Source organism: Triturus cristatus, chromosome 11 (assembly GCF_964204655.1).
Source record: "Triturus cristatus chromosome 11, aTriCri1.1, whole genome shotgun sequence".
NCBI classification, from domain to species: Eukaryota; Metazoa; Chordata; class Amphibia; order Caudata; family Salamandridae; genus Triturus; species Triturus cristatus.
In genome coordinates, this window is record NC_140594.1 from 762979979 (window position 1) to 763124157 (window position 144179).

At 47.2% G+C, this 144179-nt stretch overlaps 1 protein-coding gene across 2 annotated transcripts; it reads left to right on the forward strand.

The window, feature by feature from the left end:
- The first annotated feature begins 16272 nt into the window (after positions 1 to 16272).
- On the forward strand, positions 16273 to 91293 carry LOC146785418 (uncharacterized). 2 transcript variants are annotated; one of them, XR_014970396.1, is made up of 4 exons: positions 16273 to 16588; positions 17435 to 17662; positions 88412 to 88685; positions 90019 to 91293. XR_014970396.1 is itself a non-coding variant. In XM_085633221.1 (3 exons), exons 1-3 carry the CDS (start codon positions 16544 to 16546, stop codon positions 90858 to 90860), a joined length of 1161 nt encoding a protein of 386 aa, XP_085489347.1. In that variant the 5' UTR covers positions 16273 to 16543; the 3' UTR covers positions 90861 to 91293. The 2 variants fall into 2 exon arrangements, 1 of the variants encoding a protein (XP_085489347.1); XM_085633221.1 differs by lacking the exon at positions 17435 to 17662.
- The last annotated feature ends 52886 nt before the right edge of the window (positions 91294 to 144179 follow it).

Sequence of the window (144179 nt, forward strand, 5' to 3'; positions counted from 1 at the left end):
TAGTCCGGCCCCTAGAATCCGAATAAAGGTAGGAGCTGTGTCCTAAGACTTTAGACATCCTGGAATCAACTTAACTACAAGAAGAAGACGGGAACTTCGACGCTCTGCTGCACAGAGGACTGAAGCCAATCTCCCCTGTGGTCAGGGAGTGACCACCTTGCTAACACAAGCACAATCCAGCGAATCAACGTCTGCTTTGCCGCCGCCTCCCGCCGGAGCCCGAGCCCAGAGACTGACAAGACCTGGACATCCAGACATCTCACCGCCCGATCCACAGTCCCTGAAAAAGAGAGACCCGTGGAGGCACCGAGACACGTGGAGCCAGCCATCTTGAAAAGACTATGACAAGCTGCAAGCGCAACAACCGATGCTCCCTCCAAGTTGTGCTTTGGGATCTGAGAAGCCCAACACCCGAGCAGCGTCTGCACCAAAGGTGAGCCCTCCAGCATCTCCACGATCTGCGTGGGGCCCCTCTGCATTTTGCCACTCGACGCGCCTAACCGGTTGCTGGCCTGCTGGCTAGTGGCCATCTTGGCGACGAACTTCAAGAAATACACCGCTGGTCTGGTTGGTTGCTCCAGACTGGCCCTTGATCCCCTCCAAAGGAGCAATCCCTCTGACCTTGCTGGTCAGAACCATCAGCTTATTTCGTTTTCCACAACAATTGCTTTTGCCAAGGCTTGTTTGTTTCGATCAAGTCGGATGGAGCAGGGGCATGCACAAAGACATCGGAGGGCAGGGGGAAGGAGAATAAGGGCAGCAAGCTAAGCACAGAGGCTAAGCAGGAGGTCAATGATGGGGCATAGAATTGGGCAATGGAGGGCAGGAGGAGTGGACTGGTACATCATGCTAAATGGAGGGCAGTGGCAGCACATCAGACCATGCATGGCAGGAGGGAGGAGGCAGCAAGCTAACTGTTCACAGAAGGCGGGTATTAAGAACTTTATTGTTTTTAAAATGTGTGTCTGTGCGAACTACTTAGAATATGAACAAGTATGCAGCATAATATCACTTTTATTCAGGAAGAAGAGGACGTTTGTGACTGTCACTCCGGACTCACTTGGCAGAAACACCCCCTGACCCTTGACCCCCATCGCAAAATGTAATGCCCGTGAAAAGGGTAGGTGAACGCATTGTTATATAGAATATAGTCCTGAGAGCACAATTGAAAATGAAAACTAGATATAGTGTATGGTATAAACTATGCACCAAAAATTGTGATATAAGGTGAACCGGGGCGTGAAATATAAAATGCAATACATCGTGCACAATGACAGATTCATTAGAGAGCGCGAGATAGCACAGGCACTAGCGTGTGCTATGCGATATGCACCTTGGAGTGTAATATGCACAGGGCAGTGTTGTGTAACCTAACTAGTCTCTAAAGTTGTAATATAAAATATGTGCTGGGGAGTGTAACGTTGCATATGCACTGTGACAAAGATATGGATCCCTGATTGTAATATGTATGGAATAGCGCTGTGCGTTATAACATAGGCATCGAGGAAGGCACGTTAAATGGGGCAATATAACCTGTGCGAAGGCAAGTGTGGCATGACATATTCACGGGGTGGTGTTACAGTGCACATGGGCTGGAGAGTGTCATAGCGGTGACTCTCAAGTGAGGTTCATCTCCTTTCCAGAGAGTAAAATAAAAAGTATTACACATCTGGTGGTGGATGTGTGTTTTATTAACCGTGAGGGGGGTTTCTTGCATAGGTTTGGTCACATTTTTGTCGAATCCCCTTTGAATGGCTTGGTGTGCATGTGTATTAAATGTGCCCATCAATAGCTACCCATGTTTGTATAAATAAACGGCAAGGGTGTCTATTTGGACAGTACCCACCGGCGGGGGTGCCGGGATTAGGCACGGTAGGGCGTCAGACACGTCAGAGCTTCACTAGCGGTGTAAATACATTCCACGTGGATTCATTGCATGCATAGTCACCTTTTAATAAATATAACACAAATCGTCATGGTGATAGGTATGTACGGTTTGTCCAGCATGTCCTAGGTGTTTCTATAAATATATATATAAAAAATAATAATAATAAAAAACAAAGGCCGGCCCCGGGGGGTGGGGTCCCCGGGGCCATAAGTGGCCTGAGGAGGGGGGCAACGCAGCCCCCTCCTAAACAATTAAAAAAAGAAAAAGGCCATGCCCCAGGGGTAGGGTTCCCCGGGGCCGATTAAGGCCTCGGGTGGGGGGCCACGCGGCCCCCTTCCAAATTTGTTTTTTTCTAAAAAACAAATTAGGGGGCAGACCCTGGGGGATGGGGTCCCCAGGGCCAATAAATTAGAAAAAGAAGGGGGGCACACAGCACCACTTCTTAAAAAAAAAATAATAATAAAAGAGCGGCATCGCGCCAGAGGCCACGCCCCCTCCTTGCAGCACTCTGCAAACATGCCCCCTGGTGAGTTGTAAGTTGGGGAATTAATTCCCCTTCAATACTGAGGGTCCCTGAGGGCCATCTAGCCCAACAGGTATCTCCAGTATGCGCCAGGGAGCTGCATTGCAGACAGGTGTTCTGAGGCCACGCCCCTTTTTACACCTCTCTGCAATGCAGCTCTCTGGCGCTTACTGGACGTACCTAGTGGGCTATTTTGCCCCTAGGGACCCTCAGGTTTCAAGGGGACTTAATCTCCCAACTTAAAACGGCCACAGGGCGTGTTTACACAGTGGGGAAGGGAGGGGACGGGGCCTGAGGTGACGTGTGCAAACACGCCCTGTGGCGCATTTTAAGTTGGGGAAATAATTCCCTTTCAATCCTGAGGGACCCTGGGGGCCAAATAGCCCACCAGAGGCTTCTAGTAAGCGCTACTGTGCTGCGTTGCAGAGAGATGGTGCAGGCCATGCCCCTTTTTACACCTCTCTGCAATGGCGCTTACTGGACATACCTAGGGGGCTATTTTGCCCCTAGGGACCCTCAGGATTCAAGGGGACTTAATCTCCCAACTTAAAACGGCCCCAGAGTGTGTTTACACAGTGGGGAAGGGAGGGGACGGGGCCTGAGGTGACATGTCAAACACGCCCTATGGCACGTTTTAAGTTGGGGAAACAATTCCCTTCCACTCCTGAGGGCCCCGGGGGCTAACTAGCCCACCAGGTGCTTCCAGTAAGCGCCACTGCGCTGCGTTGCAGAGAGGTGGTCCAGGCAGTGCCACTTTTTACACCTCTCTGCAATGCAGCTCTGTGGTGCTTACTGGAGGTACCTAGTGGGCTTGATGGACCCTGGGACCGTCAGGATTTAAATGAACTTAATCTCCCAACTAAAAACGGCCACAGGGTGTGTTTACACAGGGGTGAAGGGAGGGGACGGGGCCTAAGGTGACGTGTGCAAAAACACCCTGTGGCGCGTTTTAACCCCTTCGCTGCCAGGCCTTTTCCCCTCCTGTGCCAAGCCTTTTTTTGGATATTTGGGGTAGTGCGTGATGAGGCCCCTGTAACTTTTTGACCACATAAGGTATCCACGCCAAATTTGCGTCCTTTTCTTCCAACATCATGGGGATTCTAAAGGTACTCAGGGTTTGTGGATTCCCCTGGAGGGGTCACAGAAATGAGCCAAAATACTGCAAAATGTTGTTTTTTTCGGAAAAATGGGGAAAACGGGCTGCAAATGAAAGCATCTGGGTTTTTCCCTGCAAATGTTATCAAAAAAGGGTTTGTGGGGTTGAAATCACCAATTTCCCAGCTTTTAGGGGATACCAGACTTTTGTCAGAAACCCAACATTTTTTACACAGTTTTTCCATTTTTCTGGGACATAGGCTATTTTTGCTATTTTTTGTGCTTTTGACCTCCTTCCAGTTAATGTTAGAAATGGGTACAAAAGCAATAATGGATCCTGGAAAGCTACACATTTTAGAGAAGTAGACAAAATTCTGAATTCAGCAAGGGGTCATTTGTGTCGATCCATCAAGGTTTCTTTATAGAAACTAACAGTTAAATATAGGATAAATTGAAAATTAGTTGAAAAAAAAACAGCATTTTGTGTCAACGTTTTCACCTGTAACTTCTTCTAATTATGACAGCTCTTTGAAAGCAATATACCGTTACATCCGCTGGACATTACTGGTTGTGGGGATATATAGGACTTGTAGGTTCACCAAGAACCCGACGAACCCAGAGCCAAAAACTGAGCAGCAACTTGCAATGGTTTTTTATTATGTACCGGGTATATAGTAATTATTCTGTAAAAATGTGTACATGGAAAAATTGGTATGAAAGACACCTATGTTTTTCTGAAATGGGAACAAAATATAGAGTTTAGAAACAGTAGATATTTGCACATTTCCGAAATTGGGAATACTCATACTAGCAGGAGAATTATCAGTCATTTTTTAGAATTACTTCTTTTTTACACAATGGCTTTCATTTGGAAGACAGAAATGCATCGAAAGTCAATAGGTAATAACAGTTCCTTTACAAAGCTGAATTACCCTAAGTCTCCCGATAAAAATGGTACCTCACTTGTGTGGGTAGGCATAGTGCCCACGACAGGAAATGGCTCAAAACCCAACGTGAACACACCACATTTTCACAATGAAAATTTACCCTTTTTTTGTGAAGTGTCTAGCTGTAGTTTTTGAACACTAGCTCTACCGGCACCTAGTGAAATGTTGCAAACCTATACATTTTTTAAAACTAGACACCCAGGGAAATCCAGTATGGGGTGACTTGACTGCCTCCCACCAGGTTCTGTTACCCAAAATCCCTTGCAAACCTAAAAAATTGTCAAAAAAACACATTTTCCCCACATTTCTGTGGTGGAAAGTTCTGGAATCTGCATGGATCTACAAATTTCCACCCACCCCGCGTTCCCCAAAGTCTTACAAGTAAAATGGTACCTCACTTGTGCGGGTCGGCCTAGTGCACGCAACAGGAAACGGCACAAAACGCAACGTGGTCACACCTCAATTTCGCAGTGAAATATGACCTTTTTTGGCAAAGTGCCTAGCTCTAGTTTTTGAACCCTAGCTCTGCGGGCACCTTTGGAAACCTAGCAATCCTATACATTTTTGAAAACTAGACACCCAGGGGAATCCAGCATGGGGTGACTTGACTGCCTCCCACCAGGGTCTGTTACCCAGAATCCCTTGCAAACCTAAAAAATTGTCAAAAAACCCATATTTTCACCACAATTCTGTGGTGGAAAGTTCCGGAATCTGCGTGGAGCCACAAATTTCCATCCACCCCGCATTCCCCGAAGTCTTACAAGAAAAATGGTACCTCACTTGTGCGGGTCAGCCTAGTGCCCGCGATAGGAAACGGCACAAAACGCAACATGGTCACACCTCAATTTCGCAGTGAAAAATGACCCTTTTTTGGCAAAGTGACTAGCTGCAGTTTGTGAACCCTAGCTATGCCGACACCTATGGAATCCTAGCAAACATATATATTTTTAAAAAGTAGACACCCAGGGGAATCCAGGATGGGGTGACTTGACTGCCTCCCTCCAGATTCTGTTACCCAGAATCCCTCACAAACCTAATACATTGTCAAAAAAAACCACATTTTCCACACATTTCTGTGGTGGAAAGTTCTGGAATCTGCGTGGATCCACAATTTTCCACCCACCCCGCTTTTCCTAAAGTCTTTCGAGAAAAATGGTACCTCACTTGTGTGGGTCGGCCTAGTGCCCGCGACAGGAAACGGTGCAAAACACAACGTGGTCACACCTCAATTTCGCAGTGAAAAATGAAACTTTTTTGGCAAAGTGCCTAGCTGTAGGTTTTGAACCCTAGCTCTGCCGACACCTAGGGAAACCTAGCAAACCTATACATTTTTGAAAACTAGACTCCCAGGGGAATCCAGGATGGGGTAACTTGATTGCCTCCCACCCGGTTCTGTTACCCAGAATCCCTTGCAAACCTAAAAAATTGGCAAAAAACCCACATTTTTCACACATTTCTGTGGTGGAAAGTTCTGGAATCTGCGTGGATCCACAATTTTCCACCCACCCCGCTTTCCCTAAAGTCTTCAGAGAAAAATAGAACCTCACTTGTGTGGGTCGGCCTAGTGCCCGCGACAGGAAACGGCGCAAAACGCAACGTGGTCACACCTGAATTTCGCAGTGAAAAATGACCCTTTTCTGGCAAAGTTCCTAGCTGTAGTTTTTTAACCCAAGCTCTGCCGGCACCTAGGGGATCCTAGCAAACCTATACATTTTTGAAAACTAGACACCCAGGGGAATCCAGGATGGGGTGACTTGACTGCCTCCCACCAGGGTCTGTTGCCCAGAATCCCTTGCAAACCAAAAAAATTGTCCAAAAAAACACATTTTCCCCACATTTCTGTGGTGGAAAGTTCCGAAATCTGCGTGGATCCACAAATTTCCACCCACCCTGCATTCCACAAAGTCTTATGAGAAAACAGGAAACGGCGCAAAACGCAATGTGGTCACACCTCAATTTCGCAGTGAAAAATTGCCCTTTTTTGGCATAGTGCCTAGCTGTAGTTTTTGAACCCTAGCTCTGCGGGCACCTTGGGAAACCTAGCAAACTTATACATTTCTGAAAACTAGACACCCGTGTGCTTCCAGGGAGGTATGGCTTGCGTGGATCCCCAAACGTTTCCTTACCCAGAATCCTCTGCAAACCTCAATTTTAGCTGAAAAAATCTAATTTTTCACACATTTTTGTGTGGGAAAGTTGTGGCATCACCAGGCTCACTCAAATTTCCCACCACCCAGCGTTCCCCCGGGTCTCCCTGTAAAAATGGTGCCTCACTTTTGTGTGAGGCCCAAGTACCCGCGACAGGCAAGGTCCCAAAACGTAGTGAGGCGACATCAAAATTGTCTAACTCAAAACCACCTGGTTTTGCAAGGGGGGTCACTTGGGTTTTTGGCCCGGTGCTCAGCGGCCATCTAGGGAAACATACCAAACCCATACATTTCTGAAAACTAGACACCGGGGGCTTCCAGGGAGGTATGGCTTGCGTGGATCCCCCAGCGTTTCCTTACCCAGAATCCCCTGCAAACCTCACTTTTAGCTGAAAAAATCACATTTTTCACACATTTTTGTGTGGGAAAGTAGTGGCATCACAGGGCTCACTCAAATTTCCCACCACCCAGCGTTCCCCCGGGTCTCCCGGGAAAAATGGTGCCTCACTTGTGTGGGAGGCCCAAGTACCCGCGACAGGCAAGGGCCCAAAACGTAGTGAGGCGACATCTAAATTGCCTATCTCAAAACCACCTGGTTTTGCAAGGGGGGTTACTTGGGTTTTTGGCCCGGTGCTCGGCGGCCATCTAGGGAAATGTTAGAAATGAGGGTCTCTGGTTGGCGCAGGTAAGTACCAGCGACAAGCAGGGACCCTGTACTTCTAGTCAGGGCGAAGGATGGCTCTTTAGAATAACCCCTGCTCACCCTCTAGGTGCGTGGCGCGAGCAGTCAAGGCTAAACTTCAGGGCGTACACAGTTAAGCACTTGCAATTATACACACAGCAAATACCTTGCATGCACCACAAACGGACACCAGGCAGGTTGTATACAAAAATAAGGCTTTTATATATTTGAAGCAGACTTAGTACAAGACCCAGTAACGGTGAAACGGTGGGGCCATGATCTCTATTATTACGGAAAGTTCTTTTATTCGGAACGTTCTTCTTATGCGGGGCAACAAGGTGAACTGTGGGTCTTAGCGCGCTTCGCGCTGAGACGGTGACCTGGGGGCACGCCTCAGACGGCAGGGAAAACAAACGTTGCGGACCCTGGATCTGATGCGAGCTCGCGGTCGAGTTCGTATGTTACAGTACCTTGTTTCTTTTAGTAAAGGCGGGTGCGGGCGTCCAGCGGCTCTTCAGAAGGGCGAGGCGGCGTCCGGGGCTCCCACGCTTTACGGGGGGATCTGGTCCTTCAGGCTCACAGGAGGAGTGGTGTGTTCAGGTTGGCAGGTCAGCAGAGCGGGGCAGCCGGGTACGTTTTACACGTCCGTGCCGTCCGAGGCTTTTGAGATGCTCACAGCGCCGATTCCGGCGGGAGGGGTGAAGGTGCGCAGCGGGCCTCCAGCGAGCGAGGTGACGGGGGCAGCCCAGCACGGCGTAGGGAGAGCGGCTTGGATCGAGCGAGGCTTTTCCCAAGGCAGGGGCGGCTAAGCAGTCCGGTCACGGCTCAAGGAGGGGCTGATGGGCATGGGAGTCACGGCTCCGGCGAGGGAAGGAACACCACAGTCCAGCGGTAGGCGAGTGAAGGTCAGGATGAGCCCAATGGTCCTGGGGCTCAGTTCAGGGGGCAAGCTCGCTTCCAGGCCCTTGGAGATCGTTTTTGAAGCAAAGTCTTAGTAAAGGGTTCCTCTTCTCTCCTTTGGCAGTAAGGTCACCACTGCAGGCCAGTCCCCCAGGATAGGGACAGTCTTCCTCCGTACAGCTTTCCTGGCGCCTCCTCCTCAGGCAGAGATTTTTCTTGGTTCAAAGCGGATCTGATTTCTTAGGAGCAGAGCTCCTTCTTTTATACACCATTTCTTTTGTTCTTCCAGGCCAGGGGGCCTGCGCCTGGTTCAGTCCGGTTTCTGAACACTTGGTTGACATGATGCAGGCTGCTTCTTTCAGGGTGCAGGGCAGAGCCATCAGATGCTCCACAGGGGGTGGAGCCAGCATTGTGGTGGCAGAGCACAGCCCTATTCAGAGTCCAGGTGTACTCCTCCCACCCATCTATCTGTCAATCTTCCTATTCACCACCAGGCTATCTAGCCCTGCCCATCTGGGTTTCCCCAGCCCTGTCACTCACACAAGCCAGATTATCGCCCACCCCTAGCTACTGATATCTCATGATCGATGGGCTGGAGAAGCTTCAGCATCTTAAGAGGATTAATAAACACTTTACAGGGCTGCATTATGGAAAAGTAGTGGTAATTATTGTATTCTAAAGTTCACTGGGTTTGGCACTTTTATCAGTACTAGATGTTATGGACAGACCATATTAATGGGCAATGGGAGTGGTAAAGTAGATGGAAAAAGGAACAGTGTTGATGGTGTTGTCCTCTACATTTTTTGGCAGTTGATTGGTAAATGGTGATTTTTAGTAAATATTTAGTCATCAATGGTACAAATCGGACTTTGTTTTGTCAATACAATTTCCTATCAGGCAGCTCTGGTCATTATGACTGTGTGGAGAAAAATAGACAGAACTATGTGCTATGATTTCACTAATATATTTCTTTTGAAAATTATTCATCTAGAAAAAATGGTTGGGTTCGTTTTACTTTTTTGTGTGATCTAATTGAGTGTTATTTAAAAAAACATAACGTGATGCCTAATTCAGGGTTGAATTAATTTGGAAAATCTTCTCCTAATTTGATAAAATGTCCTTCTACCTAGAAATAGTCTTGTCAAGGAAATTCCTTAAATCGAATGTCACCTCATCCGCAGTGTTTCAAGCAAACTCTTTCTTTGATCACCACAATTAAGAAGGATTCTAGGACCTGCAGTTCTAATTCCAAAATGTGAAGACACTCTTGCCTCTACTTCCCTCCTCTTGCACCATTTTCCAAGCCACGGATTTTGAGCTGTGAATGTCCTCTGTACAGTCATGTTCCTCTGCCCAATGTGGGTGGTTTTTGTTTTGTTCCTAACCTCACACTAATCAACTGTGTGTGTGAAGACCTAGGTCTGTTCCCTCATGAGCGTTGTCCTGGACCTCTCAACCTAGAGGAGCACACCAAACATCCTTCATTTCTTTAGCAGTGGTCTACCTTACCTGTCATGGGTTCATCATGCAGAGTAGGGATGGCAGCATACATTGGTTTGTGAATCAGCAGTTGTTATCAGACCTTTTATCTGTGTCACAGGAATAGAGGCCTCCAGGCCCACTTGCGTGAATTTCTATATATTTGTGCTATCCAATTTTCTAGCACTTACATATCAGCGCATGGTATGTGTGCATATGTGTGTAGCAGTGTGGTGCATCTATTGTGTGAAGGAGTAAACCAGATTATTAGAGGCTAGGGCTTTCAGTGTTTTCCTTGAGCCAAGAGGGCAGAGACCAAGATACTGAAGTGGGGAAAGAGGAGACAGCCCATTTTAGAAATTAGACTATGTCTTTTTGCTGAGAGTGGCTCCGATTGGTCTCCCTGAGCACTGCCATTTGGTGTATGATGGGGGTGAAGTTTGAGACTGAAGTCTCTACTATTCATACTGTGAAGGGTTCTTCAGTTGAGTACAGCAATTGCCCCCTTCCTGACCACTGTTTAGTGGGCCTATTGACAGCCAGATGCAGAAAACATGCCAGTCTTTGTCCGTCTGTTGCGGGTGCTACAAACTGGAGATGACATTGCTGTGAGGAGCATCACTCTACACAAAGGCTGCATGTAGAGAACAGTCTGGAGAGGACACACAACAGGAACAACCACCAAAGACCATTTCTAATAGTACAGCCAGAGTATCTACATACCTTGTCTGCTTTAACAGCATGAAAGTTGGAGTTGCTGACCCACTTCTTGCTCCAGTTCCAAATTCTCAGGAAGTGATACGCAGAGTTTGCTGAGAACTGCTGTGCAGCCAAAGCTGGTGCCTGCCTGACAGCCAATTCTCAAAGGTGAGCAGACATCCCCTGGAGCCTGACCTTGATGGAAGAGCTTTCTTTCTAAGTTAGGGTCATGCTGCCTGCAGAAGTGTGCCTTGAGGTGTTCCCAAGGCCACTTATTTCAGACTTTGGCGCTCAATGCAATTGAAGCCCAAAAGATGATGGTTGCCTAATGAATGGGGAAGCTTTGTGAAATTTCTTGGTGGTAAGTCCTCTTCAGTACTTGATGGCCAACTTTCTAGAGAAGTATAGACACATACATTATTGCAACTATACACCAGGGTCTTCTGGAGGGTGATAGGTTTGTCACCAATTTAGTCCTCATTGTGAGAAACACAGCCATGTCAATTTGTCTCTAAACAGGAGTTTACATTCGAATAAGGATTACGAGATGTGCTAGAACACTGCACATCTCAGCCTCTTTCCCTGAACATATGTTGCAAAGAAAGACTTGGTGAAATGTGTGCAAAGAAAACACAACAGAACGAGAGGAAAGGCATCTGGGAATCAGTATGCCAAAAGAGATCCCTACAGTTATTTCCCATTCCTTGAAAATGGTTGTAAATCCACATTTAGAATTTTCTGTACCTTCCTATATTGGTAAAGCAGGTGTTTTAATTTCTCCTTGGTTTGCCCGCACATTTCACAACAAGGGCTTTTACATCTAAAAATGCTATATTTTTTAGGTCGAGCCGAGCCAGCGTAAGAGGGCTGCACTTTGCACAAGCGCTACTGTCTACTTGTTATTTCGCGCTGTGATTTTGACAAGCGCTAATTTTTGTCCCTGTGCTAACGATCTAGAGCTGACAAATTATACAGATATCCGAGCCCACATGGGAAAGGATCTACATCCAGCAGTAAGTGTTGCAGGAACTTGAGAGATTCAAGCTGCTGGGGACATGTCCCAGGTAATGAGATGCAGAACGCGCTCTCTATGTCCCTGGTGTGTGTTTCTTATAACACATTAGGTATTTAAATAATACTTGTTTTCTTTATATTTTGACATAAGAATTAGTTAACTATATTAAAGATGTCACCACATTAAAACCACACTTTTTGTTTGTTGCCACTACTTTTAACCCCGCTGACTGAGGTTAAATGGAATGGCCCGGGAAATCCCCTTTCATAAAAGAACCTTGGCTAGAAGATTCCCTACGGGGTGCAGCTATTTTCTCTGAGCCACCTGTGTAGGAGAGTAGGATCTGCTTCACATGGGTAGCCCCACTTTTTGCTGGTGTTTCACTGTTTTTTTACCTTAGTCTGGCTGTCGCCCTGCTAATCAGGACCACAGCCTAGCTGCTTCCTTTCTAAAATGGTTTGCATGTACATCAGGTACATATCTAATTGGATTCTGGAGTGCCTTAAAAGCCCCTAGTATATGGTATACTATGTACCTAGGGCATAGGTACCTCAGAGGCCTACCAGGGGCTGAAACATTTATTATGCCACCCCTGGGAAGCACTCCAAAATGGCACCACAGGTCTGCTACTGCAGCCTGGGTAAGGGTGTGCATGCACCCCATACTGTGGCATAGGCTACCTATATCACTACCATTGCACACACATATAAAACCTATAAGTCACTCCTATGGCAGGCCTTAACAATCCTAAAGGCAGAGTGCTTGGTTTTTATGTGAGAGGGTGCCCATGCATGAGCAGAGCCCCTCTGCAGCGTTCGGAGTATCTCCTCTGATGCTGTTTGTGGTGCAGCCTGACCATATACTCTTAAGTGCATTATAACCTTGCGGTAAATGCTAACTTTGGGATGGCTGCACGGAAACATGTCTTGTTTGGTGTCAAACGCTTTGGAATACTACCCCCCCCCAGCCAGTTCTGACGGCGGGGGTAGCATTCCACCCTTCTAGAGGGAGAGACATGTTCACACTGGTCTAACCCAGTAGGACTTTCCTGAGCCCTGGCATAACAAAATGGATGCCTCTGCCACAGACACGGGTCTGGCCTCCTGCTGGTGACCGAAACTCCGGCAGGGGAGGCCTGGACAATAGGTTTCCTGTCCCAGACAGGCATATGTGTATTGGGGCTGGGCGGGAGCACTCTCTGGTGCTTTCAAGTCCTGCACTGGGGGCACACTTGGTGTCCCTGTGCATAGCCCAGTTCAAACCGGTTGCAGGGGCTACCTGCCCCTGCTCTGGTGTGAAACTGGACAAAGGAAATGGGTGTAACCACCCCTCTTTCCAAACCCTCCCATAGGTGGGTACCTGGAGTATGTCCAACCCCCAAACTTAGTATAAGTATGGGAACCCAGTCCATGCGACTTTAGATTACCCTGGACGAAACTCTGCAATATATATCCTGGACCTTCGACATTCTATCCTGACTAGAAGACTGAAGAAATCTCCCTTGGAGTCAAAGAGTGACTCCCCTGCTTGGCAGGCACCAAAGAAGCAACTGACCTGTCTGCATCGCTGAAGCTCCCACTAGAAGCCAAAGTCTTTGCATCACCAGAGGTGGATTTTCAGACTTCCTGAGGCTACCCTGAGTCCACAGCAAAGCTGAGGCCCGTGGCTTTCGTGGGTGATGTGGAACCGTGACCCCTGGACACAGTGAACTTTTGCAGCAATGCTATCTTCCTGGTCTTCCTCAAAGTTGTGCTTTGGGCTCCGAGTAGCCCCAGCCTTGAACACCTCCTGCACCAAAGATTGCTGGCCTCCACTCCATGAGTGACCCATGGGCCAGTTTCAAGTGTAACAACTTGAGGATCCTTCACGATCGCTAGCCCATTGGCTAGTACGTCCCCACGAAGGCAACTCCACTTCTACTTGGGCTTTCCTGGTTGCTCCAGACATGCTCTGACTTACTCTTGCTGGGTGAGTCCCTCAGAGCTTGCTGGTCTACATCGCAGTCCTTTCTCTGATTTCCAGTGACTTGCCGTTGCCAAGGCTTGTTGGGTCCATTCTGGTTGCCGACACCGCAGCACTCGACAGACTTTCTGGGACAGCTGGAATCCGGCTCGTGGACTTCGTTAATGCCTCCTGGACCTCATGGCTGAAGAGTCAAGACACCCATCAACTCACCTGAAGCACCCAACATCTGTGGGCATTGGACCATCCTGCCCACGGTCACTGGCTAGTGACCCAGACTCTGTCACCTCTGCTTTCAGGTTCCTTTGATCCTAGATCCAGGCTTGGACCTCTTTGGACACTTCTCCTCTTCACGGCAGCAGCAGTTCTTTGCCAGCTTCCATTGCAATCGACGACGCGACCCGACACCAAAAGACACCTATGCACCCGGCTTCCCTTGGTGAGGTAACTCGAGTACTCTGGTGCTCCCGTGGGTGCTAGCCCTAGAACTTCTTAAGTCCAAAAGGGTTTGGTCCTGACTCAATTCTAAGTGTCCCGAATCTTTAAATTTCCAAACGTGACATTGCCCATAGGAGCTAACGGGAACCCGCGGTTGTGTTTGCACACTGCATACAGTCCCCGTGGGTCCCCTGTGTCACTACCTTGGGTGGTTCCTTGGGGTCCCAGCGATTCTACAGGCTCTAGGCCTTGTGTCTATTTCAGTCGTGGTTCTTATACCACTGTTTTGGTATATGGTTTGGTACGTCCCAAGGGCCCAAACGTGTATTTGTGCTATTACTGTTGATTGCTAACTTGTAAATTAAGTACTTCGGACTCCAGTCTCATAAAGAGACTAGAGGGGTGTGTTTTAACCTAAATACATATATTTTGAATATATACCTGGTGTGGTTGTCCTTTAATTTGATCATTCAAGAGATTATAGATTGGTAAAACAAGCTGCTTTACATTCCTTCAAGACTTAGCCTGAAGGCTGCTCTCCATAGCTACCACTAGGATAGCTTTCAATATAGGTTGACTTTAACCAATTCAACATAAGGGGTTGTTTGGACTGATACAAGGTGCCCACTAGAACTAGTGGACAGCATATATCAGGCCACATTCTCACAACCTGCTGCTGAAACAAACGAGAGACTAATGCAAATCCCAGCAGACTACTAAGGGAAGACTCTCAGCTAATAAATGAGTCATTTTTGGCACCACCAGTTTCCTAGCAGCATGTCCTACATGTTCTGTTTCACAGGAACATTTTCATGCAACGTAAACATTATTGAGTATTATAACATACACATCACAGAAAAAACTAGCCCAAACGTTACCCCAGATATATACACTTAAAAAAATGTATTTAGCTCAAATTCAACACAATATTTTCTTTTATGTTAACTAAATTCATAAGTCTTAGATTACCATCTTTACTGCCTCAAACATAGTTTAATATTTTCTTTCAATAGAGAACATTTGCCATTCAAACATGACTACAGAAATATTAATTAATAGCAAGATTGACTCCGCATCACCAGACTAAAGGTGGAAGGCACGTTTTCGTAGCCTGTTTGCTGTATTTAGGGCACTGCTCGAACGGCTAGTATTAGTCACTGTCAGGCTGTCACTCCCATGGCTGCCCTTGGCTGGACTCCGGAACCCCTGCTCACGGGGCAGCAATCACTGCCCTGCTGGAAGCGGCACATCACCATGCAGCTGAATCAGAGGGACGGGGCACAGAAAGCGCGACTTGATCAAGTCCTGTGAGTCATGCATTCCTCAGATTTCGGCACTGCTCCTGCTGCACTCTGTCAAAAGTAGCCCTTGGGTTCTGTTCTCATTGTACCTGGTGCAGCACGCTAACAACATAACGCAAAACCAGTGGAAATCAAGACATTACTACTTACCACCTAGGAACCTCAAACTTCATCCTCATTAGCACCTGGAGGCCATTAATTATCTCGCTGGCCAGATGTCCACATCCAATCATTCATTCGATGCTTGCTTCTCTCATCCCGTCAACAGGACATGGACCAATTATACTCCGTCCTTGCGTGTCCCACAGTGTGATGTAGTGCACAGTATGCTCTCACTGATTTATTCACGTACCCTGGGAGGAGGACACCGCCTACTGCACCTTCGCCTTAAAGTTGCGGAACCGAAAGATATAGCACCTACAGGCCATTGCTTGCTATAAAATCCTTATCTTTCAGCATGATGATCATCTATCCAATGTTTGTCTCAGCCCCTCCAACACTTACTACACTGCAGTCGCCAGCTTGAGACAACATGGGCTGCTGTCATTAAAAAAAGCATGCTAAAGGGGGCCTAATTCGACAGGCACACCTACATTTACAGCGTCAGGCATAAGGGGGCGCTACCAGTTGCTTAAAGACGGGTCCAGAAAAGGAGGGCTTGAAATATTATGGCAGAACTTTGTGCTAGCTCACACCATTGACAAGCAAATCCCTCAGATGTCTTGCAAAATAACATGAGGTATGAGCACTTTGTTGCTTGTCACTGTTGTCTGTCGCTGGCTGCGAGCTCCTACCAGCAAGAAGAGTTATGGCCACTGGTGCCAAACCATCCGGTGCCATATTAAACTCTTGTTTCTAATGCTAGCGTCTGGCTTCTCAGGCACATTACGTTTGCCATGCCTGCTATTTAACAAGATCCCTTGCACCAGTTGCCCAACCCACGCTAATTCAGACGCTCCAAGAAAAGCCAGCACATGCAGAAAAACCCGCTTCTCCTGGAGAAGGCGAGGGACAGAATGGACCGTGCCACCATTATGGTGGTCACACTGTCCCTGGCAAGGCGTAGGGGGGGGAGGCCATGTCAGCAAATGACGCAGCGCTCCCTCCTCCTGCATTGTCCAATAGAAGAGGCTGCCTCTGTTTGACTGCGCACAGGTTGACCGGTTTGATCCGGTCGGCCTGGGGGCACCCTCCTTAAAAGGGGGCTGTGGGGAGCAGAACAGTCTCTTGTTCTTGCTCCCCACAGGAACATTCACTGGGCCGGCGGTGGGCCCGTAATCTCTTTTCTTTTGTTTTTTTAGGTTATGTGGAATAAAGCGGAGGAGGAAGGTCCGGCGTCTCTCTCGTCTTTACAGGTCCGTCGGAGGATTGGAGGAGCACAGCCGGTTCGAGTCGACAGTTTGCCAAGCCGCCACTGCCAGCGTGTTCGGCGTGCCGCAGGGTCCCAGAGGCAGCGGAGCTTCAAGAATGCTCGGGATTGCTGGCTGCCCCCCCCCCCTTTTTGGGAGTGTGGTAAGTGGTGCAGGCGGTGGGGGGAATAAAGTGTTGGCGGGCGCGGCACGGCGGATACTGCTGGTGACTCTTGGTGGGCAATGTGCTTTGTGCAGCGAGGGAGCGGTGAGTGACCCTGAGTTTTGAACGCCAAGGGATTGTAACTCGCACAAAGTGCAGGGCAGAAGCGCTTGCTTAGATATTGATTGCCGTTGTCTTTGTGATCGTTTATCGTACTGCTTTAGAACTGAAGGCAATGGTATGCTTTCATTTTAACTGAAGAGCTCCTGCAGCGAGTGAACCTTCGGGTCGTGCGCGCGCTATATAAAGCATGCATATTTTCTTGGCTCTCTGTACTTGTTACATGAGGTTTTTTGAAAAGTATTGATTGTGCATGATTAATCAGAGGCACTGTTTGTTTTAGTCACCTATCTCTCAGGCTAAAGTGGGGGCAGTGGTAACTCCTTCAGTAAGGTTGGGAAATGAGTGTGGCAGTCAGTGGCTTTAGGTTCTCACTCAGAAGTGTTCAATGCACTGTTACTCAGTGTAAAGGGTGGGCAGTTGTATTGTCTGCTGTAAAGGGGGGACTTATTTTTTTCTGTTGCCATTTGCTACCTACTGTGAAGATTAGGCAGTCAATCCTTGGTCTTTCAATATCAATGTTTGCTCAGTCTAAAGTGTAGGTCAACGGTATCTACGCCACTACGGTGGGGAGATAATTAAGAGTGCTGTGCTCATAGTGTGTGTTGCTGGGGGTCTGCAGCGCACTAAATAGGAGCGCGTTAAGTGAAGTGTGGCTAGTAGTGGTGGGGTAACAAACTGGTAGGGCTTCGCGCAGCAAAACCAACTTTATTTGTGTTTCCACAGCCCCAGCACACATTACGGGGCAGACAAGACGGTGCCAGGATCAAGGAAATCACTGGAGGTCATTGGAGAAACACGCTTGGGCGGCACCAGCTAGCCAGCATCTCATCGCTTCTGGGAGCCACAGAGGGTTTGAGCGGGCGGCTCACCTGAGCCTACTGGGTTAGCAAGTAGGTCGTGGCTCTGGTTGCGTGGGTGCAAGGGTTGGCTGGTGGCTGCTGCTTCTAAAAGGTAAGGGGTGACACAGTCAACTATCTGGGGCTACGGTTACGTGTGCAGGCAGGTCCCATATAATTTTACATCTTTTCGCCATGGCCCCTCCGGTTCGGCGGAACGAGAAGCGATCGCGCACCGACGTCTTGCTGGAGGCTTTAATGCGGCAAATCCAGGTCATGGGGAAGACCCTCAACAGGTTACAAGATAAGGTGGAGGATCCTGAGGTGCCAGAAGGGAGGGGTAGGCGGCCTATTGTCCCACCAAAAAACTACTCCCCGCCACTGCCAAAGAGGAACAGGCGCAGGCCATGTGGGGGAGGGGCAGGGGTGACAGCAAGAAGTGAGCCTGCACCCACGCCAAGCCCTCAGGGTGATGGGGGCGTGGGTGACGCAGTACCACCAGCAGACACACCGGCCCCCTCGGGCGAAGGGGGCCCAAGTGGTGCAGTGCCTGTAGGACCCATTGTTGTCCCCGCCCTCCCCCCGGGGGATGGGACTGGGGGAGCCACGCCGGCTCAGCCTGATATAGCCGCCAACCTGGCGGTAGTTCTACCTTGGCTGGAGATGGTAGGGAACTGGTCTCACGCCGCAGGGGCGACATCCGGGGGGGGATGCCATTGAAAGGGCAAAGAAATTAATGGCTGAACTAGGAAAGGGGGGGCCAAGCGAGGTGCCGGCAATACTGGCAAGGGGTGCAACACCCGTTGCCACAGCACCGGTCCCCGGTGGCGAAGGTGTCCGGGTAATAACCAGCGACGCGAAGAACACAGAAGCGGGCAAGACGGCTGCTGCTGCAGCACCAGCAGGTACGAGGGCAACACTGCCTCCACTAGGTTTGGGAGAGATGCGCTCCAGGGGGGAACAGTTGGAGCGGCATTTGTCGAAAGAGACTTAGGAAAGGATCTGGAAGGGGGAATATGTTAGCATATTTTCCCTCTTGATTGATGAGGCAGAAAGAGAAGAGGCTAAGAAGAACAAGGAATGGACACACTACAAAGAATGGTCCAACGTAGTCCTGAAATACAGAGTAGAGGAGAATTTAGCCAATTGGATACAGGGCTTCACTATATTCATGGCCGTCATGTTAGAGCGTTTCCCAGAGGTGGGATCTGAGATGGTATGTTATCAGAATAGGATCACCATCGCCCACGCTACACAGGGAGGCGATGGGTGGAAGGAATATGACAAGGAGTTTAGGAGGGCAAAAGCACAGGATCCAACTCTAAGATGGAGCCAGAAAGACATGTTTATTCATCTGAGACATTTGGTAGAGGGAGCAGCTGATAATGAGCGGGGGAAGGTAACTGACACCGTTCGGTCCCAGCCCTTTAAAACAGGCCCCACCGGTAACACGGGGGGGTCACGGGGAAGGCAAGGAACACTGGTAAAAAAGGCGTCTGCTTTGACTTTAACAAAAGAACCTGCAGTAGAGCGCCAGGCACATGTAGGTTCAAGCATTCCTGTGGTTACTGCGGGAATGCATCCCATCCCGAGTCCAGGTGTCACAAGAAGTCCAGGATCAAAGGGGGCAAGAAGCAAGGATAGCATTGTACTGCTAGGAAAGGCTAGATCCCCATTTAACGTTAGCGCTTTGATACCTTGGTTAGAGTCATACAATTGCCCCGAAACAGCCAGAACGATCAGGGAGGGGTTTGTTGAAGGTTTCAGGATACCAGCCCAGGGCTACAACGGGGTGGCGCACTGCCGGAACCAGCTGTCAGTTAGGTCCAATGTAGACATAGCAACAGCAAAAATCTTTAAGGAGGTGAGCCTGGGTAGGGTGGCGGGGCCATTTGATGACGTCCTATGAAGAATGTTGTGTGTTCCCCTCTAAGAAAGCGCCAGGCGAATTCAGACTGATACACAATCTTTCTGCACCAAGGGGCAGTTCAGTGAATGATGCCATCTTTGACACACTTTGTAGTGTGAAATATACTTCTTTTGACCAAGCGGTTGACATGCTTAGGTCACTTGGTAAGGGAGCTTTGCTGGCGAAGGCCAACATTGAGTCCGCTTTTAGACTGCTACCGGTCCACCCTGCAGATTTTCACTTACTAGGTTTCCAGTTTCAGGGGAAGTATTACGTCAACAAATGTATGCCAATGGGTTGCTCAGTGTCCTGCGCCTACTTTGAGAAGTTTAGCTCCTTTTTGGAATGGGCATTCAGGAGGGAGTCGGGACATCATTGGGTGCTACATTATCTGGATGATTTTCTTTTTCTGGGGGCGCCACAATCTGGGGAATGCAGGGCAGCATTGTCAAAGTTTTGCACCTGGATGCAGGAGTTTGGTGTGCCCCTGGCACCTGGTAAGACAGTGGGATGGATCAAGCACAGCAATTGAATTCCTGGGGATTGAATTAGATTCTGTCCAGGGGGTCTCGAGATTACCAGCGGACAAAGTCAAAGATTTCGGGGTGACATTGCAACACTGCCTCAACAAGGATAAGGTTACACTGCACCAGTTACAGCAAGTGGTAGGCCAGTTGCATTTCGCACTACGCATAATCCCAATGGCGCGCCCATTTTCCCGCACCATCGCACATGCCATGTCGGGCCTCAGGGAGAAGCATCATCACACCAGGCTGTCCGGCAAAGTAAGGCAGGACATGTTGATTTGGAAAGCATTCTTGCGTGATTTCAATGGGAGAGTGGTGTGGCCTAGCCCACCTAGGTCCAGCCAGAGCTCGCCCTGATGACTGGTGCCGCAGGTAGCGAGGGATATGGGGACATTTTGGGGTGCGAATGGGTAGCTTAGCTATGGCCAGATTGGTGGAAAACATCTGGGCTCACCACGAACATAAGCTTCGTATGGGCGGAGGAACTAAAAAACCAGTCTGTAATATTCTGGTCCGACAACATGGCAGTAGTGGAATGCATAAACAACCAAACGGCTAAATGTGGCATGATGCTGCGCTTGTTGAAGGAGACTGTGTTACAATGCATGAAATTGAATGTCCTTTTTAAAGCTAAACACGTGCCAGGTATTCTGAATCACGCGGCTGACGCATTGTCTCGTTTCAAAATGCAGGCATTCAGGTCACACGTCCCAGAGGCAGCAGTGCACCCAACACCTTTCCCAGAACAACTGTGGCAGCTTGGTGCCCCCGAGTATTGAACCTCGTTGCAGCGAGCCTAGCGCCCAGAACCAGGACTGCCTACGAAGGGGCGTTTGGGTCTTTTTGTTTGTTCTTGGGGAAACAGTGGGAGCACAAATGGCATAATCAAGAGTCAGTAGTTGAATATCTTGCCTTCATGAAGGAACAAGGGCGCATGGTATCAGGGGCTAGAAGACATATCTCAGCCATATCATTTTTTGCAAAGATGAACGGAGAGGGGGATCCCACAAGGAACTTCGTGGTACGCCAGACACTGAAAGGATGGCAACGCCTGCAGGGAGGGCAGCCGGATGTCAGGAGACCCATAGGTTTAGAAACACTAGGCAAACTAGTAGGGGCACTGCCACAGGTTTGCACTTCTCCAGGCGAAGCGGTCCTGTTGCAGGCGGCATTCTGCCTTGCATTTTACGGCGCATTTAGAGTAGGTGAGCTAGTCGCAAAGAATAAGACAGATTGGCTGGGGGGGCCTGCAAGTAGGGCACGTTAACTTAAAAAAGGATTCAGTGCTGATTTCCATCCTAAAGTCAAAAAACGATCAAGAGGGTAGGGGAGAGAGCATAGTATTACACAGAGCGGGGACATTTCATGCTACTCTGTCTACAGGCTCAAGGCCTTTATGGCCCAACGAGCACAAACCACAAGAGGGCCTCTCTTGATACATGGGGACAGGTCACCGCTTACGGTTTTCCAGTTCAGAAGAGTCATGTTTCTGGCACTGTGGTAAATAATTTAATTACCGGTACCTAATTTGATGCGGAAAATTAATAAGAACAGCTCAGTAAAATAAGAGGCAGAATCCGTGGTATTAGAGATTCGGAACGGGCTTTATTCCAATAACAATTCGAATTGTTGGCTTCATATTCCATCACCACGGAGGTTCAGGAAGTGAAGGACCCTACATTATTGACAGGTAATCATTTTTATAGAAGAGGCATTACAGTGAAACAGATGCAGGAGGCGTAACAGTTGATAACAGAGATAAAGATATACATGCGTAACTAAAATGGGTGTAACTAGGCGTAACTAAAGAACGTCATTAGGTATGATGTCACAAATGGGTGGTTCCATGAAAGAATTTCGCAATGTCAGCAAAAATACTTGGCAGAGATGCGTGTGCAGCAGCATGACGTGTGATTTGACGTGCAACTAGGGGGAGAATGGGACTTGACATTTAGCTCTACATGTGGAGACAGAAGTCTGGGGTTATGTCAACCTAATCCCAAATCATATCTAATATCCTATGTTTAAAGAACTGTGTTATCCAAAAAGAGAGGTCTCTTAGGATAGAATCTTATTCTATACTGACTATACTGACTGTTAGTGCGTGTACAAGCGTCTAAGTGTCTACACTAGATGCGAGGGGGTAGGAATATTCCATGGTAACAGGGTTTATGAATTACTTGCATGAGGGCAGCGAGGCCTGGCCCTGTGCACGGTAGCTGGAGGAATGTTTACCTAAACTACTAGACAGGAATGCATCGGATGAGGAGCGAAGGAGATAATCTCGAAGGTGAAATACAGTTTTTGGCAGGCGACGGGCTGGATCAGGCACCGTTAGCCGCGCAGGGAGTAAGACAAAGTTCATGGTCACAGATGCAGGCTCAGACTGGAGCTTTCAGAGGCAGAAGGCAGGAAAAGGCTTGGTGACAGAATCAGGGCCTACTCGCCTGGACTGTAAAATGGGATAAATGAACCATATAAAGCCGGTGGCCTTTCATACTTAGGAATAGAATATCCGGCCCATTCATGGCGGATCTGAAAGAGGACATGTTGACGGTGGACGCACATGTGTTTGCGTCTTCATAACTGGAACTGGAGGGAACATACATGTACTTGTGATTTATACATGAAACCGTTGGGGTCCAAGATAGGGGACATAACCGACCATAAAAATCCATATTTCCACATTCCCTCCTTGTCCCCTACTGGCCCTTAGGAGATATCAATCTTCATCAATCCATCGATCTGTTCATATAACATCATTTGTTCTTCTTTCTTCCGGGATCTCGAACGAAAACTTGGATGTGGGATACACGAGGTGGCACACAGACCACAAATCGCTGGCCCACATTGTAGACATAAGCAGCAACTGAATAGTATGAGAAAGCCAATACCTAGGAAGGAGAGTGTTGTACTCTCACATGAAGTAGACGCTGTTAGCCATGTAAGATCTTTTAGTACCTTTATTCCAGTTGTACAGCAAGATGGTTCACAGGTACATCAAACAGGTAGAACAGGTAACAAGATAAGGTGAGTAGGGTAGCCCAGTGGTCAGTCCTTGGTACTATGTCACAGCAAACCCCCATTGATGTATCAAACCCCCTTGGTTGTATCTAAACCCCACCAGGAGCAGCCTGCCTGCTGCTCAGCCCATCTGTAACTCATCTGTCACCCAGTCAGACTCCCAACGTTCTATGCATCACAGCATTCTCAACATTCTACTCCAAACACTCGCTGTGGCTGAACAGCAGGAGAACTGGGAAACTGCAAGATATTAAAATACTATGCAGGGCATAACATATCCCCCTTCTTTTAAAATGAAAAACAAAAGTGACATTTGTACTATGGAAATGCAACCATGCAATATGAGCAAGCCATACACAAAAGAAAATACACTAGTAATTAAATAAATACAATAGATAGAGACAATAGGTAGCAAATAGCAAAAGGGAAACAAACCCGCATAAAGCACATATTGCCAAGTCTCAAACATAGCAAAATTACCCAAGAAAAGAATGAATCAAAACCAGGGATGTGCTAATAAGAACATCACGAGAGATAATGAACCATTCAAAGTAGAGAACGGATAAAATACAACAATTGTAAAAATTGAGTACAACAACCCATCCTCTCCCAAAAACAAAATGAGAAAGTGTCATTGCGTTAGACAAAAGGTAACCACCTTTCCACTGTATACGAGTCTAACTCCCATGCATGCACATCCTGAGTAGGATTGACCTAGAAAAACATGGGACCCATCCGACACAAACCAACCCTATAATACAATCCGTAAAGAAAAGGAACAAATGAAAAGCACAGTTCCTAGCAAAAGGAAACTTACCTACGTTGTGAAGATGATTAAAACCAAACCTTCACTCCTCATGCGAGGTACAGAAACTCGGGATTATGACCCTAAAGCCCACCCTAATGTAAGGGTCCAAGACTATAACAATGAATATGGGACAATATAACTAACATATACACCCTGTGTAGGGGAACCGTACCCATAAATCTAAACCAACCCTGTGAGAGGGTACAGTGTTATGTTAACTGGTGGAAACCATGAAAACATGACCCGCGTCCGGGTTACCGTAAGAAACTAATCTGTAAACCTTGAATGGGAACAATACCCATAAACACACCTTAGTAAAAGTTGCAAAAACCATGACCATCCCTCATGTAAGGGAACTGTGAGTAGAAATCACACTCACCAACTCGCCTCAAAGGCCGCGTGTAACGCTTAATGTGTAACGAGACCACATACCCACCCCAGAGCAGGGGTTTCAATGACTATGAATGGGAATAAGACAAACCATACCCATACTCATACTGCCCACTAACAACTACTATTAGAGCATCCCTAGCATCCCTTGCGTAAGGGCACAAAACCTGTGGAACTAGAACCACTGAGGACAACACCTCAACTTTACACTCACTACTAAACCTGGCATACATGTAGCTTCAGCCCAATAACAACACTTAATGGGCACCCCTAAACTAAGGGTACTGTAACTGTGCAATGAGCGTAAACTGAACACATCCCTGAAATTAGAGATAATCCTGTGATTACCTCCCCGACATTACATGACCTCCCCATATGAAGGGAAACAAATACTGTGGAAAATCACACTCCAAAAAAACATTACATAAAATTTGCAAACACTTTAAATGCAAAACATCTTAAAACTGTATGCCACACCGGTGAGCGAAAATGCAAAACATCTTAAAACTGTATGCCACACCGGTGAGCGATCTCTCACCCGAAAACATTTACGCCATTCATGTTGTGCAGTCTCCAACTCTCCAATTAGATATGAACAGTTCCAAAGTCGTGTACCAAGAACAACCTCTGAAAATCTGACTTTCCCCAAGTTCACATGAAGCGACATCAAAACTCTGCCTCGAAATGCTTTGCAACTGAAAGGATCAGCATCAAAACTGCCACTCACCGGCGATGTATAAAATAACACCGTCTGTCCTCTGGAAACTTTATCGTAGAAACAGCGCTTGTGGAGAAAAAAAAAAACTTGGTAGGCAAAATTACGTGGTTGGCGGATATGGCACGCGCCTCCAATGGCAATTACGTGGTTGGCAAAAATAAATGTTAACCTCTCAAAATGGCAGCACGTATTTACACGCCGCGTCGAGTGGCTCACGGCACGCTCTGTGTGCCCAGCGTCTAACAACCAGCAGTATGAAGGCTTCGTTTGACGTAATAGAAGACACAAGAAGCCGCGAACGTCTTCGTGAAGGTAGGCTTTCACGCGCCAAGCCCAGCTCGTGCAAAGTTTAAATTTAAACTTAAATAGGCGGTTGAGAGTCACCGCGAGCAGGGGTCTCAAAACGGACTAAAATCAATGTAAAAAAAAAAACGAAACAAAAATATGTCTCACCTGCCATACCACGTAACTCGTAGTCGTCCCCAATTTGCAACTACACTTCACACACTTTCCTTGGTGTGAATTCTCCACGCTGAGAATGGCCCACAAAACTTCCAAATCACATCGTTGTGAGGGAAAACAGCCAATAAATGGATCAAAAACACTGCAGATCCTTTTAAAATCGACGTAAAATCATGAGGCAAAAACGTATTTTCAAAGCCTTCAAAACACCACCAGATGTCAGACTTGACATGCGCTGGATCCAAAATACACTGTAAATTGTAACTACTCCATCAAGCTCCTCCAAAGTAGCGCCAACAGCATAAATCCTCTGAATAAGGCACTAAACAGCAGTCCATGTTTGTCTTGATCTTTGCTGCGCCTAAGAACATGAAGATAAATTTTCCCAAGACTTTAACTTTCCTTTTAGGCGCAGAACTTGTGGGTGTACGCACAACCACACAGTACAGCACTCTGTTGCTTGGGCTGTCCGATGTACAGGACACTGGTGGGGTTGCGAAGAGTGCTGTGCCACTTTCTTCTGTTGCTAGTGACATCTTGAGTTACTTCTTTAGTTGCGCTGTAAGAAATTTCTTCTTCTTTCTTCTTCTTGTTACTGTACCATCTCCCAGGCAGTGAGTACGTTTCCAACTCTCGCTCGTCGCCAAAAATATGTTGTACTCTCACATGAAGTAGACGCTGTTAGCCATGTAAGATCTTTTAGTACCTTTATTCCAGTTGTACAGCAAGATGGTTCACAGGTACATCAAACAGGTAGAACAGGTAACAAGATAAGGTGAGTAGGGTAGCCCAGTGGTCAGTCCTTGGTACTATGTCACAGCAAACCCCCATTGATGTATCAAACCCCCTTGGTTGTATCTAAACCCCACCAGGAGCAGCCTGCCTGCTGCTCAGCCCATCTGTAACTCATCTGTCACCCAGTCAGACTCCCAACGTTCTATGCATCACAGCATTCTCAACATTCTACTCCAAACACTCGCTGTGGCTGAACAGCAGGAGAACTGGGAAACTGCAAGATATTAAAATACTATGCAGGGCATAACAGAGAGCATTCTCCATCCCCAGGCTGACAACACGCCCCAGAACCAACTGGACCAAGTCCAGGTGCCTGGACTCTGGTGTATCTGGCTTACAATCTTATGAAGGCGGGTTATGGCTTTATATACTGACGGTGAATTTTCTGGTATGAAAATGCAACAACTTGATCCGATGACCCTACAAGCTCCGCCCCTATCGGCCAGGATGACGTCAAGGACGAGACGATTTTGAAGCACAACAATCCGCATAGCAGACTGCTCTTCTGTTAAATTGCCTAAGGCGGAAATAGTTTCGTTTACTACTGCTTCAAGGGTTCTGGTTAATCTCCGTATCAACTTACTATTAGTGACTGTACCTATATAGGGAAAGAAACCTTTATTGAAATCTGTGTATTTTTCCCATGCTGTTTCAGTGTAATCGACGATTGGGAGATCTCTCTGCTGTCTATTGTGTACTAAATGAGTATTTCTATGATAATCAGGAGGAGCTAGGAAAACAGGTGGCAAAAGGAATCCGATGTAACAGGTACCATCCCAATCTAGAGGCAAACGTATATATGCGGTCTGGCCACATATGAAGTAGGAATGACGGGAAGCTCTAAACGTAGACTTGCCTTGATCACTGAATTCTATTACAGTGGTACATCTACTATGGCCCATATGTATGGAACCATTCTTTCTTACACACAATTCACCTTTAACTGGAAATACTGACATAGCGGGCAAAATTGGTGCAGCTTCGGATTCAACATTCAGGATCATGAGATTAAGCGTGAAATTACCTAATCCGTATACTTCATTTTCTAGATCAGTTCCTGTTCTTTTGGGAAGTCCCTCCTTGTTAGGGTAGCAAACTTTAAGCAAAACTAAGTTCAGGTTTCCCCATACCCAGTTGTCTTGATAAACTGCGGAATTCGAATCTAGGGAATTAATTAAACTAAACCATGCTCCACAGGAGCCATTGTGTGTGAACGGATATGGAAAGAGAGGCAGAATTCCCTTATAGTTCTGATAGGGAGGGAGTCGGCCACATATCCAACAATTTGTAACATTGCTAGTCTGATGGGAATGATGTAACATACTAATAAAAGTGTTATTGCGCAGCGCAAATCTATAGGACAACTCATGCGGGGGTAATTCACTAAAAGAATGTTCAGCAGTAACATTGTAAACATGTTTAGAAATAGGATAATATATGTGCAACAATATACTTGCAGCGATTATTAAAAGACATAAGAAAAACAAAATTAATAACGTAACTGTGCAATGACTACGCAGTGATTTACAGTACGCATGTTTTTTCAACTGCATCTTTCGGTTTCTTTCTCTATTCAGATCTAGGGGATACATGTCAGAGACAAATTCGACCGATTCACCTTGGAGAGGACTTAAACAATCAAATTGTCTGACTTATTAGACCGTAATTTTAGTTTGTATAGTTCCTTATCGCTTTGTTCAACCAAAGGAAGCTTTGAGTCAATCGGTGAAGACACGCGAGGTGTAACGTTTACATCAGACGGTAGTCCATGAAATTTCTTGATATGACTTGAATGTAACCATCCTTTGGGACCTTCGATCTTCACGGCTGTCCTCGTGGTGAGTAGTACAAGTTGAGGCGATTTCCACCTAGGATCCAGCTGAGTCTTCCGGTCAAAATTCCGCACTAACACCAGGTCCCCGGGAACTACGTCATGGGGTTTCACCTCGGTGTTGTCGGGAAAGGCTGCAGCTACCTGTGAACGACAAGATTGTAGTGCAGACATCAAGGAAGCCAGGTAATCTGTCAGCATATTACAGTCAACATCAGTTATTTTGCGTGGTATAGGCGTCCCCCACATATTTGGTGGTCTGCCAAAGATCACCTCATAAGGGGATAGCCCTGTTCGAGAGTGCGCTACCATTCTCATGTAAAAGAGTGCAACTGGTAAGGCTACTACCCAATCGACACCTTTCTCTCTACATATTTTGGACAATCTAATTTTCAGAGTTTGATTATGTCGTTCCACGAGACCTGCTGCCTCGGGGTGTCGGACACAGTGAAATTTCCATTGGTATCCTAATAGAAGGGAAACGTGTTTCATTAGTTCGGATGAGAACGGCTGGCCGTTATCTGAGTAGACAACACGTGGTAAACCGTACCGTGGGAAGAATTCTCGAACTAACAGTTTGGCAGTAGTCGGGGCAGTGTAATCTGAGACCGGGTATGCTTCTGTCCAACGGGAAAGAGCACAGACAACTACGAGAACATATTTGAATCCTCGACATCGTTCCATCTGGATATAATCCATCTGGAGGACTTCAAAAGGGTGATCAGGAGGCTGAAATCCACCCTGTTCCACGGGAATGCTTTTACCTGGGTTAAACTGACAACAGATCATACAGGTACGAACTTTTTGTTTAGCTGCTGCTCGTAAATGTTTGTTGAACCAAATGTGTTGAATGCTGTCTAGCATAGCTTTTTCTCCTAGGTGCGCTGGACTATGTATTGTATTAATGATAACCTGAACCATAGAGTCGGGAAGAAACCATATAGATTTTTCCTTCGTCATCCATCCTTTATTCGTTTGGATCCCTCCTAATTCAGTCCATTTCTTTATTTCATCTGGTGTAGCATGTGTCTGTATGTCAATTACGTCAAGAGCGGGATCCTTAACCGTCATGCAATGGGTTGGTGTCAGAACTATTGTCTTTGTCATGTCAGATGTGTGAGTTTGATTCTGAGCAGTCTGTTTAGCTGTTCTGTCGGCTAGGTCATTGCCTTGGGAAATGATATCAGTAACTTTCGTATGAGCTTTACATTTCATAATTGATATTGCAGTGGGTAGATGTATTGCATCTAATAAGGCATGAATGAGGGGTCCGTGCTGAATGTGGGCACCGTGAGAAGTTAAATAACCTCTCTCTCGCCACAGTATGCCGAAGTCATGGACGACTCCGAATGCATAACGTGAATCGGTGTATATGTTGACTTTCTTATTTGTGGCTTGAATACAGGCTTGTGTCAGAGCGATGAGCTCTGCTGCTTGAGCTGACAAGGTATTTATGCAATATGTTTCAATGACTTCAGTGTCTGTTGTGACTGCATACGCGGCCACTAGCTCTCCTGTACTTGTTCTCATACATGAACCATCTACATACAACGTCAGGTCTGGATCTGACAATGGGACGTCTGTCAAGTCTTGTCTGGGTTTCGTCGTGATAGTAATAACTTCAATACAATCATGTGCTAATGGGTCTGTTCCGTCTACTGGTAACAGTGTGGCAGGATTTAACGTATTACAACGTCTGATTTCTATGTGTGGCTGAAACAATGTTAATTCGTAACCGGTGAGTCTTGCTATAGTCAAGTGTTGTGTTTGCGTTCGGTTCAAGAGAACCTCTACTGCGTGTGGTACTTGTACTGTCAATGGATGTCCTAACACTATAGCATCGCTTTGTCTGATTGCTAAAGCTGTCGCTGCCACTGATTTCAGGCACGCAGGCAGAGCCTGAGCTACGGGATCTAATGTACTAGAGAAATAAGCACATGGTTTGTGTGATCCTGCTTGTTCCTGTGTGAGTACTGACAAAGCAGTACCTTCACGTTCTGTAACAAAGAGTGTAAACTGTTTACTGTAACATGGTGTTGCTAGGACAGGTGCTTGACATAAAGCTTTCTTTAGGCTTTCAAAAGCTTGTGTATGTTCCTGAGTCCAAGGGAGGACAGTCGATGTGGCCGCCTCCTGTGTTGTCAACTGAATGAGTGGTTTTGCTAGAAATGCATACTGAGGGATCCACTGCCTACAATATGAAGTGAGGCCTATAAAAGCCCGTACCTCCTTTTGTGTCTTGGGTGGTGGCATGTTAGCGATTAACTGGATGCGGTCGGATGTAAGCTGCCTTCCCTCCTTGGACAGCGAGTGCCCAAGGTAAACAACTCGCTGGACACAGAATTGCAGCTTAGAAGGGGACACCTTGTGCCCCTTTCCGGCCAAGAATTGTAAAACCGTCAGTGAGGCTTTTTCACATTCAGGTTCGCTTCTAGCGGTGATCAGCAGATCATCGACATATTGAAGCAGGGCAGTGTTGACTGGCATGTGGATACTGTCAAGTTCTCGTTTCAGTGCTTGGCTATAGATGCTGGGGCTTTCTGTAAATCCTTGAGGTGCGCGTGTGAATTTAAAGCTTCGTCCATTTAAACTAAATCCGAACAAGTATTGGCTTTCCGGATCTATTGGGACGCTGAAAAAGGCATTCTTGAGATCAATTACAGTAAAGAATGTTGCTTCGGAATCAATGGCTGTCAGTAATGAAGAAATGTCTGGAACTACGGGGTATTGTGATACAATACATTTATTTAATTCGCGCAGATCAATAACTAATCGATATACTGGCGGGGCTTTTGGATCAGTTCGTTTAAGAATCGGAATTATCGGGGAATTACATACATTGGAGTTGGTTTCCACAACCACTCCTTGGGTAATAAGCTCGTCAATGATTTGCAGTAAAGCCACTACAGCATCTGGGGGTAACTTGTATTGTCGCATTCGTGGTAGTACCACTCCTGTCTTTAGTGTGACTCGATATGGTGTAATGTTCATGCAACCAACATCTGTAGGGCCTTGTGCCCATAAATGTGTGGGTAAAGTCTGCAGTCGGTGGTCCATGTCTCGGGACACATAGTGCCCTTTGAAATCACGTAAAAACAATCTTACTCCTTCCGGAGAACAACATATTATAGCTCCTAGAGCTTTCAATGTTTTTATACCTAACAGGTTTTCTGGACATGATTTAGTAAGCAATAAATCTGTAGTTCGTGTCAAGGGACCAATCGTAAGTGGAAGAGGCTGTGATACTTCGTTGATGATAGGTTTTCCTGAAAAACCAAGGGAAATATTCTGTGAGCCTGAGAGGGGTCCCCCTGGAACTTCACTACGTTTTATGGTTGTTCGGCTTGCCCCTGTATCAAGTAAAAATTTTCTATCTTGGCCTAATAGTTCACTGTGTACATAAGGTCCTTCCTGATCTACAGGGACCTCGATAAGGGGTAAGCCAACTTCCCTCTCTAGGCTGTTTCATGAGTATCGTTGATAATCAGGATAGTCATACTGTGCGGTCTGGTACATCTGTCGTGCCGTTGTTGGTGTGGCAGCAATAGGCTGCGGTGATGGAGCTGGCATAGACTGTTGCGGAGCTGGCATGGCCTGTGCATGCTGCGGGGCTCCTTGTTGGTTCTGATCCTGTCTAAGTGGCCGTGGTCTTTCTTTTGTATTACCTATGGCGATATTATGTTTTAAAACTGGACAATCGTGTACATAATGACCTGGCTGTTTACAATAGTTGCATGTCCCTTTTACAGAACCTGCTGAAACACTGGACTGTGTCATACCCTTTTTATGACCGTCAGCTGGAACTGTCTGGGAAACTAGCATTTTCATTTTCGTGTCTTTCATGCGTCTTTGTTCATGTTCTTGTTCCTCTCTAATTCTATTGTGATGATACTGTAGCATTTGTAACATTTGTGACGGAGTGTTACCTTGCCAGGTACTCTCGAATTTCAATACTCTATTCTTAACTTGGGGCAAGGCATTTTCAACTAATTTTGTCACGAACAGATGTGGATACGATTCGCTACTTGCTTTTATTCCACTATTTATACCAAAACATTCCCAGTGGAGATACAGTTCCCCCTGTATCTCCACTTTCTGGTACTCCATGGCTCTATTAATACTTTCAGAATCTCGCCCTGACTGGACAAAGTGATATATATTTTCTAAATGTGTAGTCATTCCTGGTAGCCTCCCTAAATATATTGCAGCTCGTCGGATACGTAATGATGCCAGCAGCATTTCGTCCTCTTTGCCGGGCACAGGGTCATATCTACAATCTACTAGAAGTTCCTTAAGCATGTCGGGAGTTACTAGTTTGGGCGTACGTTGGTGGGCTAATTCTTGAAAGGATAGTTTATTTACTCTGGGTGGCGTGGAAAAAATGTTTGTTGTACCTCCTGTAGCACCGCCTGGGGTGCTGGATGTGAAAGGATTCGTTGAACGTGATATAGCAACCATAGGTGTGGGTACAGCTGTAGAAACAGATGTGCTTGCCGGAACTTGTGTCGGAGTTTGTTGTTGCGGAGGTACAGACGGAGGGTCTTGGCGTTGAACCCCCTCGGCAGGCGGTCTATGTGGTGCAGTATTAGCATACTCGGGAGCTGCGCCGTCTAAATAAGAGGAAAGGAAAACATCTTCTGCGGTTCTGGGATGCCCTTTGGGATGTGCTTTTATCGGAAACAATGGAGGTGGCAAGTCTTTTGGTATCTCCGGAGTAGCCTTAGGTAACCCTTCGGCCAGAAGAGGATACATACCATTCATAAGGGCATTTCTTTGTCTGTCTACTTGTTCTGATTTTGCTCGGGTACCTTCTTCAATTAATAGATTTTCCCGGACTTTATTTGAATTCTCCTTACTTTTCTCTTCCTGTCTGAGTGCTTTTTCTGTACGTCTATATGATTCTTTACGCCATAATTCAATGGCATCTTTCTGTGATTGTCTAGCTTTCTTTTTCCATAATTCTTCCTCTACTTTCATGATGCAATCTGCGTCCCAGGTCCCAGCTGCGGGCCACCTCTGACTTTCTGGTAATTCCTTGGTGTAGTCTACCCATAAATCAAGAAATAATATGGCGTCTAGGCCATGTTTATGATACATGAAGTACCCTGGAGTGTCCCTAGGAGGAATGGGAACAGCTTCTTCGAGTACCCCTTTTCTAGTTTTGATCTGTCCAAATTTCGAAAAGAGCGGCATATTGAGAACTGATCTGAGACCTAATTTTGAACACGTTTAATACAACAAAACACAATAATGAACAGTCATTCACACCACAATATGCTGAACGTATTTAAAACATTTAACATTTAACATTTAATGAACAACAATGATGGCCATTTAGGGAACTAGTCACTAAGCATAATACTCGGCACTAACTAGGTATTCTGAATTATATACTAGACATACTAGATATACTGCTAAACAGTACAGATACACTGCTGAAACAGTGCAGACCGGATTTGTGTACCCAAACCCGTCTTGACCGGCACAACCTATGTGCACGTCAGAACGCCTCCCCGGCAATGGTACTCACCGGGTAGCTCGGAACGGAAGGCCTCGGAACTGAACTGAACTGGACTTGGACCGGACTGGACTCGACTCGATACTTCGGAACTTCGGAACTTGGTGGGCCTCTGTATACCTCGGATCTTGCTCTCTCAGCTAGGCTCTGGTCGGGATACTTCGCACTTCTCACCGCCTCGTCTGGGTGTTGATCGCAGCCTCAGTTACCCTCGCTCGGCAGGAGGGAGATACAGGAAATCCTGTGGGTACGCGTTGTTGTCCGTCCAGCTGTGGCAGGAGACCGGGCCTGCAACGCACCTCCGGCGCGTGAGATGAGAAAGTGTCCCTATTCGGGCGCCATATATGTGGTAAATAATTTAATTACCGGTACTTAATTTGATGCGGAAAATTAATAAGAATAGCTCAGTAAAATAAGAGGCAGAATCCGTGGTATTAGAGATTCGGAACGGGCTTTATTCCAATAACAATTCGAATTGTTGGCTTCATATTCCATCACCACGGAGGTTCAGGAAGTGAAGGACCCTACATTATTGACAGGTAATCATTTTTATAGAAGAGGCATTACAGTGAAACAGATGCAGGAGGCGTAACAGTTGATAACAGAGATAAAGATATACATGCGTAACTAAAATGGGTGTAACTAGGCGTAACTAAAGAACGTCATTAGGTATGATGTCACAAATGGGTGGTTCCATGAAACAATTTCGCAATGTCAGCAAAAATACTTGGCAGAGATGCGCGTGCAGCAGCATGACGTGTGATTTGACGTGCAACTAGGGGGAGAATGGGACTTGACATTTAGCTCTACATGTGGAGACAGAAGTCTGGGGTTATGTCAACCTAATCCCAAATCATATCTAATATCCTATGTTTAAAGAACTGTGTTATCCAAAAAGAGAGGTCTCTTAGGATAGAATCTTATTCTATACTGACTATACTGACTGTTAGTGCGTGTACAAGCGTCTAAGTGTCTACACTAGATGCGAGGGGGTAGGAATATTCCATGGTAACAGGGTTTATGAATTACTTGCATGAGGGCAGCGAGGCCTGGCCCTGTGCACGGTAGCTGGAGGAATGTTTACCTAAACTACTAGACAGGAATGCATCGGATGAGGAGCGAAGGAGATAATCTCGAAGGTGAAATACAGTTTTTGGCAGGCGACGGGCTGGATCAGGCACCGTTAGCCGCGCAGGGAGTAAGACAAAGTTCATGGTCACAGATGCAGGCTCAGACTGGAGCTTTCAGAGGCAGAAGGCAGGAAAAGGCTTGGTGACAGAATCAGGGCCTACTCGCCTGGACTGTAAAATGGGATAAATGAACCATATAAAGCCGGTGGCCTTTCATACTTAGGAATAGAATATCCGGCCCATTCATGGCGGATCTGAAAGAGGACATGTTGACGGTGGACGCACATGTGTTTGCGTCTTCATAACTGGAACTGGAGGGAACATACATGTACTTGTGATTTATACATGAAACCGTTGGGGTCCAAGATAGGGGACATAACCGACCATAAAAATCCATATTTCCACAGCACTAAAGAAAGCTGGGCTAGACACTGCCAACGGGACTCATTTGTTCAGGATAGGGGCAGCCACTGAGGCAGCAGCAAGAGGGCTGGGGGACGAGCGTCTCAAAAGGATCGGTAGGTGGTCCTCTAACTGTTACAAGAGCTTGGTGAGCAGCTGCACATGCTCTAGCACGGGGTGACTGTCCATGTTAAGTGCGCAATGGGTTTGCTCCCATCTTCATGTTACTCAGTGAGAAGGGTACATGTCACTATCATTTAATACTGGTGCAGTTTGCTGTGGTATTTGTTTTCGGCATGCCAGCGTGGCAAGGCATTTACCCCGGCTCTCTAGTTTCCACGTCATTCGCAGTTTCTTCATCCTGTGACTCAGGGGGGAAGCCTGCACTCAATCACACCCACAAACCACAGGAGCTAACAGAAGAGCGTCGGGTGACGAACTTCGGGCAAGCAACAGAAATAGTGGCGCAAGTTCACTCTTTGCACCAGGAAGATCAACATGTTTGGGTGATAGGACACTCATATGATCGCCGTTTGAAGAATTTCTTTTCCGGGCCCATCAGGACTAGGGCCCATCAACTAGGGATAAGGTTATCATTTATCGGTCAGGGCGGCTTGTGCGTAGGTCAATTCAGGGAGTTGGTGAATCGAGCTTTGAAAGCAAGCACGGGGCCACTGGCAATCTGGATCCTGCACCTAGGGGGTAATGACTTGGCCAGATTAGGCAGAAGGGTACTGGTGGAAGATCTGCTCACAGGGTAGGGTGGCTAGCGAAGCAATGTCCTCACTCGATCATAGCTTGGTCACACATGATCCCCAGGTTCCAGTGGAGGGGGGGCGAGTCGGTTAGAGCATTGAACTATGCGGTAAAGCGGATCAACAACAAATTTGATAAGTTATTCAGGACCCCTAGATTAAGGTCCATTGGACACAGATACATCAAGGGGGAACAGTTTTTTCTGCAAGACGGGGTGCACCTCTCACATAAAGGGAATCAGGCTTTCATGGAGGACATCCTAGTTTGGGTGGAGAGTATGAGGTGGAGTACATGACCTTTCTAGTGAGTGAGAGGGAGACCAGGTAGTTGGGCAATTACGCTGGCCTGTGGCGGTAAGGTCATGATTGGTAAGCATAGTCTTCGGTCCTTAGCGGTCAGCACCATGTAACTCCAGGGGTAGTGACAGCTGGTAAGTAGGCTGTCGGGGTGCGGCGGCCGGGGGAGTCATCCTTCCCAGTGGGCCTGGGGCCACCCCCGCACGCGCATGCGCATCAAGGCGCCATTATGCAGATGTCTGCAGCCCCCCGTAATGGAGTTTAGGACACAGGGCATGGGGGGGCCGGGGGAAAATATCCATCCGATAAGCTGTACCCCCTGCGCATCCCTATTACAGGGGTAGATTTTGCTAGAACACTGGGACCGGTGGCGCTGCCAGTCATTGACTTTGCCGTAGGCTCTAGAAGGGACGCAGAAAGTAAATACATGCATTGATAGATTTACGGTAGGATTGTCTTATGTATTAGACTGTGTTAAGGTTAGCCATGAATATCTGTCTATCAAATGTATCTGTACTTTCTGCGTAAAGTTCTGTATATAATGTTATTGTTTGTTAATTTTAATAAATACGGTCGGGTGGGTTACACCCACCTAATCCAAAAAATGATATCTTTTTGGTGTGGTGTCCATGAGTGTTACACTGGGGGGGAGGGAGGGAGGTGCCATCCCTAAACCTCAGGGTCTGTAATTGGTGTAGGGGACATAGGTGAGTACCAGACCATATACTGTAAGGTCCGTATAACTCAGAGGCTCCCCACCTCTCCCAACCATGCTGCCACAGCAAAACGCACCTGCCACACAGCCACATCAAACCTAGTTGCTGTGTGTCCCTACAGCTGCTGGACCACATGCCTAACTGCAAATACATCTCCCTAAATAATCTTGACTTCCTTCAGAATGCCTTGCCATCCATCACAGGCAGAATGACCACTGCACTGCCACACTTGCATCTTTTACATTCCCCACAGTCCCACAGCTTTTCAAAATGCCACTTTCTTCTCCCTCACTTTCTCATCATAACCAGGTAAGAGCACTGCTAATCCCCCCTCCCTTATTCACAAATACCACTACTTTCCCAAGTGTCCACCTCACACACACACAACTTGCACCACCACTTCTCAAATCCTACCATCCAATGCCCGTATATAGTACCACATGCTTTTTTGATCTTGCTCCTTTGCCTATCGCCCCAGCGCCTAATTTGGGGAGGTAATGCACATAAGAACAGGACAGCACCAGCTGTTCTCACCCTCTTCTTGCCAACCAAAAACTGCTTCCACTATATCAACACAATTTATTTCTAGCTTTGCAGCTATTTAAAAACATCAATTTTCTGTTGAGTTGAAACTAACGGTCATATTCTTATTCTAAAGCAAATAAGTTATAAAGCCATGCCTTGTTTGTGTTTTAGAGAATGCAGCAACACATTCTCCACCTTGCCTTTCCTCTGCAATTTGCTGCAACCTCCATTTTTACATCCACTACATGTATGTGTGACCGCCCATTGCTTACCGTTTGTTGGTTTCACACATTTCCAAAACACACCACATAATTCGACATCAAACCACATAAAACAACTCAGCAACACAATTGCACAACACACCACATACAGCCAAACCACACCACAGAATTCCACAATGTGCCACAAAATTCAACAGCACACCATATATTTAAACTCCACTATCTTCACAACCATTCCATATAATTGCACTTTATAACTCACAGTCCCACTGCAAATAATTTTAATACACATAATGCCACATAATTACTATCCTCATAATTCCACTGCACAACATGTCAAATACCTCCAAAACAAAAATCCACTCCACACCACACAACCACACCACACAATCAGGGCCGGACTGGGAACCAAAACCGGCCCTGGCAAAGTGCTCGGCCGCCCCCCCCCCCCCCCGGGCTTGGGGGTGCCACCGAGCTCTCTGCCAGGGCCGGTTTTCGGACAATTTTGTTGCAGGGCTGATTTTGCAGATATGCTGCAAAAACGGCCCTGTAACAAAAACGGCCCCCAGAGCCCCAAAACCGACCTCCACCAGTGCGGCGCACCAGGGGATTGCCCAGTGCCCTCTACGGCCAGTCCGGCCCTGGACACAATTCTACAACTAACAATTCCTATCCAACCCACATAATACCACTACACACCACATATATCCACTCCATAACACATAGGTAGAAGACATTGTCATTTACAATGCCAATAGCTCTAACACAATCAAATGTGAGACCTATTGCATTTCTGATGCATTTTTTTATGTCTTCTATTCAACATAGTAGTTTGTCTGCACAGGATCTATGCTTAGAGAACTGGAGAAAATAGATAATAATACGTATTGTTTTGATTTTATGAATTAGTGTGCAACACCTTAGATTTAGAAAATGTTTGACAGTAAGTATGCACAATGCTCTTCGGCTCTAGCATTTCAGTACATTTTAGCTGATCTTGCTGAACCGGAGCCAGCGCTGTGGAGTCTAAAGGGAAGTACTTGATGCTAATGAAGGTCTGAAACGACCAGTGTAACTGCCTTGATTGTCTCCTTTTGCTGATTCTGAAATCATGTTTTAGCTGATGGGGCCTCTTGAGCCCTAACGAGGATGAAAAGGGAAAGGAAGATGTGGATTATAAGGAAGGGCGCGACAGCTCTGGCATTTAATTAGCTGTCAGTCGCAGGCACCTTTGAGAAGGTCTCGCGGAGGGAGACATCTTGGGGCGCAGTGATGGCATTTCTAAGCTGCACGTGCAAATAGGAGCTCAGAATGTCATACGACAAGAATGTTCACAGACAAGAAATTTGCTGAAATCTCAGCGTGGACTATATTACAAATTGCAGAAACAGCTCGGTGGTGCAGTCGGACTTGGGCTGCTGTGTTGCCGGTGTTGTGCAATATCTGGTATCCCCATCATATCGTATGTCCCCTGCTCTTCAGCACTTTTCGGAAACGAAACTCGGCCCCGGTAGGTTCAGACAGAAGCAGATGATCACTGCCTGCTCGGGCTGAGTTAGGGGATACACTATTCAACTGGATGCTTAACTCAGCTCTGGCGATAAATCACCTGATACTTTTGCACGAGGAGAGTCAGTCAGAAAGCGCAATAAATACAGAGAATGAATCGTAATGGAAATAGCAATTAAGTGAATAAACGTGAAAGCAAAGAAACTATTGCTGAAGCATATCGAATCATAACGAAATAAGATGAGGGGAAGAAAATAGAAACAACGGTAGGGGTTCAAATAAGTGGAAAACTAATATCAAAATGTGTGAAAGATTAAAGGGTGGAGGAAAAAAAGACAATGAAAAAGTAAAGTATTAAAATGGGGAAATAAAGTGTTTTGATTTTTATATAATGAATATGTTACAAGGTGTTAATGACAAACATATAACTTGCACAGTAAGTCAAATAACAGTGCATGTTTGGTTAGACTCATACAACATACTTGGCATTTTACCAGTCTGCCCTATATTTTTGTGTTCATGCTAATTAAACAAGCATTTGCAACGCAATCGGTCTCATACTTGTGTGAAAGTAAGAGCTATTGGCGTTGTAAATGCCAATGTTTTTTACTTATTTTTTAGGTCGAGCCTGGGCAGCGCATGCGCTACTCTGTGGCATGATGTATTGGAGTATGGAATAGAAGCCCCGCCCACTCTCCGCCCATATTTGCCATTGGCTTGTGTCATTGTCCTTCGTAAATGCTGGCTTCTGATATGTTAATAGGCTTGTTAGTCCCTCCTTAGAACTGCCTTGTCTTCATTTGTAACATCCCATGAGGACTGGCCCTTTTACTTCAGTTGTTACACGGTACGTCTTTTTTAGTCTGTAAGCACTATTTTCTTTAATGAGTTTTTCCTACTGCAGGCACAGCATGCTTTCCTGCAACATTCAGTGTACCGTGCGTGCTTTCACTTTCCGAGCAGCCCGGGATAATGGCGGCCTTTTCTTTGAATAGGTCTTGCATTTACAAGAGTTTGAGCTATTGGCATTGTGAATGACAATGCCTTTTATTTATGTGTTAATTAGCAAAACAGATAAATAAAAAGCATTGTCATTTACAAAGACAATAGCTTAAACTCTTGCAAATGCGACACCTATTGCATTGCAAATGCCTGTCATACATGGCTCCTGGTCCACACTTGTGGACACATTCTGATGTTCGTTTCGCACATTGCAGGTTTTTGTACGCAGATACTGGTGCACGCTCGAGTCTTACGCTGCACAGCACACATTCTGGGACTAGTTCCCTTACTGCCTTTGTTAGTACACGGATCATGGTGCATACTGGTGGCTCATGGCATACATTCTGGTGCTGGCTTCCAACGTGGCAGTTTTTTTATAGGAATTCTGGTTCACGCTCATGTCACTCTCTGCACAGCACACTCTAGTGCTGATTTTCCACACAGCAGGGCAGGTTTTCCTACACAAATCCTGGTGCACGCTTGTGTCGCTTGCTGCACAGCACACTCTAATGCTACTTTTCCACATGTCTGGTTTTCATGTACAGATTCTGGTGCACACTCATGTCTCACGCTGCACATTACACTCTAATGGTGGTTTTTCACAGGGGTATGTTTCATGCACTTATCCTGGTACGCGCTTGTGTCTCACATGGCACTGCACACATTTTGATGCTGGTTTTCCTAGACAGATCCTGGTGCACGCTTGTGTCTCACGCTTCACAGCACACACTAATGCTGGTTTTCCACAGGGCTGGTTTTAATGCATGGGTCTTGGTGCACGCTCGTGTCTCGAGCTGCACAGCAAACTCTACTGCTAGTTTCCCACACAGCTGGTTTTCGCGCACGGATCCTGGTGCACGCTGATGCCTCACGCTGCACAGCAAACTCTAAATGCTAGTTTCCCACACGGCTGGTTTTCCACAGGGCTGGTTTTAATGCACGGGTCCAGATGCACGCTCATGTCTCGAGCTGCACAGCAAACTCTAATGCTAGTTTCCCACACAGCTGATTTTCGCGCACGGATCCTGGTGCACGCTCATGCCTCATGCTGCACAGCAAACTCTAAATGCTAGTTTCCCACACAGCTGGTTTTCCACAGGGCTGGTTTTAATGCACGGGTCCTGGTGCACGCTCGTGTCTCACGTTGCACAGCACACACTAATGCTAGTTTTCCACAGGGCTGGTTTTAATGCACCGGTCCTGGTGAACACTCATGTCTCGCGCTGAACAGCAAACTCTAATGCTAGTTTCCCACACGGCTGGTTTTGGCACACAGATCCTGGTGCACACTCATACCTCAGGCTGCACAGCAAACTCTAAATGCTAGTTTCCCACACGGCTGGTTTTCGCGCACGGATCCTGGTGCATGCTCGTATCTCACGCGGCACAGCACACGTCAATGCTGGTTTTCCATAATGCTGTTTTCAATGCACTATAATTACTATGGGGATATCAAATATTATGGCTCATGCATTTCTGTAATATCTATTATCCCCTATGTTTCTTTCCAAAAGACTTTACAATGGGTTTCTTTAGTAGATACCAAATATAATGGCCTATATCAGCTATAATATTTGGTATCCCCTGTGTTGCTTGAGTTCAAACTCTCCAGGTTTCATTTTGGTATGTTCTTATGTTGGATGGCTGAGTACAGTATTACTCTGCCAAATAGCATCCTTCCTTTTGCTTTCCAAGCTTGTTTACTATAGGGATACCAAATATTATGCTCATGCATTGCTGTAATATCTCGTATCCCCTATGTGTCATGGGTTACCCTTTAGCCAGTGATCAGTTGAAATTGCCTTTTATTTGATAGCAGACTAAAGTATCTTTTCACATTTGGACATCATTCCACAAGATTTTGTATCCGGTACCCTTAGGGGATACCAAATATATTAGTCTATACGGCCTATAATATTTGGTACCCCCAGTGTTTCTCTGGTTAGAAGTTACCAGGATTCAATTTGACATTGCCTTATGTTGAATGGGGGAGCACAGTATTTCTATACAAAATACCACACTTCCTTTTGCTTTCCAACATTGTTTACTATAGGGACACCAAATATTATGGCTCATGCATTGCTGTAATATCATGTATCCCCCAAGTTTAGGGGATACCAAATACAAAAGCCTATATGGTCTATAATATTTGGTATCACATATGTTACTTGGGTTGGAACCTTCCAGGGTTTAATTTGCCATGGTCTTATGTTGGATGGGTGAGTGCAGTGTTTCTATGCCAAATGGCACCATTCCTTTTGCTTTCCAACATCGTTTACTATGGGGATACCAAATATTACGGCTCGCGCTTTGCTGTAATATCTTGTACACGAGTGGGTTTGTATCCCACCCTCCTCACCAAATAAATGTAGTGAGGATGTCCATGCAGGAAAGTTGTAATTAAAGATGATTTATTCAAGCAGGTAACATGTAGAGTAGTTCCAGACAACGGTAGTAAAGTTGTGAAGGAGAGCCCCACCAGGAGCAGCCTGCCTGCTGCTCAGCCCATGCTCAACTGCACTTCACCTCTCTGTGTCCCAACATCCCGAGGCAGACCAAGACTCCAACATTCTATTGAGCACAGAGCACAAGCACTGGCTGAGCAGGAGGTGTAAAAATACATTACATTAACAAATGCCGGATACTACAGATACCAAATATTGTGCCTCATGCATTGCTGTAAAATCTCGTATCCTCTACGTTTCATGGGTTACCCTTTAGCCATTGACTAGTTGAAATTGCCTTTTGTTTGATAGCAGACTACAGTATCTTTTCACATTTTGTACATCATTACACACGATTTTGCATCCGGTACTTTTAGAGGATACCAAATATAATAGCCTGTACAGGCTATAATATTTGGTATCCCCAGCGTTTCATGGGTTAGAAGTTCCCTGGGTTCAATTTGACATTGCCTTATGTTGGATGGAGGAGCACAGTATTTCTATACCAACTTGCACCCTTCCTTTTTCTTTCCAACATCATTTACTATGGGGATACCACATATTCTGGCTCACGCATTGCTGTACTATCGCGTATCCCCTATGTTTCATGGGTTACCCTTTAAGCCAGCGACCAGTTGAAATTGACTTTTATTTGAAAACAGACTACAGTATCTTTTCACATTTTGTACATCATTCCACAAGATTTTTCATCTGATACCCTTAGGGGATACAAAATATAATAGCCTACACAGCCTATAATATTTGATTATTTGGTATCCTCAATGTTGCTCGGGTTAGAAGTTACCAGGGTTCAATTTGACATCGTCTTATGTTGGATGGGGGATGGGGGAGCACAGTATTTCTATACCAAATAGCACCCTTCCTTTTGCTTTTCAACATCATTTACTATGGGGATACCAAATATTGTGCCTCATTCATTGCTGTAATAGCTCGTATCCACTGTTCCCAATAAGTCGCGTGCACATTGAAGTCACCCCTAGCACGCAGTGTGCTGTATTTAGCGTGCAAGGCCATTTTCATGTTAATTGTAGCGCACACGGATGCTGCAATTAAGATGAATACTAACTTACTGCTAACAATCAGCCCCGCAGCTATGCACCGTTATGAAAACAAAAACAGTGTCTCAAACACGACGTGTGCTTTAGCACACGCTGTTTTTGAGACTCGGCTTTTCTTTCCTTAATTGTGCACAGCTACGGGGCTGATTGTGACCCTTTGCGTTAGTATTCATGTTAATTGCAGCGTCCAAGTGCACTGCTATTAACACGAATACTAACTTAAAAGCCCACAATCAGCCCCGCAGCTGTGCACGGTTAAGAAAAGAAAAGCAGAGTTTAAAACACAGCGTGTGCTAAAGCACACGCTGTGTTTTGAGACTCCGCTTTTCTTTTCTTTAATTGTGCACAGCTGCGGGGCTGATTGTGACCCTTTGAGTTACTATTCATGTTAATTGCAGCGTCCGTGTGCGTTGCAATTAGCACGAATGCTAACTTAAAGGCCCACAATCAGCCCCGCAGCTGTTCACTGTTAAGAAGAGAAAAGCAGAGTCTCAAACATTTGAGACTCTGCTTTTCTTTTCCTAATTGTGCACAGCTGCGGGGCTGATTTTGACCCTTTAAGTTAGTATTCATGTTGTAGGAGAGTAGGGTCTGCTATCCTATGGTCACCCCAAATTTTTGCTTTTTGCTTCACTGGTTTTTGACATATTGAGGCTGTGGGCCTGCCAATCAGACCCCCCAGCCTGCTGTTCTCTCTACTAAATTAAACCTATGCACCCTAGGTGCATAACCAATTGGAAGTGGATCACCCTGTCAGCCCCTGTACCAGTGTACACTAGGTACCCAGGGCATTGGTGTACCCAAGGCCTGCCAGGGGCTGAAGCATGTATTATGCCACCCCAGGCTTGGCCTAACAATTTGACACAACTGGCTGATCACTCAGCTGGGGTAAGTTGGTGTAATCACCTCTTACTTAGGTGTAGTATACCTATACCTAACCTTAAATGGGACACCTGGTAACCTATAAGTCACTCCTATGGCAGGCCTTAACAATCCTGAAGGCAGAGTGCTTGGTTCCATGTGAGATGGTGCTCTGGCGTGAGCTGAGCCTGTCTGCAGTGGTCGGAACAACTTCCTTCTACTGTTTCCAGATATCGTCATACCATATACTCTTAAGTGCATTATGAACCTCGCGGTTAAATGCTATCTTTGGTTTGGCTTTATCAAAACATGTCGAGTAAGGTGTCATACGAATTAGAATACTAACCCCTCGCCAATTCTGGCGACGGGGTTAGCATTCCACCCTTCTAGAGGGACACGACATGTACAGTACCTGAAACCCGGGTAAACTCAGACATAGCCTCAGCTCCACAAAATGGATGCTGCCACCACAGACACAAGTCTGCCCTCCTGCTGCTGGGAGTCCTTCCAGCTTGGGAGGTGTGGACAAAGGGTTTCCTGCCAGGGGAGGTGCGTGCACCACCCCAGACAGGATTTTGTGTATTGGTCAGGTAGGGCTTGAAAGAAACCAGACATGCCTGTGGCTCACAAGGAGCCTCGGTGCATATGCCAGTTCAAACCGGTCCTGGGGCACACCAGTCCCGGGCCTGGGGCGAGCTGGACAAAGGATTGGGGGTGTAACCACCCCGCTTCCTGGTCCCACCCATAGGGAGGGACCTAGCAGGTAGTCCGGCCCCTAGAATCCGCTTAAAGGTAGGAGCTGTGTCCTAAGACTTCAGACATCCTGGAATCAACTTAACACTAAGAAGAAGACGGGAACTTCGACGCTCTGCTGCACAGAGGACTGAAGCCAATCTCCCCTGTGGTCAGGGAGTGACCACCTTGCTAACGCAAGCACCATCCAGCGAATCAACGTCTGCTTTGCCGCCACCTCCCGCCGGAGCCCGAGCCCAGAGACTGACAAGACCTGGACCTCCAGACCTCTCACCGCCCGATCCACAGTCCCTGAAAAGAGGAGACCCGTGGAGGCACCGAGACACGTGGAGCCAGCCATCTTGAAACGACCACGACAAGCTGACAAGTGCAACAACCGAGGCTCCCTCCAAGTTGTGCTTTGGGATCTGAGAAGCCCAACACCCGAGCAGCATCTGCACCAAAGGTGAGCCCTCCAGCATCTCCACGATCTGCGTGGGGCCCTTCTGCATTTTGCCACTTGACGCGCCTAACCAGTTGCTGGCCGCTGGCTAGTAGCCATCTTGGCGACGAACTTTACAAAATACACCACTGGTCTGGTTGCTCCAGACTGGCCCTTGCTCCCCTCCAAAGGAGCAGTCCTTCTGACCTTGCTGGTCAGAACCATCAGCTTATTTCATCTCCTACAACAATTGCTTTTGCCAAGGCTTGTTTGCTTCGATCAAGTCGCCGACACCGCCGACAGCGAGAGCCTGCGTGGGACAGCTCGTGACCCGACTCCTGGACGTCGTTGACCTCCAGGGACCACGTGGCCGCAGAGACAAGCTACACCTTTCTTCCTGTTTGCACCCGGCATTGCCTGGTACCCACCTGGTGCCACGCTGGTCACTGGCTAGTGACTGTGAACACTGTCCCCTCTGCTTACAGGTCTTCAACATCTCCGATCCACTCTTGGATCCACTGCATCTCTCCCGGACCGACCGCCTGCAGCATCTTTGTCTTCAGGCTCCACGGAACAGATAGAAGAAACCCGACGCACTTCGAGGCCTATGCACCCGCTTCCTGTGGGTGAGGTAAAGCTGGCACACCTGTGCCCAAGTGTAGTAATACATCTCTAGTGCCTGTGTTCCAAATCTTGAGTTCCTAGTCCATCCGGAAGATCCTCATTGCAGTAACTTTGTACTTTTTACGCACCCATTGAAACCTATGGGAGCACGCGTGTGACTATTTGCTCTGCAAACGCCACCCGTGGACCTCCTGGTCACTAACTGAAGTTAGCTCCTTGTAGGCCCAGCGATTCTAGAGGCCCTAGGCCTTTTCCCTTTTCTGTTCGTGGTACTTATACCACTATTTTAGTATATGGTTTGAGCGGCCACCAGGGCCTATCCATATAAAGTGCAACTTCTGTGTATTCTACTGTAATCTTGTTCGACGATTTGTGCTCCTGTGCTCATAAAGAGACTAGGGGTTACTTTGAGAAATAAATACATATATATTTTGAATATATATCTGTGTGGTGTCCTTTCATTGGTATAAAGGGGGGTTACATTTGGTAAAACAGCTGGCTTAACACGCTTCACGAGTTTAGCCTCAAAGACTGCTTAGCCTACGCTACCACTAGGGCAGCTAGTCCGAAAAGGTTGACTTACAACCACACCATAAGGGTTGCTTGGCATGGTACAAGGTGATCACTTTAACTAGTGAGCGTCATATACCAGGCCAACTTCTCACATTGGTGAGCAGCGGTGGGATTTGAGCTTGCTGTGTTTTACCATTGTAATCTCTTGGTTACCAATTGAAAGATCACATAGGTACCTGTAGGTACATATAAAACAAGATTAGATATACATAAGTTCTACTGAACTTAGTTGTTATAGAGCAAAGGTAGTAGCACACCCTGACTACAACTACTAGATAGGTTTAGTAGGTAAACCCAAGTGTAGGTAGATTGCAACACATCCACCCACACTTAAGAGCAATGGCCGGGGCAGAGGGGTCCACTGTACCCATCTCTGTTGAGAGTGACCCCCAGAGGGCACCATCCAGCTTTGCTACCCTTAACCAGAATGAGCTCAGGCATTTGGCAACTCTTAGAGGCCTTAAACAGCCCAAGAACCCTACCTCTGCTGAGCTCAGAGAACTCTTGCAAAATGATGAGAATCAGAGAGAACTCAGGAAAGCTTCCCAGTTAGCCCCCTTAGGGTCAGGAACAGGAGGCCCCCCTTCTGAAGATGCTACAGAGGTACCCAGTTCCAATAGCCATCCCTTAGATGAGAATCATACTACAGGGGAGGAAAGTGGTGAGGATACAGAAAGTAGTGATGATGAAGGGAGAACTAGCCCAGTGCCAAGTGTTATACTTGGCCCAGCTAAACTAAGGCTATTGGGGATTGACAGTGGGTTTACCCCATTGGATCTCCCCAGTGGACTTAACACAGGGCTTGGGAGGCAAAGGAATCGCTCAGGTGACTCCAATGCTTCCCATAGCTCTAGAGGCTCTCAAGGTCACTCCAGGAAAAGGATGACCACCCCTCAGAGGAGGGAACATGAGGCCAGAATGCAGGAAGCCCAGCTGAGGATCAGGAAGCAGGAGCTAGAGGTAGCCCTGATGGAAGAAAAGCTGAACAAGGCTAGGCAACCTAGAGAGAGTGGGTCTATACCCACTGGTGGCAGCATTGTCCCTAAGGACAAAGATAGGGTCTTTGATAATAGGAACCTGTCTAAGGTTGTGCCCCCCTACAAAAGTGGGGATGACATCCACAAATGGATAACTGCTCTTGAGAGAGCCTGCAAAGTACAGCAGGTTCCTGAAGACCAGTGGGCAGCAATCCTCTGGCTCTCCTTTGAAGGAAGAGGCAGAGACAGACTCCTCACTGTTAGAGAAGAGGATGTCAGAAATTACAGAGTCCTGAAGAGTGTTCTGGTAGATGGGTTAGGCTTAACCACTGAACAGTACAGGTTAATGTTCAGAGACACCCAAAAGACACAGACTCAGGACTGGTCTGAATATGTTGAATGTGCCACTAAGGCTTTGGAGGGTTGGTTGCTGGGAAGTAAAGTATCTGATTTTACAGGATTGTATAATTTGATGATGAGAGAACAGATTTTAAATAACTGTCAAAACCAGCAACTGCATCAACACTTGGTTGACTCTGATCTGACCTCTCCCCAAGAATTGGGAAAGAAGGCAGACAAATGGGTCAGAACCAGGGTTAAGCAAAAGAACCAGAACCAGGGCCAAGGGGGTGATCAGAAGAAAACAGACCAAAAGGGTGGAGATCAGAAATCTAAAGACCAGAAGTCTTCAACAGGGCCCCAAACTACTGCTAAGGAGGGTGGGTCCCAACAACAGTCCAAAAAGAAGAAAGAAGGTCAAAAGAAACCCTGGTGCAATCATTGCAAAAATACAACTCACTGGACTAGTGATTGCAAAAAGGGTGGAGCCCCCAACACTGTTGCCCCTAAGGCACCTGCTCCCAGTACTACTGTTAGCAGTGTTGGTCCCCAGACAAAGGGTGTAGTGGGAATCACTATGGGAACTGAAGGAGATTCTGACTTAGACAGAACCCTGACACAGGCAGTCTTGATCTGTGATGGGGACATTGATTTGTCCCTGACTGTGAGCCCCAGTAACCTGGGCAAGTACAGACAGACTCCTTTAATTAATGACAAAGTGGCTCAAGCCTACAGGGACACATGTGCCAGTGTCACTATGGTGACACCAGGCTTTGTGGACCCTGGACAGTACATACCAGGTGAGAACTACCTGGTGACCAATGCCAGCAATGCCACTACTTCACATAGTGTGGCAGTTGTTAACTTCTCATGGGGAGGGGTAACTGGCCTCAAAAGGGTTGTGGTTAGTGCAGACCTCCCAGTAGAATGTTTGTTGGGCAATGACCTAGAGAGTTCTCTATGGTCAGAAGTGGAGTACAGGACTCATGCATAGATGTTAGGTATATCATCACATGTCCTTGCTGTGACCAGGTCACAGGCCAAAAAGTGCCTCACTGAACCTCAGGTCTTGGATCCTGGAACAATGGACCAAGCACCTACCAAGAAGAAGAACAGGAGGGTCAAGGCTGTGCCTTCCCCCCTGCCTCAGAGTGATGATCAGCCTTCCCAGGAAGCTGATCTAGAGGACCCTGAAGGAACTGTCCCTGAAGAGCTTGAACCTGATCAGGTTGAGTTTCTGGGGACAGGGGGACCTTCAAGGGCTGACTTGAGGCAGGCTCAGTTATCCTGTCCCTCTCTTGAACCCCTCAGACAGCTGGCTGCTGCTGAGGCTGCTGGGAATGCTCAAGGTACCCATAAAGTGTATTGGGATGAAGGACTCCTTTATTCAGAGGCTAGAGACCCCAAGCCTGGTGCTACCAGGAGGTTGGTTATACCTCTGCAATTTAGGGGCTTCCTTCTTACCTTGGCCCATGATATTCCTCTAGCAGGACACTTAGGCCAGAACAAGACTTGGGACAGGCTTGTCCCTCACTTTCACTGGCCTCATATGAATGAAGATACAAAGGAGTTTTGTCGCTCCTGTGTGACCTGCCAAGCCAGTGGCAAATCAGGTGGCACAACAAAGGCCCCCCTAATACCACTACCTGTGGTGGGGGTCCCCTTTGAAAGAGTGGGAATAGACATAGTGGGTCCCATGGACCCTCCCACTGCATCTGGGCACAGATTTATACTGGTGGTAGTGGATCATGCCACCAGGTATCCAGAGGCAATTCCCCTTAGGACCACTACAGCTCCTGTTGTGGCCAGGGCCCTGCTGGGAGTATTCTCCCGAGTGGGGTTTCCTAAGGAGGTAGTATCTGACAGAGGTACCAACTTTATGTCAGGATACTTGACAGCTATGTGGAAGGAATGTGGTGTCAACTACAAGTTCACCACCCCTTATCACCCACAATGCAATGGGCTTGTTGAGAGATTCAACAAGACCCTAAAGGGTATGATCAAAGGATTACCTGAAAAGCTCAGGCGAAGATGGGACATCCTTCTACCCTGCCTTCTGTTTGCTTACAGAGAGGTCCCACAAAAAGGAGTTGGCTACAGCCCCTTTGAATTGTTGTTTGGGCACCCTGTGAGAGGCCCACTGTGTTTGGTGAAGGAAGGATGGGAGTTACCTCTCAAAAAGCCTAAGCTAGACATAGTGGACTATGTACTTGGTCTCCGCTCCAGGATGGCTGAGTATATGGAGAAGGCATCCAAAAACCTTGAGGCAAGCCAGGCCTTACAGAAAGCTTGGCATGACCAAAAGGCTGTCTTGGTTGAGTTTCAGCCAGGACAGAAGGTATGGGTGTTGGAGCCAGTGGCCCCAGCAGCACTCCAAGACAAATGGTCTGGACCCCATACAATCCTGGAAAAGAAGGGAGAGGTCACCTACTTGGTCGACCTAGGAACTCCCAGGAGTCCCCACAGGGTACTCCATGTTAACAGGCTTAAAGCATATGTTGACAGGGCAGACATGGGCTTGCTCATGGCTACAGATGAGGGACAGGAGGAAGAGAGTGACCCTCTCCCAGACCTGTTGTCTCAGAACCCTGAAGATGGCTCAGTTGAAGGAGTGACCCTTGGAGGCAACCTCACTGCCCATCAGCAGACTGAATGTAGACAGGTTCTACAATCATTTTCACATATGTTTTCCTTGATACCTAGTCAAACTGACTGGTGTACCCATGTGGTGGACACTGGTGACAGTCTGCCTGTAAAGAACAAGCTTTACAGACAACCTGACCACGTCAGGGACTGTATAAAGGCTGAGGTACATAAAATGCTGGAATTAGGTGTCATTGAACCCTCAGAGAGCCCCTGGGCTAGCCCAGTGGTTCTAGTCCTCAAACCTCACACCAAAGATGGCAAGAGAGAGATGAGGTTCTGTGTGGATTACAGAGGACTCAATGCTGTCACCAGGACAGATGCACACCCTATTCCAAGGGCAGATGAGCTCATAGACAAACTAGCTTCTGCAAAGTTTTTGAGCACATTTGACTTAACAGCTGGCTATTGGCAAATCAGATTAGCTGAGGAGTCTAAGGCCAAAACAGCATTCTCAACCCCAGGTGGGCACTACCAGTTTGTGGTGATGCCCTTTGGTCTGAAGAATGCACCTGCCACCTTCCAAAGGCTGGTGAACCAAGTCCTTACTGGGTTGGATGACTTTTGCGCAGCATATCTTGATGACATTGCTGTCTTTAGCTCCACCTGGGAGGATCACCTGATCCACCTGAAGAAGGCTCTTGAGGCTCTGCAAAGGGCAGGCCTCACTATCAAGGCTACTAAGTGCCAGATAGGGCAGAGTAAGGTTGTATATTTGGGCCACCTTGTAGGTGGAGGCCAAGTTCAACCACTGGAGAGTAAGATACAATCCATCAAGGACTGGTCCCCTCCAACCACCCAGACTCAAGTTCGAGCTTTCTTGGGCTTGACTGGGTACTACAGGAAGTTTGTTAAGAACTATGGGTCCATTGTGACTCCTCTTAATGATCTGACATCCAAGAAGATGCCCAAAAAGGTTCAGTGGACAGTAAGCTGTCAAAAGGCATTTGATGACCTGAAGGAGGCCATGTGCTCTGCACCTATCCTGAAAAGTCCTGACTACTCCAAAGAGTTTATTGTCCAAACAGATGCTTCTGAGTTGGGTGTGGGAGCTGTGCTGTCACAACTTAATGTAGATGGTCAAGACCAACCCATTGCTTTTATTAGCAGAAGGTTGACCCCCAGAGAGAAGAATTGGTCAGCTATTGAGAGGGAGGCCTTTGCTGTGGTGTGGGCCCTGAAGAAGCTGAGGCCATACTTGTTTGGCACTCACTTCAAGATTCAGACCGACCATAAGCCCCTCTTGTGGCTAAATCAGATGAAGGGTGAAAACCCCAAACTGCTTAGGTGGTCCATTTCCCTACAGGGGATGGACTTTACAGTGGAGCACCGGCCAGGTACTGACCATGGGCATGCAGATGGTCTCTCCAGGTACTTCCACTTAGGACATGAAGACGAGACTGGTCAAGGCTAGTTTAATGTCCCAGCGTTTGGGGGGGGGGGGTTGTGTAGGAGAGTAGGGTCTGCTATCCTATGGTCACCCCAAATTTTTGCTTTTTGCTTCACTGGTTTTTGACATATTGAGGCTGTGGGCCTGCCAATCAGACCCCCAGCCTGCTGTTCTCTCTACTAAATTAAACCTATGCACCCTAGGTGCATAACCAATTGGAATTGGATCACCCTGTGAGCCCCTGTACCCGTGTACACTAGGTACCCAGGGCATTGGTGTACCCAAGGCCTGCCAGGGGCTGAAGCATGTATTATGCCACCCCAGGCTTGGCCTAACAATTTGACACAACTGGCTGATCACTCAGCTGGGGTAAGTTGGTGTAATCACCTCTTACTTAGGTGTAGTATACCTATACCTAACCTTAAATGGGACACCTGGTAACCTATAAGTCACTCCTATGGCAGGCCTTAACAATCCTGAAGGCAGAGTGCTTGGTTCCATGTGAGATGGTGCTCTGGTGTGAGCTGAGCCTGTCTGCAGTGGTCGGAACAACTTCCTTCTACTGTTTCCAGATATCGTCATACCATATACTCTTAAGTGCATTATGAACCTCGCGGTTAAATGCTATCTTTGGTTTGGCTTTATCAAAACATGTCGAGTAAGGTGTCATACGAATGGAATACTAACTCCTCGCCAATTCTGGCGACGGGGTTAGCATTCCACCCTTCTAGAGGGTCACGACATGTACAGTACCTGAAACCCGGGTAAACTCAGACATAGCCTCAGCTCCACAAAATGGATGCTGCCACCACAGACACAAGTCTGCCCTCCTGCTGCTGGGAGTCCTTCCAGCTTGGGAGGTGTGGACAAAGGGTTTCCTGCCAGGGGAGGTGCGTGCACCACCCCAGACAGGATTTTGTGTATTGGTCAGGTAGGGCTTGAAAGAAACCAGACATGCCTGTGGCTCACAAGGAGCCTCGGTGCATATGCCAGTTCAAACCGGTCCTGGGGCACACCAGTCCCGGGCCTGGGGCGAGCTGGACAAAGGATTGGGGGTGTAACCACCCACCTTCCTGGTCCCACCCATAGGGAGGGACCTAGCAGGTAGTCCGGCCCCTAGAATCCGCTTAAAGGTAGGAGCTGTGTCCTAAGACTTCAGACATCCTGGAATCAACTTAACACTAAGAAGAAGACTGGAACTTCGACGCTCTGCTGCACAGAGGACTGAAGCCAATCTCCCCTGTGGTCAGGGAGTGACCACCTTGCTAACGCAAGCACCATCCAGCGAATCAACGTCTGCTTTGCTACCGCCTCCCGCCGGAGCCCGAGCCCAGAGACTGACAAGACCTGGACCTCCAGACCTCTCACCGCCCGATCCACAGTCCCTGAAAAGAGGAGACCCGTGGAGGCACCGAGACACGTGGAGCCAGCCATCTTGAAACGACCACGACAAGCTGACAAGTGCAACAACCGAGGCTCCCTCCAAGTTGTGCTTTGGGATCTGAGAAGCCCAACACCCGAGCAGCATCTGCACCAAAGGTGAACCCTCCAGCATCTCCACGATCTGCGTGGGGCCCTTCTGCATTTTGCCACTCGACGCGCCTAACCGGTTGCTGGCCGCTGGCTAGTAGCCATCTTGGCGACGAACTTTACGAAATACACCGCTGGTCTGGTTGCTCCAGACTGGCCCTTGCTCCCCTCCAAAGGAGCAGTCCTTCTGACCTTGCTGGTCAGAACCATCAGCTTATTTCATCTCCTACAACAATTGCTTTTGCCAAGGCTTGTTTGCTTCGATCAAGTCGCCGATACCGCCGACAGCGAGAGCCTGCGTGGGACAGCTCGTGACCCGACTCCTGGACGTCGTCGACCTCCAGGGACCACGTGGCTGCAGAGACAAGCTACACCTTTCTTCCTGTTTGCACCCGGCATTGCCTGGTACCCACCTGGTGCCACGCTGGTCACTGGCTAGTGACTGTGAACACTGTCCCCTCTGCTTACAGGTCTTCAACATCTCCGATCCACTCTTGGATCCACTGCATCTCTCCCGGACCGACCGCCTGCAGCATCTTTGTCTTTAGGCTCCACGGAACAGATAGAAGAAACCCGACGCACTTCGAGGCCTATGCACCCGCTTCCTGTGGGTGAGGTAAAGCTGGCACACCTGTGCCCAAGTGTAGTAATACATCTCTAGTGCCTGTGTTCCAAATCTTGAGTTCCTAGTCCATCCGGAAGATCCTCATTGCAGTAACTTTGTACTTTTTACGCACCCATTGAAACCTATGGGAGCACGCGTGTGACTATTTGCTCTGCACACGCCACCCGTGGACCTCCTGGTCACTAACTGAAGTTAGCTCCTTGTAGGCCCAGCGATTCTAGAGGCCCTAGGCCTTTTCCCTTTTCTGTTCGTGGTACTTATACCACTATTTTAGTATATGGTTTGAGCGGCCACCAGGGCCTATCCATATAAAGTGCAACTTCTGTGTATTCTACTGTAATCTTGTTCGACGATTTGTGCTCCTATGCTCATAAAGAGACTAGGGGTTACTTTGAGAAATAAATACATATATATTTTGAATATATATCTGTGTGGTGTCCTTTCATTGGTATAAAGGGGGGTTACATTTGGTAAAACAGCTGGCTTAACACGCTTCACGAGTTTAGCCTCAAAGACTGCTTAGCCTACGCTACCACTAGGGCAGCTAGTCCGAAAAGGTTGACTTACAACCACACCATAAGGGTTGCTTGGCATGGTACAAGGTGATCACTTTAACTAGTGAGCGTCATATACCAGGCCAACTTCTCACACATGTTAATTGCACATAGCTGCCAAGGTTTCAGATTGCTTATGTGTGACATTTTAAGTTTTTTCAGTCAACTTATGAGTGACATTCTGCGACTATTAGTGACACTTTCTTGTGAGCAAATCAAGCAATGAAGACCAGGCAAACATATAAATATCATAAATAACACCCATTTGAGCAACCAGAAACATTTTACTTATACCAGCCGGTAGAAAATTAGAAAAGATAAACTCAAAAAGTCAGTATATTCTCCCTCATTAAAACATACTACAAACGCAAGGTATAATAAAGAAAGCACTTTAAACATGCTTTAGAGCTGCACTTGATCCCTGACTGATAACGTAAAATAACGGAAACAGTTATGTAATACTGGCTTTATGTGGACATAAACAAATGTTTATAGTCGGGACTGTTTTTTAATGCCTTGTAATCCTACCTTGAATAGTCCCAGTGTGGAATCAACCGACTCCAGTCTCCCTTCGGGCGTAGAAGATAGAAAAGCACTGTACGTACAGTATTAGTGGTGATCATCAATCTGGCGCTCATGATACTTCGACTTCGGCAGCATTCGTAATCATGCCGGAATAAACTACCAAAAGGAAAGGTCTCTGTCAGTGGAATGGGGGTGGCGCCTTTTGCTTGATAACAGCAATCGGGAAGGTGCCACCCCGAAAAAATCTCGTAGTCTACTGGCGATCACTGAAGGAACAACATGCCACAAGACAGACGGGCAGCAGTGGCGGGGTCTCAGCAGTTAATTAATACAGACTTTTACATGCCGCTTCAGGTACTGAGTTAAAACACATCACAGAAGCGCATTAGAGTTAGTGGCATAGGCAAGCTGTAAGGTGCTCCTTCTTGGGAAGCCGTGGGATAAGAGATCATGATCATCAGCCCTCACATCCGGGCGCGGGCCGCCAATAAAAGCCTGCTGGACTGCTGGTAGCCCGCGGGCTGTACTTTGAGTACCACCGGTCTAGGCTTTGCTTTTTGTCAGGAAGCGCCGAGTAGCGAGTCGGGCTGCAGCTCAGAGAGCTCACACAGCTGCTAAATAACTTTAAAATGTCGGTCTAGCTGCTCACGCAAGTGACGTACAATGGCACAACTGACTACCGCATCAACAGTGACACTGTAAAGTCACAGTATGCGTTTAAACATCTCTTTTTTGATTGGTTATGTTTCATTTTTCCCTCCTAGTGGTGGTGTTGCAAGTGGAGTTCTGAATTGAATACTGCATTACACATGCGGAGAATAAAGACAACTGTCCTAGTTCTCCGACGCAGCACTCCTGTAACCAGCGGTCGTGGTCCCAACTTGCTTAATTCTACTGGCTCAGCGGCACGCCCGCAGGTGAACGACAGGCGCTAAAATACATGATAATGCATTTTAATGCGGTGATGCGGACCACCACATTAAAATGCGTTTTTCTAACGCCTGGTGCGTGGTACTTGACAGGGCTGATTGCAGCGCCCGTGTGCGCTGCAATTAACATGAATACTAACTCAAAGGCCCACTATCAGCCCCGCAGCTGTTCACTGTTAAGAAAAGAACAAACATTGGCAAAGCCAATAAGTCTCTCAATGGCTTTGCTTTAAAAAATAATTATTATTTACCGATCCGAGTTGGATTGGAAAATTAAACAATGTCTCATAAAAGCATTTTTTTAGGTGATAGTAACACAGAGGACTCACGTGGGGAGAAGCAACATGAAGGGTGCAGGTGGGGAATGAAGCATAACAGGAGTAAAGCATATTCAAACAAAAAGTGTAACATTACATTCTGATAACTATGCTCAGACATAAAATGTAAAGAAGTAAGAATGAAAGCAGGTATTGTTTACTAAACAAGAATTGTGGGAATTCACAGTCCAATTATAACAATAAGGCTACATTTACTTTGCATTAGACAGTATTTAACCCTTTCCATTCGTCGGACGATCCCCGGCCGTCCGACGTCACGGTGGGCATGTGCGTTGGTCGGCCCTCTTCCACACTCCATGTTTTCCTATATGTCACACATTTCACAAACTATCTTTGACAGGATATCCAGACTGTTGGACCCGGCCTCGTGGCGTGGCCCATCCTGACCCGTAGCGACACCATACTGACCCCTACACCCCACCCGCCCCTGATTAACACAGCCTACCCGACCCAGTCCACACCTAATCCCCCACAGAACCCGTGGCTACCCCCGTCCTTCCCTCCATCTTCCCGACACCGGGCACTCTCCCAACTCCATCGGCCTCGCGGCCTCCAGTGACCAGGCCCTGCACCCCAGATGGCCGCCCTCGACCCAAGCGCAACCCCGGCCTAGTCGCGCCATGCCGGCTGGGGGCGAGAGAGCTCCCGGTGAGCAGGAGAGGGAGGAGTAGTTTCACTCACACCTCTGGCCTCCTCTCAAGAGATGGTTTTGATCGCCCTCCGGCCACCCTGAGGCCTGGCTCCACGCCTGCTGCGTGTCTGGGATCCTTTCCGACCCCGCCTTGAAAGGATCAAAGGGCTGCGTGACAGGAACCCCCAACAAACGACCCCCAGGCGCTAAGACCCCTGCCCGTGAGGACTCCGGACATCAAAGAGGAGTCGACCTATAACAAGGGGCGCTCTGGGACGATCAGCAGTTTTGAATCCTGGAACGAAGAGAGCCCTGCTGACGTGGTCGCGGCTGAAAGAACATCCTCCCAAGGTCCGACGGAACTCTTGGAACCTCGGTGAGCCCTGCAGACAGCGTTGCGGCTCCACCTGGCAGAGATGGACTTCTGCCTAAATCATCTGAGCCCTGCTGACGCGGTCGCGGCTCCCCTCGCAACCTTGAGAACTCTGAGCCCTGCTGACCGACTCGCGGCTCCTTGAAGATTGTCAGGCCTCCAACAGCCTTACTCGAGCCCTGCAGACTTGGTCGCAACTAAAGAGCCATTCTGGTCCGGCTGGACCCCAAAGATCGTATCATATCCCCCGGCTCGAGGATTGAGAGACGTGCGCCGGATACGCACCTGCATTGACCCTGATCCTATGACTGTCCTGCTACCCCTACCCCAACCGAGACTCTGTGAGCCCTTGCTCTACTTGTACAGACGACTCTGCGGATCATAAAGGTCCTGATATTTCTAGATAAAGAATACGTGCTTCAGAATCTACGGTGTGGTTTCTCTGTGTTGCGTGGTGCTAAATCAGTGTGTACGATCCTAGATACGAGACCCAGCCCTGAGGGTTCTCCCGCCAGTGCTCGGCTACATCCCCCGGGAAAGGTGGGTCGCAGGGCGGTCAGGTACATATTCTGTCCTTCCCTGAGGCTGGGCCTTCTAACACAGACATTACTCCGTAGCTTGCACATCAAATTGTAAATATGTTATGTAATTGTGCATATATGTGATCTTCTATAGGCTCCTAACATTTCCCCACCCTATGAACAGTGCTACAGTTGAGGATCTTTAGTAAAATCGTATTACGGTACCACCATTGGAGTCCTGTGCTTTTCTGAAACCGAAGTGTACTTGCCTGTGTAACTAATTCATGTCATGGCATGTGTATCTAAATTGAAAACCTGCTTTAGGACCATTCATGTGGCGCTGCATGTGTGGATATACACTGTCTTTTCACTTTTTTAGGCAAAAGTTTGGAGTGATATTTGGCGCTGCACCCCCATACGCAGTCTGGTTCATGGCGCACATAGTCTTGGTTGCAGCGCACAGAGACTTTACACTGCCGCACACAGAGAAAAAAAATAGAGGGAACATTGCTCGTATCACCTATGTTTCATGGGTTACACTTCAGCCATTGACTAGTTGAAATTGCCTTTTGTTTGATAGCAGACTGCAGTATCTTTTCACATTTTGTACATAATTCCACACGATTTTGCATCCAGTACCTTTAGGGGATACCAAATGTAATAGCCTGTATGGCCTATTATATTTGGTATCCCCAGCGTTTCTTGGGTTAGAAGTTACCATGGTTAAATTTGACATCGCCTTATGTTGGATGGAGGAGCACAGAATTTCTACACCAAATAGCACCCTTTCTTTTACTTTCCAACATCATTTAGAATGGAGATACCAAATGTTATGGCTCACGCATTGCTGTAATATCTCGTATCCACTATGTTTCATGGGTTACCCTTTAGCCAGTGGCCAGTTGAAATTGCCATTTATTTGAAAGCAGACTACAGTATCTTTTCACATTTTGTACATCATTCCACTAGATTTTTCATCTGGTACCCTTAGGGGATACCAAATACAAAAGCCTATATGGTCTATATTATTTGGTATCACATGTGTTACTTGGGTTGGTACCTACCAGGGTTTAATTTGACATGGTCTTATGTCGGATGGGTGAGCACAGTTTTCTATGCCAAATGGCACCATTCTTTTTGCTTTCCAAAATCGTTTACTATGGGGATACCAAATATTATGCTCACGCTTTGCTGTAATATCTTGTACACGTGTGGGTTTGTATCCCACCCTCGTCGCCAAATAAATGTAGTGAGAAGGTCCACGCAGGAAAGTTGTAATTAAAGATGATTTATTCAAGCAGGTAACATGTAGAGTAGTTGCAGACAACAGGTAGTAAAGTTGTGAAGGAGAGCCCCACCAGGAGCCGCCAGCCTGCTGCTCAGCCCATGCTCAACTGTCAATTCACCTCTCTGTGTCCCAACATTCCGAGGCACATAAAGACTCCAACATTCTATTGAGCACAGAGCACACGCACTGGCTGAGCAAGAGGTGTAAAAATACATTACATTAACAAATGCAGGATACTACTGATACCAAATATTGTGCCTCATGCATTGCTGTAATATCTCGTATCCCCGATGTTTCATGGGTTACCCTTTAGCAATTGACTAGTTGAAATTGCCTTTTGTTTGATAGCAGACTACAGTATCTTTTCACATTTTGTACATCATGACAAACGATTTTGCATTCTTTACCTTTAGGGGATACCAAATATAATAGCTTGTATGGGCTGTAATATTTGGTATCCCCAGCGTTTCTTGGGTTAGAAGTTTCCAGGGTTCAATTTGACATCGCCTTATGTTGGATGGAAGAGCACAGTATTTCTTTACCAAATAGCACCCTTCCTTTTTCTTTCCAACATCATTTACTATGGGGATACCAAATATTATGGCTCACGCATTGCTGTAATATCGCGTATCCCCTATGTTTCATGGGTTAGCCTTTAAGCCAGTGACCAGTTGAAATTGACTTTTATTTAAAAGCAGACTACAGTATCTTTTCACATTTTGTACATCATTCCACAAGTTTTGCATCAGGTACCCTTAAGGTATACCAAATATAAAAGCCTACACGGCCTATAATATTTGGTTATTTGGTATCCCCAGTGTTGCTCGGGTTAGAAGTTACCAGGGTTCAATTTGACATCGTCTTATGTTGGATGGGGGAGCACAGTATTTCTATACTAAATAGCACCCTTCCTTTTGCTTTTCAAAATAATTTACTATTGAGATACCAAATATTGTGCCTCATACATTGCTGTAATATCTTGTATCCCATTTGTTGCATGGGTTACACTTCAGCCATTGACTAGTTGAAATTTCCTTTTGTTTGATAGCCGACTACAGTATCTTTTCACATTTTGTACATCATTCCACACAATTTTGCATCCTGTACCTTTAGGGAATACCAAATATAATAGCCTGTATGGCCTAAAATATTTGGTATCTCCAGCGTTTCTTGGGTTAGAAGTTACCAGGGTTCAATTTGACATCGCCTTATGTTGGATGGAGGAGCACAGTATTTCTACACCAAATAGCGCCCTTCCTTTTGCTTTCCAACATCATTTACAATGGCGACACCAAATTTTATGGCTCACACATTGATGTAATATCTCGTATTCCCTATGTTTCATTGGTTACCCTTTAGCCAGTGACCAGTTGAAATTGCCTTTTATTTGAAAGCAGACTACAGTATCTTTTCACATTTTGTACATCATTCCACAAGATTTTTTATCTGATACCCTTAGGGGATACCAAATATAACGGCCTACACGGCCTATAATATTTGGTATCCGTAGTGTTTCTTGGGTTAGAAGTTACCTTGGTTCAATTTTACATTGCCTTATGTTGGATTGGGTAGCACAGTATTTCTGTACCAAATAGCATCCTTCATTTTGCTTTTCAACATAAATTACTATGGGGATACCAAATATTGTGCCTCATGCATTGCTGTAAGATCTTGTATCCCCTATGTTTCATGGGTTACCCTTTAGCCATTGACTAGTTGAAACTGCCTTTTGTTTGATAGCAGACAACAGTATCTTTTCACACTTTGTACATCATTACACACGATTTTGCAGCCGGTAGCTTTAGGGGATACCAAATATAATAGCCTGTATGGCCTCTAAATTTGGTATCCCCAGCATTTCTAGGGTTAGAAGTTACCAGGGTTCAATTTTACATCGCCTTATGTTGGATGGAGAAGCACAGTATTTCTATACCAAATAGCACCCTTCCTTTTGCTTTCCAACATAATTTACTATGGAGATACCAAATATTATGGCTCACGCATTGCTGAAATATCTTGTATCCCCTATGTTTCATGGGCTACCCTTTAGCCAGTGACCAGTTGAAATTGCCTCTTATTTGAAAGCAGACTACAGTATCTTTTCACATTTTGTACATCATTCCACAAGTTTTTGCATCTGGTACTCTTAGGGGATACGATACATGATATTCTACACGGCATATAATATTTGGTATCCCCAGTGTTTCTCGGGTAAGAAGTTACCAGGGTTCAATTTGACATCACCTTATGTTGGATGGGGGGCACAGTATTTCTATACCAAATACCACTCTTCCTTTTGCTTTCCAACATCATTTACTATGGGGATACCAAATATTATGGCTCACGCATTGCTGTAATATCTCGTATCCACTATGTTGCATGGGTTACCCTTTTGCCCTTGACCACTTGAAATCGCCTTTTATTTGAAAGCAGACTACAGTATAATTTCACATTTTGTACATTATTCCTCAAGATTTTTCATCCGGTACCCTTAGGGGATAACAAATATAATAGCCTACACGGCCTATAATATTTGGTATCCCCAGTGTTTCTTGGGTTAGAAGTTCCCAGGATTCAATTTGACATCGCCTTATGTTGGATGGGTGAGCACTGTATTTCTATACCAAATAGCACCCTTCCTTTTGCTTTCCAACATAATTTGCTATGTTGATACCAAATATTGCATTGCTGTAATATCTTGTATCCCCAATGTTTCATTGGTTACCCTTTAGCCATTGACCAGTTGAAATTGCCTTTTATGTGATAGCAGACTACAGTATATTTTCACACTTTGTACATAATTCCACAAGATATTGTATCTGCTACCCTTAGGGAATACCAAATATAATAGCCTACACGGACTATCATATTTGGTATCCATAGTGTTTCTCTGGTTAGAAGTTACCAGCGTTCAATTTGACATCGTCTTATGTTGGATGGGGGAGCACAGTATTTCTGTACCAAATAGCACCCTTCCTTTTGCTTTCAACATCATATACTATGGGGATACCAAATATTATGGCTCACTCATTGCTGTAATAACTCGTATACCCTGTGTTTCATGGGTTACCCTTTAGCCAGTGACCAGCTGAAATTGACTTTTATTTGAAAGCAGACTGCAGTATCTTTTCACATTTTGTACACCATTCCACAAGATTTTACACCTGGTACCCTTATGGGATACCAAATATAATAGCGTACACGGCCTATAATATTTGGTATCCCCAGTGTTTCTCGGGTTAGAAGTTACCAGGGTTCAATGTGACATCGCCTTATGTTGGATGGGGGACCACAGTATTTCTGTACCAAATAGCACCCTTCCTATTGCTTTTCAACATAATTTACTATGGGGATACAAAATATTGTGCCTCATGCATTTCTGTAATATCTTGTATCCCCTATGTGTCATGGGTTACCCTTTAGCCATTGACTAGTTGAAATTGCCTTTTGTTTGATAGCAGACTACAATACCTTTTCACATTTTGTACATCATTACACACGATTTTGCATCCGGTACCCTTAGGGGATACCACATACAAAAGCCTATATGGTCTATATTATTTGGTATCACATGTGTTACTTGTGTTGGAACCTACCAGGGTTTAATTTGACATGGTCTTATGTCGGATGGGTGAGCACAGTTTTCTATGCCAAATGGCACCATTCCTTTTGCTTTCCAAAATCGTTTACTATGGGGATACCAAATATTATGACTCACGCTTTGCTGTAATATCTTGTACACGTGTGGGTTTGTATCCCACCCTCGTCGCCAAATAAATGTAGTGAGAAGGTCCACGCAGGAAAGTTGTAATTAAAGATGATTTATTCAAGCAGGTAACATGTAGAGTAGTTCCAGACAACAGGTAGTAAAGTTGTGAAGGAGAGCCCCACCAGGAGCAGCCTGCCTGCTGCTCAGCCCATGCTCAACTGTCACTTCACCTCTCTGTGTCCCAACATTCCGAGGCACATAAAGACTCCAACATTCTATTGAGCACAGAGCACACGCACTGGCTGAGCAAGAGGTGTAAAAATACATTACATTAACAAATGCAGGATACTACTGATACCAAATATTGTGCCTCATGCATTGCTGTAATATCTCGTATCCCCTATGTTTCATGAGTTACCCTTTAGCCATTGACTAGTTGAAATTGCCTTTTGTTTGATAGCAGACTACAGTATCTTTTCACATTTTGTACATCATTACAAACGATTTTGCATTCGGTACCTTTAGGGGATACCAAATATAATAGCCTGTATGGGCTGTAATATTTGGTATCCCCAGCGTTTCTTGGGTTAGAAGTTTCCAGGGTTCAATTTGACATCGCCTTATGTTGGATGGAAGAGCACAGTATTTCTTTACCAAATAGCACCCTTCCTTTTTCTTTCCAACATCATTTACTATGGGGATACCAAATATTATGGCTCACGCATTGCTGTAATATCGCGTATCCCCTATGTTTCATGGGTTACCCTTTAAGCCAGTGACCAGTTGAAATTGACTTTTATTTGAAAGCAGACTACAGTATCTTTTCACATTTTGTACATCATTCCACAAGATTTTGCATCAGGTACCCTTAGGGTATACCAAATATAAAAGCCTACACGGCCTATAATATTTGGTTATTTGGTATCCCCTGTGTTGCTCGGGTTAGAAGTTACCAGGGTTCAATTTGACATCGTCTTATGTTGGATGGGGGAGCACAGTATTTCTATACTAAATAGCACCCTTCCTTTTGCTTTTCAAAATCATTTACTATGGAGATACCAAATATTGTGCCTCATACATTGCTGTAATATCTTGTATCCCATATGTTGCATGGGTTACACTTTAGCCATTGACTAGTTGAAATTTCCTTTTGTTTGATAGCCGACTACAGTATCTTTTCACATTTTGTACATCATTCCACACGATTTTGCATCCTGTACCTTTAGGGAATACCAAATATAATCGCCTGTATGGCCTAAAATTTTTGGTATCCCCAGCGTTTCTTGGGTTAGAAGTTACCAGAGTTCAATTTGACATCGCCTTATGTTGGATGGAGGAGCACAGTATTTCTACACCAAATAGCACCCTTCCTTTTGCTTTCCAACATCATTTACAATGGCGATACCAAATTTTATGGCTCACACATTGCTGTAATATCTTGTATTCCCTATGTTTCATTGGTTACCCTTTAGCCAGTGACCAGTTGAAATTGCCTTTTATTTGAAAGCAGACTACAGTATCTTTTCACATTTTGTACATCATTCCACAAGATTTTTTATCTGAAACCCTTAGGGGACCAAATATAATGGCCTACACGGCCTATAATATTTGGTATCCGTAGTGTTTCTTGGGTTAGAAGTTACCTTGGTTCAATTTTACATTGTCTTATGTTGGATTGGGTAGCACAGTATTTCTGTACCAAATAGCATCCTTCATTTTGCTTTTCAACATAAATTACTATGGGGATACCAAATATTGTGCCTCATGCATTGCTGTAAGATCTTGTATCCCCTATGTTTCATGGGTTACCCTTTAGCCATTGACTAGTTGAAACTGCCTTTTGTTTGATATCTTTTCACATTTTGTACATCATTACACACGATTTTGCATCCGGTAGCTTTAGGGGATACCAAATATAATAGCCTGTATGGCCTATAAATTTGGTATCCCCAGCATTTCTTGGGTTAGAAGTTACCAGGGTTCAATTTGACATCACCTTATGTTGGATGGAGAAGCACAGTATTTCTATACCAAATAGCACCCTTCGTTTTGCTTTCCAACATAATTTACTATGGGGATACCAAATAATATGGCTCACGCATTGCTGAAATATTTCGTATCCCCTATGTTTCATGGGCTACCCTTTAGCCAGTGACCAGTTGAAATCGCATTTTATTTGAAAGCAGACTACAGTATAATTTCACATTTTGTACATTATTCCCCAAGATTTTTCATCCGGTACCCTTAGGGGATAACAAATATAATAGCCTACACAGCCTATAATATTTGGTATCCCCAGTGTTTCTTGGGTTAGAAGTTCCCAGGATTCAATTTGACATCGCCTTATGTTGGATGGGTGAGCACTGTATTTCTATACCAAATAGCACCCTTCCTTTTGCTTTCCAACATAATTTACTATGTTGATACCAAATATTGCATTGCTGTAATATCTTGTATCCCCTATGTTTCATTGGTTACCCTTTAGCCATTGACAAGTTGAAATTGCATTTTATGTGATAGCAGACTACAGTATATTTTCACACTTTGTACATAATTCCACAAGATATTGTATCTGCTACCCTTAGGGAATACCAAATATAATAGCCTACACGCACTATAATATTTGGTATCCATAGTGTTTCTCTGGTTAGAAGTTACCAGCGTTCTATTTGACATTGTCTTATGTTGGATGGGGGGGCACAGTATTTCTGTACCAAATAGCACCCTTCCTTTTGCTTTCAACATCATATACTTTGGGGATACCAAATATTATGGCTCACGCATTGCTGTAATAACTCGTATACCCTATGTTTCATGGGTTACCCTTTAGCCAGTGACCAGCTGAAATTGACTTTTATTTGAAAGCAGACTGCAGTATCTTTTCACATTTTGTACACCATTCCACAAGATTTTACACCTGGTACCCTTAGGGGTACCAAATATAATAGCGTACATGGCCTATAATATTTGGTATCCCCAGTGTTTCTCGGGTTAGAAGTTACCAGGGTTCAATGTGACATCGCCTTATGTTGGATGGGGGACCACAGTATTTCTGTACCAAATAGCACCCTTCCTATTGCTTTTCAACATAATTTACTATGGGGATACCAAATATTGTGCCTCATGCATTGCTGTAATATCTTGTATCCCCTATGTGTCATGGGTTACCCTTTAGCAATTGACTAGTTGAAATTGCCTTTTGTTTGATAGCAGACTACAATACCTTTCACATTTTGTACATCATTACACACGATTTTGCATCCGGTACCTTTAGGGGATACCAAATTCAACAGCCTGTATGGCCTATAATATTTAGTATCCCCAGCGTTTCTTGGGTTAGAAGTTACCAGGGTTCAATTTGACATCGCCTTATGTTGGATGGAGGAGCACAGTATTTCTACACCGAATAGCACCCTTCCTTTTGCTTTCCAATATCATTTACTAATGGGATACCAATTATTATGGCTCATGCATTGCTGGAATATCTTGTATCGGATCACTGACGAAATATCGAGAAGAAGAATATCGAATTGCCAAAATATCGAAGGAAAAATATAGAATGCCAAAATATCGAAGCCCTATCTCCAAACAGGTAAGTACAAAAATATAGAATCCTAAATATCGTTGTAAAAAATATAGTTAGTCACAATATCAATTTTTTTTAAATGTCTTAAAATTAATGTAAAATTAATGAAATAAAACATATAATTAACTGAAACATACTTAAAAATACTTAAATTACTTTAAAATTAATAAATAATTAATGGAAGTAAAAAAAAAAAATACATATATATTAATGTAATATTTATTTTAAAAATGCAATATTGTTTGCGTAGGATAGCGGGCGGGTAAAATTTACTATTACCACTCCAGTAAGTGCAATAGTAGGGAAAACGTTGGATAGCGAGAGGGTAAAAATTACTATTCCCTCTCCAGAGAGTGCAACAGTAGGGAAAGCGTTGGATAGCGGGAGGGTAAAAATTAGTATTCCCACTCCAGACAGTGTAATAATAGGGAAAGCATTGGATAGCGTAGTGGTAAAAATTAATATTAACACTCCAGAGAGTGCAACAGTAGGGAAAGCGTTGGATAGCATAGGGGTAAAATTTACTATTCCCACTCCAAAGAGTGCAACAGTAGGGAAAGCGTTGGATAGAGTAGGGCTAAAAATTACTATTCCCACTCCAGAGAGTGCAACAGTAGGGAAAGCGTTGGATAGCGGGAGGGCAAAATTTACTATTCCCACTCCAGTGAGTGCAACAGTAGGGAAAACGTCAGATGGCGTAGGGGTCAAAATTACTATTCCCACTCCAAAGAGTGCAACAGTAGGGAAAGCGTTGGATAGTGTAGAAGTAAAAATTACTATTCCCACTCCAGAGAGTGCAACAGTAAGGAAAGCGTTGGATAGCGTAGGGGTAAAAATTACTATTCCCACTCCAAAGAGTGCAACAGTAGGGAAAGTGTTGGATAGCGTAGGGGTAAAAATTACGATTCCCACTCCAGTGAGTGCAACTTTAGGGTAAGCGTTGGATAGCATAGGGGTAAAAATTACTATTCCCACTCCAGAGAGTGCAACAGTAGGGAAAGCGTTGGATAGCGGGAGGGTAAATATTACTATTCTCACTCCAAAGAGTGCAACAGTAGGGAAAGCGTTGGATAGCGTAAGGGTAAAAATTACTATTCCCAACTCAAAGACTGCAACAGTAGGGAAAGCGTTGGATAGCGTAGGGGTAAAAATTACTATTCCCACTCCAGAGAGTGCAACAGTAGAGAAAGCGTTGGATAGCGGGAGGGTAAAATGTACTATTCCCACTCCAGTGAGTGCAACTCTAGGGTAAGCGTTGGATACCATAGGGGTAAAAATTATTATTCCCACTCCAGTGAGTGCAATAGTAGGGAAAGCGTTGGATAGCGTAGGGGTAAAAATTACTATTCCCACTCCAGTGAGTGCAATTGTAGGGAAAATAATAATTTAATATTTTATTAAAAATAAATAAATTATTAATATCAAATAAAAATATTAAAATTAATTAGCAATCACACAATATTTAATAATTAATTTATTATAAATACCTATGCTTTTTTTATTAATAACCTAATAATAATTAATTAACAACCAATTAATTTTCAATACCAAAAATTAATAAATAAAATTAATACCAATTAATAATTAAGAATAAATTAATTAGCAAGATAACAAATTATTTCAATAATTAAATATTTACAATTAAATTAATCCCCACCATATTCCCCTATAAACCCACAACCCGCTACAAATAATAAATTAATACAATTAACATAATTATCAATTAAACAATTAATACTAATTAATTACCAATTAATACTAATTAATTACCAATTAATAATTAATCAACAACCAATTAATTTTCAATACCAATTAATAATTACCTAATAACAATTAAATTACTTCCCACCCTATTCCCCTATAAACCCACAACCCGCTACAGAAGTAAAATGCAAAATTAAATTAAAAATAAGTAATAATAACTAAAAATTATTATTTAATGTACTATAATTAAATTACTTCCCACCCTAATCCCCTATAAACCCACAACCCGGTACGGAATTAAATTACACAAAAATTAAATAACATACAATTCATTACTTTAAAAATATTCAAACATACATTCCAAAATTTATACATACTTTTAACACATATACTAACACTTAAAACACTATAAAAAAATGCGATATTTTTAACAACTATATTATGACTGTCGATATTACTTACTTCTATATTATTTAAATCGATATTTTATTTCTTACCTGATTTTCGATATTCTTCACCACTATATTTTGGCAATTCGATATTCTGTCCATTCTATATTAAAAACTCGATATTCTGTCCTATCGATATTTTGAATTCGATATTATGTCTGTTTACCCTTGTATACCCTGTTTCATGGGTTACCCTTTAGCCAGTGACTAGTTGAAATTGCCTTTTATTTGATAGCAGACTACAGTATCTTTTCACACTTGGACATTTGTATCTGGTACCCTTAGGGGATACCAAATATAATACACTACACAGCCTATAATATTTGGTATCCCTAGTGTTGCTCGGGTTAGAAGTTACTAGGGTTCAATTTGACAGTGGCTTATGTTGGATGGGGGAGCACAGTATTTCTATACCAAATAGCACAGTTCCTTTTGCTTTTCAACATGATTTACTATGGGGATACCAAATATTGTGTCTCGTGCATTGCTGTTATATCTCGTATCCCCTATGTTTCATGGGTTGCCCTTTAGCCAGTGACCAGTTGAAATTGCCTTTTATTTAAAAGCTGAATACAGTATCTTTTCACATTTTGTACATCATTCATAAGATTTTGCATCCGGTACCCTTAGGGGATACCAAATCTAATAGCCTATACGGCCTATAATATTTGGTATCCCCAGTATTTCTCTCATTAGAAGATACAAGGATTTATTGAGACATCACCTTATGTTGGATGGTGGAGCACAATATTTCTATACCAAATAGCACCCTTCCTTTTGCTTTCCAACATCATTTACTATGGGGATACAAAGAATTATGGCTCACGCATTGCTATAATATCTCCCTATCCCCTATGTTTCATGGGTTACCCTTTAGCCTTTGACCAGTTGAAATTGCATTTTATTTGATAGCAGACTACAGTATCTTTTCACATTTTGTACATCATTCCACAAGATGGATCCACACAGAATTCAGAAAGACAGTCACCCAAGAACTTATCACCAGCAGACTCAACTACCCCAACACACTCTACGCCAGCATTACCCAGAAACAGCTCAAGAAACTACAGAACGTTCAAAACGCCACAGCCGGACTGGTCCTCGACATCCCCCGCTGTAGCCACCTCCCGCAACACCTCTGACAACTCCACTTGCGCCAAGTCAACAAGAAAGTCACCTTCAATCTCCTCACTCATTCCTACAAAGGTCTCAATGACAAAGGACCAGCTTATCTGAACCATCACCTTGCATTCCACCTACCCGCCAGAAAAATCTGTTCAGTCTAAATCGCTCTAGCATCCGTCCGCAGGATCCACAAAACTAGAATCGGAGGAAGCTATTTCTCCTACCTCGCCGCCAAGACCTGGAATAATCTGCCCCTCTACCTCAGGCAATCTGCATCGCTGACCCAATTCAAGAAAGAACTCAAGACCTGGCTCTTCGAATGACTCTCCACCCGGAGGGACCAGCAGCCCCCCTCCAGGGCCTTGAGACCCTCAAGGATGTGTAGCCAAGGTCTAAAAGCCCCTGATTGACTTTTCAAGGGTTACCTTTTAGCTATGACCTATTCAAGTTGCCTTTTATTTAATATCAGACTAAAGTCCCTTTTCACAAATTTGATTTCATTCCAGAACCTTTCACATCCGGTTCTTATGGGGGATACCAAATATAATGACTCATGTGGGCTATAATATTTGGTGTCCCCTATGTTTCTTGGGTTAGATCTTTCCAGGATTCAATTTGAAATCACATTCTGTTGGCTGGGTGGACAAAGTATTTTCCTGCCAAACAGCATCCTTCCCTCTTTTTTCCATAATCTGTTACTGTGGGGATACCACATATTACGGCTTGTGAATTGCTGTAATATTTGCTATTCCCTACTTTTTAAGGGTTACCTATTAGCCACTGACCAACTCAAGGTGCCTTTTTGTTAATAGCAGACTAAAGCATCTTTTCACATTTCTATCGTCATTCCACAAACTTTCACATCCGGTTCTTTTTGGGGGATACCAATTATAATGCCTTAAAGGGCTAAAATATTTGGTATGTCTATGTTTCTCGGGTTAGAGCTTACTGGTATTACGTTGGGCATGGCCTTCTCTTGGCTTAGTGAACACAGTATATTCCAGTTAAATAGCATCCTTTCCCGTGTTTTCCAACATCTTTTTCTGTTTGGATACCACGTATTACCGCTCTTGCATTGTTGTAATATCTGATATCCCCTACTTTTCAAGGGTTACCTTTTAGCCACTGACCAATTAAATTTGCCATTTTATAGCAGATTACAGCCATTCTTTGCAATTTTCATTACATTCCACAAGCTTTCACATCTGGTTTCTTTGGGGATAACAAATATAATGCCTCATATGGGCTATAATATTTGGTATCACCTATGTTTCTCGTATTAGAGCTTACCAGTGTTGTGTAAGATTCGGTATCCCCACGGGTCGTATATCCCCAGGCATCAGCAGACTCTGAAGGTCTTGCCTATTGGACAGCTCAGGTGGGGCTCACAGCAGCCCTGTCCACTTCAGGAGAGGGGAGCCTCGGCTTTAGCAGGCAGAAGCAGGAGCAAACTGAGCCGAGCAGCTGCTAGGAATGCACATTTCGCTTTGATTAGGGCTTACTGGGACATTCAGAAAGGGTCTCAATAAAGAACTTTACTGTTTCATTAGTTTATTCTGACATGGTCTCTGACTATTTGACAGCCTCATGAAATTAACTAAGTGTGAAACAAAGGAGAAAAATAAAACAAGATCTCGAATTCTAAAGGAAATGAAAAGATCAGTTTTAGGCAATGGAACAAAATAAAAATGAGTTAAACAGAATTAAAAAAGGGAGATGAAGGCATTACAGTAATGGAAAAAGCAAGGAAATAATGCAAAAACTAGAAAGGGAACAAGGAATAATTTCAGGATTGAAAAAGAACGAGAGAGAATGCATGAGAGGAAAATGAGGAAAGACAATATTTTGGCTTTTTAATAATAAAACATATCCAAAGTATTAATGAGGTGGAGGTGTGGTGCAGCAGCCAGGGCTGCTGAATCCGGAGCCTGGGGCTCATGGTTCGATCCCCGGTCAGCAGCTCAGCTCAGCATTATGTGACTCTGGGCAATAGCTCACTTAATCTCCACAATTGCTCCCAGCACCTTGAGACCCTCAGGGGGGATTTGTTTGTGCTTTACAAATACCGAATTGATTGAGAGATACTACATGGGCAGAAGCAGAAAAGCCTTCCTTATTTCCTGGTGGTGATATCTCATGACACCTGTCTGACTCCCTATTCAACCTGAGGTTACAACAAATTAACAGGGACATCCGAGCCAAGGAAAAGTCTTGGCTCTTAGAGCCCCTGCACAAGCTGGACCTTGAAAATCTTTGTATTAACATTTGGAAGCTTTGACATTAATAGGTCACATGATAGCGTTTCACTGAGAAGTATTGATTAAAAGTGATAGTTTTTTAAACATGGATATAGAATCATTTCTGCTCCACCCCTACACTGGTGACATTTCCATTATTAAATCAAGAGTCCAGAGAGTTGTTATGTGAACCCTGACTGTGTCCCAAGTCATTATCAAGCAACATTACAGTCTATTAAATCAAACACAGTAGGTTTTTGTGCAGCTGGTATTCTGAAATCACGTATATGAAAGTGCTTGTGAAGTAAAATTTATGCATAATATCACAAAATTTAAGCAGGTAAGCTGTGATTTATCAAGGCTTTTTGGTTTCACTTTGTAGAAATCAGTCACTAAATGGGTATGATTTTGTCTCCTCATTATGTTAATGTTTTGTTTTAACCTCTTTGTGCATTTTTCTGCAAACTCAACCCTAAGACTTTGGAGTGCTTTATATCAGCAATATTTACATTAAACAAGGTCACACTTTTTTGTCATGGGGAGGATAAGTGATTTGCCCAGAATCAAAGAATGTTGAGCCGCCGAATGTCAGAGGAGAGCAGCAGAGCAGAGTAGAAGGGTTAAGCATTTGCTGCCTGCTGCCAGTGTTCTGGGTCACATGACTACGATTAGCTTAGCTGTTGGGCTTTGTGTATTCCTCCCAGTGAGACAAAAGGGGATTAGGTGCAGCAGCGGCTGGCATGTTCCAAGGGTGGTGGGGTGGGGTCAGAGCACATAAAAAAATAAAAAATAAAACAGACCTTTCTGACGAGCGCGACGTCCTTTTCGATCCTTCTCTCCTTAAGGAAGGCTACAGGCAGGCTCCCAACTCCCAAGCCAATCCTGGCACTGCTCTCATGCAGCATGAGAGCCGAGCTGGGATTAGTCAGAGCAACCTATATTAGCGCTCACAAGAGCACTGGAGGCCTTTGCCTTCTCTAACCCAGTTGTCTGAAGACAGCTGGGTTCGAGAGGTTTAAAATGTGCATTCCTGGCTATCCATCACAAGGTGGCTGACCAAACAGACAAGTGCATTTTAAACTGGAGAGCAAAAAGCTCCCTGCTGCCACTCAACAGCAATGGCCCCACCCCATCCTAATGCTCAGTTCAGGGTGGTGGGTTACTGAAAAATAAAATGGTAGTAAATACATTTTATTTCCATTTTATTTTTCAGCTCTGACGAGATGGCCTCTGATTAGGTGTTGGCAGGCTTGGCCAGGCTGCCAAGATGGCTGAGGGCAGAGCTGTTCCCTGCCCACCTACTGGTCAAAGGGATGCCTCCAGCACATATACTAAGGAACCTGGCACTGGCCTTTTTTCACCTCAGACTTCTTGGAGCCTTGGTAGATTAAGGGAAAAACTTTCCAGATCCAGATGTTTGAGTAGCATAGGAATTTACCCCATTTCAAAGGCTGTCACTAAGTATAAATATGTGATTAAACAAAGAGGACTAGCTTAAGTTGACCAAAGTGTTACAGTACTCAAATTAGTTCTGTCACGGGCACCTTGTTGGTGTATTCATGAAGCCCTCACCCACCAACCTAGTTGGTGGCATGCTTCATCATCGGGCCCACCCAGTGACACCTAGTATGTCCCGGGTGTGCTACGACGCCTGATTACAGCGGAGCTGGTATATTGCTGAGAGTGCAGTGAGGTTGGGTGAGTTGTGATTTAAAACGGCTTGGTGGTGGTCCCAGTACCCGAGGGTAAATTAAATTTTATTTTTTAATAACTGGGCCGTCACCAGCGGTTAAAAGTAAGGCTACAGGACGCGTGAGGGTGGCGAGTTACTGCCCCCTGCGTCCTTCAGATGGTCGACATGTTTCAGCCAGTGCCTTAGAGTGTTCTGGCTTTCCTCAGGACCGTTTTTTTAAAAAGGTGTGGTGAAATAAAACAGACTTAGTGTTGTGGTACAGACTATGTGATACACTCACTAAGGCGTTTTTCTATATGTGAGAGGGGGATTCCCTTCTCATGCATATCTGTACAAACAAACATTAAGAACAAGGACAAAACATTTACAGAGAGAGTCAGTAGTCAATTTAGACATATGGTCAACAATGCTTAGGTGGCCGGATCTATAGTGCAAGGTGAGAGGACTATAGTCGGCTGGGTGTGATGGTACTGGTGGTGCCATCAGAGTGAAAATACGTGACTAATTAGGAGCGTGGTGTGGCTAAAACACGGAAATTACACTGAAAGGAGTTGACTTAGTGTGGCAGGGCGCAAGAAAATTGTTCTTACGCTTTGGGTTATTAGCCAAGGCTTCCTGGAGGGAAGCGGTAAGGGGATGACCAGTCTTTCTGGTCAGTGCCTGCCTTGTACCTGTTGTCCTGCCGTCGTCCTCCGGTAGAATGAGCCTGTCGGCGTGTGGGCTTTTTATACTATGGTTAACAAGGTAATGATGAGCACCTGTGGGAATAGTAAGGGTGGAAAGACTACCCCTTTGTGTTGTTGCTGCTCATGCTCGTGGTTTGCACACTAGTCTCTCGTGCATGCTCAGTATATCAGCGCGGTTGCTATGTTATTGCTCATGATTTGCACACTAGTTTCTCGCACATGGGGTAGTCTTTCCACCCTTACTATTCCCACAGGTGCTCATCATTACCTTGTTAACCATAGTATAAAAAGCCCGTCGTACCCCCACTCCTGTACGTGTCGTACCCCCATGTATGTACACCCCTGTACGTTCGAGTCATACCCCCACCCCTGTACGTGTCGTACCACCGTGTATGTACACCCGTGTACGTTCGAGTCGTACCCCCACCCCTGTACGTGTCGTACCCCCGTGTATGTACACCCCTGTACGTTCGAGTCATACCCCCACCCCTGTACGTGTCGTACCCCTGTGTATGTACACCCCTGTACGTTCGAGTCGTACCCCCACCCCTGTACGTGTCGTACCCCCGTGTATGTACACCCCTGTACGTTCGAGTCGTTCCCCCACCCCTGTACGTGTCGTACCACCGTGTATGTACACCCGTGTACGTTCGAGTCGTACCCCCACCCCTGTACGTGTCGTACCCCCGTGTACCTACACCCGTGTACGTCAGAGTCGTACCCCCACCCCTGTACATGTCGTACCCCCGGGTATGTACACCCTTGTACATTCGAGTCATACCCCCACCCCTGTACGTGTTGTACCACCGTGTATGTACACCCCTGTACGTTCGAGTCGTACCCCCACCCCTGTATGTGTCGTACCACCGTGTATGTACACCCGTGTACGTTCGAGTCGTACCCCCACCCCTGTACGTGTCGTTCCCCCGTGTACCTACACCCGTGTACGTCAGAGTCGTACCCCCACCCCTGTACGTGTCGTACCCCCGTGTATGTACACCCCTGTACGTTCGAGTCCTACCCCCACCCCTGTACGTGTCGTACCACCGTGTATGTACACCCCTGTACGTTCGAGTCCTACCCCCACCCGCGTATGCATGGAGTGTACCCACACCACAACATCCTAAGGACGGAGCGCACCCCAGGCCCCAACATCACAACCGATAGTACGACTCGTACCAAGCCACACACAAGGACAGCACTGTACAACAAAAAGGCCCATGTACACACCGTATACATGCCAAAAAACGCACGTACACAACCTGGACAAACCAAAACGACACAATAATACACCATTCGAATGGCACAAAGCAACAAAACATGTCCAACAACTACCAAAACAACACATTCACTGACCTGCAATAGCCATAAACAAACAGAGGCCCAAAACACCACCACTCCTTATAACCCACCCACCCAAAGTTCAAACACAGCCACACCCACCAATGGACCAATAAAAAGGGCCCACACACACAAACCATGAGCCTTTGCAACAGACTCACTGCTGCCAGACCCCACAGACAACCTACAGCACCAAACTAGAAGCTACACCACACCTTACACTTGCACACCTTCACACAACCACCTTCTCAAACACACCCTCATCACATTCACACACACACCTGCACAACCACACCCACACACCCACAACCATCCCCACCCCCCCCACCATCCACACCCACACCCCTCATCATGCCCACTAACAAGAATCCAAAGTTCAGTAACCGAGAGTTGGAGGTCCTTGTCGATGAAATCCTCAGAGTCGAGCCACAGCTCCTTGGAACCTTGGTCAGACAGACCAGCATGTCAGAAAAAACAGCCATGTGGCAGACCATCGTCGATGCTGTGAATGCTGTTGCGTCCACCAGAAGGACCAGGCATGAATGCCAAGCCAGGTGGTACGATCTGCGGAGGAGGGTCCGAGCCAAGATGCTGGATGAACACAACCAGGCCAATGCCACTGGAGGAGGGCCGTCCCGCAGACCCGTACACTACCAGCCCTGGGAGGAGAGGGTGATGGCCATACAGCCGGTGGAGGCAGTCGAAGGATTAGGAGGACTCCGAGACCCGGGTGAGTACACAAACAACGCACCTCACATGGGGGAACGTCATCCACCCAAAATCACTAACAGGCACGCAACCACCCCAAGCTATCGCATGACTCGATGGTGTTCAACGACCTGCAGCACCTGCGTCAGGTACAACGGGGCCAACCACCACCCCCACTCCTGCCACATCCCAGGAGACACCCAGGATCCCTGCCCCACCACCACAAAGCAGCCAGGCTGGCCAGGAGGGACACGGTGTCCTCCTGATCCCTCCCTGTGGGTGGTGATGTTCTCCGCCTTCTGGCACAGGGAGGGTTGCCCATGTTGTCGGCCATCCGACGGAGTGTATCGTGAATTCCCGTGTACGCCGTCACGAGCTCAGCCTGTCCGTCCTCCATCCTCCTTTGGTGTTGCAGTAGACAGGCATGTAGCTCCGCATGTTGCTGGGCCTGCTGGGTCTTGATCCCCTCCAGGACGGACACAATCTGGGCCAGGCCCGTGGTGTCCTGCCGGTATGTGTCCAGGATGTTTCGGACATGGGAAAATACCGGGTCCCCAGCCAACTGGTCAGGCTGGCGCCTCCGCCGTCCTCCACTCCCACCACCCCTGCCCACTTGCACCTGGCCTGCCCTTGTGGGCACATCGGGTCTCCGGGACCCCTGAGGGGTGTCATTGGCGTTGTCGCCTGCCTCCTCCTGGGTGCCCGGGACACCGTGTCCCTCCTGGCCAGCCTGGCTGCTTTGTGGTGGTGGGGCAGGGATCCTGGGTGTCTCCTGGGATGTGGCAGGAGTGGGGGTGGTGGTTGGCCCCGTTGTACCTGACGCAGGTGCTGCAGGTCGTTGAACACCAGAGGGGCCAGGTTGGTCGGGGTCGGGTTGGTCCACAGAGTGGTGAGAGTCGTCGCTGCCGGTGGGATTGGCCTCCCGCAGAGCTGGGTCCTGTGAGTCTTCCCCCCCAGTGTTGGGGGGTGAACCACGAGGTTGACCTGTGTGTGAGAGAGACAATGTTAATTTAGGTCCATGCTACATCCATGTTTCATCAGTTTCAAAGTTGGAACATTTCCTCTGGGAATTTGGTTCTGTCTGGCATTCCACTCACAGTGCACTTGTGATTGGGTGTGTCCCTTGGGCACAGGTTTGGCGCCTTTAACTATGTGTGGCACAGAATACTTGCTGCGTCAAGTGTGACTGCAGTCAGCAGTGGAGTGGGCAGGTGTGGCGAGCCGTGCATTGGCGCCTTCCGTGTTGCACTGTACGTGGGCACCTGAAGTAGTTACACACACTTCAATGATGCAGGTAGCTGTCGTTGTGCTCGTGCACAGGTTGGGACATGGCCCTGTGTTCAGCCATGGAGGAGAGGGGGGGTGCTGGCACTGGCCACCCTTGTCTACATGCACGCAGTCCACCTGCTGACGAGCAGACATTCCCACACACCAAAGGACTGATTTGCTCTCCCTCCCTCTCTGTCCCCCTCTCCCTCCCTCTCTGTCCCCCTCTCCCCCCTCTCTATCCCCCTCTCCCTCCCTCTCTGTCCCCCTCTCCCTCCCTCTCTGTCACCCTCTCCCTCCCTCTGTGTGTCAGCCTCCTCCCTCTGTCCGTCTCCCTGTGTCTCCCTCCCTCTCTGTCCCCCTCTCCCTCCCTCTCTGTCCCCCTCTCCCTCCCTCTCTGTCCCCCTCTCCCTCCCTCTCTGCCCCCCTCTCCCTCCCTCTGTGTGTCAGCCTCCTTTCTCTGTCCGTCTTCCTGTGTCTCCCTCCCTCTCTGTCCCCCTCTCTGTCCCCCTCTCCCTCCCTCTCTGTCCCCCTCTCCCTCCCTCCGTGTGTCAGCCTCCTCCCTCTGTCCGTCTTCCTGTGTCTCCCTCCCTCTCTGTCCCCCTCTCCCTCCCTCTCTGTCCCCCTCTCCCTCCCTCCGTGTGTCGGCCTCCTCCCTCTGTCCGTCTTCCTGTGTCTCCCTCCCTCTCTGTCCCCCTCTCCCTCCCTCTCTGTCCCCCTCTCCCTCCCTCTGTGTGTCACCCTCTGTCACCTCAGCCCAGCTTCCTGGGCACAGCGGGCGCGCCGATTGTGCGCCGAAGGCGCGCCAAAGGTAAGCCCGTCTGCGCCCGTCCGCGACCGGATCGCGACCAGCGCCAGGACCCCTGGCCCCCGAAGAGCCCGACCGACCCGCCTGACGTACTCCGCCGCCACCCTCATCGCACTCAACACCGGCCGACTCCCAGAATGCCATCAAGCCACACCACGACACACCCACGGACCTTTCAGCTGCCACGCCTGCAAGTTCTCCTGCATCCGGACCAGCCCCGCACCAGCACCCGACAAGTCGAACTCCAGCAGCACCCACCTCAAGTGCATCCTGCTCAACACCCGCTCCGTCCACAGACACGCCATCGAACTCTGGAACCTCCTAGACGCCACAGCCCCTGACGTTGCCTTCCTCACGGAGACCTGGATGAACGCCTCTTCAGCTCCCGACATCGCCATCGCCATCCCAGAGGGCTACAAGATCATCCGGAGGGACCGCAACGCCAACCAGATGGGAGGAGGCATCGCCATCATCCACAGGAACACCATCCGTCTCACGACCAGCACCGACAACACCCTGACCAGCGCCGAACACCTGCACTTCCAGATCCACACCAACCCGAACACCACCCTCAGAGGCACCCTGATCTACCGACCCCCTGGACCACGCACGCAATTCAGCGAGGACATCGCCGACTTCGTCAGCCCGCATGCCCTCCCCTCCGCCGACTACATCCTCCTGGGGGACCTGAACTTCCACCTGGAGAACAACAACGACCACAACACCAGCACCCTGCTCGACAACCTCGCCAACCTGGGACTCAAGCAACTGGTGTCCACCCCCACCCACCTCGCCGGACACACACTCGACGCCGTCTTCTCATCCAGCACAGACATCAACTTCAGCCACGCCACAGAGCTTCAATGGACGGACCACAGCTGCGTCCACTTCACCTTCAAGAGAACGACGACCCACCAACACCAGCAACACACCGCCCGCAGAAGCTGGAACAAGATCACAGCAGACCAGCTCGCCACCTCCCTGAGCCAACACCCTCCTGCCAGCTCAGCGAACCCCAGCCAGGCCGCCGACAACCTCACGAAGTGGATCACCACCTGCGCGGACGAGCTCGCCCCGCTGAGGACCCCGCCCAGCAGACCCGCCAGCAAGAAGGCCCCATGGTTCACCGACGAACTCAAGAGCTCCAAGAAGAACTGCCGAGCCCTCGAGAAAGTCTGGAAAAAGGACCCGACACCGGACAACAGGTCCTCCTACAAACTGGCCACCCGGAAACACCACCAGCTGATCCGCGCCGCCAAGAGAACAGCATTCAAGGACCGGTTGGACAACAACGCACACAACAGCAAGGAACTCTTCAACATCGTGAAAGAGCTTTCCAACCCCAGCGCAGGAAACAACGACATCACCCCATCGCAAGACCTCTGCAACTCCCTCGCCTCATACTTCCACAACAAGATCACGGACATACACAGCAGTTTCAACAACCAACCAACGCACACCACGACCGACCTGCCACCCCCCCCCACCACCACCCTCCACGCCTGGACCCCGATCAGCACAGAAGACACCATCCGCACGATGAACTCCATCCACTCCGGTTCACCAACCGACCCCTGCCCTCACCACGTCTTCAACAAGGCCGACGCTGTCATCGCACCCCACCTGCGAGACATCATCAACACATCCTTCGACACCGCCATCTTCCCCGAAAGCTGGAAACACGCCGAACTCAGCGCTCTACTCAAGAAACCAACAGCGGACCCCACCGACCTCAAGAATTACCGCCCCATCTCGCTTCTACCGTTTCCAGCCAAAGTCATCGAGAAGACCGTCAACAAGCAGATGGCCGCCTTCCTCGAGACGAACGGATCCCTCGACCCCTCACAGTCCGGCTTCCGAGCCAAACACAGCACCGAGACCGCCCTCATCGCCGCCACCGATGACATCCGAGCCCTGATGGACAAGGGAGAAACAGCGGCCCTCATCCTCCTAGACCTCTCCGCGGCATTCGACACGGTCTGCCACCGCACCCTAACACGGCGCCTCAGCAACATCGGTATCCAGGACAAGGCGCTGGAATGGATCATCTCCTTCCTCGACGGAAGAACACAGCGAGTCCGCCTACCACCGTACAAGTCAGAGGCCTCCGAAGTCATCTGCGGCGTCCCCCAAGGATCATCACTGAGCCCCACCCTCTTCAACGTCTACATGAGCCCCCTCGCGGCCATCGTACGCAAACACCACCTCAGCATCATCTCCTACGCCGACGACACCCAGCTGATCCTCTCCCTGACCAACAACCCCGCCGCCGCCAGAGCCAACCTGCACGAAGGGATGAAAGAGGTAGCCGAGTGGATGACGACCAGCCGCCTGAAACTGAACTCGGACAAGACGGAGGTCCTCATCCTGGGCTCTTCACCCTCCGCCTGGGACGACTCCTGGTGGCCTCCCGCCCTGGGCACCGCGCCCAAACCGACAGACCATGCACGAAACCTGGGCTTCATCCTGGACTCCTCCCTCTCCATGACCAGGCAAGTCAACAGCGTCTCCTCGGCGTGCTTCAACATCCTACGCATGCTACGAAAGATCTTTTGGTGGATCCCCTCAGAGACCAGGAAGACCGTCACCCAGGCCCTCGTCACCAGCCGACTGGACTACGGCAACGCCCTCTACGCCGGGACCACCGCCAAGCTCCAGAAGAGACTCCAGCGGATCCAAAACGCCTCAGCCAGACTCATCCTCGACATCCCACGATCCAGCCACATCTCCGGTCATCTGAGAGACCTTCACTGGCTCCCCATCAACAAGAGAATCACCTTCCGCCTCCTCACCCACGCACACAAAGCCCTACACGACCAAGGCCCGAGCTACCTCAACAGCCGAGTCAACTTCTACGCTCCCAAACGCCACCTCCGATCAGCCAACCACGCCCTCGCCGCCGTCCCCCGCATCCGAAGAGCGACTACAGGAGGAAGGTCCTTCTCCTACCTGGCCGCCAAGACCTGGAACTCCCTCCCGTCCGACCTGCGCCTGACCCAAGACCACCTCTCCTTCAGGAAGAAGCTGAAGACCTGGCTGTTCGAGCAGTAGCGGCACCCCCCCTCCCCAGCGCCTTGAGACCCTACGGGTATGTAGCGCGCTTTATAAGTGTCACTGATTGATTGATTGATTGAGGAGGAGGAAACATCCGATGGAGCATCCCAGACGTCGTCACGGCCTGCTTCTGAGGATCCCCGCAGGAGGCCGGGTCATCCACGGATACAACCGTGAGGGTCGGCGCTACATCACCATCTCCCAGGACACCTGGCCTGGCACCTGGCCCACTGGAGCAACAGCATCACAGCATCAAAAGACATTCTCTGCCACATGGCCTTGCTGGTCACCGTCTGACCAATGTTGACAAAGATTGTGGCATGGACTTTGAGGATTTCCAATGGCAAGGACACCAACTCCCCTACTGAACTTTGGATTCCAAACACCCGGAAAGCCCCTCATGTCATAACCCCCGCCCCCCCCCCACCCCTAAAATAAAAAGTCGCACCATGATGAGAAGATGCCTGCTGGTTGCATTATTACCTTACATGTGTCTTGTAAAGTCTAACCATGCCTGAGTTCTCTTTTGACTTCAACCATCCACACCCTGGGGCATGAGACTGGCACAGGACACACGGGTCGCAGTGTATTAGGCAAGACAGACATGGAGCACCATACACACCCGTGATGGGCCCAACCAGCTGAGGGGGTGGCCGCACAACCGTGCTGACAGACATCTTGAGTACAGCAACAGTCATGCGCAGAGGTCAGGGATCATGTCCAGTGTCCTGGGGGGCACCCAGGTATGTGTATACAGGTGGCAGAACCATGTCCTGCAAGCTTGCGTCCGGTGGATGCACATAATGGGGGCCTGGCCAACGTTGGATGCATGGGGATGGCACATGTCACAATACCCACACAGTCATGGACATCATGCACAATACACAGTCTAATCCCACACAAACAGCTTGCATCTTGCCACTCGACACATAGACACATAGCCACTATCAGGGAAAACCATGCCAGACATGCAGAATGCACCGTGGCAACACACCAGCATTGACAGAGAAGAGGCACCTTGGAGGCATAGGGACACCTTTATTAGTCATGTTCTCGGGATTGCAGAGGCAACTTGAAGTACACATGAACACTTCATGTGGAGTAACATGTGGGTCCAACACTGCCACCCCCCTTCTGCAGCACAAATGCGTGATAGCCATGGAACTGGCACACAAGCGTCGGCTAACACCTAAACACCCACAGCTGCTCACGGAGAGCCTGCCATACACTATTGATCAGCTGATGTGGAAGTCCCACAGCATGTCAACCCTATGCAAACCGTATGTGTCCGAGGGCAGTGTTACACACATTGATGCCATCATCACAATCCACTATCCCATCACTGATGACTGTCAACAAGTCTGACCATCTATTCAGGTGTACCCAGCTGCATGTCATGTGCACCATGGTGATGCGACATGTCTGCAGAGGAACCAAACATCGACAGGGGCAGTGTGCATACATCGTGAACAACTGCCACACCCAATACACCCCTGATGCATCCCTTACCCTAAGGAGACTTCCAAACTTGTCCGTGCGTGTAACGCTGAGTCAGCACACGATGACGTGTCCATAAGGAATAGCAGTGCCACAACAATGCAAGCAGCAGACGGCATGCGCAAGTACCTGGGGAAGAGAGACACACAAGCAGTCAGACACAAGAAGCACAGCCACTTGCATGTGCATTTACTCGACACATGTATGGATGACAACATGCTAGGTCACAATTATGACTGGGGAAATACAACCATCACTGGCACCATCACTCCAGTGACACACCCACACACACCTCTGACTCACGTGCCATACATGCAGGTGGAGACACACATCACAACACATGCCACACGGGGACCAATGCGTGCACACTCAGACACTGGTACTCCCCACTAAGCAAAGAAGTCGCGTATGAGCCGAGTCCGGATGTCCTCTTGCGGCTCCACATCCTCCACATCACTAGCCCCATTGCCAAGCCCTTCGTCCTCCACGGGTGGATGGTCCTCGTCATCTTGATCCAGGATGAGTGGCACAGCTTTCTCAACTGCCATGTTGTGCAGCATGCAGCAGACCATGAAGATCTTGCAGACCTTCGCCGGGGCATATGGGAGTGCGCCGCCGGTCTTGTGTAGGCACCTGAATCGGCTCTTCAGCAGGCCAAACGTCCTCTCTATCACTCGCCTTGTCCGGCCATGGGCGGTGTTGTAGCGGAGCTGTGCCGGCGTGCTGGGGTTGCGGAGAGGTGTGATCAGCCATGGCATGTTGGGATAGCCAGCGTCCCCTACATGGGAAGCACATGGACATCGTTAGAACAGGAGAAGCGGTCGTGCTGGAAGTCTACGCAAAATACAGGACAGACAGACTGTACCCACCAACAACACATGCTCGTTCGTTGCGCAGCTGCGTCATCATTTCAGGCATCCTGCTACGCCTCATGATGTAGGCATCGTGTGCTGATCCTGGAAAACGAGCACAGACATGTGAAATCACCATGTTGGACAGACACACCACAAGGGCATTGATGGAGTGGTAGTGTTTGTGATTCCTGTACGCTACCTCCCGTGCGTGTGGTGGTACCAAAGCTACATGTGTCCCATCTATGGACCCAATGACATGGGGCATCCCTCCCAGGGCATAGAATCCACGCTTGACCACAGTCAACATTTCAGGGGTTGGGAAATGGATAAACTCATCAAGGTGAATCAACATGGCCTCTAAGAAATCATGCAGCACACGGCAGAACATGCTCTGGGACATGCCACCAACATGAGCTATGGTATTTTGAAAGGTACCCGTGGCTAGAAAATGTAGGGCTGCCATTACCTTCAGCTTGGGTGTCAGTGCTGTAGGATACCTTTGCAGCGGTTGCAGGTGTGGTGCCAGTCTCGCCGTCAAATCCAGAATCAACCGTTGGGGGAAGCGGTAGCACCGGATACAATCATTCTCCCGCATGGCAGCCAAGTCTGGAATTGCTCAGGGAAGAGGCGGCGCTCTGCAGGAAATAGGAAATGACAAGGAAAGGAGGAGTCAGTGCACCACAACAACAAATAATTTGTCCTGAGCATATGTTCATCTGTTTATACACATATGCTACATACGGAGTGAGGTATGTGCCACATGCCCTGGACACGTATGGCTGGCAGGTGACACTCCTCCCAAGACCCAGCGACAGACGCAGATTGAGAACCTCCGCATGCCATGGCATGGGATTAGCTGTGTCCCAGTGCAAGTGAACAGCCAGACGCAAGACAGGAGTGACATACACCCACACATCAGCAGAAGTATGATGTTGATTGCAGAGACTGGTAGCGGAACACTAGAGCCACAGGTCACATGACATTACACTAGGACAGCCCACACACCTTGCCATGAAGGTGAACATGTGATGACTCACCACACATTCATAGAGAGGATGCAGACATGTCCTTGTTACGCTAATCCGTGTCCCATGCATACATACACACCTCACATCCGAGACCACATGTGGCCTGGTGTGCGTAACAGTGTGCCATGGCCATCTACACACAGACACATGTTGGTTGCTGCAACGGCTGCAGCTTTCGAGGGAGCTCAAACATCTACCTAATGTGAACCCCCCACACATACATGACATAGTCACATCGTGCACCGTGGGTAGTGACATGTCAGGTGTGGTAACCCCTGTACCGGGCCTCAGGGGACACTTCCGTGAGTTGGTGTCCGTGCCATGCCAGTGACGCTCATGCCAAGTGTGCAGTATGACATGCACACATGTCAAAGGAGTCAAGGGCATGCCTGGCACACATTGCACTGTCACACATTACATATGTACACATCTCATCATACATCTGGTGCCTTCTCCACTCAGGAGGATTGTGCCACATCACACCCTTTCACACCTGTGCCCCACACATGTAGTACTGGCCAGACAATGCCTTGATGTCCATCCATGGACAAGTATATCAGCCCTATCCCTTCCTGTGTGCTGCCTGTCACCACTGTGATGTGTGAAAAACAACGTACTACTGCTAAGAGGGCCTGTGTACCTTCCCGTATCACTATGGGAGTGCTGCCGTATGTGTACCCATCGTGATGGTGAGCGTACAGGCGTGTGTACGGTCCGTACCACTACGAGTACGCATACGCGAGGACACCCATAGTGGTACGGCTCGTACACACGCCTGTACGGTCCCCATCACTATGGGTGTCCTCGCGTATGCGTACTCGTAGTGGTACGGACCGTACACACGCCTGTACGCTCACTATCACTACGAGTACGCATACGCGAGGACACCCATAGTGATGGTGAGCGTACAGGCGTGTGTACGGTCCGTACCACTATGGGTGTCCTCGCGTATGCGTACTCGTAGTGGTACGGCTCGTACACACGCCTGTACGCTCACCATCACTATGGGTGTCCTCGCGTATGCGTACTCATAGTGATAGTGAGCGTACAGGCGTGTGTACGGTCCGTACCACTACGAGTACGCATACGCGAGGACACCCATAGTGATGGGGACCGTACAGGCGTGTGTACGAGCCGTACCACTACGAGTACGCATACGCGAGGACACCCATAGTGGTACGGACCGAACACACGCCTGTACGCTCACCATCACTATGGGTGTTCTCGCGTATGCATACTCGTAGTGGTACGGCTCGTACACATGCCTGTACGGTCCCCATCACTATGGGTGTCCTCGCGTATGCGTACTCGTAGTGGTACGGACCGTACACACGCCTGTACGCTCACTATCACTACGAGTACGCATACGCGAGGACACCCATAGTGATGGTGAGCGTACAGGCGTGTGTACGGTCCGTACCACTATGGGTGTCCTCGCGTATGCGTACTCGTAGTGGTACGGCTCGTACACACGCCTGTACGCTCACCATCACTATGGGTGTCCTCGCGTATGTGTACTCGTAGTGATAGTGAGTGTACAGGCGTGTGTACGGTCCGTACCACTACGAGTACGCATACGCGAGGACACCCATAGTGATGGGGACCGTACATCATCACTATGGGTGTTCTCGCGTATGCGTACTCGTAGTGGTACGGCTCGTACACACGCCTGTACAGTCCCCATCACTATGGGTGTCCTCGCGTATGCGTACTCGTAGTGGTACGGACAGTACACACGCCTGTACGCTCACTATCACTACGAGTACGCATACGCGAGGACACCCATAGTGATGGTGAGCGTACAGGCGTGTGTACGAGCCGTACCACTACGAGTACGCATACGCGAGTACACCCATAGTGGTACGGACCGTACACACGCCTGTACGCTCACCATCACTATGGGTGTCCTCGCGTATGCGTACTCGTAGTGATAGTGAGCGTACAGGCGTGTGTACGGTCCGTTGCTATGCATTTGGGGTGCCCTAGGGCCCCGGAACGCACCGTACCTGTGTGTGAAGCTCCAAATTACATAGGGGACACATGGGGGACAAGTATTAAGGCCTACATGCATGCTGGTTGTCATGGAGACCAAGTTTTAAGTTTGAATTTGTTCTGGAAGGTGCACAGCAGAAGTCAGTTGGAATGAATCTACATTGTTGCAATGTGTTTGTGGGGTTGACATCATGCTGACGAAAAAGACAGAATAAGAACCCACTGACTGCTAGGTTTGAAGGGATTGGAGGAAACATAGGATGCAAATGTGAGTGACCAATCACTCTGCACTCCTGTGAATTAAATGGGCCAGCAAGGCAAATATAAGGCAGCCAGATCCCATGAGGGAGCACTTGCCTGCACATCTCTGTATTCCACGACCCAGCTGCTGCTACTGATTCCCTGGAACCATGTCAAGGGCTGTGGAGAGGTCACAGCCATTCACCCTGGAGGAGAACATGGCTTTGGTGGATGTGATCCTCCCACAGTACCCCATGCTGTATGGGCGACCAGGTTATCAGGTGAGTGCAGTGTCCACTGGCACAGACTGTGCCCCTTTTTCGTGACTGTGACTTCTGGCATTGTGTCCAGGTGTGACCCACATGCTATGTACTGTAGGGGGGGTCCCAGGGGTGGGAATGCCTGATGTCTCCCAGCAGAGCCCAGAGACAGGAGGGGTGTGTGCAGAATCCTCCCAGCAGTGCCCAGAGACAGGAGGGGTGGGTGCAGAGTCCTCCCAGCAGTGCCCAGAGACAGGAGGGGTGGGTGCCTATCACTCCCAGCAGTGCCCAGAGACAGGAGGGGTGGGTGCAGAGTCCTCCCAGCAGTGCCCAGACAGAGGAGGGGTGGGTGCCTCTCACTCCCAGCAGTGCCCAGAGACAGGAGGGGTGTGTGCAGAGTCCTCCCAGCAGTGCCCAGAGACAGGAGGGGTGGGTGTGATGCACAGTGTGAGACTTGATAATTGATTGTGTGTTTGCCCTCATTCCACCTGTGTACTTTCACTGGCACGTACTGCTTTTGCCCTTCCCCAGAGGAGTATGTCCCTATGGCAAAGGTGCAATGCGTTGGCTGCATGGCATGCCTTGTTGTAACCAGCTAATTTGTTCCCATATGTGTCTCTGTGACATGTTGCAGGTGTATTGATGTAGTGTCACTTGTTCATCCTCACAGGTAGGCGCCACTGCCAAGGAGCAGATCTGGCTGACCGCCGTCAGTGCCGTGAGGGGTGCGGATGGTCGGAGGCGGAGCCTGTCCCAGGTGAGGAAACGCTGGCAGGATATCCGGTGCTGGACGCGGAGGATCGCATGGGTCCTGCTGGGGGACTCACCTGAGAGCCGTAAGAACCGCGGGCGCTGCCGTCTCACCCACATCCACAAGCGTGTGCTGGCGGTGGTCTTTCCCGACTTGGACAGGCGCCTACAGGAGATGCAGCAGCAGCAAGGGGGTAGGTACATGTGTGTTTGTTGTGTTTCACCTGCATTTGTACGTGCACTGTTCCATGGGTACACTGCCAGGGTTTTCTGGTGCTGTGCGGATCCTGTTACCCACAGTGTTGCTGTGCTCTCCTGCCTCCCTTCCCCTCCTTGCAATGTGTTCCCTGGTCTGTGTGTAGTCACTCGGTCACAAGGTTATGTAGCCTGCCACCTTCTCAAAGTGTACTATGCCTGCAGCATCATGTGTGGGGGTGGTGTGTTACAGGTATTGGGACCTTGCCTGGGCCTGTCCCGTTCTGGACGTGTGGGTTCCATGTCAGTTGGCAGTAATGCTGAGTCCAGACATGGGAGTTAATCTCTCAAGTGCGAGGCCTTCCAGCACGCATGTCCTATGTGGTGGCCTGTGACATGATGTGCATGAGTGTGCTGTACGCATAGTGCAGGGATGTTAGCGTGTGTTGCAGTCATTCCCATTCAGGAGCATGGAGTTGTGTGGCCACTACTGTCCCCAGGGGCATATTTTCCTAGGTCTCATGTGTGTAATCCGAAAATGTCGACAATCTCTGTGTCTACAGCATAGGTTGTGCTCTGTGCCATTGTCCCCTGGCACCATGTATATTGACGTGAACTGTAGTACAGGTGTCCACTGTCCAGCCTGACCTGATTTTCCCAGGACATACTCACGGTGGCCATTGCCTGTGTGTCTTGTTACAATCATGTCATGATGCCCATTTGTACATGATTATTTGGACAGGCGCACCTTGGGTATTTTGTGTGCAATATAGACTTTTCGCATCCAATGTGTATTTCACCCAGACTAAGGGATGTATGTGCTTCCTGTGTCTCCATAGATTTGTCTCATGTAGGGGGTGGGTGGTGCGGGCATGGCCTTCATGTCACAACCTGATATCTCCTTGCTAGGACTGGCCAGTGTGTGATGTTTGCCTGGACATACACTCAAGGTGCAGTGTGCCAGTCAGGGTGGGCATGTTATCAGTATTACCTATGCTGAATGTGCCTCTAGTACCTGCCTATGATCCCTGCTCATCCCTATTTCCTGCCACGCTGTGTGGTGCAGATGCAGTGCTGGATTGTCCCCAGGGCCTTGCTCCTCAGTCAAAATTCCATGTCATCTCATTTGCTATTGTGTCATGCTCTCCATAGTTTTTCGGTGGCATGGTGGGTCAAACAACTGTGTCTTGCAGGGCCTACATATGTACCTTGTTTAGTAGTTGTTACTCTTCCTTCGTTTCAGGCTATGCACTGTAACCTAAGTAGATTGGACTCATGTGACATATGTATACAGGTGTATGATTAATTTCTGTCTCTTCACCCTGCCCACAGCATCGTCGGGGGACACGGAGGGAGACATGGACACAGACGGCGCAGAGGGACCGAGCACCAGTGCCAGCGGTGAAATGGCGGCTGGCACATCGAGTGGGCCTGAGGCGGAGGAGAGTGAACCCGGGGACCTGTCGACTGGCACAACTGAGTATGAAGCTGACGGGTCCGAGGATGATCTCTCCGAGTGGGCTGTGGCTGCACCACCATCTGACAGCAGCCCTACATCTCGCCCCGCCCCCTCCATTGGCATCAGCCGCCTCCCACGTGCTCGTGTCCCTTCCCAGCATCCCCAGTCACCACATGTCTGCTTCCTGCCAGGCACCGCAGCCCCTGCCCCTGTCTCCACTGCTGCCGCCAATGCCGAGTCTGTGGACATCCAGCGGCAGTTGCAGGTTGGTCAGACTGCGATCCTTAATGTCCTCCATGCCCACAGCCAGGTCCTCAACAACATGGAGGCATACTTGGAGTGCATTCATTCATCGCAGGCTGACCAACGCAACTTGCTGAGGTCCATAGACTCCACACTGACTGCAGCAGTGGGTCTCCTGCAGCGCTACGTCCCACCCACTACCCCTGCCCCTTCAACACTTCCCACTCCCATACCTGTCCCACATACACCCAGACGTCAGCATGCACACACCACAACAGACACAGGCACCACACCAGCAGGGAAGGTCCGCCGCACACCTCCTGACACGCACACACAGGGTATAGTAGGCACACCCACTGGGTCTGGGAGCAAACGTGTGACACGCAGCCAGAGTGGGAGTCCGCATTCCACCCAATCCACTCCCTCCAAATCCCCTCCCCTCAGCTCTCCTGGCCACATCGCCCCACATTGACACCACCCCGCAAGCGGTCAAGGAAGTCCACGGTTAGGGTGCTTGAGTCCCCCCCCTGTCCACACCCACCCCCAGTGGCGCTGCGACCCATCCCTCTGACCCCCCCCCCCCTCCTTGGGGCCTGTGGTTCCTTCGGGTGCAGGGGAGTCCCTGGAGGACCTTGCCACGGTGTGCAGCGCGCTCCTGGAATCCACCTTTGGCCCTGCCCCACGCCCTGTGGTGGAGTCCTCCATCCCTGCACCCAATTCGCCTACCCTTTGCCCTCCTGTCCCTGCGGTGCCTGTTCCTTCCCCCCCACATGATGCCCTCACCCCTGTGGAAGACGACGACTTGTAACTGTGCAGGCAAGCTAGGGGACACGCATCCCACTGTGTCCCCCATCCAGCTGTGACTTCTGGACTGCCCTATGGGCTTTTTTACTTTTGAACTTTCTGAGAACAAACAATTTAAGATAATGCTGATTAAAGCCATTTTTGTTTCCTTTGAACACTACTGCTTTACTGATATTGCTGTTGGTGGGGCTGCTACATGAATATGGGTGGTGATCATGTGTTGGGTGTGTGGGAAATGTAGTAGTGTGCTGGTCATAGTGGGGACCCTGGTATCTGTGTGCCATCACACAGTGTTAGCTAGGTCTCTCAGTCCATGTACGCAGTTGCTGCATGGTGGAATTGTACCAGGGTGTATTTCTTCCTCTGTGTACCCTGACATCTTCCCTGCAGGGTGTCCCCAATATGTGGTGCTGAGCTGTGTCTACATCAGCTGGGTGTGTGACGGACTCCTTCAACTTTGCACATGCATGCTGAGCGATGTCTCCACCTGCATCATTCGTGGCATCCTTGGTAGTCATAGTACTTGTGTGTGTGGACTATTGACATGACTTCATGTGTACATGTTTTCTTTTCTGCGCTATGCATGCGTATACTCCCAGCCTCGCACACATGTGGTACATGTACTGCAGGGTCTTTGTGCACCTGACTGATATTTGTGGGCATGGTATCTGTGGCTACTCCACCCTTTGCGTTTCATGGGCACTGCTGGGAGTGATAGGCACCACCCCTCCTGTCTCTGGGCACTGCTGTGAGGACTCTGCACACACCCCTCCTGACTCTGGGCACTGCTGGGAGTGATAGGCACCCACCCCTCCTGTATCTGGGCACTGCTGTGAGGACTCTGCACACACCCCTCCTGTCTCTGGGCACTGCTGGGAGGACTCTGCACACACCCCTCCTGACTCTGGGCACTGCTGGGAGTGATAGGCACCCACCCCTCCTGTCTCTGGGCACTGCTGTGAGGACTCTGCACACACCCCTCCTGACTCTGGGCACTGCTGGGAGTGATAGGCACACACCCCTCCTGTCTCTGGGCACTGCTGGGAGTGATAGGCACCCACCCCTCCTGTCTCTGGGCACTGCTGTGAGGACTCTGCACACACCCCTCCTGACTCTGGGCACTGCTGGGAGTGATAGGCACCCACCCCTCCTGTCTCTGGGCACTGCTGTGAGGACTCTGCACCCACCCCTCCTGTCTCTGGGCACTGCTGGGAGGACTCTGCACACACCCCTCCTGACTCTGGGCACTGCTGGGAGTGATAGGCACCCACCCCTCCTGTCTCTGGGCACTGCTGTGAGGACTCTGCACACACCCCTCCTGTCTCTGGGCACTGCTGGGAGTGATAGGCACCCACCCCTCCTGTCTCTGGGCACTGCTGGGAGTGATAGGCACCCACCCCTCCTGTCTCTGGGCACTGCTGGGAGGACTCTGCACACACCCCTCCTATTTAACAATCTGTACGCTTAGTACATACACGTGTGTGGGTTCGCTCCATGGGGGTAGGGTTCGTACTTACACTGTTGGGGTGGGAGTCGGCTCCATACGTACGCGGGTGGGGTACGGGTCGTACTTACACTGTTGGGGTGGGGGTACGCTCCATACGTATGCGGGTGGGGTACGGGTCGTACTTACACTGTTGGGGTGGGAGTACGCTCCTTGCATATGCGGGTGGGGGTATGTGTCGTACTTACACTGTTGGCATGGGGTGTACGCTCCATGCATACACAGGTGGGGGTACGTGTCGTACTCACACTGTTGGGGTTGGGGGTACGCTCCATGCATACGCGGGTGGAGGTACGTGTTGTACTTACACTGTTGGCATGGGGGGTACGCTCCATGCACACACGGGTGGGGGTACGTGTCGTACTTACCCTGTTGGCATGGGGGGTACGCTCCATGCATACGCGGGTGGGGGTACTTGTCGTACTTACACTGTTGACATGGGGGTACGCTCCATGCATACGCGGGTGGAGGTACGTGTCGTACTTACACTGTTGGCATTGGGGTACGCTCCATGCATACGCGGGTGGGGGTACGTGTCGTACTTACACTGTTGGGGTTGGGGGTACGCTCCATGCATACGGGGTGGGGGTACGGTCCGTACATATCCCTCCCCACGCTATGTGATGCTTGTGCGGCCCGTACCCAGGCCTTTGCCACGTGGGTACGTGCCGTCCAGCCATTGTTGGGGTGACGTAGGTGTGGGCGTGGTACGACTCGTACCCACGCTCTTAAGGCGTGGGTATGGGACGTACCTGTCTGGTTGTGTTGCCGGTTCGCGTCGTCATGAACTTCTGTTGTGGCGGTCGCTGGCTTAGCTGGACACGCCCCCACCCCCTCGTAGTGACCAGGGCCTGAGGGTCAGGTATGTCCAGGGCATGTGTGCTGTGTGACTATGGTGGGGGTTTTGTGGCCTGCCCCTGGTCCTGCCCCCCCCTTTCCCCCCTCCGTTTGTTGTTCTGACCTTCTGCGGCGTCTGCGTCGTAACCTGTAGAGGAGGTGGACTGCTATGAGGGCCGGGATGACACGTAGGTTCGGGTCCATGTCTGTCCGTCGCGTACGGGTACTCCTTGTTCGCGTCGTCCTGTCTGTCCGTCGCGTACTGGTACTCCTTGTTCGCGTCGTCCTGATTTCCCGGCAGTTTTTGGCAGCCGGAAAATATTCACCGTGCGGGATGACATCGGTGCGAATCGTAATTCCTGGTTCGTGAATGGCAGGCTGCGCGCGTCCCGACGTCAGCTCCGCGCATTCCCGGATCGCATTTGTATGTTTATTTTCGTCGGTCGGGGTTTTGTACGATTCGTACGGAAATGGTGTTTCCGTGCGAATCGTAATTCCATGTTGGTAGATTTTGACGACCGGGTACGCGTCGGACGGAGAATATGCTCCGTCCGACGGTTCGTACCCGGTTTTTACCGGATCGTAATTGGCACCTAAGTCTGTTTTATTTCACCACACCTTTTTAAAAAAACGGTCCTGAGGAAAGCCAGAACACTCTAAGGCACTGGCTGAAACATGTCGACCATCTGAAGGACGCAGGGGGCAGTAACTCGCCACCCTCACGCGTCCTGTAGCCTTACTTTTAACCGCTGGTGACGGCCCAGTTATTAACATTTAATTTACCCTCGGGTACTGGGACCACCACCAAGCCGTTTTAAATCACAACTCACCCAACCTCACTGCACTCTCAGCAATATACCAGCTCCGCTGTAATCAGGTGTCGTAGCACACCCGGGACATACTAGGTGTCACTGGGTGGGCCCGATGATGAAGCATGCCACCAACTAGGTTGGTGGGTGAGGGCTTCATGAATACACCAACAAGGTGCCCGTGACAGAACTAATTTGAGTACTGTAACACTTTGGTCAACTTAAGCTAGTCCTCTTTGTTTAATCACATATAAACCCTCGGGGACTTGGACTAGCTAACTAGTCCTCTCTCTCCCTCTTGTTACACGCACTAAGTATAAATATTTCACCACAGAACACCTCTTCAATACCCTTCTGAACTTGTGGAAGACTTCAGAAGGACTTCCTGGACCCCTAGAGGACTGCCCTGCTGCTTGAGGCCTGCCTTGGTTCCCAGAGGTGTGCCCTGCTGCTACAAGAGGACTGCCCTGCTGCTTGAGGAATGCCTTGCTCCCCAGAGAATTTCCCTGCTGCTAGAGGCCTGCCTTGATGCTTAAAGGAGAATGGGGCCATCTCCGTGAACACAGGACCACCAGACATAAGTCCAATGGATAGTTGGCTGGCATTCTGTGTGAGCTACAGAGTCATAACAAGCTCCAGAGACCTTGACCTCTGCACCTCATCTTTGCTGGAGTGAGTCTTAACGCCCTCCCCACCAAATAGTGCCTCTCAGGTCCGGCACCCTTGGAAGTGATGTTAGAGGTATAGCTCCTGCCTAGCCCTAAAACGTGGGACTTCGAAAAGCTTCACCAAAAATACCAAAAGAACTGACAGAAGAGAAGGAGCTACCTGACAGTCAATACGCCCAAGGTCCATTGCCAGTTGGTCTGACTTTGCAGTAGATCCTGCTACGTTATTCTACAGAGTAGCAAATCCTGTTAATCAGGAACTCTCAGTGACCGTGTCTGGCCTCATGGAGCCCTCTTCTGCTACAGCTTGTAGCTCTGTCCTGCTGGAGATTTTTGTCTTTCAAAAAAGTTGCCTTAGTCCGAAGGAAAAAATCTTTTACCGGATTCGATGGGGACCAGCTCCTTACCTATGACAAAAAAATCCTCAGCCTGGAAATCAGTCTTCTTCTGCTCAGAGCTTATTCCAGCCATTGTTAATTACTTCTCCGAGACTTGGTTCAGCGTTTCCCGGCAAAGACGACTCCTCTTTGGATGCAACCTGCTGTCTTGTCCCGCTGAATTCTTCAAAATGTAATCTCGGTCTGAAGGTCAGCTGAGACCAGGCCAACTCCACCTACTGTATGTGGCTTGTGCTCCATCGTGATCAACCTTAACTTTTGACTTTGTCCCAGTCTCACGCAACCAGATACGCGCGGTTTGCATTTTGGTCTTTAAGGTGCTAGTTTTCACTGAAAACTTAAAAAGAATCTGGTTGGACTGATAGGATTTAATTTGTTTTGTTTTTATTTTATTTTGTAAAATCTATCTTATTTTTCAAAATTGGGTTGTGCATTCACTTTATTACTGTTAGCTGCATAAATTACTTTACACAGTGACTAAGTTAAGCCTGAAAGACTTTTGCGCCAAGCTACCAGATGGCTAAGCACAGGTTAATTCAATGACTTTTGTGGTTCACGTTGACAAGGATTGGGGTTGTTGCCTGAGTAACATTTATTTTCCCTCAACCAATAACCCTATTAATTACAGTATCATGACTCTGTATTTAAAAAATACATTCTTCTGCTGCTTCTGAAGAATCAGGGCAATCACCTGTCCATATTCTTACACTAAAATATGTTCTTCAATACAGCTTGAATACATGCTTCTTCACTAGTGTTAGATATTTGGTTTCTGGTTGGCAGAGATATGCACCCTGTCCAAGCAGGAACCACTCTCCCAGCCAGGGTAAGTGTAGTACACACTAAAAGTTTACCTGTGCTCACCCTCTGGTAGCCTGGCACAGAGTAGTACGGCTAAACTAAAGAGGTAATGAGTAAAGTATTTGTGTGTACACATCATACACACAACACACACACACACACAAATACAGTAAAAACACCACAAAAGTACTCCGCACATCTTTAGACAACTAGCCAATATGTATCTGAGCAAGACCAAAACAACAAAAATACAACATTCACAAGTTAATATATGAATTTTTCAACATTAACACAACATGCAGTGCTTAGAAGGCAACAACTCCAACTGGGGCTATCTGGTCATGCTTGACTTAGGCAAATCGAAAAGTTCTGTCTAACTGTGATGGAGCATGGGCTGGAGACAGGAGTCAGGCAGAACCGTTGACAATACCTTGGATTCCTCGATGCTCGCGGACGAAGCGGTGTGCAACGGAGAGGATGAATTGGGGGTGCAGGTGATGTGTCGGTTCCTGGAGGCACTGCAAGCTGGTTAAGGTGCTGGTGCTCGGGAACGATGTGTTGCACAAAGGAGGAGATGCATCAGTTGAGGTTGCGAGGCTTTGGTTTCCAAAGACGGTGAAGCGTCAGTGATGTGTCAATGTGAAGAGCAGGGTGCATCAATTTTGAGGTGTTGTAGTAAAACTGCTGGGGTGAGCGTGATGCGTCAGTCGAACCCCAAGCAGGGCCGGGCATGCATTGGAGTCTGGGCGGTTCACCACAGATGTCAGTGATGCAGTGTCCGAGACTCATGCAGCAGCAGTTCTTCAGAGGTCCTGTGGCAAAGTTGGGGCTTCGTTGAAAGTTGACTTTGCTGTGTCATGCACTTGGTGAGCAGTGTCCACTGCTTCCGTGCAGGCAGCTGCATCAGTTTGGCAGGGATGCTCAGGCTCCAAAATGATGCTTTGGAGTCAGCAGGGCCCATAGCAGAGGAGCCCAGGAATGGCCATACACATGGGGAGAGCGGGTCCCGGCCCAGCCATAATTGGCTCTGGCCCCCCAACTGACCAGACCTTTCAGTTTCTGTTATTTATTTAAAATATGGTTAAGCTTGACATTTGAGACAGTGCACGTGATCTGCGCCGTAAACCCTGCCTGCATTACCAATACTGAAACTGAAAGAACCGTAGCTGTCTCCAGAGTAAGGGAGTGAGGAAGCGAGACAGACAGAAGAAAGGGGGCTGGGCTGAGGCTGTTGTGCACACCCGGGTGCAATGAATGATACTAATATGACTTATGAATCATCAGAACTGTCTCTCCTGGAGCCTGACTACCGTCAGGGAGGGCACTGCATGCAGGCAGCAGGATGACATGCAGCGTGAACACACTGCTTCTGGGGCTCTCCTATCTGTCTAGCAAAGACCGTGATGGTAGGTGTGTCAATGATGTTTTAAAGCATGGTCAAAATGGGCAATTGCCCAAAGCCGACACTGGGGGCCACCTGATATGTGATCTGGACAGTCCCACGGCATCAAGTAACAGCTGTGTTTTTTTTATAGCACATCTAAAACAAAACAAATAAAAGCAAATTCTGTCACTTATCTTCCGTTTTAAAAGCAACTGTAAGAATTGACTTGTTTAAGTTATGCTGCATATGTGCACTTTGCTTCCTAAAGGTGCAAGCCATGTGCACATTGCATTTCGGTCTGTAGACAGGCTCATAAAAGAGCCAGAACTACAGGACAATGACGGAAGAACAGTGCACATATACACATGCTGTGTGAAACCCTCTCTCACTCTGCTGATATCTCATCAATGGTATACTTCAACCAACGCTGCCATTAAACAGACAGGCAGGCATCTTTGACAACAGTAGCAGCAGGATCCCAGTCAGGTTGATGGGTTGGGATCTGGGCCTCAGTTCAATATATTATACCAGTTGAGCAAGAGCCATGCCTGGCATCTTTTAATTTTACATCCCTATCCTGCACAGAACATCCGTACACCTATCTCTAGAGACTCCAGATATAGACAATTACACACAAAAAAAATGGACAACCATGCCCACAGACATAAAGACACATGTATAGACAGAACCACAATCATAAAGGTATCTGTGCACACAGACCAACATGCAGTATACATAGTCACAAATACCACCCATGCAGGCAGACTAACATATACAGGCCCTATGCACACCTGCCAACAGTCTCATCTATGTGTGCCCATGTGGCGGTATGCAGGCGGCTTCTGGTAGCACTTACTTCTGGAGCTGTAAGTGGTATTTACAAACCTTCAATAGTCATTGTTTCAAGAGGATGGACCAGTTGTTTAGAAAGAATGCCATACTGGTAAAGGGTGGTGTTGGTTTAAAGTTAGAGGTCCCTCTGTCTATGGATTTAGATTTGACAAACACCTCAAGCTAAAATCTCATCTCTGTTAAAATCTAAATAAATGTAATGGATGTGGGGATGCAGTCTTTTCTGTCAATGAGAAAAGGTTAATATGCTTTCTGCTGATCAACAAATATACAGATAATCTTGCATACATGCATGCAGACACACAGGCACAATGTGCACATACCAACACCCATGCATGCTATTTTGTTCTGTAGAAGGCTCTGATATCACCATGTGCTTATCTACCAATGGACATCAAGCATGTGCACATCAGTCTGTACTCACTTCTCGACATCATACTATGTCCTCCAATATATACCAGTCTGTGCCCCTCATTGCCAATCACCCTGTCCTGCCAGATGCACAATATTCTATGCTCCCAATGTACGTGGGCTTGCACTTCCCTGAACTGATGCACATTATCCTACACTTCCATCCTGCAGAATACCAGGTAGTCCCTTGCTGCATATCATCTTTGAGACTTTTTTTGCACAGCACACTAGGCTCCCCTGATGCCCATAGCTTTTGCCCCTTACTCTAAGGTGCACTCATGTTCTTCCATATCATTATGTGAAAAATTGCACTAGTTCAGATCTTTCTTGGCTTTATGGTGCTTGATACAGGGCTGTTTTAAGGCATGGGTAAATTGGGTGATTGCCCAGGACCTCCAGCATCCAAAAGGCCCCCTGCTAAAGTGATCAAGATAGCCAGAAGAACATATTTTGTTTTTTGTTTGATGGGCATGCACACTTCAGAAAATCATTTTTATTGCATATGCTGGAGCGGGTAGTACAAAATTGTGTATACCCCCCCCATTCTGCATGTTTATATTAATCTGAATATTCAACTAATAGTAATCTTATTAATTGGTTTGCAGTGAAAGATTTATCAATCATATTAACAAAAGAATTACATGTGGGAATTGCACTTTGCATGGCTAAACTAATTGTAGACTAACACATGCACGCATACTGATAATAGAAAATTAGAATATTGCATGATACATGTTGCTTTTGTGATGTGATTGTAAATTGTGCTTTATTAAGTGATAAACGCTTTGGATGTTGCTTTCTGCTAGATAATTAGGGGGTATTAGCGAGGGATTAACATATTATTAGCCATTTCCATGTTTTAATTACGTTTTTGTGTTTGTTGTTGCCCATTTCGGCCTAGTCAAAATGGCTGAACGAGACGTTGAACGTGACTGCTCCTGACAACACGAGGTTCTGGTTGAAGTGCGCATGCGTCACCGCCAGCAACAGTGGCCTAGTCCTGACCCCAGGAGACGATGCCCTAGTCAAGGTTGCTCCTGGAACTTTGCCAACGACAAGACAATGAACTGTTTTAAAATCGGAACCAGCAAGTGCGATGACTTCATTTTGCAGACTTTGTGAGAACTTTACCGCTCGACCCCAAGACGACCAATCAGAACTTTCTAAAACCCCAATCTTGATACTTTTTGACATTATTTTCATTATAAAAGTAGGTAGGGAATTGAACTAAAAAACTCTACTTCTTTGACGAACTCGATTTCCTGACGTTATGCTGACGGAGAGGACGGTGACACTGCTGGACAGCTGTTATCCTGAATCTTTGAGAGACTGAATTGCGGCCTGACTTTGATGAAATTAAAAGGTTTTTCCATGACTTGACTGACTTAGATGACGACTTTTAGCCAGATTAGGTCAATTTGATGTTCTGCGGTTCTAATGATGATTTCTAACAACTTGCAATTTTCTTAGATAAATGATATTTGATTAATTGACTAATGTGTGGTGTCGATTATTTGAAGAAGAAAATCTAGATTAATGAGTAAAGTATAGATAAATGATTGTGTTCACTAAAACCATATTTAACAACTAAATGATTCATCACCTAATGAGGGGAATATCTCAGGGTTGGAGTCAACGCATTTAGGGTTAGGTAAAGATATTCCTTTCATGTCAGCGTTTGGAAGCTTATTCCTCTAGGGAAGCAGATCAACAAAGTGTGAGTGTTGGTGTTATGGGCCCCACCAATGAATGTATTCGAGTGAATTTACTATTGAGGTATTTGGTCTGTGTCGAAGGGGGAATTTGATGTTCCACGCTGCAACAGTTTTTCTGGTAGCAGTATGATGGTTTTTATTGTTTTGGTTTGGTGATTATTGCTTGTAAATAGCTTATTGATTATTGGTTATTGATATTGGTTTATGTACTAACACTCTATGTGAGTCGTGCTGAGTTATATGTTGTTTGCACGGCTTCTGGGATGTAGGAAGTCGGAAGTTTGTGACGGTTCTGTAGTAGAGCAGAGGTAAGCGCTGCTCTCGGGAAAGATGGAATTGTTGTTGCCCTGTAGGTACATAGGGAGAAACGTGTAACGATTAAAGTTGCATGACGCATTGTCTGGGTTTGATTCGGTGACATCATCATGTGTTGCCATTAGAGACATTTTTTGTGTGAGAGAAGTGTGTATGATAGCGAAGGTTACCTGTGAAATTTTGGTCTTAGGTACCAGGAGTCCAAATGGCATTCCGATAACGCTTATCACTGGAAAGGTAACAGGTGTTCTCTGAGCTTGTTAGAAGGACAAAGTAGAGGGAAGCACTGCTTTGTTAACGTATGTTATAATTCTGTAGTAGGACAGACTGTTCGCTGTTCTCGGGAAAGACAGGATTCTGTGTGAATGTACTACATTTTCTAGTGTGAAAGTGAGTGAATGTAAAGGCATTCGGGTTAATTGTGAAACTCTAGTTTTATTTCTCAGGAACATTGGGTCTCCAACTATGTGTCTTAATTCTGGAGAAACGGTTAACTAATGCTTGTTAGAAGGGTAAAGTAGAGGGATGTGCTACTTTATCAACGGAAGTAACGATTCTGTAGTAGGGCAGAGCTAAGCGCTGTTCTCGGGAAAGACGGAATTCTCGTGAGAAAGGTCCATTGCTATTCCTTGGTTAGCGAAGCGGACAATGGGGGTGTTTTTATGTTGTTATTAACAGAATTGTAAAATTTGAGACAAAAACTTACCGAGCGGATTTTGTGAAGGAGGGGTAGACAGGAGCAGGAGCTGCCACAGCGGCTGCTGACGTCAGAACGACCGCGCTGGGATTTGACAGTCGGTCAGAAACGTAAAACACTCTGGATTGGTGCGTTAGTGTGCGCCACGCTAGGAGTGGAGAAATACAGGGTGACGTAGACGCTCCATATTGCTGCGTTAGTGTGAGTCGTGCTGGGATTGGAAAATTGTGAAAGTGACGTAGACACTCCGGATTGGTGCGTTAGTGTGAGTCGCGCTACGATTGGACAGAATAGAGGTACAGTTGTAAGGAGAGACTAGTGATACACGAAAGACAGGAAAATGTATTACAATCCACCAGAAAAGTAGAAAAAGTCTTGGGTTGGTAGAATTAAAAAGTGGTTTAAGAAGGACAAACCGATTGTAACTAGGGAAGGACAGTTACTTCCTCCACCGAAAACCCCTGCATCCTTTATGGTTGTGAAATATGGATATCACACTTGTATTTGGTTAGATAATTGGGTCAAGTTTCCCGAAAAGGACGGAGTGTTGGCTTTTCCAGAACATGGTTCATTTAATTTGGCTGTTTTGAGAAATTTGAGAGAGAAAATGCTGAATTTAGAACCAAGACCGAGACTGACCCAATTTGAGGCTTTGAACGGAGTGGGAAGATGAGGTGCATGACCGAGAAAGACAGAGAAACGGTAGATGATATAGGTACATGTTTGGCAGATCCTACGGCCATGAGACGCATGATGATCGAATGAGAAGGTGGCGGAATGCGAGTATGACTGAGGGTTTGTTTCCCGTAAGAACTGCAAGAGAGAATGAAGGAAGAAAGTGTGTAGAAAAGAGGCATAATGTGGAATCGATCGAGAGGGTATGGAATGAATGAATCAGAGGATCATGTTCTTGATGATATGTTCAATAAGAATCCTCCTCCATATCAACCAGAACCAGAAATATTAACCCCAAGTGCCTCAATGAAAGAAACAGTATGAATCATAAAATCGGAACCAGAGTTCCAAGATTTGGGAAGAAAGAATTCCATTAGAGAGGTAGAGAAGAAGTCCGGAGGTGAAGTAAACGATGAAAATTCAGCAGAACTAGCAAAAACTACCCTAGAATTAACCGAGAAAATAAGAGAATTGACTAAGAATCTGGAAGCGGTAACCGTTCCAGTAACGATAGGTCCAGTAATGCCTATTTTTGATAAACAGAAAGATAGCGAACATTGTTTGACAGTCCCTTATAAAAGTAGTAAACCGACTGAACAACCAAGAATGGGTCAGAATGAGAATCCATGGAGACAGACTATGAGTATGATTGAACCGAATTTTTCAAATAACCCGTTATGAGGTCAAAACTGTGCAGAAAAGCGTATGACAATAGTGGAGTCAATGTCAGAAACACAAAAGGATTTTGGGCAAGGAAATGTAGAGAAGCCAGTAGGAGCATCTACAGAGGAATTGAGTGAATGGTTGAGAAGCTTGCAAAAGAAAGACAAAGAATCTCAGTCAATAGGTGTGGCCAAACTACGAATGGTACTGGAAGAATTAATAGTAGGAACTATCTCGACAGAAAAATTAAAAACTTACAAGATGAGGAGTTGTTATTTCTGTGTAAAAGCATAACTTGGAGAGCAAAAAGTCTCCATGAAAGATTAAAAGAAGTGGCAAATGAAATGGGTATAGATATTGAAAAGGTAAAAGCACTACAGAAACCCTATCGAGTAGATTTCACTGAAAAAGACATTGAAAACCTGAATACCACAGGACGAATAGGTCAGATAAAAGAGATAATTATTTTGTTGAGAAAATGGGGAGATGTGGACAAATGGAAAAGCAGATGGTATCGTAAACGAGATGAAGTTTCAGACAAAACGTTTTCAGCTTACCCTGTCAGAGAAAAAGAGAAGGTTTGACAGAATGCCCTATGAGAGAGATTCCAGGAGGAGGATATGTGCATGTCCCATGGACTAGACAGGATATTTTGTCATTTACGAATGACTTTCCTCGACTGCGTTAAAAACCCGTCGAGTGGTATAGACAGGTGGACAGATTTGTAAAATTATCCAAAGTATTGTGGATTGATCTAAATAGCTTGTTTGACATAATAGTACCAGCAGATCTATGGACAGAGTGCAAAATCATGATAGATTGGCTGACACAGGAATACCCAAGGGATCCAAAAACAGGGGCTCCAGACCCCGAGGTAATGAAGAAATATGAACAGGTTATGGCATTTTTGAAAAACAAGGTATCTCTTAACCCCTTCAGTGCCCATGACGAGCTGGACTCGTCATGGGCCGCGGTGGCGCTGTGCCCATGACGAGTCCAGCTCGTCATAGACCCCGCCCGCTAATGCAACGGCCGGCACTGGGCGGGGAAAGGGGCGGGCACTGAAGGAACAGATTGGGGAAAAATTGACAGAACACATCAGGAAAGCAAAGAGTCAGTACATGCCTATTATGAGAGGTTAATTTTAGCTTTTAAACAATTCAGTGGAGATGAAAATCTAAGTGACAAGGATTTGAGTCATTTCGTATACAGATTTGTATATGGTCTTCGTCCAGAAATTAGTGAAATGATAAAACAGCATACCGTAGATTGGCAAAATAAGAAAATAGACGAAGTATTGAGACATGCTAAATATTTCAGTGATGAAATTGAAGCAAAACAGCGAAAATTGAAAGAAAAGGCTATGTGGGCACAAGTAAAGGTAGCAGAGAGACAGGAAGCCTAATTAGCGGAACAAGCTGGGTCAAGACAAAAATTGAATCCTGGGAAAAATAAAGGGAATATCGAAGAGGCTAAAAAGAAATTTCCGTGTCATAATTGCGGTAGGATAGGGCATTGGAAATTCGAGCGTAAATTTCCTCCGAGTACTAACGATTAAAATGCATCATTGAATCCACAGGTGCAGAATGAGGTGAGTGGTCAACAGCAATGGCAACAGCAGGTTGTAACACAACAGAATCAGGTGCCAAAACCACCTTTTCTACAGAACAAAAATTGCCAGAAGTATAGTAAGGAGAATGGATTCTACAACGAAGAACAGGTAAATAAGCCGCCACGCGCTAGCGCTCCTTCGCAGTATTGGCTGCAACACGATGAAAGCGATTCAGAAGAGGGTTATTGACGGTGACGAAGGGAGGAAGAAGAGTGCGTGCTTGGCGCAACTCTAGAAGTAGACCAGACAGGCCCATTTGTAGATGGAAAAGTTAATAATGAAAATATTACTTTCCTAGTTGATACTGGTGCTACTCAATCAACTGTTAGATCAGCTGATGTCAAGAATCTTCCTCTCTCGGATGAAACGATCCAAGTAGTTGGTGTATCCAACAGACAGATTAAAACTTACCTTACAGAACCAGTGAAAGTTAGTATAGGGAAATCTTCTGAAATGCACCGGTTCGCCGTGTGCGACACTAGTCCTGTGAACTTCTTAGGTAGAGATTTATTGTGCAAGATGAACTGCACTATATTTTGTACTCCAGATGGAATAGCCTTTGAAACACCAGATGATGATGTGCTGTATAAAATGACAATGGCAAACAGAGAGAAAGAGGTTACGGGAACATATGCTGTATTTAACCCTGACGAATTACCAAAAGAATTAAAACAATCTGTTAAATCAGAAGTTTGGGATTTCACTGGAGAAGATGTAGGATTGATGAGAAATGTAGATCCAGTAAAAATAACTGTAAAAGAAGGAGTAAGTTACCCAAATGTCCCACAATATAAATTGACACCTGAAATAATCGATGGAGTTACTCCTGCGATTGAGAAAATGATAAAACAAGGAATTTTGAGAGAAATAATGAGTAGCCCATGTAATTCACCAATAATGGGACTGAAGAAGCCTAGTGGGAAGTTCAGGATAGTGCAAGATCTGAGAAAGATAAACAAAATTGTTGTACCATGTTGTCCCATTGTACCGAATCCATCTGTGATTTTTTTGTCAGATCCCTCATGACGCAGAATGGTATACAGTAATTGATCTATGCCATGCTTTCTTTTCCATCCCATTACACCATGAGAGTCAGCAGATTTTTGCATTTCGGTTCGGTGAGCGTATTTTGGCGTGGTGCCGAATTCCACAGGGGTATACAGAAAACCCCTCAATATTTAATCAGCTATTGAAGAAGACTTTGGAAAGTCTAGAAATGCCTGAAAATTCTGTATTGTTTCAATATATCGATGACCTGCTTGTGGCATCGTAAACTCGTGAAGCTTGTGAGGTAGACACAGTAGCCTTGCTGAATCATTTGGCAGATGGAGGACTAAAAGTGTCACCATCGAAATTACAATTTTGTAAGAAGGAAGTACAATATTTGGGACATAACATTGAGAAAGGACACAGGCAAATAACTATAGACAGAATCAGAATTATAAAAAGAATGAGCCCACCAATGACCCAAAGAGAAGTGAGAATGTTTCTGGGAATGGTTGGATATTGTCATCAGTGGATAAGCAATTTTTCATTGATTGCAAAACCTTTGGTACGATTGACAAGAAGTGATGTGAGAGATCCAATTGATTTGAATAAAGAGGAATTGACAGCATTCAAAAGATTGAGAGAAGAATTGTGTGAAGCGCCTGCATTAGGCATGCCTGATTATGACCAGGAGTTCGAGTTGTATTGCAGTGAGAGAAATGGATGTGCCCTCTCTGTTCTAGTACAGAAGCATGGAAAACTGAGGAAACCAATTGCATATTTTTCATCCATGTTGGACCCAGCAGCTGTAGCCTGTCCTGGGTGTTTGAAAGCAGTAGCTGCTACATGTCGAAGTTTGGAACAGAGTGAAGGAATTGTGATGGGATATCCTGTGAAAGTGTTTGTACCTCATGATGTGGCGATCCTTTTAACAAGGAGTCGTACCCAGTATATGACGCACAGCCGACTGACTAAGTATGAAAAGGTCATTTTGGGTGCAACGAATGTGAGTCTTGTGAGATGTGTGAATGTGAATCCTTCAACGTTGTTGCCTGATGTAGGCCATGTGGAAGTAAGAGATGAAGCAGATCATGACTGTTTAGATGTACTTGATTTTTGTACAAAACCAAGACCTGTCATAAAATATGAACCCTTACCAGAAAGTGATTATGTCATGTTTGTTGATGGATCTTGTTTGAGGACAGATGATGGAGTGCTGAGTGCAGCATATGCGGTATGTACAGTTGCAGCAGTGATGGAAGCATCCTATTTGAAAGGAGTAAGATCGGCCCAAGTAGCTGAACTTGTTGCCCTGACAAGAGCTTGTAAGATTGGGAAAAGTGTGAGAGTGACTGTGATAACTGATAGCCAATACGGCTATGAGGTAGTCCATGACTTCAGCCAAATATGGCTGCTGAGAGGTTTCCTAACCTCAAGTGGAACTCCCATTAAGAATGCTGAAGTGGTTGGAAAGTTGCTTGAGGCGATACAGCTGCCTAGGCAATTGGCTGTGGTAAAATGTGCTGCCCATAGTTGCAGTGGCGATTACATTGCCACTGGTAACAAATTCGCAAATGATATGGCGCAATATTGTGCACAAAATCAGAATTCAATCAATCGGGCAAAGGAAAAGGAATTGATTTCTTGTTTCCCAATGTTTACTAACACTGTGGGAACATGGGACAATTGCAGGAAGAAGCAGGAGAGGTGGAAATAAAACAGTGGGTAAAAGCAGGATGTGCACCAAGAGAGAAGGATCATGTGTGGGTCTATCGAGATGGAAGACCAGTTATGCCTGATAGCATGATGTCTGCCATGGCAAGGATGTATCATGAACAGGGACATATAGGGAGAGACGCCATGATTAGGTCCTTCAAGCAGACTTGGCATGATGCAAAATTCAGACTTGTAGCAGAAAGTCTTTGTCAGAGATGCCTAATTTGTCAGCAATACAATCCAGGAAGAAAGACGGTAGTGAGTCTAGGAACAATAGGTCGAGAAGGAGGGCCTTTTACCAGAATGCAAGTGGATTTCATTGAGATGCCTCCTTGTAACAGGTTGAGGTATGTTTTGGTTATGGTATGTCCATTCTCCAGGTGGGTAGAGGCGTTCCCAACAAGAAGAAATGATGGAATGACAGTGGCAAAATTACTCTTGAGGGAATTTATCCCTAGATTTGGTTTCCCAGTAACAATTGAATCAGACAGAGGAGGACATTTTCATAATGAGATCATAAAATTAATTTGTGAAGCATTTAATGTACGACAAAAACTACATTGTGCCTACCGACCAGAAGCTTCTGGTGTGGTGGAACAGATGAATGGTACTATCAAAAACAGAATAGGGAAAATGTGTTTAGCCACAGATATGAAATGGCCCGATGTCTTGCCTCTGGTACTCATGACTATTAGATCAATTCCAGACAGAACTACTGGTTTGAGTCCACATGAAATCATCATGGGACGAGCCATGCGCCATGTGTTTATACCAGTCAACAAGCTGATGACTATAACTGATGACATGGTGTTGGAATACTGTAAAAGCCTGGCTGACGCAGTTCATTCTGTGTTTCATCAGGTTGGAGCGGATGCCACCACTCTTGAAAAGAAGCCAGCCCATGATCTAAGCCCAAGGGACTGGGTAAGGATAAAAGTCCACAGAAGAAGAAACCGTTTGGTTCCCAGGTGGGGAAAACCAAGGCAAGTCATCTTGACCACAACAACAGCTGTGAAGTGTGCTGGATTGAAGAACTGGATCCATGCAAGTCATACTTTGAGAATTCCAAACCCAGTTGACAGCAAAGAAAAGGAGTATTTTGATGAATCAGAATCCAGTACTGAGTCGGATGACGGAGAGTTCAAAGAAAAAGAAAACCCTGAAAGGGGGGAAACAGAGCCGAGTTTAACTTCGGTCCCCAGAAGTAATTCCCTGAGGAGAAGATTACAGATTTCTGATACCAGTTCAGACTCAGAGACAGAACAAAGAGCACACTCTTCCAGGAAAGAACAAGGGAAGAACAAAGAAAAAGACAGTGGAGAGACGATAAAAGAAATCCATGAGAAGGAAGTGCCAGATGAAAGTTTGAGAGAAATTCCACCTGAAACAACACCTTTAGATGGACAGGTGCCAGATACAGAGAGAGAGAGAGAGAGAGGGAAATATTATTGCAGAAGACCTCCCGAGGAAGTGTAGGGAACTCCAACATCCAGTTAGAAGCAGGGACAAGTAGTCAGCAGGAAGATTGCATGCCGGAGATTCGAGGAGGGACAGAAGTAGGGAAAACAAAAGAAGTGGTGGAAAAAGAAACTGTTGAGAGTAAAAAGCAAGTTGAAACAGAGTCAGAGGAAAGCGAAGATGAAATATCAGAAGGCCGAGTTCTGAGAAAGAGAGCTTGGAGGACTGAAAAGAATGATAAAGGGAGTAAATTGAAAAGAGCGGCAAAGAACGAGGTTTGGCTGAATAAAATGTGTTGTTGTTGTACAGGATTATTAATGCTTCTTTGGAGTATACTCGCTCTACTAATTTCATTTAAAGTTACTATAGATACATTAGAAGGACATAGTGATAACATAACTAATATAGGGAAGATCCAAAAGGTAGTTCCGACTAGAATAGATAGAAATTATTTGCATAAAGACAGGTCTATAACAGATTTCTCTAACAATGTGTTTTCAAAATTGTTGTATGAATATGTAAAAACATCGGACGTAAGGGATTGCTACGTATGTATGCAATTATCTGCATCGGTATCTGAAGGAGTGACTTATCATCACCTTCCAGTAACACATGGAATAACATGTAGTGTAATAGATAGTTTATTTTATCAAACTGGTAAATTAGAGTATTATTTTTCAGATGTAGATACTATATTTTCACAAGTACCAGCAATTAACAAACTAAACAAGGTAAAACCTGCAAAGGTATTAGGTGAATTTTTCTTAGAGACTAAAGAACTAACATTAGAATGCATATTTAGAAATAACTTGACTTGCAGATTAAAGAAAGAGGAGAAGACATTTTTAGATATGGTTGAAGAAAGGAGATTGAAAATGCAAAGAAAGGCTTCAGAAGGGAAAGTGGAGAAAACAATTTGGGATGTAGAAATGGAGAAACACTTGAAAGGGGAAACAAGTCCAACTATGTCTTTAGATTCACCTCAGAAAGGGAAATTGTGTATAAGAAGAAATCAAACAGTGTATGATCATTATTTTGTAGGGAATAGTGAGTGCCATGATACATACCGAATCATGGGAGGATGGGGATTTAAAGGTGGAAGAGATCCAGTCTTTCCAGGACTGTATTTCATTTGTGGAACAGGGCATATTATCGTTTGCCAGACCATTGGTATGGCACATGTTATGTTGGCCTGGTTTTTCCAAAGGTTTTTCATATGGATAGAGGAGAAGATGGTGTACATAGCTTAGGTAGTTATTTAGCACGTAGTAAGAGAGAATCTTGGACTGAAATTGTGGGTGACATTTTTGGAGCACTGATACCCGCAGTGGGAATATATCTGAATGCAAACAAAATTAGAAGACTTTCAACAGTAGTGGATCGCTTGTCAACAAGCATTGCTGGAGGATTCCTTTTGGTAAATACTGAAATGGTTGGTAATGCAAAATCGACTTGCCCTTGATATTTTATTGGCAAAAGAGGGTGGAGTCTGTGGAATGCTGAAAGTTCAACATTGTTGTACTTACATTCCTGACGAAAGTAGAGATTTGAAAATTTATATTAAAAATATTACAGAATTGCATGACGAAATTGTACCACTGGAGGTTGAAGGTGTTTGGGAGAAGATTGGTAAGAAAATATCAGCTATTAAAGACTTTGTAGTAAAATTAGGTAGTACATTTATAGGTAAGATATTATTTCCATTAACATGTGTGATTTTCTTAGTATTAATAATTAGACTAAGATGTATTTGTCGTAGAAAAGATAAAAATCAGAAAAGATTAAAAAGAGAAAACTTAAGGAGAAGAGATAAGAAACAAGAAAGAGAATTTGAAGAAATAGAATTAGAAGAAATCAAGGAGAGTATGTATAAAACAGCAAAAAGAGAAGAAACAGGGGAAACAGAAATATGAATGAAACAAGAAATCAATTTGAGATTCCATAAAAGGGGATACAAAATTTTTGTTAGTGTGGTGATATAATCGCCAAAGGGGGGATTGCTGGAGCGTGTAGTAGAAAATTAGAATATTGCATGATACATGTTGCTTTTGTGATGTGATTGTAAATTGTGCTTTATTAAGTGAGTATAAACGCTTTGGATGTTGCTTTCTGCTACATAATTACTTACATCTAAGGGTATTAGCGAGGGATTAACATATTATTAGCCATTTCCATGTTTTAATTATGTTTTTGTGTTTGTTTTTCTTAAGTTGCCCATTTCGGCCTAGTCAAAATGAACGTTGAATGTGACTGCTCCTGACAACACGAGGTTCTGGGTGAAGTGCGCATGCGTCACCACCAGCAACAGTGGCCTAGTCCTGACCCCAGGAGACGATGCCCCAGTCAAGGTTGCTCCGGGAACTTCACCAACAACAAGACAATGAACTGTTCTAAAACCGGAACCAGCAAGTGCGATGACTTCATTTAGCAGACTTTGTGAGAACTTTACCGCTCGACCCCAAGATGACCAATCAGAACTTTCTAAAACCCCAATCTTGATACTTTTTGACATTATTTTCATTATAAAAGTAGGTAGGGAATTAAACTAAAAAACTCTTCTTCTTTGACAAACTCGATTTCCTGACGTTATGCTGACGGAGAGGACGGTGACACTGCTGGACAGCTGTTATCCTGAATCTTTGAGAGACTGAATTGCGGCCTGACTTTGATGAAATTAAAAGGTTTTCCCACAACTTGACTGACTTAGAGGACGCCTTTTAGCCAGATTAGGTAAATATGATGTTCTGCGGTTCTAATGATGATTTCTAACAACTTGCAATTTTCTTAGATAATTGATATTTGATTAATTGACTAATGTGTCGTGTCGATTATTTGAAGAAGAAAATCTAGATTAATGAGTAAAGTATAGATAAATGATTGTGTTCACTAAAACCATATTTAACAACTAAATGATCCATCACCTGATGAGGGGAATATCTCAGGGTTGGAGTCAACGCATTTAGTATTAGGTAAAGATATTCCTTTCATGTCAGCGTTTGGAAGCTTATTCCTCTAGGGAAGCAGATCGACAAAGTGTGAGTGTTGGTGTGATGGGCCCCACCAATGAATGTATTTGAGTGAATTTACTATTGAGGTATTTGGTCTGTGTCAAAGGGTGAATTTGATGTTCCATGCTGCAACACATACACATATGTAGAGATGAAATTGACAGTTCAAGAGTTACATTGTCTGTTAATTTTGCATACTCTTTGGCTTCATCATGGTAGCTTATATTATTCCAGATATTGACCATCTGCAGTAAACGATCTTACTGTCTGTTTGGTGTCTATCTTACTGTCTGTTTGGTGTCTTATGTATGAGTATGTCATGGTGGGAGAAGTCGTAACTTGCATCTTTCTGAGAGCATATGGACTGTCTAGTGCATTTTGCGCTCTAACATTCATGTAATAGGAGTAGAAGAAGAAAGAGAGGAAAGCTAAAAGAAGATAGTAAACTCTAAATCGTAACTTGTCTCTGCAGAGGGGCCTTACGTGGTGATCAGCGTACAGAGAATCTAAAGGGGTGTTTCTACACCAGCGGGGAGGAGATTAGTGATCCAATGTAGGTAATGGAACCTGTATGGAGGCCGGGATAATGGCACAGGAGCCCTATGTAGTTCTATCATGGGTGAGCTGTACTTTCTATTCGCCTATGTAGCTGTGGCTTCCCTTTCGGGTGTTTCTGCTTTCCCAGCTACCACATCCTCACTGCATGCCTGTATTGGGAACTCCCAGGCACGTACCAATTCTTTCCATTGATCAGCTTTGGGACTAAGCCTCAGACTACTCGCCTCTTCTCTAGATAACCCCCGGACCTCAGTCCCAGCCCAATAGGTGACATTACATTTCCAGTTGTCTATCCGTGGTCCCGGATTAGATTTCCAGGCCATTGCTACTCGCCGTTTGACCAGGGCCATGACCAAATCTATGAATTTGTTCCCTACTTTCCTTTTTGGTGGGTGGGGGAATAATCCCAGCAAGCACACTTCGATGGGGCTATGTGTATTTCAGTCTGGTGTTGCAGTATAGCTTCTTGGGTGATACCAATACCTTGCCCCACTCCCAATCAGTGAGTTTCCTGTTTAAGGCTTGTGCCCAATGTCCTCTAATCTTGGGCAGTGGTATCAAAGTTGCCACTGTCAATGCCAATGTGAAACCAATTTACCTGATGCCCGGCAGTGCCCAGGGTGAATAATGTGTGAAGTAAAGCATACGTCGCTGACTCCTCCCGACCTTTGCCCCACAGAGTTCCAAAGGTGTGTACCAGGGCTTCCTACTGTATGAACTCCCTACTGGGAGACCATCATTTTCTACACGATCCTCAAAGGGAACTAGGACATTCTCCTGGTCGCAGTCTCTTACTGTCTCTAGACTTACCTCTGTCCAGGTTAGCAGTTGTTCAGGCATTAATATCAAGCGTGGGACTCCGTGGGGCAGGCCAACCAGTGGTAGTACTGGCTATATTGGGGGGTCTCTCCCATTTTTGACAAACATCGTTTCAAAGCTGTGGCCTGTAGCAGCGACCGGGAGGGGGTCGCCACCATGTGGTTGAGCACCTTTGCCAATAAATGGGTGGGGGATACACTAGGTTTGGATAAGAATGTCACCTCCATGTTTACTTTATTCAGCCACTGCCTAACCATTGCAACTGGGAGGCTAGTTGGTAAAATTAAAAATTCCGGTACCCCCGACACCCTTCCCCCATAGGGCACTGCAATGTTTTCAGCGAAACTCTACTCTGTCCATCTTCCCAGATGAGGTCCCTCCCTAGGGAGTCCAACTGACCAAACCATCCCCTCTGCATCATAAATGGGAGATTAACAAAGAAATATAATAGGCGGGGTAACGTGGCCATTTTAGTTAGAGAGATTTGTGCCATGACTGGTAATCTCAGGGAGCTCCAAAATGATACACAAGATCTAAGGGATTTGAGCACTTTGTCGAGATTGCCCTCTCGTAAGTCATCTGGGTGTGGTAAATATGGATTCCCAGGTATTTGAACGTGGTCTGGGCCCAGTTGAGGATATCTGGCAGTGTTGGAGGTCTCGATAGGGATCCCGACATGGGGAACGAGTAGGTTGTAGTCTAGTTGACCCGCTATCCTGACAGGAGAGCAAATCTTCCCATGAGTCCCATGGCTGTGTCAGAACTGACCACAGTCTCATTCAGATAGATCAGGCGCTTATTAGCATACAGGGAGATAGTGTAAATTTGCCTATCTATGGTAAAAACTCATCCCATTCTCACCGTGGCAAAACAATGCAGCTAGTGGGCCCATTGCCAAGGCAAACAGTAAGGGTGAAAGGGGGCATCCCTGTCGGGTGCTACGGGAGATTCCGTACTGGGTGGACAATGTTTTGTCCATTTTGATTCTCGCGGTGCGTCGGGTGTACAGTGTTCTGACCCACTTAATCCATCCCTCCCCAAGACCCTTGCGTTCCTTGGTCCAAAATAGATAATCCCAGCTCACTGTATCGAAGGCCTTCTCCAGACTTTGCTTAAAATCCTAAAGTCCATGTTAAGCATGGATAAAAGTCAACTACATGGGCTCCCGAGACTATCATCTTGGGGAGTGGGATCAGTATTGCATTTGCACTTGCAAGTCGTCCAAGTCTTAGGGACTCAGCATAGAGGATCACCAGGCGAGGTGCCAACTTAGAGGCGAAAGCCGAATAAAATTCGGCAGGTAGCCCGTCTGGCCCCAGTGTTTTCCCCATAGCCATAAAAAACATGGCCTGGCATACCTTCAGTAGTGTTACTGGGCCACCCAATAACTCTCGGGTCTGTCTATCCAATGTTGCAAGCTGCAGGGGTGCTAGGAAGTCCCTGATTGTCTCCTGTGTAACTGGGGGTGGGGTAGCACCTCATAGTATTCACAGAACATGGCGTTTATCGCTCCGGGCTCATATATGGACATGACTCCCTGAGTACTAACATGCGTAATCTGAGTTCCCCCGAAGATCTGGTTTGATGAGCCACGCGAGTAAGTGGTCATCTTTCCCCTTTTCAAACTGGACCCTTGTGAGATAAATTTTGTAGTCGTATCTGCGTAGGCGTTCCAGCACCTTGTTACATAGGGTCTTTGAGTCCAGTAGGTTTGCCGATGCTGTGGCATCAATGCCCTGTATGTTATCAAATTTTTGCAATCGTTCTTCAATCGCTTCTAGCTCTCTGCAGAACACCCTCCGTACTCCGACTGACTGACCCAGAGTGTGTCCCTGGACCACTAGCTTAAAGGCCTCTCATTCCACCAACATTGTGGAACCTGAATATGTGTTGGTGGTGCAAACGTTCTCGATACAAGAGTCTAGGGATTCTCGGAAGGGGGCGTCCTCCAGCATCACAGTATTAATCCTCCATAGAGAGGCGGGGGGTTCATCCCCAGAGGTTGGTGGTTTATTAATAACAGGCTATGATCAGAAAAAGTGCATCCCAGCTCATCAGTGTGTGTAATGGCCCCGCTAAGGTCTGAAGAGCAGAGAAAGGCATCAAGTCTTGGGTGTAATTGTTGTAGGGGGAGAAAGATAATATTCTCTCTCTGCTGAGGGTTGCAGTTGCCAAACGTCTACCAGCCCCCAGTGTCCCGTCTACTCTTGGTGTCCCGTTTTCATGCAGTGAGTTTGGGCCCTAGGCAGAGGGGGATGTGAGCGGTCTAATGTTATGTTTGCAACACAGTTGTAGTCCCCAGGTGCAAGCTCAGCCAGCTAAACCGAGAGATCCCGCAGGAAGGACAGTTGATTGGAGGCGTTTATGCTACCAATTGTGATGTCTCAACCATTCAATTTCCCGGTAAGTAACACATATCTCCCTTCCTTATCAATCTGGGTATTTGTAACATTCAAGGGGACTCCCGGCCGTATCAATGCCCCCTAGCATAGGCTGAGTAACAGGTTGCATAGATCTGCTCCCTCCATATTCTATGCAATTTCTCTGCTTCTCCCTGCAAAATATGTTTTTCTTTGGGCAGGGTAACCTGGACGCCCCTTCTCTTCAGGTAGCTATGTATAGTGTGCCTTTTACTCATCAAGCCCATTCCCCTAATGTTCCATATTATGAACTTAATTGTATGTGGCATTAATGTCATGGTTATTGGTAAGATTCATCATCCCTCAGCCTTCCACCACCCCGCCAGGTTCACCCTCAGAAACTATCTATATCCAATATCCAGCAGAGAAAACAAAAATAAACTGTCAAACAAATTCCCACAAAATCCAAATCCCAGATTCCAGAGTGGCTCAGCAACGGCCAACCGCCCAAACCTTAGCGAGGTCAACAAGTTCCAATTTGGACCTAAATCCACCAGGGGGAAAATCCATCTAGGGGGTGTGGCAATTGAAGAGAGAGCAGTTTCTTGCCCTGGCTGCATCAGCCCAAGTACTAAGCCGGCACGGGCAGGTTCATAGGTGGCCGGTGGAGTACAGTTTTTCGCAATTGGGGTCGAGGAGCTAAGTCAGCAACTAATCCTCATCAAATTATGTCATCTGCAGTCCCCGGGGAGACATCAAGACCACACTGCTGTCTCGGGACACATCGGAGTCTGATCCCCCTGTTCCCTTTACTGAGCGTGAAGCTGCTTCCGGTGGGGTTGGGGCACCCACCTGCCTCTGCGACCCCTATGCACAATTAGAATGCAAAGGTACACTCTCCCAACAGTTTTCAAATCAAGCATCTGTCCAGCCAAACATAGGGGCCACCAGTCTCCACTACAAGCTCTTCAGAGTCTCCAAGACTCTCCCGACCACCAAGATAGAAAGAAAAGAGGGGGGCATCCCAGCCAGCTCCCACAGACTCCTCTGCCGGTTATGCATGCCAGCTCTCATTGCAGAGATTGCTCCTCATCCATGGAACCAGTTCCATTCCCTCGGTCTAATGATCAACCCAGGTCTCGCCCGGTGGAGGCGTCAGTCCGTCACTGGCATCAGCATCGGCTGCCCGCTTGGTCCCGGTCTAAACCCCAATTGCTCACCCGCTTTTGACAGGGGGGCACCCCCACTCAATGCCACTCTGCCGTAGTCCTGGTCTTCACTATCCAGTCAGTTCAGGCTCTGCCCTCTCGTGTCTCCAGCAGTACCTACTCCATGCATGCTTCCCGGGGGAGGAGTGCATGAAGTGCTTGGGAGTACACTCGGGCCACACACTGTCCGCGCCGGGCCCCGAGTCAGGCCCTGAACAACCCCATGTGCACCACAAGTTCAGGGCGTGAGCAAGGGCCCATCTGCGGCAGGGGTCAATCCAAAGGGATGGAGGCCAACGGCAGTGCTTCAGGGGTCTCCTGCCTCGCCCCGGCCCTCAACTCAAGCCCTGTTTAGCAGTCCATCATTAGTGGGGGACCTCCCTCATTTAGCACAAATCCTCTGGGAGTATATATTCCATTTTGCCTTTAAGAAGGTAATGCCAGCACCTTCCCCAGGCAGGGTGAGACGGGGGATCAATACGGCTAGCTTGCAATCTACAACAGGCCGTGGCCAGGCTTTGGGGGCTCATCATTCCAGCCAAAGGTCTCCAGAGTGTTCTAGCACTCCACCAACCGTGTCAGCACCTCCTGGTGCTCATGCTCCTCGGAAGCCCCCACAGCCAGGCTCCGGGGGTCCCGCCATCCTTCGGTACTCCCAGGCCTGGGCTTGGCCCACTATTAACGCAGTGGATGCCGCACAGGCACCCCCCTGCGCAGCATCAGGTCCAGGCTCTCAGTCCACCTCCTCAGCACCTCTCAGCACTTGTGGGAACAGCCTCCTCCATCCTGAAGCCTGCAAACCTTGAGGCAAGCCAAATCAGTGGTGCACTGCAGTCAGGCTCTCCTCCGGCCTCCACACTCAGGGACACAGAGTCATCCCCAGAGAGCAGGCCCGATCTCAGGCTAACTTGCCACTATTTCCTTGAAAAAGGTGGCTCAGCTGATCTATAGTCGCACCAACTCCGCCGGTCACTCTTATCGCCCTCCTTGGGACATTGTATCACCTGTAACAACAGGATAAGTAGCAGGCCGATGTGGAGCTTCAGGCTCACGACTTCGCCATTGTCGGCTGCTAAGCCACGCCCTCCACTTAAGAGAATCTTAAATCACATACTCACCTACTCTACCTTAACCCTCATGCTCTGAGGTATTTTGTTATAATTAAGGTAAAGAAAAAACTTTCTGTCTTATGTCTCTCTTTCCATAATCACATCACCTCTTCTAGCTTATCACTCTCTCTTTACCTCTCTACCAAACTTTACATTATGTACCTATCACAGTTCTCACTCTATTTGAACTCTCTTCCTCACCTAGATTTACCCAACCTCACTATCAATGCACCTCTCTCACCCCTACGTCCATCTACCTCTCTCATTACCTCACCACTATTTCTCAATCTCAATCACCTCTATAACTCTTTACCTTTGAAGGGTATAGGTGGAGCTTAGCTCTCCTCTTCCAAGTGTGTCCCACTCAGCTCACAGAAATGCAGCAATACACAAATTTGTCGGGGAGGATTTCTCTACCACCTCATGTCTTCACCATGTAGGCCTGGGTCTTCCAAAAGGGTACCTAAGGTCCTCCATTACAGCCAAACTTACACTCAGTGCACGTATACAACACACACACTGTCCAGCACTGTTACCTCTATGTATTGTGCCACCACAGGGACCCAAACACCAAGCACACACATTCATCATGTACACACTGCACAACACTATTTCCTTCATGTAATGTACTCTTCGGGTACACATACACCAAGTACATACATCCACTATGCATGAAATGCACAGCAATACATCCTTCATATACTGTTCTCGCAGGTACACATACATACAGCACATACACTCACCATGCATGCACTGCTCAGGGCTACCCTATTCCTGTATTGTACCCTTCCCAGGCACACATACACCCAGCACTGAGTCACCACTCCGGCGCTGCATAGCACTTCTACATCTACCTGAGGTAGGGCAAGGGTGAGTTAAACACACAGCTGCTGAACTTTTAAAAACTTTAGTGAGCCTATAGGCTTCACTCCAGTGACACAGGGTAAAAAGTACCTGTTCGCTACTACTGATCACTACACAGAATGCTGCCACTACCATGCTTGTGCTGCTTAACTCCTGATAAAGGCAGTAGCCTTCCACCAGTATGAAGGTAGCGCTTTGGGCACCCCAAGTCCAACAAGACCACAATCCATCAGACAGGTCTATGTCATGGCACACACGTCTGATCCGTGTTTGCCTAGGACAACAAAAATCAGCAGTAGGGATCCAGAGACCAGTACAATTGGGCACTCAGGGTAGGGGTACAAGTCCATTTCCATGCAGAGGACTTTTCTGTCCCAACACTTTTCTCTTTTCAGAAATTATGCAAAATACTGATCCGGCATTTTGTGCTATTTTAAGCATGAAATGTTTCCTTATATTCATAGTGCGGGCGCATTTGACACTAAAAAGTGAACACTTGGATCTGACGTGAATATCTACTCATGTTCTATACATTTGCATTGTTACTGTGCTCCCAGAATCACAATTTTAAATAAATGAAAACCGAATATGCAACATGGTGTAATACTGTAATCATGGGCATTTTGTGGAACAAGTCTGATGTGAAATGCAGAAAGGTTTGTGAGATTACGCTATCATAAACTAAAATTTGCCATTAACTACCTTTTACCCAAGTCAATAAAATGAGAACCCCTGAGTTAATAGTACACCTTGCCATCAGTATAAAGAGATCACTTTGGGAGTCATTGTGCACTTTACCAAGCATATATATCCAAACTGACTTGGTTGAGATACTCCAGCAACAAGCTCTAAAACAGAGATGGCTCACTTAATGGGGACTCATGCAGTAAATCATTAGACGTGTTCCAATTTTACTTTAATAGTTTAAAATTGAGCAAAACTGCTTTAGCACCACAGTACCAGACCCTCACAGGGATAGGAAAAAACACAAACTGCCAACTTTGTGTTGTATAGATCGCTGACACACTAGCACTCTTTTAGTGATCAGGGGTCTGAAAACACAGCCTGCAGCGCGCTGTATGCCAGCAATTGAAAGCAAATTGCAGGCCCTGCATCACACTTACAATGTCATTACACAACCAATCACCATGCAGCTCAAGCCACTTGGTGGTTTACTGTTTTATACGTCCTGGCACTGTCAATCAATCTGTAAGGGATATAGGGCCTTCCACAAGTCGGGAAGAAATTCTCAGGGGAATATTCACAAGAGGATAACACCACCAGAATGTCACTTTCAGTGATGTTCTGGTGGTGATATAGCCCTTTTCCATATTTACAAAGCGGTGTTAAGCCACTTTTTGTGGTTTAACACCACCTTGTAAATAAGGCCCCTTTACACGCATTACTTCGCATTAAAGGGCCGTGCAGTGGGTTTCTGCTGTGGGCATTCCATCACAGCACCCATTGCTTTTGACTCTGCACCAGATTTACAAGGAGGTGTAAATCTGAGGCCACACCAAAGACGAGTGCCATCCAAGACCATGCGTTCAAATGGTGAAACAAGGAGAAATACTTTTATTTCTCCTAGTTTTTGCATTTCTATGTGTGCTGCATTGTGCAGCACACGTAGAAAGAACAACATGCAAATAATGATTTTTCCTTTCTGGATTAAACAGATGTACAGATCTGTGTAGTGAATTGTAGCCGTTATGCGGTTTTTAATATGCTGATCTAGACTTCTACAGCTTGCTTTAGCTTGAAAGATTACATCTTCTGCCCAGGGTTTTAAAATTGTCCATTCATTTCCTAGTGATTGGTACTTTTTATTTTGCCAATGTAGTGGATGATGTAATTGACTATATGGGAAGCCTGTGTCTCCAGCAGCCAGTGGAGCTAGTGAGAGGAGGGGGTGGACTACATGTCTCAGTGCTACTTGTGGTGGCTGCCGCCATGACCACGCCTTGGACTTCGCGCCCGGAGGTGCCTGCTTAACTCCCTGGGTGCTCCCGCTGAGCGGGAAGGCTGTGTCTCCTGCAGCCAGTGGAGATAGTGAGAGGAGGGGGCAGACTACTGGCCTCAGTGCTACTTGTGGCGGCTGCCGCGACCACAACTTGAATATTATGCCCAGAGGTGCCTACTTAGCTCCGTGGGGCTCCCTGCTGCGCAGAAAGCCTGTGTCTCCAGCAACCAGTGGAGCTAGTGAGAGGAGGGGGCAGACTTCCCGCCCCAGCACTACTTGCGGCCGCCGCTGTGACCACACTGTGGATTTTGCGCCCAAAGGCGCCTACTTAGCTCGCTGGGGGCTCCCGCTGCATGGGACGCATACGGGCGCATACGGGCACATCCAGACACCTGCCTAGGCCAAGAGAGGGCCCGTCTGCACCTGTACGCTGCTGACCGAGGCAGGGCTGGTCCACTTCTCTTAGTCCTGTTAATTGTGACTGAATGGACATAGCTTCCTCAAGGTACTGCATTTATTGATTTTTTTAACTTCATATTTTTATACTTCGTCTTCCTTGTCTGTACAGGGTCGATTTAAGCACTTTAGAAATCCTAAGTAAGGGGCAGGCTTATTTATTCGGCCTTGTGAGTCATTTGTAAGGACAAACGCTAGACTGCTGATCCTAGAGTTAACGGGCTGCAGCAGTCGCAAACAGTAGGCTGCCCACGAGAAAGGGTAAGAGGAAGTTTAATGTGGGCACCTCTGGGGGGAGCTACAGCTACAACATTGGATTCTTTTCTAACCAGGGCAGCAAATGCCCTATCAAAAAAATTGCTCTTACGGAGAGGAGACTTTCGATCGAAATCATAAATCACCCTGATGAACCTCGATCTGTTGCTGACCCTGTGTTATTGATAGATAAAGTGGGTTCACCATTGCTAACAAATTCTACTGCTGAACTGTTGGATAGTACTGACAATGCCCAGGAAGATGCTATACTCCTGTCAGCACCACCAGTAAAAAACAAAAGGGGCGGAGGGAAAAATGTTGAACAGCCACCCAAGAAGTCTGCTAACGACTGACCAGTTGGACTTGTGCCAGGCTGTGGATAAATTAATTCCTAAATTTGAATCTCTGTTACAATGAATCACTCTTGGCCCATATCACATCACGTCTCACAGGGATAAAAGCTGCACTTACTCAAATCACTCATTTCATTGAGCCCCCATTCAGTACCTTCCCTAAGAATTCTGAGGCTGTGGTGGTGGTAAGAGGCATGGGGATTAGTCACACGGTCGTATATGTACCTGTTGTACCTTCTAGTGAGGGCTGTAAGCCCATTGGGTACAGCAATACCCCACAGACTAGTCAGGGAGACAAACAACCTGCTCAGGAGACTACTCAATCCAGCAGGGGTCTGTGTCCACTGAAAAGTGTAGGAACTACTGGGGCTAGACAGGGTTTAGAGTCTCGAGGTACCCTGTTGGCCAGAGGACAGACCTTCAAACTGTCCCTCAACTTAGAGGGCATAACGTTCAAGTGTCCAACTCATCGAGCACACCCCGAATGACCTTGGGGGAAGGGCCTATTTAAATCTGCAACAGGAATCTGGTTCTTTTGTGGCCATTTTGACAGGTGTTCTTCCCATTAAGCATGGTACGATAGAGACCACGATAGACCTGTTGCATAAGGTTACCCACTGGTGTGACAACACAATAGTAAACTGACACTATATATCACCCCATATCATCATGGCCAGAAGAGTAGGCTGGGTTGGCTCTAATGTAAAAAAGGATAGGGAAGGCAACTGTATTGTCATTAACCTTAGACACCCCAATCACACAAAAGCTATGGTTGACAGCCACTACAGGAAAGAGTCCAAATATTCTATTGGAGTTGTCCCGTTCCACTTTTTTCTAACCTATGGGTATGTTTAACCCTATGAGTTCAAATATTGTTAGGGCGTTTTCCCCAGCAAGGAAATCACAGCATTTGTTTAGATCAATTATTCCCTTGACCAACAGATATGCCCCACTGAAGGACCTAGACATTATAGATTGACAATTAAGATTTTTAGGGGGTGGGCAAACTGCAAGGTCTCCAGAATTACCAGTTGAAATGCCTAAGCAATTGCTACCGACTGATCCCACTTCCCTCAGTCCTCCCTTTATAAAAAAATAATGAACTGGAATATTGCGGGCTTGAGGACTAAGAGAGATGAGGTTCAGTGGTTATCGACAATAAGGTCTTGCCATGTAGTCACACTGCAGGAAACCTGGCAGATATCTGACTCTTGTTTTGGATGGTTTTAGCTCTTTTTATAAAACAGGTTCTCCCTCTACAGTAGGTCACACTAAGGGCGGCCTGCTAACTCTGATATCGCTCAACATTGCTTGCACCATAAGCTGGTGAAAGGCCACTTTCCCCATTTGCAAGCAGTGCAATTAACATTTAGTAAGCGCCCTACCTTTTTGCTGATTCATTTCTATAATTCATTTGCTAGAACCAGTGACATCGAACACATTGCTGCCATAGAGGGTTTTATGGGAAGGTAGAATGCCCATATTATGAGGTTATCGTACTGGGGGACATTAATGCACACCGCTGTCAACTTAATCGCAATTAGGGACCCGGGGATGCCTTATCACCTTCAGCTCACTTCAAGCATTCGGTCCAAGGTCTTCAGATAGAGAGTCTGCTTGCAGCCAATAACATGCACTGCCTTGAAAATACTGAAAAAGTAGATTCTGTACCAAAATTTACATTCAGGGACTGTTCCTCAGCCATTTATTTTATCCTGGTAGCTGCCCCTTTGTTCCCTGATGTGCTCAATTTATACTCTTGCTGGAGTAACTTTAGTGATCATAATCCACTAATTATGGAACTGAGAAGGGCGCCGATCTTTCATGGTGTAGAGGAAAAGAGCATAGCAAATAGGGAACTAAAAACAAGAGATCAGGCACGTAGAATTAGATGGGAGAAGATAATATTGGATGTTTTTTAGACAAGCTGTATGTAGAAGGCGAGGAAGACATTGAACTCTGTCTCGATAATTGTACTCAGTATAGTGTGGTTTTAGATGCCTATAGCAATCTAGGAAAGTGGATAGCATAAAACCTAGTGGCTAATGGCAGAGCAGGAGACATCAAGGGGGTAAGTTGGTTTGATGGTGCAAGCTCCAAATTACATAAACCCCTCATGTCCACATTAAAACAAAAACCCTGGGATGTGGGAAAGGTTAGCGCTTGTAGGAGAACCTATAAATTAGCACTCAAACAAATGAAAGTTATAAAGGATCAGGCATCGGAAGATTTAAGCCAGGCCAGTGTACTGTCCAATATAGCTCCAAATTTTGGGAACTTATCAATTGACCATTCTTTGCAGATCAGCACCTGTAAAGCTTGTACTGTACCATCCCCGCTGATAAATGGGTTCAACATTTTGAAGAGATCTATAGAGGGGTGGATACAGAAGTGAATGATATCCATTGGGTTTTAAATGCAGATAATCGGCCTGTGATCCTGGTAAGCTCTAACCCTAGAAATATAAGGGATACCAATTATTATAGCCCAAAAAAGGCTATATATTTGGTATCCCCGCAAGGAACCAGATGTGAAAGCTTGTGGAATTAAATGAAAAATGCAAAGAATTAGTGTAATCTACTATCATATAAAAGGTAACTTGAATTGGTCAGTGGCTAAAAGCTAACTGTTGAAAAGTAGGGGATATCAGAAATGACAGCAATGCAGGAGCAGTAATGCCCGGTAACTCACCGGTAATATTCATTACTCCGAGTCTTGGTCTTCCCTTCCCATTGCTTAACAGTGAGCAGCTAGTCTGCTCCCCAGAAACCTGAAAACTAGCAGGGCTTTTCAGCACTTCCCCCAATATGGCTCCACCAATCCGGTGAGGATAAAGGGGGAAGTGCACAACATCACATCCTGAGAATACCAAAGAAACCCAGAAAACAAAAAAACAATCACCAGAAAGAAAACCATAGGGAGGGAGGGAAGGGCACAGGAATGGGACGGGAAGACCAGGACTTGGAGTAATGAATATTACCGGTGAGTAACCGGGCATTACCTCCTCGTCCTGTCTTCCCGTTCAATTCCTTAACAGTGAGCCTATACCCAAGCACACGGTGATTGTAAGAAAAAAAGACCAGAAAGTGCGTCAAACAGGTACATTTTAATCAAAGTCAAAGCAGTACAAATCACAAACCATGTACAGCATTCAAAACATGAGCGCCAAAAGCAGCCGAGGCCACCATCCCCAACTAAAGACGATAATGAGAAACAAAAGTATGGGGAGCAGCCCACGTGGCAGCATTATAGATGTCACACAAGGAGGCACCCTTGAACAAGGCCCAGGAGGAGGAGACACCCCGGGTGGAACTACCCTGGATCGAAGAAGGGAGAAGACAGTGAGCCGACTCGTAAGCCGACACAATAGCACCCTTAATCAACGAGACAAAGTGGACAAGGAAGGCTGAAGACCCTTCCCAGAGAGGCCGTAGGTGACAAACAAAGAATCAACCATCCTAAAACTACTGGTCCGGTCCAAATAGATGTGGAGAGCCCTCAGCACATCCAAAGAATGGAGAACCACCTCCTCCGGGGAGGAGGAATCTGGAAAAAAGACAGGGAGGACAACATCCTCCTGACAGTGGAAAGAAGACAAAACCTTGGCCAGAAGAAACTTATTAGGACAAAAAACGACCTTGTCAGAACAGAAATGCAAAAAGAAGGGGGGGAAGCCATCAAAGCACCAAGCTTACCAACCCACCACCCAGAACTAATGGCCACGAGACAAAGAACCTTAGCAGAAAGGAACTTAAGGTCCACCGAGAGCAGAGGCTCAAAAGGGGGCCCGGTCAAGGCCTGAAGAACCAGGGGAAGATCCCAGGTCGACACAGGAGAATGAGAGACAGGCCACTGAATCAAAAAACTCCGCAAGAGGAAAGCCACCAAAGGGGAGACAGAAGAAATAAAAGTACTCGGAAAAGCCAGAATGGGAGCCCACTGCTCCTGGAGAGTGGAAACAGCGAGCCCCAGGACAAACCCATCACGCAAGAAGCCCAGCACCCACACAGCCGCACAGGAGGAGGAAGACAGAACCTTACCAAGGCACCAGGAGGAGAAGTTGTTCCAATGACGGTCGTAGGACTTCAACGTGGAAGGGCGCCTAGACAACTGGATGCACTGGGCAACCTCAACAGAACAACCCTGATCCAACAAACTCAGCCTTTCAAGTGCCAAACCCCCAGCCAGAGGTGGTGCAGGGAGGATAGGCGGAGAAGAGGAGCCCTCAGAGGGGAGGGACACATGGGAAACTACCAATGGGGGCACACAGACAGAGTCAGAAGAAGGGGAAACCAAGGCCGACAAGACCACTCTGGCAACACCAGAAGAACTTCCGCCTGGTCCAACCGAATCTTCTGGAGGACCCGGGGGATAAAGGCAAACGGCGGGAAGGCAAAAAGGAGACCCAGTGACCACGGAACGGAGCAAGCGTCTATCGCCCAGGGCAGACGAGACTGAACGAGGCTGCAAAAATGAGGAAGTAGGGCGACCCCTCTGAAGCAAACAGATCCAACCAGGGAAAGCGGAACCAGAGGACAATCTGATCGAACAGAGCCTGGGACAGACACATCATCACAGAGGAAGGGAGCACCCTGCTCAGGGAGTCCGCAAGCCCATTCTCCCTTCCCGAAAGATAGACAGCCGTCAGAGACAAGAGACTCCGCTCGGCCCAAAGACCGATCTTCCCGGAAAGGAGAAACAGAGACCGGCACATGCCCCCCTGATGATTCACATACGCCCGAACAACCTGGTTGTTGGTTAGAACAGAGACAGCATGGCCCAGAAGGAGAGGAGCAAACCATAGCAGCGTCAACCAAACCGCCCACAGCTCCTTCCAGTTGGATGACTGAAGAGACTCAAACTGGGACCAACGACCCTGAGCCTTGGAAGCACCCAGGACCGCACCCCAACCCATGGCACTGGCATCGGTGGACAACACAACCACAGCCGGAGGTGGAAGAAGGTCGAACCCCTGGGAAAGAGACTGAGGGGACAACCACTAATGGAGAGCAGCCCAAATCTCCGGCGTGACAGGAATAGCGGCCTCGTTATCCTGAGAAGCAGGATCCCAGTGTGCCAGGACGTGATGCAGGAGGGGATACAAATACAAACGGGCCCAAGGGAGGAGATGCAGAGTGGAGGCCATTTCCCCTTGACTCCGTAACCAGAGCAGGGCAAAAACATGGGACTGGGACAGAAGCCAAGAAAGGTGACGGAACAAATTCAACTGTCTCTCCTGGGAGAGGTATACCATCCCCAGATCCATGCGGCAGAGGGCCCCCAGAAACTTCAGTGTCTGGGAGTGCAGCAGGGAGGACTTCCGGAGATTGATGAGGAACCTAAAGGATTCCAGAAGACGACACATCTGGTCCACATCCGTCAGAGCCTGAGAGAAAGAAGGAGAAACAATCAACCAATCATCCAGGTAGGGGAAAACCTGAAGACCCCTGGAATGGAGAATACCCACCAGAGGGGCCAAGAGCTTTGTGAAAACCTGCGGCGCCGATGAAAGGCCAAAAGGAAACACTCGGAACTGAAAATGGCAAGAGTCCACAGCAAAACTGAGATACTGCTGATCCGCAGGATGGATAAGGACGTGAAGATAAGCATCCATGAGATCCAGGGAACCAAGGAAACACCCCAGCAGCCCAGATGCAGGACAGACAGCAAAGTCACCATCTTGAAAGTACGCTTGGCAACGTAGAGATTGACCCTTTTCAGATCCAAGACATGGTGCAGATCCGTTGTATCTTTCTTGGAGACCAGAAAGAGGATCGAATAACAACCCCTACGCCACTCCAGAGGAGGAACCTCAATGACAGCTGCTTTCTTCAACAGAAGGCGCACACCCTCCAGCAAGGCCGCCGGCCTAACAGGGTGACGGGGCAGGGGAGTCTCCCAAAGGACTGGCGGGAGAGGTGAAAACTCGATCTGATAACCCGCCGACACAGTCTGCACCACCCAGGCATCCGGAAGAGTCAACCACTGATGCAGAAAGAAGCGATACCAACCACCAACCGGAAAAGGCAGACAGTCATTGTGCAGGAGAAGAGGCGGGGACAGCACCACCGGTGGGGGCCCGGGACTTGACACCACCCGGGCCCCCCGGCCACGTCCCCTGCCACAAAAGGGCTGCAGAGCACCCCGTGAAGAAGAAGAACCAAAGTCACGGCGGTAGTCAAACCCCCACCCCCGAGAAGGAGGGCGAACAGGAGCCACAAGCTTGCAGTTTTCTGCCGACTGTTTGACTAAATACTCCAGCTGGGGCCCGAACACCTGGGAACCCACAAAGGGCAATTTAAGCAGGACCGACTTCTGAGAGGACTCAGCCTTCCAAGAACGCATCCAGATATGATGCCTAGCAGCAATCGCAGCCCCAGAAGTAGTCGAGGAGGCACCCAAATTGTCACAAGAAATGTCGAACAAATAGCGCACCTGGAGCTCCAAGAGGGCCAAGAGAGAGAAGGCCTCAACCATGTCCTGTAAAAGAAGAGCCAGGGCCTGGAAATCCTTCAGCAGGGATTGGACCATGTAGTTGGTGTAGGTCGTCACTCTGACTGCAAAGTTGGAAGTAGCGTGTGAACACTTCACCGCCTCCTCTACCCGCTTATCCACAGCATCAGCAGAAAGGGCATCATCAGACAGAACCAAACCCTGCATGGAAAGACCAGCCATCAAATTGTCCACCTTGACAGACTGAGGGAACTCAGTGGCAAACCCTTCCTAGGGATAACGATTACCCAAAAAGCGAGGGAAGACGGACTTATCCACATCCTTCCACTCATTAGCAAGCACCTTGCGCTCAGCACCATGCAAGGGCAAACACTCAGGATCCGGCTGGTGATATTGAATAAAAAAAGTCATCCTCCAGGACATCAGGCACAGGAGGAGCGAAACCCAAATTGCCGTGCAAATTTTCAAACAAGTCAGAGAGCTCCGCACCCTGAAAAAAGCGACCCCGCACACAATCAGCCTCCTCGGTCCCCACAGCATCAGCCGAAGGGTCAGGCTGAACTAGAGACCCACGAGGCACCTTGGCCAGAGGGCCAGCCACTTCCCGAGCCCGGAAAGCATTAGCAACAGCCTCATTAATCAGGAGGCGCAGGGCATCTAAAGGAGGAGCGGCAGCATCAGGAGCATCCATGGCAGCGCAAGCAAAGTGTAAGGGGCACCAAACCCAACAGCAGAGGTGGGAACCAACAGAAAACTGACCCGTTTTGAAAGAAAATGAAGTCCCGAGGCACCCGATCTCTCGCGGTACCAGGCAAGGGGGCGGACGCATAAAAGAGCGACCGGCAGCCCGAAAAAAACCTCAGGAGGCAGGAATCCCAAAAGGACGCTCCGTGCCATCGGGAAAGACAGAGAAACCCTGCCCGCTAAAGCAGGGCATGCTGGGACCTTGCTGGAGATGTGCATGTGTATACCAGGTGAGGAGCCGGCAAAAAGAAAAACAGGCACAAGGGGTCGCTAGAGCGAGCCGCGAGGAAGGCACAGTAAATGCTCCCCACAAAACAACAAGAAAAAGGGCGGCCGCTACAGTGGGCAACCAAAAATATACATAAAACAATAGAAGGGACACTTGTCCGACCAGCAGTTCTACTAGGCAGAAAGGCAACTGATGAAGTCAGAAAAAAAGGAACAGGATGTGATGTTGTGCACTTCCCCCTTTATCCTCACCGGATTGGTGGAGCCATATTGGGGAAAGTGCTGAAAAGCTCTGCTAGGTTTTAGGTTTCTGGGTGCAGACTAGCTGCTCACTGTTAAGGAATGGGACGGGAAGACAGGACGAGGAGGTAATATGTGATATCCACACAGTAAAAGATGTTGGAAAACACAGTAAAGGGTGCTATTTGGCAGGAATGTACTGTGTTCATCTAGCCCAAAGTATGCCATGTCAAATTAAATCCTGGTAAGCTCTAACCCGAGAAACATAGGTAGCACCAAATATTACAGCCCTTGTAAATCATTATATTTAATATCCCCAGAAGGACCCTGATGTGAAAGCTTGTGGAATGAAATCACAAATATATAAGACACAGCAGTCTGCTTTCAAATTAAAGGCAACTTGAATTGAAAAGTAGGGGAAATCAGATTTTACAGAAATGCATGAGCTGTAATATGTGGTATCACTTTAGGAAAAGATGTTGGAAAACTCAAGCAAGGATTCTATCTGGTAGAAAAAGTAATGTGTTCGTAGAGCCAACATAAGGCCATGTCAAATTGTATCCTGGTAAGTTCAAGCTTCAGAAAAATGGAGGCTACCAGATATTATAGGCTGTACAGGCCATTATATTTGGTAAACTCCTAAGGAACCAGATGTGAAAGCTGTGAAACTATATCAAAAATGCAAAACAAGACTGTAGGTGTCTAACAAATAAAAGGCCATTTAAACTGGTCAGTGGCTAAAAGGAAACCTTTGAAAAGTGAGGACAAAGATATATTAATGCATGAGAAATTTTGTTTGCTACCCCCATACAAAAAGATATTGGAAAACACATAGATCGGTACACATTGTTAGAAAAAAATATTATATTCACTTAACCACCATGGAAATGTCTTGTTACTTACCCATTTCCAATGTTTTCTAAATGTGAAATGCAAAATGCTATAGAGCAAAGGGAGCATGTGCTGTAACCAGTAGCTCCCAAGATTGGCTGCTAGTCACTAACCAGACCAAGTAGAGGGAGTATCCACCACCTAAAACCAAGTAACATGTTGAGCTAAGGATATTTTTTAGCTTTCAGTTTTTTTTTAATTTGCAATGTTTCCCCTTGAATTTGGCATGCCCTTCATTTTGCACCTGAAGCAACCGCCTAGTACACCTATAAACTCTGACCGTAACTTTAATTTGTTAAAGTGAAGCTTGCACTGGGGGTATTTGAATGTCTGGATTCTCTTTGGGTTGTTGACCATTACACTGTTCATTGCCACACAGCACTTTTAGTGTTCCCAAGCCAGTCAGTCTTCTCTTTTAAACAACAAGAGCGCTTTGCGTGCTGCAATTTTTCAGTCATACTGTCAATCTTAAAAGAGAAACTAAAAGTCCCAGAATGCTCAATGTAGATTAAAAAGTGAAGATCTACATCTCTCATAATAAAGAGAGACTTGACACTGGGGCTGCACCAGAAACAAATATCATTTGGTTATGTTTACTATTCTGAAACAGCCAAGTGTTGGCACATGAAAATGTATTTGTGTAAAATGCCCTATATTCATTTGTAACAAATATGCTTCCTTTTAATAATCATTGTAGGAAATGATCATATTTTGTGTGGCGTCCCTCCAGATTTTTCCCATATCTTCTTTGCTGGCTTTACAACTCTGTGCAATTTACCCCTGCTAGTAGAGTACCTGTGCGCCCTCTTAGATATGGTTAATGTGGCTTATTCCTCATTGGAATTTTTAACTTGCTTGGATGTCCCTACTATATGATATAGAAAGTGAACACTGGGTCCGGAAATGTAATGGCACTAGAGGACTGCAGCGCCTATAGTGCCATCAACTACAGCGGCAGGTCAAACATGGCTTCAGGCCTACCCTGTGTATTCCTGACTGCTGCACTGTAAAAATCTACTGTGCATTCATTGAACAAAACGTTTTTTGTTAGATAAAATCATTTCTTTTAAATATCAAAAAGTCACTCCTGTGTAGGCCGTATAGACCACAAAGCAGTGTGCATGGTCTATGAAAGTGGAACAGTAGAAATATACAGTTAACAGTAGTAATATACAGTTAACATACCCTTATAGTGACTAGAACCCAAAAGCTATTTTTACTGTGAGAAGGCTCTTGCTATTCCCAAAGGGAAACACTGGGAAGCGATTGTGAAAATAAATGTTGGTATCTGAAGTACTGGGAATTTTAAGCCCAGCGGTGCAGGGGAACACACCCTATGACTTCGGGTTCTTCCTGTTTCAGACCTACAGAAACACAGAGTCTTCTGGGTGAAGTCAAAGATCAGTTTATTGGCTGCAGACCAATTACAGGTATCCTAGAAGTACAACAGCGTGTATGTTCTCAGGAGACTGCTAAAAATTACAGAAACGGGCTTCTCCTTAAATACAAAATATCCTGCTTCAGGCATACATTCCTTGTTTTATGGCATGGTCATTCATATGTATACATTACAAACGAAAAGGCAGAGTCATGATGACCATCCCACATTCCAGTTAAGCCAGCCCATAATTATTTACCCAGCAAGGCTCAGATCCCACATCAGATATCGATAGGCCCCAATAAACATGAGCATCTCCTGTTTGGAAAACAAGCCATAAAGCAGGAACAGTCAGGTGTGAAAGAGATTAGCTGGAGGCTCGTGTAGGATGAAAAGGCTTTATGGTGTGTCAAGCCCTGATGCTAATCACAGGTGGCCAGAGGACGGGGAGCTCGTGAGACCGGACTGACCTGGGGCAGCGGAGCCAAGCTGCCCAGGTCACAGAAAAGTCAAAGGAAGGCACATGTGCTCTAAAAGGCCCGTATTTGCTTCATGATATGGAGCCTATGTGAGGGCAACCATAAGATGGCCACCGCTATAAGATTGAACCTACGTAGTGATGTATAATAACGTATACACAGTGCATTCATAGCTAAAACGTTACACAAAGCACTTGTACATACCGCATTGACCATTCGCGGTTCGCTAATACCGGGATAGACAGGGGTAGGGCTCTGCCTCCTACGCGGTCCCAAATTCTAAAGTACGACAGACCCTCCTTTTGCCCTTACATAGGCAATAACTATACTCATTTCAATCCGAGTCTAGGTCAATATTCACGAAGTCATGGAGATGTTGCTGTAGCATCATCCTATTACTTAGCTCGTCCCTCGATACAGGTTTCCTTACACATAATGGAGCACAGAGGCCACATATCGCAGGAGCACACAGTATGTACAGACAGAACAGGAAAAGGATGGCTAAGATCATTCCAATGACCATCAGAACTTTCCAACCCCAGGCAGATATCAGTTCCCAGAACCACCCCACCAGTGACCAATCTCCTTTATCCACATGTATGGACTCAGATATTTTATGTAGTTTGGAGATGGCTTGATAAACTGTTGGAGCGTTATCTGGTATGAAAATGCAACAACTAAATTGGATAACCTTACATACCCCACCGCGGTCTGCAAGTATAACGTCTAGAACCATGCGGTTCTGCAAAGTCATGAGGCGATCCGCTTGGAGCTCAGCTGTCAAATTACCAAGGGCACCAGCCGTAACATTAACAGTGGATTCAACCACACGAGTCAGTTGTCTCAGGTTCCTACTATTGACCATAGGTCCCCAAAACGGCAGGAAACCCAAAAAGAAATCTCCCGCTTCCTGACCGGCAGTATCCTCCTTACTAATCACGCCTCTCACAACTCTGGTCTTGTGATAGTCAGAGGTGGCAGTAAATGTTGGCGGTAGCAAATTTGCAATATAACATGTGCCCGAGAAATCAGGGGGCAACCATGTATATGCTCGGTCATTGCAGATAAAATATGTACCCTTGGCAGCCAAAAACGCAGGGGAAAACTGTGACGGAAAAGTGAACGTTTCAGTACAGTCACTTCTTCCCAGTTGAGCTCTAGGATTCTGACCATTACCTTGTAAACAGAACCGACCTATGTGGGGTACGACCCAGATTGGGGATGAGATTTTTCGCTGTCTTTCACCCAGACTAATACTATACCCCGTCGCGTTCCACCATACATAAGCTCTCAACTCTTCTTTGGGAATAGATGAGTATGCATCGATATCTCTGCTCATATCGGCAACTCCTTTCATTAAAGCTTTATTATTTGTACGAGGTCTGATGGAACGCGGTTGTCGCGGGGAGTACGCATCTAGAGCAAAGAGAAACATGGTCTGGAATGCCCATGACGATCCATTGTAACTAAACGGCAGCACTAGATAAGGAATACCCTTATTAATGGTATGTGGCATTAAACCACACACCCAACAATTGGTGGTATTCATGACTAGGTGGTGCTGGTGCAGGAGCTGAATAAACAAGTTGTTTACAAACTCAGACCGTCTAGCTTGTTCATGTTCAGGCAGAGGGTGAAAAGAGTGTGAGGAGACAGTAGGAGGAGGTATAGGCTGTACAGTGGGTGCAATGGGCTCTTGAGAGGAGAAGAATACAAATCCTACAGTAAACACTACCATACTACATAATACAAACAGACATAAAAATACAAAACGTTTGCTCTTCATTATTTTACATATTCTTGCTTTAAAGTTCATTTCCTCAGCGAGTCTCTCCATCTCAAAAAACTCCATCCTCTAACCGTGCCGCTCACGGCGGGTGAGTATCTTCTGCTAAGGAGTACGCCTGTCAGTCCAGGGAACGCCCTAGACCAACCAGAACCGTTGACCTAACGTCTTCGGCCTGTACCCCAAAGTCTTGGCACCGCGACCCTGCGGCTGAACCCGGATGGTGGTTCGAAAAACAAAAATCAAGAAAGTCCTTCAGATGGGAGAGCTATGGTTATCAAAAAATAAAAAGGTAAAAGAAAAAGAATATTTATTTGTCCATAGGCCTTGGTCTTAGATTGTAGTGGAAACGGCCAGGTACTGTCTGATCTTGGAACAAGAGTTCAGGCTCTGTAGTGTCCAATCGAATTGACGGTGGCACAGCTTCTTGCAAAATATCGTCACTCTGTTGTGCTGAAGTTGTGCCTTTTATGCGTGCATCACTGAACGGCACAAAACGAGGTACAGTGTCTGTTTCAGAGTCAGCGATACCCTCCTGGACCCACTGGTCATACGGCAGAGGCAAAGGTATCCTTTTGACGTGGGCGCCGTGGATCCAGTTCTTCTTCCCCTTTACTCGAACAGCTGATCTTGTAGACAGAAGTACGAGATGAGGGCCGATCCAACGAGGCTCATCGTTGCTTTTGCGCTGGAAATTTTTCACCAGAACCCACGTGCCAGGGTCGATAGGGTGTCCTGGAGCCTCAGAGGCCTGGGGAAGAGTATCGTGCACCTGTTGGTGTAAAACACACAATTTAGCCGTCAATTCGTACAAGTAATCAAGCAGTACTGGATGTTCGATTTCACTGAATTTCGCCGGTCTTGGCACACCCCATACATTGGCCGGGCGGCCAAAAATAACCTCGTATGGGCTAAGTCCCACTCGTGAGTGTACGGTCATTCTGGTGGACAGGAGTGCTAGAGGCAGAGCGTCAGGCCATTTAAGACCTGAGCTCGCTTGGATTTTTGCCAGCTTGAGTTTTAGAGCGCCATTGTAGCGCTCTACTAAACCAGCTGATTGGGGGTGATTTGCAGCGTGGAACTTCTGCTTTATCCCTAATCCCTCACACACATTCTTCATCACTTGGCCCACAAACTCACCCCCATTGTCACTCCACACCATTCTTGGCATTCCAAACCTAGGGAAAAATTCCTCCACAAGGGCTTTGGCTGTGGATAGAGCAGTGTTGTCCTTTAGGGGATAGGCTTCTATCCATTTTGAAAAAGCGCAGACAACCACCAATACATATTTCAGGTTGTTGCACCTTTCCATGTGGATAAAATCTAGCTGCAAAACTTCAAATGGATATGATGGAGGCGCAAAATGACCAGCTGGAGTCGGGGTTCCCCTACCAGGGTTGTATTTCAAGCATACCATACAATTCTTGACCACATTCTCTGAACACTTGGGAATTCCAGCATTCTGCCATACTGGAGCCAACAACTTACAGATTCCTTTCATACTGATATGTGCCATTCCATGTGCCATAGTAACCACTGGAAGCACATATGCATCAGGTAACAACCATCGCCTATGTTCTGACAGATCAATCCAACAACCATTCTCATCCAACTTACCCATACTTTCTCTCCACTTGCTCAACTATTTCTCTGTGGCTTCAGCTTGAAGGGACTTCACACTCTCTATTGTGTTTTCACACATTCCAACATCACCAACCCATCTTGCAGGGCCTGCAACATACATTAGAGTCTTTACATCTTTTGCGGTTTCTTTCGCGACTTCATCAGCAAACGCATTACCACGACCAACATCATCAGTGATTTTCTTGTGCGCACTGCATTTCATAATCGCAACTTGTGACGGTAGGGTCAGCGACTCAAGGAGATCATTCACCAACTTGCCATTCTGAATCTTAGCTCCATGTGAAGTCAGGAACCCACGTTCTTTCCACAATCGCCCAAAACTATGAGCCACGCCAAAGGCGTACTGGCTATCCGTATATATGTTCACTTTCATTCCTTCAGACAACACGCATGCTCTCGTAAGGGCAATCAATTCTGCTGCTTGAGCCGAATTTTGTGGCACACGTGCAGTTTCCACAATCGTGTGCAAAGTCGTGATAGCATATGCAGCAGTCGTATCACCATTCGGAAGCTTGATGTCAGCGGGCACTCGGGCTCACTAACCTTTAAGCCGGATACAGCAGGGGCGATCCACGATGCTAGAGTCCTCTCTCCCCGAGAACAGTATTACCCAAGAGGATGCTATAACCCCTCCAGAGGCAACACCACCCCCGGGGAAGGGGGAAAACTGGGGAAGGGCTGCGGTGACTTGGGACGGGACCTGCACTCCGGAACCCCACTCCTGTGAGAGAGAGAAGGAACAAGGATGAGCCACCGGACCCTTTGCCCACCCAGCAAGGACAAGCAAAAGTAACAGAACAGGGTGACCTCCCCTAAACACTCACACAAGTAGTTCCCAGGTAGCGCAAGTAGTCACACTCAGCACAAAGTACTCACGACACCGCAGGCCACGGAGATGAGGAACGAACGCTCTCCGAGCCTTTCAGTCAGCTCCAAGCGCAGGAATGGCCTCCACGGCGGTTTCCGTAGCATCGTCCAAGAGCTCTCCGAGCCTTTCAGTCGGCTCCAACCAAGGGTGAGAACCGGGTCAGTAAACGGCAGTCTCGAACCGGAGAGACACTAGCCAGGTCTCCAGGCGCTTAGAGGGCAGGGGCAGAAGGGTGCCGGGTATTCCAGAGGCTGTGCACACCCAAACAGGACTCACGCTTTCTCGAGGGCAGGCGAGGCTCCTACGAGCGTGAAAAGGTGGTTGGTCGGGATTCGTAGGTGGGAGCCGGGCCACGGCTCCTTCAGCAGGGCATTCTTCGGAATAGTTCTAGCGCGGTCCGTTACACCGCGGTACGCAGGAAGGGACTTGATTGACAAGCCCTGATTCTTCTGTGTTCGAGGCTTTTGAACCGCCTCAGGAAGTGCGTCGCGCTTTCGCTAGGGGTGATGGGTATTGTAGTTTTCATACCCACCACCTCCCTAACGACTCGCACCACTTCCCTGATGCGGTGAACGCCAGCGTACTCGCAGTTCCTGACAGAACCCCCCTACTAGGGCCGGCGTCTCGACGGACCCTTGGGTTTCGTAGGATGAGCCGCGTGGAAGCGGCGAAGCAGGTCAGGGCAATGCAAATTGGCCAGAGGTTCCCAGGACCTTTCCTCGGGACCAAACCCTTTCCAATCAATTAAGTAGTGTAGCCTGCCCCTGATATATCTAGAATCCAGTATCCCTTTGACTTCGTACTCGTCCCCACTATCTACAAGAAGTGGCTGAGGGTTTGGGGGGAGTCTAGTGCGAGGGAGACAGGGCCGCAGCAGAGAGACGTGAAACACTGGGTGAATGTGCCACGTGGGTGGGAGAGACAATTTCATAGCTACAGAGTTCACCACTTTGATAATGGGGTATGGGCCCACGTATTTGGGTTTCAGGCGCGTGTTCCCCTTTAAGCGTAGATGTCTCGTGTCTAACCACACTTTATCTCCTATCTTGTAGGCCGGTTCAGGCGTTCTTCTTTTGTCTGCGTAGCGTTTGTCTCTGTCTTGAGCAGTTTCCAGTTGTTTCTTTGCTGCTTGTAATACCTTTTTCAGGTGCGCGTGGTGTTCTTGGATCGAAGGGTGTTTGGTTTGTGCAGGCCACTCAAAGGGCAACATGTTGGGATGGAATCCAGTTAAACAGAAGAAGGGGGAGCATCCCAGAGATGAGTGTTCAGCATTATTGTAGGCGAATTCAGCCATCCATAGGAGCGTACTCCATTCTTCTTCATAGAGCAATGTAAAGCATCTGAGATATTGCTCTAACGTCTGGTTTAGTCTTTCCGTCTTGCCATCTGTTTGAGGGTGGTAGCTGGTGGAGAGACGTGCATCCACCTTCATGACTTGACACAAAGCCTTCCAAAACCGTGACGTGAACTGCGTGCCTCTGTCCGTAATGAGAACCGCTGGGATTCCATGACTCCTTACGACATGCTGTAGAAACTGCTGGGCTAGGCCCGCTGCGGACGGGAGTTTCTCCATGGCAATAAAATGGCCCATTTTCGTCAAGTGGTCGATGACCACCAGGATGGTAGTCATTCCTTTACTAGAGGGCATTTCCACTATAAAATCCATCGACAGAGTGTGCCACGGAGCTGGAGGGATGGGAATAGGGCGGAGCAGTCCACATGGTCGTTTGTGCTGTGACTTCCCTTGCGTGCAAATGGCACATCCTGCGACGTAGGCAGCTGTATCCGGGTTTAATGTAGGCCACCAGAAATGGTGCTTCATGGCTGTAGTGGTTTTCATTACTCCCAAGTGTCCACCTAAGGTGGAATCGTGAATCCATCTCAAGGCTTGTTGTTGTAGGGAAGAGGTCGGTAGATACAAGCGTTTATCCTGGAATAGCAGACGCTGCCTGGAGGACCGGTGTAGAGGGTCTTTGGCTATCCAATCTCCTTCCTCTGTCTCTGAGGTTTGGTTTCGTACTTCTTCTATGAAGTCGGGGGTAGTGGCAGCTGCCGTCAATTCATCAGGGAATGATGCAGATCCTAGAATCAAGGGGGTGTCCTCCACGGGTACAGGGCTCGGAAGGACAGGTTGTTGGGGCCGGGATAGCGCATCGGCCTTTCCGTTTTGAGGCCCCGGACGATATTTGATTACAAAGTCGTAATCGGAGAAAAACAACGACCAACGTAGTTGTCTCGGGGTCAGAGCTCTGGCGGTTTTGAGGAATAAGAGATTCCGATGATCCGTATAGATCTCTACGGTGTGTCTGGCGCCGAGTAAATGATGTCGCCACTCTTCGCACCCTCTTTTTATGGCCAGAAGCTCTTTATCCATGATGCTGTAGTTGACTTCACAGGGAGTCAATTTCTTGGAAAAGAATGCAACGGGATGTAACTGTCCCGTGTCCGGGTGTCTTTGTGACAGTATGCCACCCAATGCATATTGGGAGGCGTCGGTTTCTACCACAAACGGACGAGTGGCGTCCGGATGGCGCAGCACAGGGGCTGTCATGAAACAGTTCTTTAAGGTCTGAAAGGCTCTTTCCGCAGCAGTGGTCCAGTCGAAGGAGGCTCCTTTCCTCAGGAGAAGTGTTAATGGTTGGATAATACCGGAAAAGTTCTTTATAAAACGGCGATTGAAATTCGCGAAGCCCAAGCAGCTTTGTTGGGATTTCACGTTGGTAGGTGATTCCCACTGGGTGATAGCCTGCGTTTTCTTATTGTCCATAACCAATCCGTCGGGACCGATGATGTAACCCAAAAATTCTACCTCCGAAACGTGGAATAAGCACTTCTCTAGTTTGGCGTACAGCGCATAAGTGTGTAGGCGCTCCAGCACCGCCGTCACGTGCTTCACATGTTCTTCCAGGGAGGCTGAGTACACCAAGATATCATCGATGTACACGATGCATGATACGTCTAGGAGGCCCCTCAGTACCTCGTCCATGAAATATTGGAACGCGGCGGGAGCGTTACACAGGCCAAAGGGCATGACCGTGTATTCGAATAAGCCGAATTTGGTCCGGAAGGCCGTCTTCCACTCATCGCCGCGTCGTACCCGCACCAGATGATAGGCTCCCCGGAGGTCCAGTTTGGTAAACACCTTCGCCGTCTTCAGTTGGTCTAAAAGAACAGGGATCAAAGGCAGGGGATACCTGTTCTTTATGGTGATTTTGTTGATCGCCCTGTAGTCAATGCAGGCCCTTAAGCCGCCTTCCTTCTTTGGGATAAAAAAGATCGGAGAGGAGGCAGGCGAGGTCGACGGACGTATGAAACCAGTGGAAAGCATGTCGTCAAGGTATGTCCGGAGATACGTGGTTTCCGCTTCAGTAAGGGCGTAAATCCGGCTACAGGGGATACTGGCTCCAGCTTCTAGCTCTATGACACAATCGTAGTCCCTATGTGGGGGTAATCTTTTTGCTTCTTGTGTGTCAAAGACCGTTCTAAACCTCTTGTATATGCTGGGCAACTCGGTGACTGGACTTGCAGTTTGCGGGCTGCTAGTGCTGGCAAGGAACCCCGCTGGACTATCCTTCAGGGACGAAGCGTTGACTTGTTCCTTGTTACAGTGTTCTTGGCAAAAAGATGAATTTAAAGTCACAGTGCGTGCTGCCCATCTTACTAAGGGATCATGGAGAGTCAGCCAAGGCATTCCTAGTATAAGTTTGAAATGGGGGGCATCGATCAGGTCGAAACGGATCCGTTCGAAGTGATTCACCCCTATTTGCATTACTATGGGCCTTGTGTGGTAACACACTGGACCCGAGGTGAGAGCCGAGCCATCCACTGCCTTCACCTTCTCAGGTGTATCCTTTTGATCCAAAGGGAGACTTAATTCCTTGGCATATCGTTGGTCCATAAAATTACCGGTTGCCCCGGAATCCAGCAGGGCATGGACCACCACGGAGATGTCATGAGGCAAGTTCAACAAGACGCACACATTCATGTGAGCGACGGAGGGCTGGATAGTGTTGGCTACAGCAGGGAAGACCTCATTTTGTCTAGGCCTCAAACAAGCGGTCCCCGTCTTATTTGGGCTCTTTAGTTTCCCTGGTCCTCAGTCGGGTAATCCACTACAGACACATTCTTCGGTCCAAGGCTTCTTGTAGTGGTATTCGGGGGTCGGCTCCTGCACTCTTTGATAAAGTGGCCCGGCTTGCCACAATACAAGCAGAGTTTCTGCGTTCTCCGTTTTTCTTTTTCTGCAGAACTCAAGGGGCCTCGAATGCCTCCAATTTGCATGGGCTCGGTCCCATCCCCCGGAGAAGGCTTTTCCTCGGGAACGGCTCGGGCCGACTGGGAAGGAACCGGGTGTCGCTGCGGGTCTTGTCCCCTTTTCGCTCTAGAAGCCGGTGATCCAATTGGACTGTTAAATCAATTAAGTCCTCACAAGTGGTCGGCATATGCACCACTTGGGCCAGAACATCCTTGAGTTCGCTCCTTAACCCTTGATAGAATAGGGAAGTTCTTTTTTCCATGGGCCAGTCCGATTCTACCACGAGTCTGTTGAAGGAGGTGATGTAGGTCAGCAAGTCCTGTGAACCTTGTTTCAGCGTAAGGAGTTCTTTATCTAATGACAACTGGTGCGCCTTGCGGTCGAACAGCCGTCTCATTTCCACACAAAAGGCGGAGAAATCGTACAGAACCGGATCATCTCGTTCGATCAACGGGAAGGACCAACTAGCCGCATTGCCTCCCAAATACGACATTACAAAAGCCGTTTTTGCCTGGTCCGTTGGGAAGACTGTTGGTTTGCACAAGAAGTGGAGCTTACATTGACCCATGAAGATGCCATACTTCTTTGGGTCCCCAAAGAACCTTTCAGGAGGGGCAAGGGGCATCTGCATGGGTTGAATAAACTGCACCGGGGGAGAGCCGGAATGGTGAGGCGTAGAGAAAGAGCGATTTGGGAAACCCCCAGGGCTTGGTGATCCCCCGCCTGCAGCCTGTGTACCCCCTTCCGCTACGTGCGTCTGGGTTGTCACTGGGGGCGGCAGGGTCCAGTCACGAATATAAGAACCCCCTTTGGTTCCAGCGGGAGGGTGACGGGACAGACAGGCTACCTCTCTTCTCATGGTGCCCATCTCATTTTTCATCTCCTGATTCTCTACTCTAACGGCGTTCACCTCCACCCTAAGCGCGTTCAAGGTGTCCATCATAGTGGCCAGGACGGTAGCAGCATCCATCGCCCGGGCTGTATTAACCCGTGGGCTTGTCAATCTGTCAGCGGGCACTCGGGCTCACTAACCTTAGAAGCCGGATACAGCAGGGGCGATCCACGATGCTAGAGTCCTCTCTCCCCGAGAACAGTATTACCCAAGAGGATGCTATAACCCCTCCAGAGGCAACACCACCCCCGGGGAAGGGGGAAAACTGGGGAAGGGCTGCGGTGACTTGGGATGGGACCTGCACTCCGGAACCCCACTCCTGTGAGAGAGAGAAGGAACAAGGATGAGCCACCGGACCCTTTGCCCACCCAGCAAGGACAAACAAAAGTAACAGAACAGGGTGACCTCCCCTAAACACTCACACAAGTAGTTCCCAGGTAGCGCAAGTAGTCACACTCAGCACAAAGTACTCACGACACCGCAGGCCACGGAGATGAGGAACGAACGCTCTCCGAGCCTTTCAGTCAGCTCCAAGCGCAGGAATGGCCTCCACGGCGGTTTCCGTAGCGTCGTCCAAGAGCTCTCCGAGCCTTTCAGTCGGCTCCAAGCAAGGGTGAGAACCGGGTCAGTAAACGGCAGTCTCGAAGCGGAGAGACACTAGCCAGGTCTCCAGGCGCTTAGAGGGCAGGGGCAGAAGGGTGCCGGGTATTCCAGAGGCTGTGCACACCCAAACAGGACTCACGCTTTCTCGAGGGCAGGCGAGGCTCCTACGAGCGTGAAAAGGTGGTTGGTTGGGATTCGTAGGTGGGAGCCGGGCCACGGCTCCTTCAGCAGGGCATTCTTCGGAATAGTTCTAGCGCGGTCCGTTACACCGCGGTACGCAGGAAGGGACTTGATTGACAAGCCCTGATTCTTCCGTGTTCGAGGCTTTTGAACCGCCTCAGGAAGTGCGTCGCGCTTTCGCTAGGGGTGATGGGTATTGTAGTTTTCATACCCACCACCTCCCTAACGACTCGCACCACTTCCCTGATGCGGTGAACGCCAGCGTACTCGCAGTTCCTGACACTTGAAACACGAACCATCCACCCATAAAGTACCATCACACTCAGTCAGGGGAGTATCTTTAAGATCTACTCTTCCTTTCGTCTCTTCTTCTGTTCTGAACAGACAATCATGTTGCTCAATCTCATCTAGATCTGCTGGAATTGGTAATAGTGTAGCTGGATTCAACGTGTTGCATCTCTTTATGTGTATATGATTTGCTAACAGTGTCAGCTCATATCCGGATAATCGCGCACTAGTTAAGTGTTGTGTCTTGGTCCTGTTTAACAATGTGTCCACAGCATGTGGAACCATAACAATCAATGTATTATCCATTACTAGGCCAGCAGACTGTCGAATAGACATAGCTGCGGCGGCTGTAGCTCTCAGACAACTTGGCAATGCCCTCGCTACCAGGTCCAAGGTTGACGAAAAATATGCGCATGGACGCGGTCTATCCCCAAAAGGCTGTGTTAACACTGATAATGCGCAACCATCTTTCTCATGAACATACAATGTAAAAGGCTTGCTGTAGTCAGGGGTACCCAACACAGGAGCTGAACACAATGCATTACGCAATTCCCAAAAACTTTTCTGACACTCTTCAGACCATGGAATAGGATTCGGTGTGTCTTTGCATGTTAATGCTAACAAAGGTTTTGCCAACAAGGAAAAATTAGGAATCCAATGCCTACAGTATGAAGTAATGCCCAAGAAAGCACGCACTTCTCTCTGTGTTCTTGGCACACTCAACTGTGCAATGGCTTGAATTCTTTCTGGGGTCAGTTTCCTTCCCTCCTTCGATAAGAGATGACCTAAGTAGGTCACTTCTTGTCGACAATATTGCAGCTTTGAGAGAGACACTTTGTGATGAAAGGCAGACAAATGACTCAACAATGACAAGGTAGCGTTTTTGCAAATCTTTACAGTATCCGCGGCGATTAGTAAATTGTCAACGTACTGAATAAGGATAGCGCCACTGGGTAAAACCAGTGCATCAAGCTGCGCTTTTAAAGCCTGACTGTATATTGATGGACTTTCACAGTAGCCCTGGGGAGCGCGTTTAAAGCGGAAGCTTCGGCCTCCTAAACTAAAGCCAAAAATGTCTCTGCTCTCCTCTGCAATTGGGATGCTAAAGAAAGCATTCTTTAAATCGATCACTGAGAACCATGCAGCGGAGGCTGGAATCATGGTCAACAAGGCAGTTATATCAGGGACAACTGGAAACTGTGGTACAACAATCTTATTAACCTCTCTAACATCAATCACAAATCTGTAAACAGGTGGCTGTGAAGGGTCCGTTCGTTTTAAGACAGGTAAAACAGGACTATTGCAAACATTGCCTCTTGTCTCTTCAATTACATCCTTTTTAATCAAATCACCGACAATTGCCAACAATGCTTTCTGACCTTCATTGGAGATCTTGTACTGGGGAATACGTGGCAATCTGTCATTGGCTTTTAAAGTGACCACATATGGCGGTATTTCCAAAAGACCCACATCATTGCGACCAGTAGCCCAAAGGACATCCGGAAGGGATGACAATTCAGGTGGCATTGCATTTTTAGACAAATACATCGGGGAAATCACTTTCTTGCCTAATGTAAGTTGTACTCCTGAGGGAGAACAATATAGC

Excerpts from the sequence above, each read along its gene's own strand:
- LOC146785418 (XM_085633221.1), top strand. The coding sequence starts at position 16,544 with ATGCTCGGGATTGCTGGCTGCCCCCCCCCCCTTTTTGGGAGTGTG. Across the intron at positions 16,589-88,411 it reads CCCCCCTTTTTGGGAGTGTG|GTAGGCGCCACTGCCAAGGA; the intron begins GTAAGTGGTGCA and ends TCATCCTCACAG. Across the intron at positions 88,686-90,018 it reads GATGCAGCAGCAGCAAGGGG|CATCGTCGGGGGACACGGAG; the intron begins GTAGGTACATGT and ends CCCTGCCCACAG.